General features: G+C 54.0%; 21 protein-coding genes across 23 annotated transcripts; 10 read left to right on the top strand and 11 right to left on the bottom strand.

The window, feature by feature from the left end:
* Positions 1-28,371: 28,371 nt before the first annotated feature.
* On the bottom strand, positions 28,372-29,968 carry IUM83_18397 (uncharacterized protein; the record flags this gene model as incomplete). Its single annotated transcript, XM_067943394.1, has 4 exons — positions 28,372-28,603; positions 28,694-28,884; positions 28,967-29,302; positions 29,363-29,968. 4 exons carry the CDS (start codon positions 29,966-29,968, stop codon positions 28,372-28,374), a joined length of 1,365 nt encoding a protein of 454 aa, XP_067784834.1.
* A 180-nt stretch (positions 29,969-30,148) lies between these two features.
* Positions 30,149-31,701, bottom strand: IUM83_18396 (uncharacterized protein; the record flags this gene model as incomplete). Of its 2 annotated transcripts, none has more annotated exons than XM_067943393.1 (5): positions 30,149-30,347; positions 30,406-30,593; positions 30,666-30,986; positions 31,056-31,541; positions 31,612-31,701. In XM_067943393.1, the coding sequence occupies 5 exons, from the start codon at positions 31,699-31,701 to the stop codon at positions 30,149-30,151; spliced, it is 1,284 nt and encodes a 427-aa protein (XP_067784835.1). The 2 variants fall into 2 exon arrangements, with proteins under 2 accessions (XP_067784835.1, XP_067784836.1); XM_067943392.1 differs by having other exon boundaries at positions 31,056-31,538.
* A 742-nt stretch (positions 31,702-32,443) lies between these two features.
* IUM83_18395 (SCY1 protein kinase) lies at positions 32,444-35,330 on the top strand (the record flags this gene model as incomplete). Its single annotated transcript, XM_067943391.1, has 2 exons — positions 32,444-34,774; positions 34,851-35,330. The coding sequence occupies 2 exons, from the start codon at positions 32,444-32,446 to the stop codon at positions 35,328-35,330; spliced, it is 2,811 nt and encodes a 936-aa protein (XP_067784837.1).
* Positions 35,331-35,627: 297 nt separating this feature from the next.
* On the bottom strand, positions 35,628-36,949 carry IUM83_18394 (Ribosomal protein L13; the record flags this gene model as incomplete). Its single annotated transcript, XM_067943390.1, has 3 exons — positions 35,628-35,930; positions 36,001-36,170; positions 36,811-36,949. 3 exons carry the CDS (start codon positions 36,947-36,949, stop codon positions 35,628-35,630), a joined length of 612 nt encoding a protein of 203 aa, XP_067784838.1.
* Positions 36,950-37,175: 226 nt separating this feature from the next.
* On the top strand, positions 37,176-38,741 carry IUM83_18393 (putative peptidyl-prolyl cis-trans isomerase; the record flags this gene model as incomplete). Its single annotated transcript, XM_067943389.1, has 5 exons — positions 37,176-37,214; positions 37,309-38,100; positions 38,173-38,242; positions 38,324-38,481; positions 38,565-38,741. The coding sequence occupies 5 exons, from the start codon at positions 37,176-37,178 to the stop codon at positions 38,739-38,741; spliced, it is 1,236 nt and encodes a 411-aa protein (XP_067784830.1).
* Positions 38,742-40,239: 1,498 nt separating this feature from the next.
* Positions 40,240-42,112, top strand: IUM83_18392 (dihydroxy-acid dehydratase; the record flags this gene model as incomplete). Its single annotated transcript, XM_067943388.1, has 2 exons — positions 40,240-41,695; positions 41,778-42,112. 2 exons carry the CDS (start codon positions 40,240-40,242, stop codon positions 42,110-42,112), a joined length of 1,791 nt encoding a protein of 596 aa, XP_067784831.1.
* A 516-nt stretch (positions 42,113-42,628) lies between these two features.
* On the top strand, positions 42,629-44,495 carry IUM83_18391 (Dihydroxy-acid dehydratase; the record flags this gene model as incomplete). The annotated part of the gene is made up of 2 exons (XM_067943387.1): positions 42,629-44,081; positions 44,161-44,495. The coding sequence occupies 2 exons, from the start codon at positions 42,629-42,631 to the stop codon at positions 44,493-44,495; spliced, it is 1,788 nt and encodes a 595-aa protein (XP_067784832.1).
* A 211-nt stretch (positions 44,496-44,706) lies between these two features.
* IUM83_18390 (RUN and FYVE domain-containing protein 1) lies at positions 44,707-47,304 on the bottom strand (the record flags this gene model as incomplete). Its single annotated transcript, XM_067943386.1, has 1 exon — positions 44,707-47,304. The coding sequence occupies one exon, from the start codon at positions 47,302-47,304 to the stop codon at positions 44,707-44,709; it is 2,598 nt and encodes an 865-aa protein (XP_067784833.1).
* Positions 47,305-49,315: 2,011 nt separating this feature from the next.
* On the top strand, positions 49,316-51,499 carry IUM83_18389 (4-coumarate-CoA ligase; the record flags this gene model as incomplete). Its single annotated transcript, XM_067943385.1, has 7 exons — positions 49,316-49,639; positions 49,730-49,781; positions 49,874-50,093; positions 50,176-50,278; positions 50,351-50,560; positions 50,623-50,853; positions 50,921-51,499. 7 exons carry the CDS (start codon positions 49,316-49,318, stop codon positions 51,497-51,499), a joined length of 1,719 nt encoding a protein of 572 aa, XP_067784875.1.
* A 486-nt stretch (positions 51,500-51,985) lies between these two features.
* Positions 51,986-53,762, top strand: IUM83_18388 (GTP-dependent nucleic acid-binding protein engD; the record flags this gene model as incomplete). The annotated part of the gene is made up of 4 exons (XM_067943384.1): positions 51,986-52,335; positions 52,411-52,917; positions 52,996-53,288; positions 53,359-53,762. 4 exons carry the CDS (start codon positions 51,986-51,988, stop codon positions 53,760-53,762), a joined length of 1,554 nt encoding a protein of 517 aa, XP_067784874.1.
* A 31,155-nt stretch (positions 53,763-84,917) lies between these two features.
* On the bottom strand, positions 84,918-85,634 carry IUM83_18387 (DDE superfamily endonuclease, CENP-B-like; the record flags this gene model as incomplete). The annotated part of the gene is made up of 1 exon (XM_067943383.1): positions 84,918-85,634. One exon carries the CDS (start codon positions 85,632-85,634, stop codon positions 84,918-84,920), a length of 717 nt encoding a protein of 238 aa, XP_067784884.1.
* A 14,528-nt stretch (positions 85,635-100,162) lies between these two features.
* IUM83_18386 (uncharacterized protein) lies at positions 100,163-101,177 on the bottom strand (the record flags this gene model as incomplete). Its single annotated transcript, XM_067943382.1, has 4 exons — positions 100,163-100,296; positions 100,375-100,643; positions 100,722-100,849; positions 100,914-101,177. 4 exons carry the CDS (start codon positions 101,175-101,177, stop codon positions 100,163-100,165), a joined length of 795 nt encoding a protein of 264 aa, XP_067784883.1.
* A 1,734-nt stretch (positions 101,178-102,911) lies between these two features.
* IUM83_18385 (4-coumarate-CoA ligase) lies at positions 102,912-105,116 on the top strand (the record flags this gene model as incomplete). Its single annotated transcript, XM_067943381.1, has 7 exons — positions 102,912-103,229; positions 103,318-103,369; positions 103,454-103,673; positions 103,745-103,847; positions 103,935-104,144; positions 104,221-104,451; positions 104,547-105,116. 7 exons carry the CDS (start codon positions 102,912-102,914, stop codon positions 105,114-105,116), a joined length of 1,704 nt encoding a protein of 567 aa, XP_067784882.1.
* Positions 105,117-105,299: 183 nt separating this feature from the next.
* Positions 105,300-105,833, top strand: IUM83_18384 (nuclear transport factor 2 family protein; the record flags this gene model as incomplete). Its single annotated transcript, XM_067943380.1, has 1 exon — positions 105,300-105,833. One exon carries the CDS (start codon positions 105,300-105,302, stop codon positions 105,831-105,833), a length of 534 nt encoding a protein of 177 aa, XP_067784881.1.
* A 464-nt stretch (positions 105,834-106,297) lies between these two features.
* Positions 106,298-106,801, top strand: IUM83_18383 (uncharacterized protein; the record flags this gene model as incomplete). Its single annotated transcript, XM_067943379.1, has 1 exon — positions 106,298-106,801. One exon carries the CDS (start codon positions 106,298-106,300, stop codon positions 106,799-106,801), a length of 504 nt encoding a protein of 167 aa, XP_067784880.1.
* Positions 106,802-107,338: 537 nt separating this feature from the next.
* Positions 107,339-108,032, bottom strand: IUM83_18382 (phenylalanyl-trna synthetase subunit beta; the record flags this gene model as incomplete). The annotated part of the gene is made up of 2 exons (XM_067943378.1): positions 107,339-107,579; positions 107,665-108,032. 2 exons carry the CDS (start codon positions 108,030-108,032, stop codon positions 107,339-107,341), a joined length of 609 nt encoding a protein of 202 aa, XP_067784879.1.
* A 237-nt stretch (positions 108,033-108,269) lies between these two features.
* Positions 108,270-109,672, bottom strand: IUM83_18381 (putative actin-related protein 2/3 complex subunit; the record flags this gene model as incomplete). The annotated part of the gene is made up of 7 exons (XM_067943377.1): positions 108,270-108,352; positions 108,430-108,712; positions 108,786-109,018; positions 109,103-109,221; positions 109,295-109,373; positions 109,470-109,519; positions 109,608-109,672. 7 exons carry the CDS (start codon positions 109,670-109,672, stop codon positions 108,270-108,272), a joined length of 912 nt encoding a protein of 303 aa, XP_067784878.1.
* A 189-nt stretch (positions 109,673-109,861) lies between these two features.
* On the top strand, positions 109,862-111,317 carry IUM83_18380 (SEC14 cytosolic factor; the record flags this gene model as incomplete). 2 transcript variants are annotated; one of them, XM_067943375.1, is made up of 4 exons in its annotated part: positions 109,862-110,098; positions 110,178-110,282; positions 110,348-110,462; positions 110,620-111,317. In XM_067943375.1, 4 exons carry the CDS (start codon positions 109,862-109,864, stop codon positions 111,315-111,317), a joined length of 1,155 nt encoding a protein of 384 aa, XP_067784876.1. The 2 variants fall into 2 exon arrangements, with proteins under 2 accessions (XP_067784876.1, XP_067784877.1); XM_067943376.1 differs by having other exon boundaries at positions 110,348-110,551; positions 110,655-111,317.
* A 187-nt stretch (positions 111,318-111,504) lies between these two features.
* IUM83_18379 (putative dual specificity phosphatase) lies at positions 111,505-113,838 on the bottom strand (the record flags this gene model as incomplete). The annotated part of the gene is made up of 1 exon (XM_067943374.1): positions 111,505-113,838. The coding sequence occupies one exon, from the start codon at positions 113,836-113,838 to the stop codon at positions 111,505-111,507; it is 2,334 nt and encodes a 777-aa protein (XP_067784852.1).
* Positions 113,839-115,633: 1,795 nt separating this feature from the next.
* Positions 115,634-116,737, bottom strand: IUM83_18378 (Dual specificity phosphatase; the record flags this gene model as incomplete). The annotated part of the gene is made up of 1 exon (XM_067943373.1): positions 115,634-116,737. The coding sequence occupies one exon, from the start codon at positions 116,735-116,737 to the stop codon at positions 115,634-115,636; it is 1,104 nt and encodes a 367-aa protein (XP_067784853.1).
* A 1,726-nt stretch (positions 116,738-118,463) lies between these two features.
* On the bottom strand, positions 118,464-119,942 carry IUM83_18377 (Mutatorlike Transposase; the record flags this gene model as incomplete). Its single annotated transcript, XM_067943372.1, has 1 exon — positions 118,464-119,942. One exon carries the CDS (start codon positions 119,940-119,942, stop codon positions 118,464-118,466), a length of 1,479 nt encoding a protein of 492 aa, XP_067784854.1.
* Between the last annotated feature and the right edge of the window lie 6,809 nt (positions 119,943-126,751).

Below are 126,751 nucleotides of genomic sequence, written 5' to 3'. Positions count from 1 at the left end.
TGTTGCCGCATTGCTTGTCAACGGAGGAGACGTGAGTGATGCTGTCAACGACCATGTAGCAGGATCGGGGGACAGAGCAACTTTAGATGACGCAGACGCAACCTTGGCCCGCTTCGCAGGGCTGTTTCGCGAGGAGGTGAAGCCGTTGAGCCGCTTGTTGTTCCTGGACATAATGTTTCCTCTGCAGGAATGAAAATGACCAGATGTTTTTTTGCGTGTCACCAGATATATTACCGCATGTCACTTGGTGGCAAATTTGATTCCTAACAACAAAATATCATCCGTGCCACCACGACGTGATGAATGTGCCATGCCATGGCATGACGTGGCATGGTTAGGAGCGGCCCTCAACCTCGCCGACAAGCCCTTCTTCTTCTACACGCTCCGCATCGCTCTTCCTTACCTTCCATTAGGCATGAGCTCAAGCAAAGACAACTCCACGTTCAAGGTTGAAGCCTTCGACGGGTCCAACTACGCGCTGTGGGGCTACAAGATGAAGACGTACTTGATATCGAAGGGGTTGTGGAGAGCGGTCTCCGGCGAAGGCGACGTGACGGCAGTCAAGGAGCATCACGCGCACGCGGCGATTGTGCTGAACCTGAAGGACTTGCAACTGATTCAAGTACACCGCGTCCTCTACCAAGGAATGCGTGATGGAGTTGGAGACGCTGGTGCTGAAGATGAGGAACGCGAACTGCGGGCCAAGCGAGGAAGACGTGTGCGCGACGATGCTGCGGAGTCTACCTGTAAGCTACGAGAGCTTGATGCAAGCATTTCGCATGTCGATGGAAACGTTCTGCTCGGCGGATCTCGTGAGCAAGCTGATCGCGGGGGAGGTGCGTCAGAAGGACTCGACACACATCGAGGAAGCCACTGCGCTTCTTACCGGTAAGGGCAATGGGAAGTAGCAAACCAAGAAGAAGAACCGGCGCGGCGGACGCAAGAAGGGGTCTGCCGGCGCGAGTTTCAACTGTGGCACGCAAGGTCACTACGTAAGGGACTGCAAGTCAAATCCTCACCCCGGGGGTGTGGGTCGTGACCAGTCAACCGTTCTTTCAACGCAACCGAAGGGTTTGAGAGTGAGAGCTGGGTGATGGCCGGTGAAGCTTCAGCTCACATGTGCAAGTCGGACGACCGCCATGCCGACACAGCGGCCGGAACGAACGACCGACAAGGTGTCGAAATTGGTGCCTTGCGGCCGCCGTAGGGCTCCGGAAACGCAAGCGGAGGGTCGGCACGGGTGGAGATTGCGCGGGTGAGTGTCGGGAGAGGCTAGAGATGCGTGCGGGAGGTCCGTGGTGTGCGTGCTGGCGGCGCGACATGTGGGTGTGTTTTTGTGTGCGCGTGGCCTTGTGGTCTAGTGGTATGATTCTCGCTTAGGGTGCGAGAGGTCCCGGATTCGATCTCCGGCAAGGCCCTGCTCTTTGTTTGGCCGTTTTTGACGGATCCTGTTCGCGCTCGTTTTGGCTTCTGCGCGCTCAATGGTGGGTTCGTGGGCGACCCGGGTGGGTCGTGAGGCGACCGCCATGCCGACACAGCGGCCGGAACGCTCGGAACGACCGACAAGGTGTCGAAATTGGTGGGCCTCGTTGCGGCCGCCGTAGGGCTCGGAAACGCAAGCGGAGGGTCGGCACGGGTGGAGATTGCGCGGGTGAGTGTCGGGAGAGGCTAGAGATGCGTGTGGGAGGTCCGTGGTGTGCGTGCTGGCGGCGCGACATGTGGGTGTGTTTTTGTGTGCGCGTGGCCTTGTGGTCTAGTGGTATGATTCTCGCTTAGGGTGCGAGAGGTCCCGGATTCTGATCTCCGGCAAGGCCCTGCTCTTTGTTTGGCCGTTTTTGACGGATCCTGTTCGCGCTCGTTTTGGCTTCTGCGCGCTCAATGGTGGGTTCGTGGGCGACCCGGGTGGGTCGTGAGGCGACCGCCATGCCGACACAGCGGCCGGAACGCTCGGAACGACCGACAAGGTGTCGAAATTGGTGGGCCTCGTTGCGGCCGCCGTAGGGCTCGGAAACGCAAGCGGAGGGTCGGCACGGGTGGAGATTGCGCGGGTGAGTGTCGGGAGAGGCTAGAGATGCGTGTGGGAGGTCCGTGGTGTGCGTGCTGGCGGCGCGACATGTGGGTGTGTTTTTGTGTGCGCGTGGCCTTGTGGTCTAGTGGTATGATTCTCGCTTAGGGTGCGAGAGGTCCCGGATTCGATCTCCGGCAAGGCCCTGCTCTTTGTTTGGCCGTTTTTGACGGATCCTGTTCGCGCTCGTTTTGGCTTCTGCGCGCTCAATGGTGGGTTCGTGGGCGACCCGGGTGGGTCGTGAGGCGACCGCCATGCCGACACAGCGGCCGGAACGCTCGGAACGACCGACAAGGTGTCGAAATTGGTGGGCCTCGTTGCGGCCGCCGTAGGGCTCGGAAACGCAAGCGGAGGGTCGGCACGGGTGGAGATTGCGCGGGTGAGTGTCGGGAGAGGCTAGAGATGCGTGTGGGAGGTCCGTGGTGTGCGTGCTGGCGGCGCGACATGTGGGTGTGTTTTTGTGTGCGCGTGGCCTTGTGGTCTAGTGGTATGATTCTCGCTTAGGGTGCGAGAGGTCCCGGATTCCGATCTCCGGCAAGGCCCTGCTCTTTGTTTGGCCGTTTTTGACGGATCCTGTTCGCGCTCGTTTTGGCTTCTGCGCGCTCAATGGTGGGTTCGTGGGCGACCCGGGTGGGTCGTGAGGCGACCGCCATGCCGACACAGCGGCCGGAACGCTCGGAACGACCGACAAGGTGTCGAAATTGGTGGGCCTCGTTGCGGCCGCCGTAGGGCTCGGAAACGCAAGCGGAGGGTCGGCACGGGTGGAGATTGCGCGGGTGAGTGTCGGGAGAGGCTAGAGATGCGTGTGGGAGGTCCGTGGTGTGCGTGCTGGCGGCGCGACATGTGGGTGTGTTTTTGTGTGCGCGTGGCCTTGTGGTCTAGTGGTATGATTCTCGCTTAGGGTGCGAGAGGTCCCGGATTCGATCTCCGGCAAGGCCCTGCTCTTTGTTTGGCCGTTTTTGACGGATCCTGTTCGCGCTCGTTTTGGCTTCTGCGCGCTCAATGGTGGGTTCGTGGGCGACCCGGGTGGGTCGTGAGGCGACCGCCATGCCGACACAGCGGCCGGAACGCTCGGAACGACCGACAAGGTGTCGAAATTGGTGGGCCTCGTTGCGGCCGCCGTAGGGCTCGGAAACGCAAGCGGAGGGTCGGCACGGGTGGAGATTGCGCGGGTGAGTGTCGGGAGAGGCTAGAGATGCGTGTGGGAGGTCCGTGGTGTGCGTGCTGGCGGCGCGACATGTGGGTGTGTTTTTGTGTGCGCGTGGCCTTGTGGTCTAGTGGTATGATTCTCGCTTAGGGTGCGAGAGGTCCCGGATTCGATCTCCGGCAAGGCCCTGCTCTTTGTTTGGCCGTTTTTGACGGATCCTGTTCGCGCTCGTTTTGGCTTCTGCGCGCTCAATGGTGGGTTCGTGGGCGACCCGGGTGGGTCGTGAGGCGACCGCCATGCCGACACAGCGGCCGGAACGCTCGGAACGACCGACAAGGTGTCGAAATTGGTGGGCCTCGTTGCGGCCGCCGTAGGGCTCGGAAACGCAAGCGGAGGGTCGGCACGGGTGGAGATTGCGCGGGTGAGTGTCGGGAGAGGCTAGAGATGCGTGTGGGAGGTCCGTGGTGTGCGTGCTGGCGGCGCGACATGTGGGTGTGTTTTTGTGTGCGCGTGGCCTTGTGGTCTAGTGGTATGATTCTCGCTTAGGGTGCGAGAGGTCCCGGATTCGATCTCCGGCAAGGCCCTGCTCTTTGTTTGGCCGTTTTTGACGGATCCTGTTCGCGCTCGTTTTGGCTTCTGCGCGCTCAATGGTGGGTTCGTGGGCGACCCGGGTGGGTCGTGAGGCGACCGCCATGCCGACACAGCGGCCGGAACGCTCGGAACGACCGACAAGGTGTCGAAATTGGTGGGCCTCGTTGCGGCCGCCGTAGGGCTCGGAAACGCAAGCGGAGGGTCGGCACGGGTGGAGATTGCGCGGGTGAGTGTCGGGAGAGGCTAGAGATGCGTGTGGGAGGTCCGTGGTGTGCGTGCTGGCGGCGCGACATGTGGGTGTGTTTTTGTGTGCGCGTGGCCTTGTGGTCTAGTGGTATGATTCTCGCTTAGGGTGCGAGAGGTCCCGGATTCGATCTCCGGCAAGGCCCTGCTCTTTGTTTGGCCGTTTTTGACGGATCCTGTTCGCGCTCGTTTTGGCTTCTGCGCGCTCAATGGTGGGTTCGTGGGCGACCCGGGTGGGTCGTGAGGCGACCGCCATGCCGACACAGCGGCCGGAACGCTCGGAACGACCGACAAGGTGTCGAAATTGGTGGGCCTCGTTGCGGCCGCCGTAGGGCTCGGAAACGCAAGCGGAGGGTCGGCACGGGTGGAGATTGCGCGGGTGAGTGTCGGGAGAGGCTAGAGATGCGTGTGGGAGGTCCGTGGTGTGCGTGCTGGCGGCGCGACATGTGGGTGTGTTTTTGTGTGCGCGTGGCCTTGTGGTCTAGTGGTATGATTCTCGCTTAGGGTGCGAGAGGTCCCGGATTCGATCTCCGGCAAGGCCCTGCTCTTTGTTTGGCCGTTTTTGACGGATCCTGTTCGCGCTCGTTTTGGCTTCTGCGCGCTCAATGGTGGGTTCGTGGGCGACCCGGGTGGGTCGTGAGGCGACCGCCATGCCGACACAGCGGCCGGAACGCTCGGAACGACCGACAAGGTGTCGAAATTGGTGGGCCTCGTTGCGGCCGCCGTAGGGCTCGGAAACGCAAGCGGAGGGTCGGCACGGGTGGAGATTGCGCGGGTGAGTGTCGGGAGAGGCTAGAGATGCGTGTGGGAGGTCCGTGGTGTGCGTGCTGGCGGCGCGACATGTGGGTGTGTTTTTGTGTGCGCGTGGCCTTGTGGTCTAGTGGTATGATTCTCGCTTAGGGTGCGAGAGGTCCCGGATTCGATCTCCGGCAAGGCCCTGCTCTTTGTTTGGCCGTTTTTGACGGATCCTGTTCGCGCTCGTTTTGGCTTCTGCGCGCTCAATGGTGGGTTCGTGGGCGACCCGGGTGGGTCGTGAGGCGACCGCCATGCCGACACAGCGGCCGGAACGCTCGGAACGACCGACAAGGTGTCGAAATTGGTGGGCCTCGTTGCGGCCGCCGTAGGGCTCGGAAACGCAAGCGGAGGGTCGGCACGGGTGGAGATTGCGCGGGTGAGTGTCGGGAGAGGCTAGAGATGCGTGTGGGAGGTCCGTGGTGTGCGTGCTGGCGGCGCGACATGTGGGTGTGTTTTTGTGTGCGCGTGGCCTTGTGGTCTAGTGGTATGATTCTCGCTTAGGGTGCGAGAGGTCCCGGATTCGATCTCCGGCAAGGCCCTGCTCTTTGTTTGGCCGTTTTGACGGATCCTGTTCGCGCTCGTTTTGGCTTCTGCGCGCTCAATGGTGGGTTCGTGGGCGACCCGGGTGGGTCGTGAGGCGACCGCCATGCCGACACAGCGGCCGGAACGCTCGGAACGACCGACAAGGTGTCGAAATTGGTGGGCCTCGTTGCGGCCGCCGTAGGGCTCGGAAACGCAAGCGGAGGGTCGGCACGGGTGGAGATTGCGCGGGTGAGTGTCGGGAGAGGCTAGAGATGCGTGTGGGAGGTCCGTGGTGTGCGTGCTGGCGGCGCGACATGTGGGTGTGTTTTTGTGTGCGCGTGGCCTTGTGGTCTAGTGGTATGATTCTCGCTTAGGGTGCGAGAGGTCCCGGATTCGATCTCCGGCAAGGCCCTGCTCTTTGTTTGGCCGTTTTGACGGATCCTGTTCGCGCTCGTTTTGGCTTCTGCGCGCTCAATGGTGGGTTCGTGGGCGACCCGGGTGGGTCGTGAGGCGACCGCCATGCCGACACAGCGGCCGGAACGCTCGGAACGACCGACAAGGTGTCGAAATTGGTGGGCCTCGTTGCGGCCGCCGTAGGGCTCGGAAACGCAAGCGGAGGGTCGGCACGGGTGGAGATTGCGCGGGTGAGTGTCGGGAGAGGCTAGAGATGCGTGTGGGAGGTCCGTGGTGTGCGTGCTGGCGGCGCGACATGTGGGTGTGTTTTGTGTGCGCGTGGCCTTGTGGTCTAGTGGTATGATTCTCGCTTAGGGTGCGAGAGGTCCCGGATTCGATCTCCGGCAAGGCCCTGCTCTTTGTTTGGCCGTTTTTGACGGATCCTGTTCGCGCTCGTTTTGGCTTCTGCGCGCTCAATGGTGGGTTCGTGGGCGACCCGGGTGGGTCGTGAGGCGACCGCCATGCCGACACAGCGGCCGGAACGCTCGGAACGACCGACAAGGTGTCGAAATTGGTGGGCCTCGTTGCGGCCGCCGTAGGGCTCGGAAACGCAAGCGGAGGGTCGGCACGGGTGGAGATTGCGCGGGTGAGTGTCGGGAGAGGCTAGAGATGCGTGTGGGAGGTCCGTGGTGTGCGTGCTGGCGGCGCGACATGTGGGTGTGTTTTTGTGTGCGCGTGGCCTTGTGGTCTAGTGGTATGATTCTCGCTTAGGGTGCGAGAGGTCCCGGATTCGATCTCCGGCAAGGCCCTGCTCTTTGTTTGGCCGTTTTGACGGATCCTGTTCGCGCTCGTTTTGGCTTCTGCGCGCTCAATGGTGGGTTCGTGGGCGACCCGGGTGGGTCGTGAGGCGACCGCCATGCCGACACAGCGGCCGGAACGCTCGGAACGACCGACAAGGTGTCGAAATTGGTGGGCCTCGTTGCGGCCGCCGTAGGGCTCGGAAACGCAAGCGGAGGGTCGGCACGGGTGGAGATTGCGCGGGTGAGTGTCGGGAGAGGCTAGAGATGCGTGTGGAGGTCCGTGGTGTGCGTGCTGGCGGCGCGACATGTGGGTGTGTTTTTGTGTGCGCGTGGCCTTGTGGTCTAGTGGTATGATTCTCGCTTAGGGTGCGAGAGGTCCCGGATTCGATCTCCGGCAAGGCCCTGCTCTTTGTTTGGCCGTTTTGACGGATCCTGTTCGCGCTCGTTTTGGCTTCTGCGCGCTCAATGGTGGGTTCGTGGGCGACCCGGGTGGGTCGTGAGGCGACCGCCATGCCGACACAGCGGCCGGAACGCTCGGAACGACCGACAAGGTGTCGAAATTGGTGGGCCTCGTTGCGGCCGCCGTAGGGCTCGGAAACGCAAGCGGAGGGTCGGCACGGGTGGAGATTGCGCGGGTGAGTGTCGGGAGAGGCTAGAGATGCGTGTGGGAGGTCCGTGGTGTGCGTGCTGGCGGCGCGACATGTGGGTGTGTTTTTGTGTGCGCGTGGCCTTGTGGTCTAGTGGTATGATTCTCGCTTAGGGTGCGAGAGGTCCCGGATTCGATCTCCGGCAAGGCCCTGCTCTTTGTTTGGCCGTTTTTGACGGATCCTGTTCGCGCTCGTTTTGGCTTCTGCGCGCTCAATGGTGGGTTCGTGGGCGACCCGGGTGGGTCGTGAGGCGACCGCCATGCCGACACAGCGGCCGGAACGCTCGGAACGACCGACAAGGTGTCGAAATTGGTGGGCCTCGTTGCGGCCGCCGTAGGGCTCGGAAACGCAAGCGGAGGGTCGGCACGGGTGGAGATTGCGCGGGTGAGTGTCGGGAGAGGCTAGAGATGCGTGTGGGAGGTCCGTGGTGTGCGTGCTGGCGGCGCGACATGTGGGTGTGTTTTTGTGTGCGCGTGGCCTTGTGGTCTAGTGGTATGATTCTCGCTTAGGGTGCGAGAGGTCCCGGATTCGATCTCCGGCAAGGCCCTGCTCTTTGTTTGGCCGTTTTGACGGATCCTGTTCGCGCTCGTTTTGGCTTCTGCGCGCTCAATGGTGGGTTCGTGGGCGACCCGGGTGGGTCGTGAGGCGACCGCCATGCCGACACAGCGGCCGGAACGCTCGGAACGACCGACAAGGTGTCGAAATTGGTGGGCCTCGTTGCGGCCGCCGTAGGGCTCGGAAACGCAAGCGGAGGGTCGGCACGGGTGGAGATTGCGCGGGTGAGTGTCGGGAGAGGCTAGAGATGCGTGCGGGAGGTCCGTGGTGTGCGTGCTGGCGGCGCGACATGTGGGTGTGTTTTTGTGTGCGCGTGGCCTTGTGGTCTAGTGGTATGATTCTCGCTTAGGGTGCGAGAGGTCCCGGATTCGATCTCCGGCAAGGCCCTGCTCTTTGTTTGGCCGTTTTGACGGATCCTGTTCGCGCTCGTTTTGGCTTCTGCGCGCTCAATGGTGGGTTCGTGGGCGACCCGGGTGGGTCGTGAGGCGACCGCCATGCCGACACAGCGGCCGGAACGCTCGGAACGACCGACAAGGTGTCGAAATTGGTGGGCCTCGTTGCGGCCGCCGTAGGGCTCGGAAACGCAAGCGGAGGGTCGGCACGGGTGGAGATTGCGCGGGTGAGTGTCGGGAGAGGCTAGAGATGCGTGTGGGAGGTCCGTGGTGTGCGTGCTGGCGGCGCGACATGTGGGTGTGTTTTTGTGTGCGCGTGGCCTTGTGGTCTAGTGGTATGATTCTCGCTTAGGGTGCGAGAGGTCCCGGATTCGATCTCCGGCAAGGCCCTGCTCTTTGTTTGGCCGTTTTTGACGGATCCTGTTCGCGCTCGTTTTGGCTTCTGCGCGCTCAATGGTGGGTTCGTGGGCGACCCGGGTGGGTCGTGAGGCGACCGCCATGCCGACACAGCGGCCGGAACGCTCGGAACGACCGACAAGGTGTCGAAATTGGTGGGCCTCGTTGCGGCCGCCGTAGGGCTCGGAAACGCAAGCGGAGGGTCGGCACGGGTGGAGATTGCGCGGGTGAGTGTCGGGAGAGGCTAGAGATGCGTGTGGGAGGTCCGTGGTGTGCGTGCTGGCGGCGCGACATGTGGGTGTGTTTTTGTGTGCGCGTGGCCTTGTGGTCTAGTGGTATGATTCTCGCTTAGGGTGCGAGAGGTCCCGGATTCGATCTCCGGCAAGGCCCTGCTCTTTGTTTGGCCGTTTTGACGGATCCTGTTCGCGCTCGTTTTGGCTTCTGCGCGCTCAATGGTGGGTTCGTGGGCGACCCGGGTGGGTCGTGAGGCGACCGCCATGCCGACACAGCGGCCGGAACGCTCGGAACGACCGACAAGGTGTCGAAATTGGTGGGCCTCGTTGCGGCCGCCGTAGGGCTCGGAAACGCAAGCGGAGGGTCGGCACGGGTGGAGATTGCGCGGGTGAGTGTCGGGAGAGGCTAGAGATGCGTGTGGGAGGTCCGTGGTGTGCGTGCTGGCGGCGCGACATGTGGGTGTGTTTTTGTGTGCGCGTGGCCTTGTGGTCTAGTGGTATGATTCTCGCTTAGGGTGCGAGAGGTCCCGGATTCGATCTCCGGCAAGGCCCTGCTCTTTGTTTGGCCGTTTTTGACGGATCCTGTTCGCGCTCGTTTTGGCTTCTGCGCGCTCAATGGTGGGTTCGTGGGCGACCCGGGTGGGTCGTGAGGCGACCGCCATGCCGACACAGCGGCCGGAACGCTCGGAACGACCGACAAGGTGTCGAAATTGGTGGGCCTCGTTGCGGCCGCCGTAGGGCTCGGAAACGCAAGCGGAGGGTCGGCACGGGTGGAGATTGCGCGGGTGAGTGTCGGGAGAGGCTAGAGATGCGTGTGGGAGGTCCGTGGTGTGCGTGCTGGCGGCGCGACATGTGGGTGTGTTTTTGTGTGCGCGTGGCCTTGTGGTCTAGTGGTATGATTCTCGCTTAGGGTGCGAGAGGTCCCGGATTCGATCTCCGGCAAGGCCCTGCTCTTTGTTTGGCCGTTTTGACGGATCCTGTTCGCGCTCGTTTTGGCTTCTGCGCGCTCAATGGTGGGTTCGTGGGCGACCCGGGTGGGTCGTGAGGCGACCGCCATGCCGACACAGCGGCCGGAACGCTCGGAACGACCGACAAGGTGTCGAAATTGGTGGGCCTCGTTGCGGCCGCCGTAGGGCTCGGAAACGCAAGCGGAGGGTCGGCACGGGTGGAGATTGCGCGGGTGAGTGTCGGGAGAGGCTAGAGATGCGTGTGGGAGGTCCGTGGTGTGCGTGCTGGCGGCGCGACATGTGGGTGTGTTTTTGTGTGCGCGTGGCCTTGTGGTCTAGTGGTATGATTCTCGCTTAGGGTGCGAGAGGTCCCGGATTCGATCTCCGGCAAGGCCCTGCTCTTTGTTTGGCCGTTTTGACGGATCCTGTTCGCGCTCGTTTTGGCTTCTGCGCGCTCAATGGTGGGTTCGTGGGCGACCCGGGTGGGTCGTGAGGCGACCGCCATGCCGACACAGCGGCCGGAACGCTCGGAACGACCGACAAGGTGTCGAAATTGGTGGGCCTCGTTGCGGCCGCCGTAGGGCTCGGAAACGCAAGCGGAGGGTCGGCACGGGTGGAGATTGCGCGGGTGAGTGTCGGGAGAGGCTAGAGATGCGTGTGGGAGGTCCGTGGTGTGCGTGCTGGCGGCGCGACATGTGGGTGTGTTTTGTGTGCGCGTGGCCTTGTGGTCTAGTGGTATGATTCTCGCTTAGGGTGCGAGAGGTCCCGGATTCGATCTCCGGCAAGGCCCTGCTCTTTGTTTGGCCGTTTTTGACGGATCCTGTTCGCGCTCGTTTTGGCTTCTGCGCGCTCAATGGTGGGTTCGTGGGCGACCCGGGTGGGTCGTGAGGCGACCGCCATGCCGACACAGCGGCCGGAACGCTCGGAACGACCGACAAGGTGTCGAAATTGGTGGGCCTCGTTGCGGCCGCCGTAGGGCTCGGAAACGCAAGCGGAGGGTCGGCACGGGTGGAGATTGCGCGGGTGAGTGTCGGGAGAGGCTAGAGATGCGTGTGGGAGGTCCGTGGTGTGCGTGCTGGCGGCGCGACATGTGGGTGTGTTTTTGTGTGCGCGTGGCCTTGTGGTCTAGTGGTATGATTCTCGCTTAGGGTGCGAGAGGTCCCGGATTCGATCTCCGGCAAGGCCCTGCTCTTTGTTTGGCCGTTTTGACGGATCCTGTTCGCGCTCGTTTTGGCTTCTGCGCGCTCAATGGTGGGTTCGTGGGCGACCCGGGTGGGTCGTGAGGCGACCGCCATGCCGACACAGCGGCCGGAACGCTCGGAACGACCGACAAGGTGTCGAAATTGGTGGGCCTCGTTGCGGCCGCCGTAGGGCTCGGAAACGCAAGCGGAGGGTCGGCACGGGTGGAGATTGCGCGGGTGAGTGTCGGGAGAGGCTAGAGATGCGTGTGGGAGGTCCGTGGTGTGCGTGCTGGCGGCGCGACATGTGGGTGTGTTTTGTGTGCGCGTGGCCTTGTGGTCTAGTGGTATGATTCTCGCTTAGGGTGCGAGAGGTCCCGGATTCGATCTCCGGCAAGGCCCTGCTCTTTGTTTGGCCGTTTTGACGGATCCTGTTCGCGCTCGTTTTGGCTTCTGCGCGCTCAATGGTGGGTTCGTGGGCGACCCGGGTGGGTCGTGAGGCGACCGCCATGCCGACACAGCGGCCGGAACGCTCGGAACGACCGACAAGGTGTCGAAATTGGTGGGCCTCGTTGCGGCCGCCGTAGGGCTCGGAAACGCAAGCGGAGGGTCGGCCCGGGTGGAGATTGCGCGGGTGAGTGTCGGGAGAGGCTAGAGATGCGTGTGGGAGGTCCGTGGTGTGCGTGCTGGCGGCGCGACATGTGGGTGTGTTTTTGTGTGCGCGTGGCCTTGTGGTCTAGTGGTATGATTCTCGCTTAGGGTGCGAGAGGTCCCGGATTCGATCTCCGGCAAGGCCCTGCTCTTTGTTTGGCCGTTTTTGACGGATCCTGTTCGCGCTCGTTTTGGCTTCTGCGCGCTCAATGGTGGGTTCGTGGGCGACCCGGGTGGGTCGTGAGGCGACCGCCATGCCGACACAGCGGCCGGAACGCTCGGAACGACCGACAAGGTGTCGAAATTGGTGGGCCTCGTTGCGGCCGCCGTAGGGCTCGGAAACGCAAGCGGAGGGTCGGCCCGGGTGGAGATTGCGCGGGTGAGTGTCGGGAGAGGCTAGAGATGCGTGTGGGAGGTCCGTGGTGTGCGTGCTGGCGGCGCGACATGTGGGTGTGTTTTTGTGTGCGCGTGGCCCTGTGGTCTTGTTATATAAATATCGCAGAGTTCCGATCAAATCGAGACAGGATGGTGCATGTTGCGAGGATGGTAATAAACTGTCGACTCCTTTGTCGCGTTGTCATGTCCTTCACGAAAGTGACGAGCCTAATTTTATATTGCTGTTGTTGTTACTGGTATTGCGATTCGCGTGCAACTACAGTGCGCGTAAATGATACGCAAAAAAGTTTTTTTCAGTCACCTTTTTTTTTTTTACCAAAGCAACGCTAATGCAACTATGATTTTTACCCAATGATAAGCAACCCCTGGTGGTATATTTGCGGTGTGCCTTGCTTGAATCTGACACTTGGGTGGTGAGTTACAGTATCGAACCTGACTTTTGCTGTCTGTACAAAGCGCGAAAATGATAGACAAGCAACCGATGAATGCATTTAACTCCTCTCTCAATGTTTTTTAATTGGTCTTCGAGGTAGCCCAAGGTGCTCTAGTACTTTGTCTTATGGCCTTGGAGCCCGTAGGCCTTTTTTTCATCGATCCGACAAGGTTTACAAGCGTCGACGTCGGAATTTCGTTCCATGCCTTCTTAGTGGCCTTGACAAGGCCCACCTTGATCTCATATTGCTTGCCGTTAGCGCACACAGCTCGCGCTAAGATCCCCCACAAGTTTTCAATAGGATTTAAGTCCGGAAACTTAGCAGACCACCACATTACCCGCGCATCTTGATCCTCTAAATACCACTTGGCGGCTCTCGCCGTGTGGATAGAAGCGTTGTCATGCTGGAACTGGAAGTTTAGCCCGTGATACAGGTGCGCAAACGGAAACTGGTAGTCGCCCAACGCGGTGATGTATTTCTCGGCGTTCTGCTTGCTCTCCAGGAAAACCAACTCAGACTTCCCCTTCGCTCTAAAAGCGTTTCACACGAACACACTTCCACTGCCGGTCTGCACGTTAGAGTAGATCTGTTTCGCCTTCCTAAGATCCCTCCAATAGTGTTGGTAGCCAGCAGGGCCATCTAGGTTATTTTTTTTCTCGTCAGAGAACACCACACTTTTCCGTTGGCGTCTATGTCCCACAAACTGATTGGACCACTTCAACCTGGCCACAATGTGCTCAGGTTTCAGCACTGGGCGCTCAAGTCACTTCTCGCGTTGTGTTGACGCAAAGAAACGATGGCACAAGAGACGGTCACAACGATGTCCGTCCAATGGGGAAGCGGTGACGAGCTCTCCAGGCGGCAGCTGGACGAACTGGCCATGTTTCCGCCGATTCTCACCACACCACAGTGGAGCAGATCAGTCACGTGCGGTTGTCTCCTGGCGAATACTCCATGTCCCCAGGAACTAAAGAATTCTTGGATCCCTGTTTGACTTGGGTCTTCAAAGGTAAAAAATAGTAGTGTATTCAAATGAATGTGGGGAAGCGCACGGATGAATTTTCATAAATCAGCGATGTCCACTGAAATTCACAGGAAAGAAAATATTGTGAAAAGCTAACAACATTCACTGATATCATTAGAAATACAAGTAATACTTAATGCAATCATAAGAAGGCATAGTCGAAAGCCAACTACTACTTCCGAAATAGATTAGATGACACGAGTGATGTTACACAGAGCACACTTTTATCACATACAATCAAAGTTCTCTAGCTTCTACGTCTTATGAAATGATTAACTATACTCCAATAATAAGATCAACAGGCTCGCTTTCTTATCTTCTATTGGACGCGTTCACAATTCAATCATTCTTAATTTTCTGTCCTCTAACATCAGCCAGTCTGAATAACGCCAAAATGCGTTCGATCACGACCAAAAAGGTGTACCGCGACGAGAGATTTCGGGAGGATGATTCTGATCTATCGATGGCTGTGTCTATGGGGTTGCTGCGGTCCGACGTACCTGTACAGCAAACGACTCAAGCCTGGACGACTTTGGCGTCGCTTGCGATCGTCGAGGTAACACTGGATCCGAGTATCACGGCACTCAAAAGGCAATTCAGACTAGGTGCAAGGCATTTTCGCAAGTGGTCGGCTTTCAGCTAAAAGTTGAGAGTTTTAGTAGCAAGCGTGACAGTCTCGGAAACGCCAAGTACGTGTGCAAGAAGATAAATGGGCAGCAAATTTTCGACAAACAAGCAAAATGTGAGGTCATTTTCTGCCCATTTTCAATTAATGTTTCAGGTACAGAGGGTTTCTGGAAAGTTACGCGAGTCAACTTCAGCCACAACCACATCAAGTGCGTGGGTTTTTCGAGCGGCCCTGTAGCGGAAGGAACCATCCCTCGTTCTCTGAAGGACAAGAGAAACAGCAAACTCAGTGCTTTGGAGCTAACTCATCTTGTGGGATCTGAAATGCTCCCACTCTACGACGTCAAGACCGACAAGATGACAAGGGCGGCAATTTCGGATTTTTTCGTTTCCAAGGAGTTCAAAGTCAGCCTCTCCGCAATTTCACGGATCAAACGCGTGGTTGATGAAGCCAACCATGTCGAGCGATGTGTCAACTACCAGAAACTGGAGACTTATCTGAAGTTAATGGCAGATAAAACCCAGGGTCGGCGTCGAATTTTGAAAAAAAAATAAATGTATTGGGACATTTAAAAGGGCCTGCTTTATCCCCAATATTGGTACCCGGGTACGTAAAATGGCGAGGCGTCTATATGGTATAGACGGAGCTCACCGCAAGAGCGAGATGAACGATTATGGTGTTTATCTGGTCGCCACAGTCAAGGACTACAACAACCACACTCTCCCTTTTGCGTTTTCTCTTATCCCTACGGAGGACAATGGGAACTGGAAGTGGCTACTGACTGTCCTAAAAAATAGCATTGGGTGATTTGGAGAGTTTTACGGTTCTTTCTGACCACCAGAAGAGGTCCCTTGACCGCGGTTGCTGAGGTGCTGGGCACTGGTTTTGATTACGTCACATCGAAGAGAATATCAATCGAAAGGGCATCTCTCTAGCCAGAAAGGAACGTGGGTTGATCAACAACATGGCCCGAAGTGATTGTGAAAACGACTACAAAGTCTTCGCTAAGGAGCTGTCCCTGACAAAGCCCGCCGCTGCGGAGCACCTGAACGGGATCGATAAATGTTACTGGGTGAAGTACAAGTGCCAAGAAGCTTTCATGTTTCCAACCTACGACGAGACAACATCCAACCATGCAGAACAAGCAAGCAGCTGGATTGGCAATAACTGCCGAAGTGCGAAACCGCTAGAGGCATTGACAATGTTCTTCAGGAAGCTCAGTGAGTTAGTTTCGGAGCAGAGACAACAGGCTTCAAATTGGCTGATCAATCGTCCAGGCGCAGGTCTTGTTCCACTTCTTGCTGGTGAGCGGACGAAGCTACTCGTTCCAAGCGACCAGTGCACAGTGACACCCTGCCTAGAGGGCGCGTACAACATCAGATCTTCTCGGACCAGTAACCATTGCAGGCCGTGGCGCCTGGCTGACCTGCCGGGTAGTGAATGCACTTGCGGTAACTGGCGAGACAAAGAATTTCCGGGTGTTCACGCTACAGCGGCAGCTATGAAGGAAGGGAAATCCCTCGACAGACTTTACGACGCCAAACGGATGCCCATCAATCAGATCATTGGGATGTACATGGTGTCATTTCGGCCTTGGCCGACGGACGGGACCCTGGCGTAAGATCCCGGTCTGCGTCTCCCACCAATTCAGACAGTGCCACCAGAGCTAGGTAAACGAGGTCTCAAGCCTGACACAAAACCAAAGCACAAGCACAGGAAGGCAACGGGAGGAAACCAATGGTGCATTCGCAGTGACAAGAGCTAGGCGAAAGCTGATATCAACAATCGAAGTCACACATCTTAACACGACGCTCGCCGATGCACTTCAGCTTGTATAGATTTGCATTTCACCCATCTAGTAGTCTGGGTATTATACTAAAAGTGTAATCTAACTCATTACTATCAAGGAATTTATCCCACGTTACATGGGTATACTACACAATACTCGATTTCCGGCAATTAATTACAATGTTCGGCTGTTCGTGACAAGTTACGAGCGTTTTACTGTATGCGTAGAGAAGAAATCGGACCAAAAGAGGGCTCGCTAGAGCAATTTCTGTTACAATGAGCACTGACCATTTTTGAGCTTGCGACACCATTAGTAGTTTTACCGTAGCATTCTTGTTGAAAAGATGACATATTATCCTAATTATCTACAGTTACTAGTACTACAAATCTCCCGAGTTAGCGTAGGTCAACGATAGTTGACCAGTCAACGCGGGCTAGTCCCTTTGCGCGCTTGTGGTTATCGGCCCCAGTTACCCACACGTATTTCGACGGACGAGCAGTATCCGTCACTCGCAACCGCTCTTGCATTCCTCGTCCTTGCTCTCCTCGTCTTCGCTCCCCACTTCTGCTCCCACTAGCCCACGTTATCCAATTGGTGTACACCTTGCTGGTTAGGCGGCTTATAAGCCGCATTTGCTCTTTTTGAAGAGCATCCGCCTTTGGTCCGCATCCAGTCTTGCGTAAGAGGTGCCGCTTTAGTTTTGACGGCACACTTAATTTGGTGTGACATCGCCAACACGTTGGGACTTTAAGGACGGACGGGCTGTTTTTGCGTGAGTGTCGAAGTGCTTGTGCCATGAAGGATGCCGAAACGGCTTTGTAGGATGACAGGCACTGACAGCCCGATGGCGAACCGCTACTAGTAGCTCCTGGTACGAATATGCGCCGAGTAGTACCACTACATTACTACCACTGAGTCAGTGCTTTGCAGTGTTACAAATCGATTTGACAAATTTCAGTGAAAACCACTTATTTATGGAAATTCCTCAAGCTACTGCTGCTCCTACCGTGTCAGTTACCAGGGACGCCCTCCTTGACTGGGGCTGTTCCTAAGACTACCGTAGACTATTCCTAAGACTGTACCGTTGTTCAGACTTCCCGAGAGCTGGTAGCGTAGCTGCTACACTTACGTAAAGCGTCTGGTAGGGTTGACCCGGACATTGGCTGCGAGGATACCGAAGTCAAGGTGTTCAAAACAAAGCCGACGGCGATCGACCTGACGCTGTTAGTCGATAGCCAGCCTGTAATCAAACACAACATGAAAGGAGGGAACTCAGATGCGCAGAAGGCAGTCGATATCCGCTTCCACGCACTAAAACGATGCGTGGCGGAAAGGCTACATGGCATTGGAGTACCTGTCGACGCGCATAAACCCTGCTGATCGACTCACAAAGCCACCAATACGCGCTGAACTCGTTAGTAAGCGTGGTATATGTGGACGGATCACCCACACCAGTTAAGACTGCCAAGTTTGCGGGGGAGGTGTTAGCGCAGTGTAGACAGATGCTCGAAGAGCCAGTAGGTTATGCCGCATACCTCAAACCGCCTTGCAGAACTTCAACTGGTTACGTAAAACCAACCTACCAAAGACCAATCCACTTCACTTCACTTCACAACTTACAACTTAGTGTACCGTTCGTTCCACAGGTTAACAGTTGCAATTACTTATGTCAAGGCAATTAACGTCGGGCGAATTGGGTGCTTGACTATGCAACCTGATGTTCCATCCTCCTTTCGTGACCGCTGCAACAAAGTCTGCCTTCGAATGAGACACATGTGGCTCCGCATTGTCCTGTTGACGAAGGTGAATTTGAGGGGGCACTTCTTCGGCCATTTCTTCTAGATAGCTGAAAGACCTTAGTCAACAGGTGCTCCTTGTACACATCCCGATTAATCGTGTCAATGTTGCGCGTGCGCTGCGCCCCTTTAGCTCTATCTTTAGTTCGCCGCTTAACCTCGTACTTCTTCACGAAAGACCAGACATCGATACGCATTATTAGAGGTTAGAGATTTTAAACAAATTATATAATACAGAGACTTACCAGAACATGGTTTTTGGGGCGAAACGCCTCTTTGCCGTTAAAAATGAGATAGGAGCACCTATTGCGGTCGACGCAAAATCGTTTCTAATCCACATGCACCGTTTCATACATTGGCTCGAACTGTAGCGTTCTGTCGTCGGCGAACGATAGCGTGTGCTCGACACGTTGAAGCTTATTTTCGCTGGTTAAATCTGACTTAATGAACGTCGTCCGGCGCGCCAACATTCCCTCCTTGACGGATTGCCTCACAAGAGGCCTGGAGACCCCCGCCGCGTGCGTGACACGCTTTTTTACAGCTCTAGCTTCGCCCGGGACACTCACAAGTTTTTCGCGTGGAATTGGTCGCGGTCCTTCCTCTCGCCGTTTGACTAAATCCGGCTGGTCCACTAGCCTCCTGGAATATCTGCAACAACAACAGAGGTGTAGCGCTTCGAAACTCTTCGCGCGGATGTGACTTTACGGCCCCTTGCCATCCCACCTTAGCAAGTGCTCCCCGTGGTAATCCGTCGCTCGTGCTTAGCTTCAGGCGCTCGTCAACGATGGCTCTACGCTCTGGGCCCGTTAGGTTAGCATTAGACATGTTCTTGACCAGGTGAGAATAAGTGCTGGAGCGGCGGTGGTGCCTTCATAACTGTGTTAGGACTCGCTGCGCTAAAACGAAACTGGTGGCGACTACAGTGCTTAACTGGGTACCAATCGAGTAGCAGTAGAAGGAACAGATGACGGGCTATAATATTATAATTTCGGATTCGCTAAACAACAACGTCAAGCAACGTTTTTACCAAAACGTTTTTTTTTCCTGCGATAATGTCCAACCATAATTATTTACTTTCATGCAATCCCGATTTGAACCGCTTCCGGCAAGTCCTGCAACAATGTAGGTCGCTTGCGGCATCGATTTGATTCTACCCCAACGCTGTTTTATTTTGGGCACGCCGCAGAGAGGAAGAGGCTGAGGTTAACGCGGATGAACCTTGGTAGTTGTTGTGTTGTTGATGCGATGCTGATGCGATGTATTAGTTACGAGACAAATGAGTGATATGACGATTTTAGACTGCGATCAATATCAGGGCTCGACTACTGGACAATAGCGAAGCTCTGTTGCCGAATACGGGCCCCACACACTAGTTCCAGACATGATTAACGTCCGGTTCACACCCCCAGGCGCTCTCGCTTGAGTCCAGGCCCTACCACTTCCGAATACTCAGTACGGCGGTTCCGTTGACGCTTTTAGACAAGTACCTCGATCATCTGAATGTCTTCGTCGGCATTGCCCGGTAGGACGTCAATCGCAGGCACCTTGGACAGCAGCTTGCCGACCAAAACTTTGCCATTGGCAGCATTCAGAAGGACAAGTCGCCCTAAGTTCATAGACCCTTCACGATAATCATGGAGCTTGTGAAATCGAGGCCACACAATTTCCTGAGGCAGGCCATGATTTCTCACACGGCACCAACGACGAGGTGTGCTGTGGCGACTGCTATGGCCGTCGAGTGCGTCGGCACGTTCTTCAGCCTCTAACTGAGAAGGCCTCGACGACGAGCACAGCACCAGAACCTCTAGAAACGGGTGGATCCGTCACGAAAGTCATTCTCATGATCTCCCAGCGTTCACTCGGGACCGGTAGCGACATCAGCATACCATTTTGGCGCAGGCTGCTCGACTTCAAGTGAACGCAGGTTGAACAGTTTTCCGCATAGGACTTCCCATTCACAGCGAGACGCAAATCGTAAATACCACAGCGCTAAGTTCTCCTGTGTGTGGCGTATTCCTGCATGCGCTGACACAGGTCTTTATGCGCCTCGTCAATAGTGCAGTTTGCAGCTAACAACCAATGGGCTCGCAGAATCGCAGCACACGTTCTTTCGGGAGCGCAGCGCTATCCTTAGACAGTGAGTCTCGGCGATAACCTTGGAGGAATGTCTGCTTCGTGACTTTGTCTAGCTGCACATCGACCATCAGGTGAGACCACATGATGAGCGTCTCCACCAGCCCCATTGGGGCCACGCACTACTGATACGTCTCCATGTCCGTCCAGAACGCCGTGTACTTGTGGCTCGATAGCTCCACCAGCAGCTGGCGGTATCCATGCGCCAAATCCAGCGTAGAAAGTAGCGGCAGCCTTGCATGAGGTCGCGCGATCTTGGGAGTTTCTGTCTGCGAATTCACATCCCGATAGTCAACTACCCAGCGTACCGGTAATGATGCATTTCTGGAGCGAAGCCATTCTGTCCACGTTGGCGTCTTGCCTGTTGTCGGGTCTTTCTTCAGAACGGCAAATATGCCGGGCACCCACGGTGAGTCGGGCACCTTTGCCCACTTTTTGCCAAACGTTCCTCCAAAAAGAGCGTCAGTACGTTCCGCTCCATCTTAATAACCAGCCACCCACTGGCTCAATTTCCCACGTATTGCAGCCGTCCATAAAATAAATTTACCCTTAGAGAATCGCTGGAGCAAAATCATAATGGCATTATCAATAGAGATAATATTTTTATTGCCAGACATATAAAACCAATATGTTTAGTTCATGGTAATACAATCTAACATCATAGTAGTGCATAACAGCTAAGCATCTCTAATCGTGTTGGTTAGTAATAAGCACACAGTGTGCCCCACGTTATGCTGTTTCTTTTCAATACCCTGTTATTCTGTAAGCAACTTTGTGCAGTACCATCGTCAACCAATCGCGCGACGCATTCAAATTTTCCGACCCCTGTACCGGATGCCGGTCATCCCATAACCCACCCCGGTCGCCCGCGAACCCACCATTCAGCGCGCAGAAGTCAAAACGAGCGCGAACAGGATCCGTCAAAAACGGCCAAACAAAGAGAAGGGCCTTGCCAAGGATAGCTTCCGGGACCTCTTGCACCCTAAGCGTGCGTCCGCACCTGCTCTTCGGCTAGTATTGGAGCTTATCAGGTAAGCCGCGACCGACCACCCAGCAGCAGCACAAAATAGACGCCAAGTCGTCAGAGTACCTGCAAAGTCAAAACGACCTGCAGCTGGAGCTACATGAACAGCAATGACACCAAACGGCGGAGCAGAGAAAACAAATTGAAGAGCAGGTCCGACTTCTCAAGACAGCAGAGGCTGCGATGGGCGAGCAAGGGCAAAGCCTGGACAGTCTGGCCGAAGCTGTACGACCTCACATTGAAGCGCGTTGGGGCTTGTTCGCTGGCGCGCAAGGACCCGGGGTGCCAGTGATGAAAGTGCCCTCCATCAATAGAATCGACAGTGACGTCAGCAACTGGAGCGAATATGTTCATCCCGTCTCTCTATCGAGAGAGCTCCAATAAGGAGAAAAAAGGACTTCATGGATAGCAACATGGTGCATAGACGTCGGGTGGATGCACTGAACCTTGGAACGCAGACCCAGATGTGGTGTGGCAGACGTGCCAAAATCGTTAACTTCACATTCCCACACCAACAACACCTACGCTCGTCGAGCGTATTGATCCGAAGATCACCCCGTCCGTTTACATCGGTGAAGTGGCTCCTTCCCAGACACCTGCCAAGCAGGGTTGCCGAAAATAGCATTGCCATAAAAATAATGTTTATACATTTCCACGCATAATGTATGTTATCAGAACCCCGACATGTCGTAATTTATGCTCACTTCCTACGAAAAGTGATTGTGTATTTCCGTGCACAAAGTTTTATCAGAACCCTTACATGTCATAATTTATGCTCACCTCCTACGAAATGTGATCATGTATCCATCACGGTTGTTCTGCAGTCCTGACTAAGCAGTCTCGATCCAACCGGACTTCGTTCGTCATGACCAACCGTGATGCTTCCAGTACTCACCAGAAGCTGCTGCTCCCATTCTGCATTATGCAAACCACCAGCAACTCCCCGTCCCACCCAGCCCACCCCGCAATGGTCTTTGTTTCGCGCCCTGCCGGCACAAGCTTCACCTCCGCCCAGGTTAATGGGTTCTACTTTCGGCCGTGCCGCGACGACCACGACGAAGTCATCCTCGAGTACTTTCGTTGCCGTTGCGGCACGGTCCGAAAGCAGACCCGCCGCAACGGTCTGGCGAACCTCATGCAGCACGTGAGGCGCGAGCACCCCAGTTTCGAGACGGAGATGCTCGAAGCCATGACGGGAGAAACGGGATCGTTGTTGATCTACGTTCGGCGGACTTCGCAGACGCTATATGGATGGCAATTTAGATTGCCATGAACAATCCGCCCTCTCTTTCTGCGAGAATCGAGCAACGCGACGGAGAGTCAAGCACTTGCCACTACATTTTGAAAAGAAATGTGTATACTAATACTAACGGAATTACGTTTATTTGTTATCTAAAACTAGCTTCACGACTCTGGATCCAATCTGTGTGGAAACGTTGCGAGCTACGATGGAAGGGGTCGTTTTGGCAGTTGAGAAGTCCATTGCATCCGAGATGCCGGACATTTTTGGCATCGTTTTGGATGGATGGATCCATATGTCTGAGCATTACCTTGCCGTTTCGCCTGCTGCGAAGTCGACGGCACGGTAAAGTGTCCGCTTCTGTGGACGGCTCCTCTCCTGAACGAGGAGGACGACGGCCTTTCCGCTGTTGCGCACAGGGAGTACCTCGCTGACATGCTGCCACGCGACTTCAGCAAGCAGCTGGACCAGTGCGTCTTCATTTCCGACAACTAGCGTCAACAGACGGCTTGCTACCCTAGTGAGCATACCCTTAGTCAGGTGTGCCTCTCACCGACTCAACCGAGCTGTGCAGCAGCAGCTTGAAGACCACGAGATCGACCTTGCTGAAGTGCAGGCGCTGATGATCAAGCTGCGGACATTTACTCAATCTGCAAAGCCTTCTTATGTGGAGCTGTTTACGCTATTCAGTTAGTAATTGTTTTTATTTCTTATAATTCATTTTAATTTTAGCCTTAAAACAGACCTTCGACCTGTAATTCGCCAATATATCCGTTGGAGTTCAACGTTCTCGATGCTGCATCGGTACTTCCAGCTCCTGGAGCACCTTGACAAGTACGTTGACGACATCACAGACATGCTGCCTGCTCCGGCTTGCAACCGCCGCCTGCGCTCTATGTACAAAAAACTGAAAGATGTCGAATCTGTTTCGAAGGCTCTCCAAGGAAGTGATGTGGACCTGCTAGATGTACGCGAATGGTTTGACGGGCTTATTGCTGAGAACCCTCAGTACGCCTCGTACCTTGGTAAGCTTGATGTGCGGGTATGATTGCTAGAAAATTCTAACTGAAACATCTATTCTATGCAGGCTCGGTGCTGATATCGTCCACAGCCCCGACTTTGAGTCTGGCTGCGTCCGCGTGCTCCGGGGTAAGACGAAATAGGTTGATCCGGGCCGAGAAGACGGCGCTGCGCCCGTTCGCGGTTGGTGCTGTACGGACGCTGTCGGTGATGATGCTGAAGAAGAGGGTTCTTTCGTTGAGCGCCTTCAAAACCGACGCCGGCTTGCTGAGCAAGAGCAGCAGTATGCTCTGCTGCGAAGTGTACCACCCACCTCGAACATATTGGAGAGATTCTTCAGCATGACTCGGGTCACGTTCGACCACGAGCGCAACAGCCTGCACCCTATCACGCTTGAGCAACTTCTTTTCTTGCGCCAGAACCCAAGCTACTGGGACGTACGTACTGTTGACGGTCTTCACCGATAACCAAATACAGCTTGGCCTCACATGATGCTACCATAATGACATAATGTATGTGTTCCTTGTCTTGCATGTCATTATTGATGCGTTGTCTTCTACTTCTTGCACACATGCCATAATCGGCAGCCCTGCTGCCAAGCCCTTCCAGGTCCGTGCCACGAGCACACAGCTCACTTCGCCGACCTCTTCTTCTCCTTCCCTCTGTCTTCCTTGAATCCGTGTGCCACTTGTGTTGGCCCCGAAAATTCCACTCTGTATTTTTATTTGCTTTGCTGGGCTCAACGGTCCTCCCTAAGGTCTCTATACGAATATCGAATGAAAATGTACTGTCACAACCTCTACCATGCTAGAACTAAGTCAATTCGCTGACCGACACCTTAGCTCGCTGACCTCCTCGGCGATCCTCTTCGGGTCGGTGTCACGTGTACAAACTTGGGTCGGACTGGTTCTGGTCACCAAATAAATACTTTGGTGCAGACTCAGAAATTGCTTCACCGCACAGGCATAGTTCGCCAACGTTCGAGATGACCACATCGGCGAAAATACTTAACCTTCGGCCTATAGGCAGCCTCGACGACGGGTGAAAAATCACTTCACCACACAGGTATTCGTCATGCCAATTGGTGTTTGCATTGAGCAGAGCAGACTGGTGCGAATTTGCCGTTCTGAGATGTTTAAACCGGAGTTTGCTGTGACAGAGGACGATTGGAAGAATTATTTTCTGGATGCAAGGAACCCAACCTTAACCTCCTACAAGCAACTTGACGTTGCCATGCGCACACTCACTGTGGACGTGTCACTACAGGGCGCATAGTCCCGAATGCCGCGGTTGCTTGCCGATTTCTAGGATGCTGTAGACGGAATCAACATGGAGAGCATCGTTCATGAGGATCCGAAGCGTGCAGTCGACTATCTCGTTGCGGCGTTGGGACCTCCAGCGTTTCGGGCTGTCGTCAAGGACAGCCTCGAGTGACCAGCGGGGAAACCGCTGACGTAGGACGTGCCGATGTTCTGCGTTGGCTCAGACCCCAAATAGTAGAACTCATGAAGGTTGAGGCCCACTTTACTGCCACGCCGACCCTGACTAATTTTAACCGGAGCAGAAAGAGAAACAATCAGCACCCGCCCAACAATGCGGCACGGCCACCACCTGAGCAGGCCCAGAAAACTACAGTTCAGACTGGCAGTGACTGCTCTCACAACGGAAGCAGCAACGGCCGGAGTGCCCAGGCGTCAGGGACAGGAACTGCCACGGCTACCGTTCGCGCATGTTTCAAGTGTGGGTCTTACGCACGCTGACTATCAATGCCTACAGGTCAAGCACGTAGCGAATCTAACTCGCTTTACGAGCAGAAGACTGGCCGAAAATTTCGTCGTGATACATCAATTAGTGTGGCGAAGATGGAAACGCCTGGCAACAAGCGTATGCTAAAGTGCCATGTGATGGATGCGGTGGACGCGTACATCAAGCCCGACAACGGGGCAAAAACACGTCTGGTTGCCCCCGTTCTCCTAGCAACAGCTGGGATCCCATCATGTGTGGTTACCGCGCCGCCGGCTAAGCAGTGCAGCTGCATCGATTACGATCAAGGAGGAAACGTATTTGTTTTTGAAGTTCGAAACCCCCGAAGCTCTTCGTACATGTGGATCTTGGCATTGTCCAAGATCACAATCGATCGTGGCAGAGGCCATGGGTTGAGGAATGGAAGAATTTTTTGCTTAAACACATTGTGAAACCCCACACGCGTGAAAGTTCCTTCCACATCGCCCCACCCAAAAAAGCCCTGCACGTCCATAGCTGCCAGAATAGATACGCGTTTTCCTCGGCTGAACGGAACGGACACCTGCGCTGAGGTGTTTCTTTCCGACCAACCGTATCGACGTAGTACAGATCTAACAGAAAAGCAGTTTGCGGTGCGTTAGACATTTCGGAACCCGCAATAAAAAATAAAGCCAAGTGCCTTACCTTCCATCTTTTGACGTCTCGTCAATAAAAACTAGTTGATCTGGGCCACTGTAAAAGGGCAGAAGCCTCCCAACGTACTCTCGGCCCTCTCTCGGAACGCTTTCTCGAGCCCTCTTTGTTAGAACTTTCCTCGTCAAATTTAGGTCAAATCGTAGCGCGCTACATATAGTTGAGTCCGAAACATTAATTGTGTCCTTGTAGATAGCTCGAAGCTTGTATCGTAGCTTCTCAAAGTAGAAGCAGGGTTTGCTACGTATTGGCGCATGAATGCGCACACCTCACTTGGCCAGCGCGAAGTCTTGGCACGTGGCTGGTTCTTCAAAACGTTTCCGGTAGCGCGAAACCTTGTATACCAGCGACTTAAACTATGAACAGATACTCCTAAAACACTAGCTACAATTGCGTTGTCAACAGAGTACACATACATTAGCACGATGCCCCTCCAACGCAAGTCTATCGAGTAGGTCATTCTAAACTCTACTCCAGTTGCTAAGTGCTCGATGGCTGGGTAAATCTCAGCCATTCGGACTTTTTCAAGTCGGAGGTACCTTCGTAAGCACTTTCGTAGGAGTTGGTAGGAGTTGGGTTGGTACGATCTGATTGGATAAAAATGTAACCACAATGAATAAATTGGTGTTGCGCACACCATAAAAATGCTTTAGAAACCTAACCATCTGTGCGAAGGAGGCACTTTTTGAAGCCCGATTTGCCAAAAGGGCTGAAAGGCACGATAATAGGTATTCAAATGCTTCGGCCAATTGCAAGTGGATTGAGCCCTAATAGGTATATATATATAAATAGCTGGGCTGTCGGAAAGACTCGTTGTTTGGTAGGTGGCATCGTGAATGCAACCAAAGCGCTATGGGTAACTTATTCTCCAGGAACTCGGTGGCTCCACATCAACCCCTCTTCGTTGTCGCGGCTAGCGCAATGCCTCAACACGCGAAGACCAAGAGAAATAAGAACCACAAGTTCAACACTTTGGTGCCGGAGCCCCAACGAACTAGTCATCCTTCTCAGAGTTCAACACCAAACTCAATTACCTCCAAGATTCCAGCGAGAAACGAACACTTGACTCGTGGTGACCTTCGCGTGCAATTTCTTAAGGCTGTGAAGCGTGGGGATGTTACCGAGATGGCTGACTTATTGCAGCGATACCAACAACCAAGGTCGCAGAGCCTAGAGTCCCACGAGGATGAGAGTGAAGAAGGCATCGACGAGCTGGTCAACATTCGAGGGATGTGGGAAAGTACCCCACTGATCACTGCTGCGCAGTACGCACACTGTGACGCTGCTTTGTGGTTGCTGAGCCACGGTGCCAAGCCACACGCTAGCAACGAGAAATCCGTGACAGCTCTGTTGTTGGCTAGCCTGGAGGGCCTGATTCCTGTTGTCGTGGAACTTCTTAGGACAGTAAAATCGACGCCAGAAATGCTCGCAATCGACAAGCAAGTCGGCGTTGTGTATAATTCCGCTGCAGACATCAATGTACGCTTGAGCCCACTCCTAGCAGCAAGCATGAATGGACACGTTGAGATTGTTCGACTCTTGCTAGAACACGGCGCTGGTGTGGACCAGCAAGTGTTGACCACGGTTGGCTCAGCAGCTTCAGCGAGCACCGATGCTTCTCGAGGGCCAACAGCTTTACTACTTGCTTCGCGATACGGACATGCTGGCGTGGTGGCACTACTTCTACAGCGAAAGGCGGATTATGCTTTGGCGGAGGGAGCGACGGATACCTCACCGTTTTTGTCAGCATGCGAGCACTGCCACGAGGAGTGTGCTCTATTGCTTTTTGGAGCAATGGCATCGGATAGCAAGCCTCGCCTCGCAAGCAACACTCAGACCGAAAACTGGCAAATCCCCAATCACCAGGGCTTTACGCCACTGCACTTCGCAGCAGCGAATGGGTTGCTTCGTGTGTGCAATGCCTTGCTATTAGCTCTAAAAGAGCAACAGAACAGCCTTGAGGACGAGGTTATGGGGGCAGCTTTTGTGAATGCACGTGCTGGTGCCCGACGCGAGAGTGCCCTATTGCTCGCGGTTCGTAAACGACAGCACGAAGTAGCGCGGATACTGTTGGAAGCGGGTGCAGATGCAGAGCTAGCCGACCGAGGTGGAAACACCGCCACTCAAGTGCTCGCTCGCAATAAGCAAGATACACTACTTCAGTTGTGCGAAGCCACCATCAGCAAATCTCAACGTCAACTATCGCGAGATTCTCCCGTCGTTGAAGGCATATTGAAGTCCACAGATACAGGATCACACAAAGAAGAAGAGCTTCGAACAGCCGAGTCACACGCTGCAGATGCCAATACCGAAGTTTGCGTTGACAGAGATGAAAGATGAACAAAGGGGGTCCAGTACTATGTTGTAGGTTATTGCTTGAACTTGTAGTTTATCTGTTAGAAAATGCATTCACTTCTCTTCCGTCGAGGCTAACTAGCACTAGTTTGACCTCCATTATCACGCTCTGCACTTCGGCGGCGTAAATGCGTCCTGTCGTTTAGGCGTAGGCACCAAGTATTAACTTGGAAAGAATGCCCCCGGAGTTCACGCCATCGTCCAGTACTTCAGGATCCGTAAGAGGCGAGTGCGATTGATCGCTATAGGAGTTGTCATCTTTCTATGCTTTAACTGTTGAATTGAGTTGGGCCAGCTTTCGTGCAACGATCTCAGGGTGCTTTTCCGCGAGGAAGTCGTTGAAGAACTCGAGCATTTCCGAGAGCGTGGGTGCCTGCTCCATGGCTTCTTTTCGCTGCTCGTCCAAAGGGAAAGTGGAAGATATGCGATGAACACTCGCCGGGTCGCTTCAGCATAGCTTCAAACAGTGGAGATTATCAACGTGTATTTCCCGACCTCATTGCCGACGGAGTGGATACCACTGGCCTATGCTGGCCAAAGCCTAAACCAATTTACTGGCCTTATTGGCCTCGCTCGCCAGCGACTCCAGCACGGCATCGAAGATATACACTACGGTCTTCTCGTAGTTCTCGATGATCATCTCGGTGGTCTGGCCTACCGCCTTGGCCGAATCTGGGAAGGAATCGCTTTCAGAGATGTTGGGCGTCATGCGAGCGCAGGCGCGGAAGATCGTTGCGTTCTGTGGGTCCTCGTCGGATGGCTCGAAGACACACCTGCTCATTATTACATGATCGAATTGTGTTAGCTCATGCCGCGCCGACGTAAGCTCAGCAAGCTCAATAGATCCACTCTAAAACACCCACCATCCTTTCTGGTGGATACGCATGGGCAAGACACCTTCGTGCGAGCACAACCCGTCGCATTCCCACACAAACGTCAGCTTGTTCGCTTCAATATACCGCCGAACAGCAATGTTGCCCAAGGTTTGTGTGGCCCCGCAGGGGTTGTTTACTGTACAATGACCAAAAATTTCGTTGCCTTGGGTTTGAAGAGCCTGTTATGCAGGACGGTGTGTGTGAGAGAGAGAGAGTACTGTACAACAATCCCCGCAGCGGGCGAACTAGGCCTACACGCACCATTTGAAAATTTTCGTGTCCATTCGATCCCGACAGGAAATCCCAGGCGTGATTGCCGATGCGCAGAAGGCTGAATGGGATCAGCCTGCTTTCCACAAATTGCAGGCACATTTGAGGTCCACGTCCCCCAGCAGTTTCCATCTCCATGTTCATTTTTCGTTGGGCGACAAGGCTGGGCGTTGGCATGCACGGCTGTTGCAGGAGTTGGTTACCCACGCCGCTGCTGTACGAGGACGATATTTGCTTGAATAAATCCCTATACAGCTCCTTTGACGTGGGTGATTGGCAGCGGTTTGCTTGGCTCAGCTGGGAGCTCTCCTCTTCAATCCCTGCTTTCTAAAAAACCACGCCACCGTGAGATGGATACGACAACCTACACAAGTCACCGCGACTTACTCTCAGATCTGGGACCTTCTCCAGCGTGCGCTGCATGGCCTTGACCGACTTGACCTGCTCTCGAACGAGCTGTCGCAGTCTGGCGTTCTCACCGACGGACTTCTGCCGCTCCGTCATCATCTGGCTGGAGATGTGCTTCCAGACGTGGCTGGTGCCCGGCTGCTCCTCGCTCGAGGGCCGGTTCAGGTCCTTGAGCTTCTTCTCCAGCTCTGCCGCCACCGCGCGAAGGTGGTCCAGCTCGTGCTTGCGCCGCTTCCGCTTCGGCTTCGCTGCCTGCGCCGGACTCCCCGTAGCGGCAGCAGCAGCAGCGCCAGCCTTCCTCTTGCTGGCTGAGCTGCAGGCAGGAGGCGACGCTGTGCTAGCGGTCTCGGACTGGCTGTCGTCGGACGCCGCCGAGATTCTCAAGACGCCCGCGTCGTCGTCCGAGGCCAGCGACTCCATGAACTCCTCGAACGCCTGCTCCGACGACAGCACGTCTTCGTTCAGCACCACATTCACCGAAGGTCCGGGCCCGCCGCCCCTCGTGCCGCCTGCGTCAATCCCCGTGAGCACGTCCAGCAGCTCCGCCTCCGAGAAGAGCGGCACCGCCACCGCGTTTTGCCGCATACTGGTATTGCCCAAAGTGTCTCTGCAGGGAATGACGGTAAAATTCAGCACGGTCTCCCTCGCAAAAGTGATACTATCTGCGGGTTGAAGCGGGCAAAGCGACGATAGTTTTGTGCTGAGAGCTATCCTAGGAGGCACAGAGTACTAGTTTGCTGGTAATGTATAGATGTCCCGCTGTGACTACGAATTGTTCAGCGACGCCAGCATGCCGTCGAAGATGTAGACCACGGAGCGCTTGTAGTTCTCGAGGACGAGCTCCGTGGTCGTGCCGATGGACGCCTCCAAGTTGGTGTCCTCGGGGATGATCGGGCTCAGAATCGCACATCTCCTGAAGATGGTGGCGTTGGCGGGGTCTTCCTCTGCGGGCTCGAACACACACCTGAGTAACAAGCGCGTTAGCGACGCCTATAGCAGCAAGTCAGTGCATGCCAACTCACCATCCTTTTGGTTGGATACGAGTCTTTGAGTCGCCTTGGTGCACGGCACCTTCGCACTCCCAGACGATTGTCAGCTTATTTGCCTCCACGTACTGCCGGACAGCGATGTTCCCCAGCATCTGCATAGAGCTCATCGCGTTGTCCAGTTTACACCAGCCAAACATCTCGTCGCCTTGGTTTTGAACAGCCTTTCACAACATCAAAGCGGTTAGAACAGCATAGTGAGAGTATACCCAATGCGCAGACAAAACTTTCCACACCAGCTCAAAGTCTTCATGTCCGTTTGTCCCTGTGAGGGTCTTCCAACCTTCTTCTCTGATCTTCCTGAAGCTGAAGGGGACGAGCTTATTCTCAACGACTTGAAGGCACATCCGGAGACCGTCGTTGCTGTCCGCTTCAATCTCAATGTTCACCTTCTTGCTGCCGCCCAGACTTGGACTCGGTATACCTGACTGCGGGAGCATGGTATCCACCCCAGTGCTGTACAAAGTAGACAAATTTCGAAATAAGTCTCGGTAGAGCTCTTTGGACTGAAGTGGAACTATTGCCGTTCCCTGCACTTCTGGAAACACATCTTTTTGCTGTAGCACAATATTGCGAATGCGTTTAGAGCTCTCAACGGGACATACAAGGCCAGACGGAGCACTTACGCTTAACGAAGGAGTCTTTTCAAGCGAGCGCTGCAAAGTCTTGAGTGTTGTCATCTGCTCGCGGACTAGATCTCGCAGTCGGGCATTCTCCACTGCAGACTGCTGTCTCTGCTTAAGCAAACGATTGGAGACTCGCTTCCAGAACGGGTCGGAGCCAAGTCTACTCTGGTTGTGTGTCTGGTTCAGCTCCCTTAGCTTCTTCTCCAGCTCTGCTGCGACTGCACGAAGGTGGTCAATCTCCTGCTTGCGCGTTTTCCGGCAGCGCTTCGGTCTTTGCATTGATGTAGTAGGCAACTGTGCCCTCTTGGTCCCTACACGAGGCTCGTGTAACCGGTCTGTGGCAGCTCCTGCTTCCGCCGAACCCTTCGGTGAGAGCGACTCCATAAACCTTTCCAAGTCCTTTTCCGACGTGAACATGCCTCCGTCCAGCACAACGTTCACCGACGGATCCCACGCGCTCGATTGCTCCTTCATTTTTACGTCCTGCTGCGTTCCCATCAACGCGATCTTAGGATAAGGACGTAGAGTGAAGATTCACAACCTTCTACGCACGCACCTGGTCTCCTGGGCTGCCTATATCGTCGTCCAGCGTCGCGAGCAGGTCCAGCACCTCAGCGTCCGTGAACTCCGGTCGCGCCTGCAGCATTTCCAGCAATTGAAGAATGCGTGCGGTGTCAAGGCGAGAAGCTACCCTTCTCGCAGCCCGCGTGTCGCTGCGCAAGCCGCGTGTGGATTACTCCGCATGACTCGCCCGGATCACGGCCTCGCCTCGACGTGTGTCCACGGTTGTCCACCACTGCCACCGTAAGCACTGGTGAGCCCCTTCACCTCGACCTCAGGCCGGTCGGTGCCTAGAGCACCGCTCTGCATGCCGCATTCAACCACACCTCGAATCCTCGGAGCATCCCACTGGCACCACTACGTATGGATCAGTACCGCTGGCCGGACATACGGAGCAACAGCAACCTGCTGCGGGGCAAAGTCGTCTCAGTGGCGCTCTACCTAGCACGGCTCGGCTCGACTCGGAGATCTTCGGCCATTTGTCGCGTGAGTCCGACGGTATCAGTTCACTGTCGGAATCGTCCGCCTGCCGTCCAGCTCAACTCAACCCAGCCAGCGCGATATGTATAGTTTCACTACGATCCTCTGTCAGGCAAGGGCACTGCAACACCACGAACAGACCGACGCAGCAATTATTCGACTGGGCTCCTCCAGCAACAGCATGCAGCAGCAGCACCCAAGGCAGCAGGTAAAGCGTCTGTAGCCATGTGGGGCTGTATTTTTTCTTGAAATTCGGCCAAATTTATAAATTTTGGCGGGGGCCTTCCCTGACACGCGGGAAGCCCCGCCGCGTCAGTCATACATTGTCCAAGTGAACGCCGGCGGCCATGAGCATGCTGAACCGCTTCTCGAGCGCCGTGCAGACGGCCGTGTCCGGCGCGGCGTCGGCCGCCGTCTCGGGCGCGCAGAACCTGCAGGGCATGCTGAGCGAGGAGTACCTGAAGCACTACGAGACGCCCAAGGACTGCACGGCCTCGGGCGGCCACGAGCTGAGCTGGAAGATCTTCCCGGCCGTGCACCGCAAGACCAACCACGAGTACAGCGTCTTCCTCTTCGACAAGGACGAGCTCAAGCGCCTCAAGAGCAAGGAGTCCCAGGACCGCGTGCTCGAGATCCTGCGCCAGGAGATGAAGACGCTGCGCGTGCTGCGCCACCCGCACGTGCTCAAGGTGGAGGAGGTCTTCGAGGAGAGCCGCCGCTCGCTGTGCTTCGTCACGGAGCGCGTCACGTGCTCGCTGGCCAACGCCTGCAAGAACTTCGCCAACATCGCCAACGTCACGCCCGAGGTGCTGGAGATCGGCCTCACGGAGTTCGAGCTCGCCTGCGGCCTCATGCACGTGGGAGAGGCGCTGAGCTTCCTGCACCGCGAGGGGCGCCGCGTGCACCTGAGCCTCGGGCCGCACAGCATCTTCATCACGCCCAAGGGCGAGTGGAAGCTGGGCGGCATGGGCTTCTGCCGCGTCGTGGAGCCCGGCCAGACCTCGCGCAGTGAGTACTACAGCTTCGACGCCTCCACGGGCGCGCGGAACCCCACCACAGGAGCCATCGAGGGGAGCTGGGAACCCCCGCTGGAGTACTGCGCGCCGGAGCTGGTCACGGAGCCGCGCCAGTTCGACTGCAAGGCCGACATGTTTTCGCTCGGGCTGCTGGTGTACGAGCTCTTCGTGCCGCCTCGAGCGGACGGCGGGCGCAACCCTGTGCTGGATGTGCGCGACGGCAACAAGATGACGCACGGCTACAAGGTGCAGTCTCTTCACCCGATCTCGTTCCCCACCTCGGTGCCGACCGCCCTGCAGAACACGATCCGCTCGCTGCTGGCGGTGGAGCCGGCGAAGCGTCCAGAGGCCCGCGCATTCCTCGCGTCGCCGTTCTTCGACTCTGGTCCGATTAAGACCCTGCGTATGCTGCAAAGTTTGGTGGAGCAGGAGCCCGCGGCTCAAGCAAAGTTCCTGACAACGCTGCCCGATGCAATCGATGGATTCTCGCCGCGTGTGTTGCGAGATATGGTCATTCCAGGGCTTCAGTCAGTCGTCATTAACAAGGCTGTAGCTCCGTTTGTGATCACTCCTCTGCTCAAGATCGTGGCCAAGGTGGACAAGCAGACGTTTTCGTACTCGATCGCGCCCATGATGGTCCCTCTGCTGGCAATCACGGAGCCTGTGCAATGTATGCTCATGTTCGTGTCCGAACTGGAAACGCTCATCCCGAAGGCGGAAGACGGCTACATTCGCGACCACGTTGTGCCTATGCTGTGTCGTGCTCTGGATAGCACAGTGCCTGAGATCCTGGACACGGTGCTGAACAAGATCGTGGACCAAGCTAGCTTGTTCGAGTACCGCATCTTGAAGCAGGTGATTTTGCCGCGCGTGAACAAACTCATTCTTACTCCACCGCAGCCTTCCGTCCGCATCAACGCTTTGCTGTGGCTGGCCAAGTCGTTCCACGTATTTGACAAGGACCTGTTGATTGAGAGCGTCCTGCCCACTCTCCAGCAGACTCTTCATGAAGACAAGACTCCTGCCGCTTGTATGTGCATTCTTGGGTGCTACGACAACCTCGGAAAGCACCTGGGTCCGGAGTTCACGGCAAAGCTAATTATTCCGGCGGTGGCTCCGCTGTTGTGGGAACAGACCTTGAACAACTCGCAGTTTGACATGGTGTGCGAGAAAATTCAGGATATGCTGAAGGCTGTGATTAGCGAGCGTGACAAGTCTTTCACATCTCAGAGCTCTGTTAGTTCTGTGACGACGGGTATTACGGCCGCTTCAGGGATGTCTGAAGCCGTTCGCGCCGCGGAGGCCTCAAAGGAGCGGGAGTCTGGTGTTGCGGCGGCAAACAAGTTGCTGTCTGAAGAATACGTCCCGAAGAAGAAGCAACCGGAGTCTGATGCCGGGCAGAATCAGAGACCCGAACGGTACTCGGACGATCCGTTCTACTTGGGTGACTCCAAATCGTCTTCCAACAGCAGGACACAGAGCACGAGAACGGAGCGGCGTGATTCGACTGGTCACCGCGAGTCAGCAGCGGAGCGTGCAGAATCTTTCTCTGCACGTCGCCGTGCAGGCAAGAAAGGAAGTGCGCGGTCCAACAACCGTCGCGCGGGCAAGAAGGATGATGGAAATGCCGATTTGCTGGGCATCGATGCTACTGCTACCAATGTGCGTACATTTGCGGGTTCGTGTTTGAGAATGGTTCTCATTTCTAACTTTGCTGTAATTGTTGCGATGCATGCAGCCGTCTACCACGTCAAACGACCTACTCGACACTGGAAATCTTCTCACTGCTCTCCCTGCTGCACCTTCACCTGCACCTGCACCAGCACCTGTTTCCAACGGTGGTGGTAATGGAATGTTTAACGGTATGAGCGTGGGCTTGAGTGGTGGCGTTCAGTCCGGGACACCGACGTACACAAGCCAGAACACCATGGGAATGCAGTCGAACCCAATGGGTCAGCAGCAAGGCATGGTGCCTTACGGCCAGAACATGGGCAACGGAATGATGAACCAGCAGCAGCAGTACAACCCTGGCATGATGCAAATGACTCCGTACGGGATGCAACAGCAAGCGCCAATTAGCGGTGGTGGATATGGTCAAGGCGGAAACATGGGGCTTGCTGGTCCCGGACAGATGCTGCAGATCCAAGCTCCAGGCTACGACCCGTATGCACCGCAACAGCAGAGCGGCGACAAGTTTAGCGCCTTCGACGGCTTGTAGTCGGCATTTTGAGTGTTTGTAGAAGCTAGGAGGAAATTGGGGCAGCAGTAACGATGTGAATGATCAACATAAAGACTACCCACCCAACCGCAAACGAGGCATGACTTCAGTGTCGGATCGCTGCACAGCGTATAGAAAGAGTAAGCGTCATTGCACTAAATTCCAAAAACAAGATGAATTGCGGTGAATTTCCTCAACGTTTCCATTGTGTATTAGAAACAAGTGACGCAATGGGATAAGCGTCTGCCATTGTTTTCAAGGGTGCGGACCAAGAATTCAAATGTAGCAGCCACCAACTTAAAGAGCGTGGCCGAACTTGGCAAGCGTGGGCTTGAGCTCCGAGTTCTCGGCGAACACCTTGGCCTCGGCCTCGGCAAGACGCTTCTGCTGGGCGACCTTCTTCTTGTAGAAGGCGTCCGACTTGAGCACACGCTTGGCCTCGAGGCGCTTGACCAGCTCGGCGTGACGCCAGCCAACCTCCGAGGCGAGGTCGCCAAGGACGGTGTAGCGGCGGTTGGCCTTCAGGCGCAGCACACGCAGAGCGGCGGGGATGACCATGCGCTTCTGCTTGTCGTACGGCGACGGGATGCCGTCGAACGTCTGCAATCAACAGATATTTCAGGTGAGTGTCAATGTACAGCTCCACCAGCAACCAGACGAGTCTTCGCACCTTAAGACGCTGCAGGGCGGCGGCACCACGGGCCGTCTTGTGCGGCAGCATGCCACGGATCGTGCGCCACAGCATGCGCGACGGGGCACGGTAGTGGATGGGGCCCTTCTTGGGGTTGGTGGCCGTACGCTTGTTCAAGAACTGGAAGAACTTGACTTTGTTGCGCACGTCTGTTGTATTCGTGGAAGCAAGAGCAGATCACATGAGCAATCCGTTCTCGAGACCACACAGCCAGACGGCATGACACACCGCTGCTTCGCCACAACGACATCCAGAGATGTCGAGCGGCTCCGCAGGGCGTCTGCACGCAGCGACTTTTGCATGTTTGGGGAGGTTTGCAGCGATTGCCATCGTCTTTTCCTCATCTGGGTCGACTCGCCCACGAGTCACTCGGTCTCCTTCAGCTTCTCCATGGCTTGCCACATCGACGCAATGTCTCTCTGTACGGACACGTTCCACATCTTCACGCTTCACCTCTCAGCAAAATCCGACGCGGAACGCGGCGGCGCAGCAACGGAAGAACCTGAAGACGACGAACGACTCGCGATCTGGGCGAGACGGCGCAGGTGGTGGACGGAAAGTCAAACGCGCTCGACCGGCAGCTCTCCTTGCCACACTCAAACAATCTCTACGCAGCCAGACACTCTGCTTTACCGCTCGACGCGACGAGGCCAGCGCCCGCAGCCGCACGCCCGGACGCCCATAGGCAGCCAAAGTGCTGGACGCGCGCGTGCAGCTCTACGCTGGGCTGGTCCTGTCTGTCTCTGTCGGATACACTAGCTAGACGGATACTTCAGGGGGAATACGTACGCGAGCCGGAGATCTCAAGCTGCTCGCAACGCACAGCCACGACGTGCTGGCCCTGCAGGAGCTCCTTGGCGATCAGGGAGGCCAGACGGCCCACCAGGTGGCCGCGGCAGTCGACGACGATCGGCTTCTCAAACACCATTTTACTTCGAGGTTTCACCGGGGAAGAAAGAGGAAATGGGGCAGCGCCGGCCGCCGCCATGCAGGGGCAGCTCCGAGCCACCCGCCGCCAATCGCTGCCCCTGGCCAATCGCTGGCTCGCAACGAATTTCAGCGAATCACAGACGTCGAGTAGCTGGTGTGGTTCACACTATGTTTACACATTTTACACAAAATATAATGAGCCGTCATTTTTTGAGCAAGGAGAAATGGACGAGCTGCCGCGGCACCCTGTGCGCTTGTTCGACGTGAGTGCTGCGCCGCGAGGAGGCTTCATAGGGCTCAATAGACTGCGGCATCTGACTGTGTGTGTGCTGTGCTGTGACTTTGGCCGCCTGGCAGTGGGGGAATGCAGACGCCCAGGTAGTGACGGAGCCCGAGGGTGTGGCGCTGGCGACGGCGTTTAAGAAGAAGTCGCTGGAGAAGTGGGAGGAGGCCAAGAAGCTGCGCGACGACCCAGTGCTCGACGACCTGAACCGGGCCGCGCAGGAGGCCAAGCGGAAACTCAGCTCGTCGGGAGGCTCGAGTAGCCTCAGCAACTCCATTGGCCCGGACGCCGAGTCGCAGACAACTTTTCGCCAGCGGTCGCAGCAGTCGTGGCACAAGCAGCACCAGGAGCTGGTGGATGAGGCGTCCCACATTGGCGAGAAGGCAGCAGCTTCAAGCAAGGGTATGGGCGCTAGCCTGGCAGAAAAATTGCTGCAGAGAGGCTACGGACTAGGTTCCAGCCAAGTCGAGCCGGGTGCCGTGCAGACGAGCGCTGTTGCTGCGAACTATGCGCTGGGTGAGAAGTCCTCTCTACCTTCAGGATCCCGAAATGATTTCAGGGATCGGCTGGTGGTGTTCTACACTAAGTACAACCCTTCCAAGATTGGTGCAGTCGACCGCACACTGGAGGTGTATAGCGGCCGTGAAGAAGAGCTGTTCCAGAAACTGTATGAACGCTACGTGGTCGATGCTGGTCTAAGTCTGCGACAGCGCAAGAAGAAGTTTATCACCAAGGACAGTGACCCTACCGTTTACATGGATATCTCGATTGCTGGGGTTTCCGCGGGCAGAATCGTCATGCGCCTGCTGAAGGACGAAATTCCGCTCGCTTCCGAGAATTTCCGCTGTCTATGCACTGGCGAGAAGGTATGCAGAAGTATTTAAGTGGACAGCATTGTGTTGGGGGTGATACCTACTGAGCCTCTCTCATTTATCCAGGGTGGAATTCTGCACTTCAAGGGCTGCAAGTTCCATCGCATTATCAAAAACTTCGTGGTCCAAGGAGGAGGTTAGCAGTTTGTTGTATTTTTTGCTTAGCTATCCCACACGTAATTCGTGCGATGTTGACTCATGTTTTATATCGATGTAGATTTTACTACGGGTGACGGCACCGGCGGTCAAAGCATTTATCGCGGTACCCCACACGGTGATTTGTGGGGCAATTTCAAGGACGAGAAGTTTATGCACCACGACGACGTGGGGTTACTGTCAATGGCTAACGCTGGCAAAAATACGAACGGTTCTCAGGTATGCAAGTTCATTTGAGGCTATCCTCGAAAGTGGTGTGCTGTCTAACAAACTTTACTGTATTCACACTGCCTCCGCTGTAGTTCTTCATAACGACTAAAGCTAATCTCACGAATCTCGATGGAAAGCATGTGGTGTTTGGCGAGGTGATCGAAGGGCTTGACGTCGTGGACGCGATGCAGAATGTGCAGGTAAGCAAGGGCAATAGTTGCCCACTACCTGAGAATGAAGTTGCAATCGTGGATTGTGGAGAGTTGTAGTCAAAGAATCTTGTTAGAAAAGCAAATGTGCAAGATCTTTTTTCACTAGAATTTTGTGTTTTCCGCTTCCATCGATGGGGCTGTCATGGATAATCGCGCCACCTACGCGTACCCGAGCTTTGTGAATACCTTCAGACAGTTCGGCACGCTTCACAGAAGATGAGCGCAATGAAGCTGACGACGGCTGACGGGGTTTGCGGTGCGTACCACCCCCGTATGCAGCAGCCCGTAGGTTTTCGTTGTCGACTTCTTTTTGTACAAGATGTACTGAGCTGGAGCTCTCACTGACAAGAGGTTTGCTCTTACTAAACTGAAGCTCCCTTCGGTTCGCTTGTGGACCACTCTCGAGCACAACCACAGCAGGAGCACTGGCGTTCGTTAGTCGTTGGTTTAGCATCTCCAGAGATTGAAGCAGCTGCCGCTCTTCCGCGGTGGTGGCGGCGATGTCGTCGAGAATGCTATGTGTGTTCGAGAGAGCATGCTTTCCTCGCGATTCCACCCCAAAAGTGATTTGATTTATCTCGGTAGCGATAGTTTGAGCCGCGTGACGCACTTTTGCTCTGTCGGAGCACTCTCGGGTACCCGAACCACCACCACCACCAGAGAGCGACGAGAGTTTGTCTAACCCCTTGTAGTGATTCATGACCACCGACGAAGTGTCTTGGGCGTTCACCAGCTTACCGGCACGTTTTCCTACCGTCTGCATTTGCCGACGCCGCTCTACAAGCTTTGGTATTCGAGAGGTTTTGCAGATAGTTCCCTTCCCTGGCTGCTCGTCAGAGATTTCCTTGTCATGTTTTTCGCCCGGGTACTTCAGACGACTCGATCGCACACTCATACTGCTATTACTTGCTGAGTCAGCTTGATGCGGGTCTCCACCAACCATACACACAGACATGGATAGATCCAGGCTATCTACCACCCGTAGCTTCTGAGATCTTGCTCGGCTCTCCGACAGACGCGAGCTCTCATCATCACTCGGCAGCGAATTGGTGCTAGTAGAACGGCAGTCATCGTCACTGTCGTTGCTGCCACCATCGCTATCACTCGATAGCTCAGCTGGCGCTAAGTCAAACCCGCACGTGGGTTTCCTGTCTAGCTGCTGCTGCTGCTCCGCCCCTGTGCTCTGCCGGTCCTTGCACATTCGCCGTCTGGCCTCCATGAGCGCCAGCTTCGCCGTGACCCCCTCCAAGTCGTACTCCTCGGTCGCGTTGCTGCCGCCGCGCTGCATCGCTCGTGCACGTCGAGTTGCTCTGCTTGGCAGGCGTTTCGCACTTTGCTCGTCGCTTCAACATGCGCACTTTTGTTCAGTCAGCGTGCGGAAAATTCTTTTGGCGCTTCTCTTTTCAGCCAATCCGGTCTCTATTCCGACTTTCATCCAATCGTCTGCCTCGCCGTGTTTGGACAAACAGCAAGCGCTGGTACCACAGTCTCTGCACCACAGCTCTGGGCCCCAAGCACCTGCGCTCACTCTTCGATCTGACCGCTCGACCGCAAGATGCTGAGCAAGACCATGCTGCGCCCGGGCGCCTCCTCGCCCACGCGCAAGACGCTGCTGCAGCGCGCCTTCGCCAGCGCCGGCGCCGACACGCCCAAGGCCGTCGACGGCGTTCGCATCAACCGCTACAGCGCCACCGTGACGCAGCCCAAGGCGCGAGGCGCGTCGCAGGCCATGCTGTACGCCACGGGAATGACCGAGGATGACATGGACAAGCCGCAGGTGGGCATCGCATCCATGTGGTGGGAGGGCAACCCGTGCAACATGCACCTGCTGGACCTGGCGGGCGAGGTGAAGAAGGGCGTGAACGCCGCAGGCCTCGTGGGCCTGCGCTTCAACACCATCGGCGTGAGCGACGGCATCAGCATGGGCACGGACGGCATGAGCTACAGCCTGCAGTCGCGCGATCTGATCGCCGACTCGATCGAGACGGTCATGGGCGGCCAATGGTACGACGCGAACATCTGCATCCCTGGTTGCGACAAGAACATGCCCGGGTGTGTGATCGCCATGGCCCGCGTGAACCGTCCGTCGCTGATGGTGTACGGCGGCACTATCCGTGCTGGCTGCAGCTCCAAGGGTGATACGCTCGACGTCGTGTCGGCCTTCCAGGCGTACGGCGAGTACATCGCCGGTCGTATTACTGAGGATGAGCGTCACGACATCATTCGTCACGCTTGCCCTGGTGCTGGTGCGTGCGGTGGCATGTACACGGCTAACACGATGGCTACGGCCATTGAGACGCTGGGTCTGAGTCTGCCGTTCTCGTCGAGTTTCCCTGCTGACTCGACCGAGAAGCAGAACGAGTGCCTTCACGCTGGTGAGGCGATCAAGGTTCTGCTTGAGAAGGACATCAAGCCTCTCGATATCCTGAGCCGCGAGGCTTTCGAGAACGCCATCACGGTTACCATGGCTCTAGGTGGATCCACCAACGCTGTGCTGCACCTGATCGCCATTGCTCGCGCCGCGAACATCCCGCTTACCATCAACGATTTCGAGAAGATCAGCGAGCGCGTGCCGTTCCTGGCCGACCTCAAGCCCAGTGGCAAGTTCGTGATGGAGGACATCCACCGCGTGGGTGGCACGCCTGCTGTTCTGAAGTACCTGATGAACCAGGGCTTCATCAACGGCGACTGTTTGACTGTTACGGGCAAGACGCTTGCGGAGAACCTCGAGAAGGTGCCCGATCTGTCGGACAACCACGAGATCATCCACCCGGTGGACCGCCCGCTGAAGTCCAGCGGCCACCTGCGCATCCTGCGCGGTGACCTGGCTCCGGAGGGTTCAGTGGCCAAGATCACTGGTAAGGAGGGCCTTGTCTTCACGGGCACGGCGAAGGTGTACGACTGCGAGGAGGACATGATGGCTGGCCTGGAGAACAATGAGATCACCAAGGGCAGCGTCGTCATTATCCGCTACGAAGGCCCCAAGGGTGGACCCGGCATGCCAGAAATGCGTAAGTTTCTGTCATCTGTTCTTGATCTTGGTATTTGAGCTGCCTTGTTTCTGACTTGATCTGTTTTGATTTACCATTTTAGTTGCTCCTACTTCGGCGATTATGGGCGCTGGTCTCGGCAAGGATGTTGCCATGCTCACTGATGGCCGCTTCTCCGGCGGCTCGCACGGCTTCATCATCGGCCACATCACGCCGGAGGCCCAGGTTGGTGGCCCCATCGCTCTGGTGAAGAACGGCGACAAGATCACGGTCGACGCGGAGAAGAACCGCATCGACCTGGTGGATGTGACTGCTGAGGAGCTGGCGGAGCGTAAGAAGCAGTGGGTTGCTCCTCCTCTGAAGGCGACTCGCGGTACTCTGTACAAGTACATCAAGAACGTGAAGTCTGCGTCGGAGGGCTGCGTCACGGACGAGTAAACACCGTAGCGCATGTGCATCGCGCAGCTCGGCGTCGGAACGGTGCGTAGATTGTGACGTTGCTTGCTCGATCCTGTGCCTTGCACGTGCGATAATACTGTTGAAATAAACGTTAGAAGCACTCCATCGCATTCTCCTCGATGTCTTTCGGCATGGCACTCCCTCTCCTTCGTTCGTCACCATATGCGTGCATCAGTCGATCATCCGTCGCCACACGAAAACTCTCCTCGACTGGGAATGCAGTAATGCACAATCGTGAGGTGGAAGCGCACGTTGAATTGGTCAGGTGTGCGCGCAATCACCCGATTTATGTACACCACACCAGGCCCTTTTCCTCCAATCCCCGCTTTATATCCAACAATTTTCGCCAGTCAGATCTACGCGACCCGTTTCTTGTCTCATTGAAGTGATTGGCCAAACGACCTCACCACCAGAAAAGATCCCTTCACACGGTATCCGACCGACGTCAGCGCCGGCTCATTCCTGCAGACGCCGCGGACCCCGCAAGCCCTCGCGATGCTGAGCAAGACCATGCGTTCCGGCGCCGGGTCTCCCGCGCGCAAGACGCTGCTGCAGCGCGCCTTCGCCAGCGCCGGCGCCGACACGCCCAAGGCCGTCGACGGCGTTCGCATCAACCGCTACAGCGCCACCGTGACGCAGCCCAAGGCGCGCGGCGCGTCGCAGGCCATGCTGTACGCCACGGGAATGACTGAGGATGACATGGACAAGCCGCAGGTGGGCATCGCCTCCATGTGGTGGGAGGGCAACCCGTGCAACATGCACCTGCTGGACCTGGCGGGCGAGGTGAAGAAGGGCGTGAACGCCGCGGGCCTCGTGGGCCTGCGCTTCAACACCATCGGCGTGAGCGACGGCATCAGCATGGGCACGGACGGCATGAGCTACAGCCTGCAGTCGCGCGATCTGATCGCCGACTCGATCGAGACGGTCATGGGCGGCCAATGGTACGACGCGAACATTTGCATCCCTGGTTGCGACAAGAACATGCCCGGGTGTGTGATCGCCATGGCCCGCGTGAACCGTCCGTCGCTGATGGTGTATGGCGGCACTATCCGTGCTGGATGCACTTCTAAGGGGAAGACGATTGACTACGTGTCCGCTTCGGAGGCTTACGGTGCCTACTTGACCAACAAGATCACAGAGGAAGAGCGTCACGACATTATTCGTCATGCCTGTCCTGGTGCTGGTGCGTGCGGCGGCATGTACACGGCTAACACGATGGCAACAGCAATTGAGACGATGGGTCTGAGTTTGCCGTACTCCTCCAGCTCACCAGCTACTTCGATTGAGAAGCAGGACGAGTGCCTGCGTGCTGGCGAGGCGATCAAGCTCTTGTTGGAGAAGAACATCAAGCCACTTGATATTCTTTGTCGTGAGTCTTTTGAGAACGCCATCACGATTACGATGGCGTTGGGCGGATCGACGAACTCTGTGCTGCACCTGATCGCTATCGCTCGTGCGGCCGGCATTCCGTTGACTATCGATGACTTTGAGAAGGTCAGCGAGCGCGTGCCGTTCCTTGCTGATGTCAAGCCGAGTGGCCGATACGTCATGGAAGACATCCACCGTGTCGGTGGCACACCGGCTGTCCTCAAGTACCTCATGAAACAGGGCTACATCAACGGTGACGTTCTCACGGTGACCGGCAAGACACTCGCAGAGAATCTCGAGAACGTGCCGGATCTCTCGGACAACCACCAGATCATCCACCCGGTCGACCGCCCGCTGAAGTCCAGCGGGCACTTGCGCATCCTGCGCGGTGACCTGGCTCCGGATGGCTCGGTGGCTAAGATTACTGGCAAAGAAGGACTGAAGTTTACGGGAACGGCGAAAGTGTACGACTGCGAAGAGGACATGCTTGCGGCTGTAGAGAACAATGAGATCACCAAGGGCAGCGTCGTCATTATCCGCTACGAAGGCTCCAAGGGTGGACCCGGCATGCCGGAAATGCGTACGTACAAGTTTATCCGAGTGTGTTTTCTGAGTTGCTATCGTCACAAACTCCGCTTTGGCTTGTTGACGTTGTGCAGTTGGACCCACGTCGGCGATTATGGGCGCTGGTCTCGGCAAGGACGTTGCCATGCTCACTGATGGCCGCTTCTCCGGCGGCTCGCACGGCTTCATCATCGGCCACATCACGCCGGAGGCCCAGGTTGGTGGCCCCATCGCTCTGGTGAAGAACGGCGACAAGATCACGGTCGACGCGGAGAAGAACCGCATCGACCTGGTGGATGTGACTGCTGAGGAGCTGGCGGAGCGTAAGAAGCAGTGGGTTGCTCCTCCTCTAAAGGCGACTCGCGGTACTCTGTACAAGTTCATCAAGAACGTGAAGTCTGCGTCGGAGGGTTGCGTCACGGACGAGTAAACACCATAGCGCACAGAACTCATATTCGTTAGGTCGGCTTGGGCGTCGATGATGTCGGCACTAAAGCCAAAATGCATGGAAGTGCTAGATGAACAGATAACACATATGAAAACGCTTTGGTACAATACCTAATGAACCTATCCACGAAAAGCACTTGTGTTGCTCCTACCTGCTACTCAATATGTATTGCTACATTGAACGATCACGTCGCCTACTGCGACCCGCCGGTCGCTAGTGTTTGCTGCGTGTGGTACGACTTGAGCAACAGCTTGCGCATCCGCTCTTGAGCTTCGTAGTAGCCTGCACTTCGTTCGCCCGTGCCAGACCGCGTTGCATTCGCTGAAGGATTCAAGTTCACGGTTGACGGGGTTGTCACTGGCGGCATCTCATCTTCCACGATCTCATACACGCGCCCGACCAGTGCCTCCGAGTGAGCACTTGGGTCCTTGTTGCTATTGTTGTTGCTTCTAGCCGTGGAGTTGTTGCCGTTAGGTCGATCAAAGAGCATTGCCGGGTGCATGGGGTTCGGCGGTGGAATTCGTTTGGTGAAGTCGGCCTCCTCGACGGTGGTGTTGGTGTTACTAGCATTGTTGTTTTTGATGGTGATGTTCCGCTCCATCGTTGTGACAGCAAGTGTGGCGAGTCGCTCCATCGTGAACGCACAACTAGCACCAAGCGTGTCGCGTTTGGAGAAGTCAGCCACGCAGACATACCCAAGCTTCTTCCCAGTACGCGAGTAGATCGGGCACCCGGCGAAGAAGCGAATAGCTGGCAGTGATCGCAGCGAGAAAAATTTCAGCGCCTGCTTATCAACACTGGCGTCCAGCACGATAGTCGGAGTCGAGCCCATGATCTTTTCGATAAAGACGGACAGTTCACCGTCGAGGGTGGAGTTCTCTTCGAGTCCAACAGCGGAACGAATGAAGTTGTCGTTGTCGTCCACGATCGACACCGAAGCAACCGGGCAGTTGAGTGTCTGGCACGCCAACTCGCATAGCAGATCAAACATGTTGCTGTTGCTGCCAATTGAGCGCTTCTTCTGTTCCATGGCGCACAGTTGTGACTTCAGACACCGTTCATTGATGAAGTCGTCGTATTCTTCGGTTGGGGAGCCGAGGCACGCCGTCATGGGGTGCACCACTGCTGTGACGTCGTTGATATCGGTGGGGGCATCACCCGTTTCAGGATTGTGCGTGGAAATGGTATAATCATGGAAGGAATCATGCGAAGGCAATTGGACGTCGTGGTTGCTGTTGTCAGTGCTGCAATTCGCGGTGTATGTAGAATTGGAGCGTCCATCGCAACTCCCCGGCACAGTAAACGATGGGGCCATGTCCGAGGTGGCGCTGTGACTGTAGCTGTCCTCGTGGTGGTTCATCTGGTTGTTATCCGTGTATGACGAGCGAGTAAAAGACGAAGTAGCCCCCGATGATCCAACGTTGCTGAGGCTGCGGGCGCGCACGAGGTGGTCGAACACATTGGTCTTAGCCACCTGCTTGAGTGGAGTGGTGCGCGCTCGGATGGAGCAGACTTTGCATAACCTCAACTTGGAGTAGCCGATAGCTGGCAAGTCAATCGTTTCGACCGTTGAGCAATCCGAGCACACAACTTCGCCACATCGGCGGCAGTGGTGCTTGCGTCGCAACGCGTGGAAGTTTCGCGTGCACAAGTTGCACGTGGTGCGCTCGTTGTTCTTGACCCACGTAGCCCGCTGAATGTAGAGCTGGCTACTCATGCGCAGATCCTCCACAATGCCCTGCAGCCGATTGAGACAGCCCAGCAAGATAGCGCTAACCATCGACGCGTGCTTGGAGGGGAAGCTGCCACAAACGATCACTTCCGTCTCGTCCTCGGAGACTTTGCGCCAGAAGACGCCCAACTTCGTGAGCGTCGTGCGAGTCACGTGGTGAGTGTCCTTAAGCTCCATGCAGCCAACGCGGTCACCGTCCGCGGATGTAAAGCACCAGACATGGACACGCTGGCGTGGTTCCGAGTTCGGGATGTAAGCCAACGATAAGTAGTCCACGAGACAGATATCCTGCTTTCCCGAGATCCCCGTCTCGAAAGCCGCCCATTTCACTGTCAGCATCTCTTCAGCTTGTTGGCCAAGGCCATCGGCGGCAGCGGCAGCCTCTTCCTTCAAGCGCTCTTCAGTGTTGGCGCTGCTGCATTCTGACGGCAGTTTGCCTGACGGTGTATCCTCCGAGTTGGCCTCAGAGTTTCGGCGCTGGTACGAGTCGGTGCTGTGGCTTGTTACTTTCTCCCAGACGCTTCCGCGCCTTCCTTCGTTTTCGTCCTTGTCCAGATCGATCTCTGCGTATTCTCCACTGCCGCTTCCTTCCGGCTGGCTGTTCGAACGAACAGCGCGCTCCTGCAGCTTGGCATCACTGGAGCTATCGGTGGATGTGGAACTCGTGCTGACATCGTTGGGCTTGATGACGTTGTGGAGGATGAGGGTATCGATATAGTATTTGCCGAAGCACTTCCGCATGAACTCGCGCCAGCTCTCGGAGTGGGTATTGGCAATCACCTGGTTGACCTCGTGCTCCTGGCAGCGCAGTACCGTGGCTGCGCGCACCAGTCGGTACGAGACCGCCATGTTGCTCGTGTCCTTGCGGATCTGCGTGCCGTCCTTCTCTGGCGGAACATATCTCCATTGGTCGTTGAACGACTGGTTCAAGCAGGCGAGGGCGTTGGCCTTGGCTAACCGGTAGAGCTTGTCGTTCTTGAACTTGGCCAGCGGGAGGCTGCGGAAGAAGTCGGAGCGCAGTGGGAACCCTGCATGGCTGTGAGCGTACCCGTGGTTCATTGTCGACGCGGTCTTGACCTACGGGTCGGTTGCTGGGGTCGCCGGAGTCGATTGATGCAGCGTCGGTCGTGCGTGCGTTGCCGGAGGTGTGAGGTGTCCAGCGCAAAAGCTGCAATGAGGCCGATCGTTTCGCGCCAGCGCGAGAGCACAAGTGACAACCAGGAGCGACCGAACTCGCGGCGGAGGACTATGCGGCGCTGCCCACTCGACGCCTCGGAAACCGTTTTCCGGCTTACATTTTTTTCGACTGCTCTACATTCAGGCAAACTGCAGAAACTCAACCGGAGAACGGTGAAGGAACCGTGGAATCGAAAAAAGCACCAGCACCTCGACTCAACCGGTGACCAACGCGCATGCCCTACAACGCTGCGGGCTGGATGTAGCCACCCGTTAAATCAATCATGGAAAGTGTTTGGCATCGGCATCGTCGTTCAGTCCGCCAACTTCAAGCTGAGCTCGTCGAGGAACATGCTGAGCCCGCGAAAGCAGGGTCGGTAATGGGTAGGTTTGCAGCGGCGAGTGAGTGGGTCCGGATCGCGTGCTCGCCTCGACCGGTTCCGACGGTGTCGGTCTCCGATAGTTGTTCCGCCCAGCGTCGGTCCAGAGCGTGATCAGCATAAGACGCCCGAGGAAGCGCGACGGACAATTCGAGGGAAGCAATGCTCTGCTCGTGGGTAGACTGCTTAGACTGCTCGACTTGAGCTGCCAACATAGCTACAGTTCATGCTGACTCGCCAAGCCGGACTTGCCAGTCTTCACCGTTACGCGCAATGTCCCAAACGCTGTGGAGCCTATTTCATCGACAGTTCCCGAGCATTGCTGGAGCGTTCGCTCGTGTGCTACGCCGGCCAGGGACTCTGGCTTTCAGTACCCTCAAGGTTAGTTGCAATACATCGGTGTTGAGAGGACTTGCCTCAACGGACAAAGCTTGGTGTGGATGTTACCTTCGGGAAAGTGCATGCGCGTCCAACATGCCGGTTTCAAAGCACTATCAGCCTTCTCTGTGGAGATCTCGCCTGCAGCCTCGCTCCGTTGAGAGAATCCTGCCGATAGTTGACTTGCGGTCTAGCAACGCATCCGCAAGTGGTCCGCTCCGCAAGTATTCCGTTGGAGAATTAATTGTGCTTCAACGTACAGGGTGGCTAGCTCGGAGAGGATCTTCAAACTCGCGCGGCAGGATATCGTTTCCGTGATGGCTCGGAGCGAGCATGATGCTCACGACTGAGCAGTTGGTGACATGTGCGCCCGGTTGATATCCCTGCGATTTGAAAACAACGCGTTGACATGAACCACTGCAAACTTCAACCATGTCAACGTAGGCACTTTCAGACAGATAGTTCAGGCATTTCGGTGCGGGCCTTTGAAAGTCAGCACACCGCGGCTTATATCGCCGCCGGATGGGCAGAACCATGCCACTGATGCAGTCTGCGCTTGCCTCAAAACCGGCTAGGGCGTTCACATTGTGCTGTTGCCGGTAACAAACAGCTCGTTTCAAAAGAGTGTCCGCCTCGCTCATCATCAAGACCCCCTTGTCCGCGAAGAGTGCGTCTGGGCCGCTACAGAAGGTCGTCAACGATCGACCTGTCCAGTTTGTTCAAGCCACGGAGCTGACTTCACCCAAATTGGCATACCACTCGCATTGCCAACATATACAGCACCGCCGCCACAGAAGGTAGCCCCTCACCAACAAACCACACTCCCTGCTGCCAGCCGTGCAGGAATTCTCGCTCGAGCTCCATCCTCACACCGGGCTAGCTCCTTTTGGCGCTTGCGATTTGAAAACGGAGCTGATTAGCGATTTAGCGACCACTTCAATCTGTTTAACGTCGGAATTACATATCTAGCCGCAAATCCGCTGCTCCCATTGGCCCGTTCGAGCAGCCGCTCCAAGTTCAACTCGGACAACTCGCCATTCGCGCTGGACGTGCGTCACTCGCCATCTCGCCTCCCAGCGCTCAAGTCGCTCGAATCCCCCACCCACACAGACGCTTTGCCCGCTCCTCGTCAGGCCATGCTCGCCCGCCGCCTCCTCCGTGCCGCGTCCACTCGCAGCGCCGCCCCGCGCCTCCTGCGGCGCCCCGGCCCGCTGTCGACGTCAACGTCCTCGCTGACCTTCCGACACTTCTCCATGATCGTGCACGAGTCGCCGCACCCAGAGGTGGCGATCCCCGACAAGACCATCTGGGACATCGTCAACGACCAGCTGAGCGTCCACGCGGACAAGCCAGCCTTCATCGACGGCATCACGCACGAGCGCATCACCTTCAAGCAGCTCCACGAGCGCGCCAGGAGGTTCGCCATTGCGCTCGCCAAGGACGGCGTCGAGAAGGGAGACGTACGTGGGAAATTAGACAGAAATGGGGAGCCACGGCTGCTGTGTTGTGCTGCGGAGGCTGACGTTATTATCGCTGTTGTGGCTGTGCAGGCGGTCATCGTGCACTCGTTCAATTGCCTCGACTACCCCACGGCGGTACTTGGTGCGTTTGCTGATTGGATGGATACAGTTGCAATGTTAAACCAGAGGCTGACGCGGTTGTCGATCGTTGATCGTGTCGTTCCGGTGATGCAGCCTTGACTTCGCTGGGCGCAGTGTGCTCTCCTACGTCGCCGATGTTCCTGCCGGACGAGCTGGCGGTGCAGATGAAGGCGGCCAAGGCCGGGTACATTATCACCCACAAGGAGCTGGAGAAGACTGCGGTCGAAGCGGCAGAACTGTGCGGCGTGGAGAAGAGGCACATCTACACGATGGGCCACGGCAAAGACAGCGAAGAAGGCCTCTCGAGCATCGAGTACGTTGGTTGCGTTGGCGCTTGGACCAAGCTGCGATGCCAAGATGCCTAATTGTTTGTTTGTGCTGCGTTTGTCTTGTAGCGAATTGGTTCAACACGACGACATCTCCTTCCAGTTTGAAGCGATTGACCCGGAGAGCAACGCCCTCCTGCCATTTTCCAGCGGAACGACGGGTGTGCCCAAGGTAAGCGCAGTGTGGCTCCGGTGCGTTTTTCACTGTGACCACCTTAACTGACATTGATGTACGCTACTTCAGGGTGTTGCATTGAGCGCGAAGAACATCCTGTCAAACGCATTGCAAGTCGACCACGTCGAGGATCTGTGCGGTTACTCGCTCGGGCTGCTGCCGTTCTTCCACATCTACGGCATGATGTTGTTGCATTTGTCGTTGTACCAGGGAGCTGCTAAGGTAGTTCTGCCACGCTTTGACCCGGAGACTTTCCTGAATGCGCTCTCCATCTACAAGGTACGAGTGCATCACCTGTTTGGCTGGTTGCTGTGGATACTAATCACTTCTCGTCTGCATAGATCCGTGCGGCGCACATTGCCCCGCCCGTGGCGCTATTCCTCGCCCACCACCCTCTTGTCGAGAATTACGACATTTCGGCAACGGAATTCCTCGTGTCAGGAGGCGCGCCGATGGGCAAGGAGGTGGAGAAGCTGGTCAAGGACCGCTTGCAGGTCACCGTCAAGCAAGCGTATGGAATGACGGAGGCAAGTCCAGCAGTCAACTACGCTGAAGATGCCTATCGCAAGCCGGTGAGTGGTTGATGGAGCTCTTGAGCGCTGAGCTACCCTGACAGAATTTCTTTTTCGCGAGTGCCAGGGAAGCGTTGGCCGTTTGCTGCCGAATACGCAGCTTCGCGTGAAATGCACCGCCACGGACAAGGATCTGGGTGTGGGCGAGCACGGTGAACTTCTATACAAGGGGCCGCAAGTCATGCTGGGCTACTCCAACAACGCCGAGGCAAACAAGAACGTTTTCACCGAAGACCGTTTCTTGCGCACCGGCGACATCGGATTCATCGATGAGGACGGATTCGTGTTCATCGTCGACCGCGTGAAGGAGCTGATCAAGTACAAGGGCCACCAGGTCGCACCAGCTGAGCTGGAAGACGTTCTGAACAACCACCCGCAGATCTCCGATGCCTGCTGCGTCCGGGGCAAGGACGCCTTCGGCGAGGAGATCCCCAAGGCCTTTGTGGTGCTGAAGGACCCCACCAACGCAGCGGGGCTCTCGGAGGAGAACGTGATGGACTTTGTGGCCTCGAAGGTGGCCCCCTTCAAGAAGGTGCGCCAGGTCGAGTTCATCGAGGCCATCCCGAAGAGCGCCACGGGCAAGATCCTGCGACGTGAGCTCCAGGTCCACGAGAACCAACACCACCAACAGGCCACCGCGGCCTAGAGGCAGTAAGTAAGCGTGTGTGTGATGTAGGTTCGGAAGTAGTCATGATATCAAAAGAAAGTCATCCTCAGCAAAATCGAATGCAGTGAAAACCCAAAGCGACACAGGCGACACAGTGATAAATTGCGTTATCAGTAGCGCCACATTTCATTCTCAACGGATCAACCTCTCCACATCAAGAACATTTCTAGCTTCGTTTCAGGGCCTCCGAAAATAGCATTGTCAATAACATTATTTCCGAAAATAACAATAAATTACGCATTTCCACGGGTCAAGACATTTACCACGATAACTTATTTTATTGACTTGTGATATTACATAATTTATGACAGACATCTTTGTACAATTATTTTTGCTGCTAACCAGTCATCTGCTAGGTTCCAGTTGTTCAGAAGCGCTGGGATCATTGGTCGTCCGCGTTGCTAGTCACGGCAGCATTCGCGTTTCAATTTTTACCGCTCAAAGCCACCAAGTCCCATTCCCAGCATGGCCCGCGCTACCCGCCCCCCTCTTCCTACGTACACCAACTCCCAAGTCTCGGGGTTCTACTTCCGCCCGTGCCGTGACGAGAATGACGAGGTGATTCTCGAGTATTTCCGCTGCCGTTGCGGCACGGTGCGGAAGCAGACCCATCGGAACGGGTACTCCAACCTGGTGCAACATGTCAGGCGGGAGCACCCTGACTACGAGACTGTCATGCTCGACGCTACGACGGCAGAAACAGGCTCGCTCGTCAACTTCGTACGCCACTCGGCGCTCAACCTCCACGGCTGGATGGTATGGATTGTCATGTGCAACCTGCCACTATCCTTTTGTGAGAGCTGCGAAGCAAGGCGGTACGTGTATGCATTACTTTACTGTGCTTACATTACTATCGAAAGTAACGGCTTTATTTTATGGATGGTATTCAGCTACTCCAGCCTGGACCCCATCTCGGAGGAAACGCTGCGGGCTGGCATGGACGGGGTCGTCGTCGCCGTCGAGCGTTCGATTGCGTCGGATCTTCCATCACGCTTCGGCATCATGCTCGACGGCTGGACCCACGCATCCGAGCACTACATCGCCGTGTTTGCGTGCTACGAGGTGAACGGCAGCGCAAAGACAACGCTGCTCAGCATGGCGCCGCTGCTCGACGCGCTGGACGAGGACCTCTCCGCCCAAGGGCACCTCGAGTTCCTCGCCACCATGCTGCCACGCGACTATGGCGTACAGCTGACGCAGTGTCGCTTTCTTGTAGCTGACAACTGCGCCGTAAACCGCCGGCTGGCGACTCTTATGAGCGTGCCGTTTATTGGGTGCGCAAGCCACCGACTGAACCTTGCTGTTCAGGCAGACATGGCGGCGTATGAGGACGACCTAGCTGCTGTTCAGGCACTCATGGTCGAGCTACGTACTCTGACCCAATCTGCGAAACTACGGTAAGGCCTATTGTGTATATGTGGTGTGTCAATATGTCTCTAACACAATTTGTGTACTTTTGTAATTTTGCAAAAAAGGTTGAAAACTCCACTTCGGCCTGTCATCCGCCAGGACACGCGCTGGAGCTCTACGTTCGAGATGGTACGGCGCTACCTCAAGCTCCTCGAGTTCCTCGACGTCGAAGACGACGACATCATGGAGCTGCTGCCGCCGCCGGCGGCGAACAAGCGACTGCGCGCCCTGTACCAAGAGCTTTGCGATATCGAGTCGGTCTCTAAGGCCCTTCAAGGCCATGACGTTGACCTGCTGGATGTCCGCGAGTGGTTTGACGAGCTGATTGCTGTCAAGCCACAATATGAGCGCTTCATTGGTAAGTTTATAATTGTGGAATTTGTGTTTATTAATTTAACTTACAATTATATAATGTTTTTATTCTGCAGGACCCCGAGCCAACATTGTGCACAGCCCAGACTTTGAGTCTGGCTGTGTTCGCGTTTTTCGCGGGAAGGCGCAGCGACTGACGCGGGCTGAAAGGGTCGCTCTGCAGCCTTTTGAAGCTGTCAGGCCTGACGACGCAGACGCAAGTGAGGAAGCGGAGGAGGCAGCCGCGTCGTTCGTGGAGCGTCTTCGTAAGCGCCGGCGGCTTGCACAGGACCGTGTTAAGTATGAGCAGCTGAAGACCATTCCACCCACGTCGAACGTGGTGGAACGCTTCTTCAGCATTGCTCGGGTGACGTTTGGTCATCAGCGACACGGACTGCTGCCACGCACGCTTGAGACGATTTTGTTTCTCCGCCAGAATCGGTCGTATTGGGATGCAACGACTGTGGACAACTTGAGCTAGATGATAAACTAACTGGTGTGTTGTTAATAGACTACATGCTTTCCATAATGACATTATTTATTGTGTTACGTTGGGGCACTGCCATAATTTACTGTTGTGTTGATAGGAGCGTCATGGGATAATTTATTCAACCCCGCACAACCTACTAAATAAAAATGCCATATTCGGAGCTCCTGCTCGAAGTTCGATTATCCTCAATTTGCTTCTCGCCCCGTGGATGGCTTAATTAACATGTAAAGCTCATTGTGATTGTAAAAAATATGTAGCCAAAACTGGCCCCTTGCAGCACTTGCTGGTGTGCAGAGTGGTTATAGCCCTGTGATACTCAGAGTTCATCACAACGCCAGCTAAAGGTTTTGCGAGCCACCACTTTATTCAAAGTGTTTTTAAAATATAATTTCAGGTTATATAGGCAACACGCGTGTGGGCCACTTTGTTTTACAAACTTTAACGGACAAAGAATATTGTGCCTCCTATTTTGGCTGGTGAGCTGTTAATTCCGGCGGAATTATATCAACGCCTATTTAATGCTAATTCTGCCTTAGATTGTGAGCGATTCCCCTAACTCCCGCGATCAGTATTTGCAAGCCAATCGACAGGAACTAAGTATGGAATGGCGGGTAGCAAACCGTGTTTCCTGTGGTGGAGGGGTTGCAGCAGGCACCGATCGTGGAGAACTTGCAGTGGTCGCTGCCGGTTCAGCACCCGTGGCCGTCGAGTAACTGCAGGTGGGCGGCCACGTGGGCGGCGGACTTGCGCGAAGAAACTTGGGGGGAGGGGGATGCGTGTCAAATAGCGGCCCCATGTCCGCAAGAGCGTCGGCAGGCGCTGGCGCCGTGTGCCCCATGCGCTGCATCTTCTTGGCGACATCCTGCCTCGCTACACGTGCATCAGCATCCGCGTATTGGCACACGAGGTGGACTAGCTCCTTGTCATCGCCGAACATGAACGGTGTAGTGGGTCTAACTTGACTCACTACTTTAGCTTACACGTTGCGCAACGTGTATGAGGAAGCGTAAGTACTTAGTAATTACTTAGGTTAACTATATTTGAATACATAAATATAAGTTAACTTAGACAAGACTCCAAGTAGCTAGTTTAAGGTAAAATGAGAACTGTATTGCTTGTAAATTGATCTTCCTCTAAAATCTGCTAAAACTGTTTATCATCTATGAAAGGGTTGACAGCGGCTGGCTGTCAGAGCCCCGCTAATATGCATGTCTCTGATTGGTAGAAAGATGCTGCTTTCTACCAATAGGATCTTTGGGTATGTGTGGACCACTCACTGTGGTGGTCCACTTCAATGTATCCATCGGTGTGTCTTACACCAATGTGAGGAAGTATCCAAAACGTTTAACAGATAACCTATCTGTTAAAATCACAAGTGGCTTGCAGCCACTTGTACGTGTAACCCCGTTACACCATCCCCCCCTTAAGGTTAGACGCGCGGGGTCCCCGCACGTCGATCTTTTGGAATTGACCATTCGTCAATTCTCCGCGTTTGGAGAAGAAACCCGCGCTCATTCAACGATGAGCGCGCCTCAGAAGAAGTCCGCAAAGTCGATGGGGAGTCATCTCTCCATCGACGACTACTTCGAACGCCAGAAGGCGAAGTACGGTGACGTCGTCGACTTCGATGACGACGATGAAGACATGGAGGGCGAGGAGGACTCGCCCTCAAAGCGTAAAGACTCAGTGTCGAGCGAATCGCTCGACCCTCACGCCAAGAACGTTCGCCCGCGTGAAGGGGACGAATCGGACGCTTCGAGTTCGAAGCGTTCGCGTACTGAGAGTGATACCCCACTCGCTTCAGCTGGGGCTCTCAGTACTCCGCGCGCTGCTGCTGCAGCGCGTGATGTTAAAGCTCAAGGCTCTCCGCGCGCTGCGCCTGCAGCGCGCGATCCATGGATGCCGTCCGCGTCCGAGATCGCGGACCGGTTTGGGAACTCGGTACCTCCGAATGAGGTGCCGCTGTACGTATGCAGTGTCATCAAGGATGGCGCCGTGGCTGCCAAGCTGCACTTTGATGCGGAGACGCATCAAAGGCGCGATTACTACATCGGACTCTTTCATGAGCTCCGATGGTTTCAAAGCAAGAAGACCTCTTCTCGCAGCAAAGTGCCCGAATGGCAGGCACTTTGTCAAAGCTGGAACGCCTTTGTTGAGAACTTCAAAAAGAGGCCGAGTGCTTACCGTGATCGGATTAAGCAAGCGCGTGATCGCTTCGAGACGTACTCGAAGCGTGGAAAGCTGGAGCAACTCCACGTTGCTGCGGAGGAGGCAAATGTGCCGTGCGCTGTGCCGGAGGGTTTTCAGTGCACGAAGTGCTACCCAGGCGCGGTCCGCTTGAGCGACCGCGACCTGAACGGGTACACGTCGTTCCGTGTGCCCGAAAGTCTCAAAGAGCTCCGTGCTAAGTTCTTAGCACGTGAGGGTTCGGGCGCTAGCGATGATCGCAGCGCTCGTGTTACTTCCGCTGCGCCAGCGCGTACTGCTCCTCGTACGCCCTCACCATTTCCGGAACGTCCTCCAGCAAGACGTTCCGCGGCTCCCATGTATCTTGATGGGGAGGAAATCCTCTCCAACGAATACGAAAACGAGCCCCTTGAGGGTTCGTTTTCGGGATACTATGGTCAACAATCCGCTCAACAATCCAGCGGGTTGAGCCGCGGGCGTCACGGATCGGCGGTGGCGGGGTGGGAACACGACCCAGGTATGATCAGCCCCGGGCTGATCAGTATGCGCCTCTCCACGACCGGGTGACCGCCGTGGAGCGTTTGCAGGGCGCTGAGTTCGCCGCCCTGAAACAGGAGCTGGCGAACCAGAAGGCCCAAGTCGCGGCGGTCTCGCAGACCGCCTCGAATATCCAGGTCGAGCTGGGGACCCAGATGAAGGGGTTGCTCCAGCGCGTCCGCGCGCTGGAGGAGAGGCTGCTCGTCGCCGAGGCCAAGTCCTCCGCTTCTGCCTCGGCTCCTGCCGAGGCTTCGGGTCAGCCGAGCTAGATGGCTCGTGCTGCCGGTATGGCTTCAGCCGTCCGACGTAAAAGGTCGGATGGAGGCGCATGCTAGACGGTATGTCTAGCGTGTATGCGTTGCCGTGCCGTGCCAACACAGTGAACGGCCCGATGAAGCGCGGAGCAAGCTTGCTTGCTCCGAAATCCGAAACTGCATGTCTAGGCAGGTTTTGTGTAGCTAACAAAACTAATGAACCAACTTTAAATTCATTTGTGTTGCCTCTGCCCGCATTGTCTGCGTTCAGCTTCTGTTGATCAACAGAAGCTGCAATCGTGTCTTGGACAAACCGAATCACGGCTTGTCTTTTGGTGATGAAACTGATTGCATCCGAGCTGAAGTCATTCAGCTCGCTCTCCGCTAGAGGCCCGGCCTCTGCGTGGTTCTTTGCGGTGTCTGCGCCCTGCGTAGACCCGTGGTCGTTGGCCATGTTGTTGGGGGAGTCTGCGCCCTGCGCAGACTCATGTGGTTTGTCCATTGTTGCAGCTGACACTGTGCAAGTGTCAGCGGTTTTCTGCGGCTGCTGTATTGCAGTCGTAGATCCTCCCCCACTTAAAGTGGGAGCCATCACTCCGAGTAAACTCGGTAGGCGTGGATGCCGCATGGCATTCACGTAGAACGGTGTATGCCCGGTCGAGGCATGCACTGAGTTATTGATGGCAAACTCTGCCATCGATAAGCACTCGCTCCAGTATTGGAACGAGTGAGCGTAGCTCTTCAGCATATCGACGAGCACGCGATTCACGCGCTCGGTTTGACCGTCCGTCTGCGGATGATCCGCAGTCGACATGGAAAGCTGGCTCCCAAGAAGTGTAAACACTTCTTGCCATAGGTGCGCTGTGAAGCGCGGGTCTCTGTCCGACACGATGTCGGACGGCATGCCATGGTGTTTGAACACCATGTCGACAAGCAGACGGGCCGTCTGTTTCGCGGTCACCTCTGCTGGCACCGCAGCAAGATGTACCATCTTGCTGAAACGGTCTACAAAGACCACAACACCGGTGTTCCCTCCGCTGTCCGGGGGAAGACCAAAGATGAAGTCCAAAGACATGGACTTCCAACACTCCGACGGAGTCGGTAGTGATTGCAGTGGAGCCTGCGCGAATGGCGCAGGCTTTACGCGTTGGCATACCTCGCAAGCACGGATGTACTTGCGCACCCACTTATACTGGTGGTGCCAGTAGAAGTCGCGCGTGAGAAGGACGTAAGTCTTCTCACGTCCGAGATGTCCCGCGGTCGGGGCATCATGATATTCGTACATGATCCTGAGTCGCAGGTCATGGTCATTCGGCACGACAACGCGGTCCGCGTTGTCGTCGACTGCATTGTAAAGCAGTAGTCCTTCGTGCACACGAAAGCGGTGTGCACGCGCTCGAAGGTGCTTGGGCAGCTTCTGACGGGACTTGTCAGAAGGAGCTGTGCCATAGGCCAGCAAGAGTTTCGCGTCCGCGTCGTGCGCGTACGCGGCCTTCACATCATCCAACAGAGATGATGTGGGTTTGCTCGATCGCATGGCGTCAATGGCATTGACGTCAACAGCTTCTGCATAGTCCGGCCGACGTGATAACGCGTCGGCCACCACATTCAATCTTCCGGGTTTGTATTCGACCCGGAAGTTATACTCCGCAAAGAATGAGAGCCATCTCGCCATTCTTTGTGAAATGTGTGGCGACTTCACTGCGGTGCGCAGTGAAGCATGGTCGGTGTAGACCACAAATGGTCTACTCCCAAGCAAGTACATCGGAACTTTGCGAGTGCATACTTCATGGCAAGGAGTTCCTTGTCATGCACCGGATAGTTGCGCTCAGCTGGCTTCAGCTGACGCGATTGGTAGTAGACGACACGATCACGGCCCTCGTGATCGTGCTGTATTAACGCGCATCCGATCGCGAAATCGGATGCGTCACACACTACGTGAAATGGGCGATCTTGGTCAGCCACTGCCAAGATCGGCGCCTCAGTCAAGCCCCGCTTGACTGCATCGAATGCCTTTTGGCAATCGGGTGTCCAATTCCACACAGCTTCTTTCTTAAGAAGCTGTGACAGCGGGCGGATCTTGCCCGCATAATCCTCCACGTACTTGCACAAGTACGTGGCCAAGCCAAGGAACTGCCTCAGTTCCTTGACACTTGAAGGCGTTGGCCATTCGTTAACCACTCTGACCTTTTCTGGGTCAGGGCGAACACCATTCTTCCCTACGAGACACCCGAGGACGGGTATCTCGCTCGCCCCGAAGATACACTTCTTCAGGTTCGCGTAGAGCTTATGTGTTCTCATAAGCTCAAGTAGCTTCCGGAGATGCACCCTGTGCATCTCTACGTCGGTCTTCCCGTCCACAGCCCGGCTGTGGATGAATACATCATCGAAGTAGCTCGGTGCGAAGTCGCGCACCGAGCGCAACAAGTGCGTCACGCACCTGTTGAAAGTCGCAGGGGCATTCTTAAGCCCCTGTGGCATTACCAGCCATTCCCAGAGCATGCCGCTTGGCGTGCTCACTGCCGTGAGAGGGATATCGCTCTCACGCATTAGGATTTGATAAAATCCATCTCGCAAGTCGAGAGCACTGTAAACGGTGCTCCCGGCCATCGAATCGATGATAACATCTTTTCGCGGTATCGGCGTCTGCGCCGGTACCGTCGCATCGTTCAGCTTGTTGTAGGCATGGACGATGCGCCGTCCGCCCTGTGGCTTTTTGGCACAGAACGTCGGAGCACTGTGCGGGGACTTCGATTCCCGCACTTGTCCAGCTTTGCGACGACTTTCAAAGAAGTCGTCGATTGCTTTTACTTGCTCTCGCGACAGTGGCCACTGCCGCGTGACACAGTACTTCGTGCCCGGCACGAGATCAATCTCGTGCTGAATGCCTTTATCCTGCGGAAGCTCCGCAGGAATGTCTTCCGGGAGTACGTCTTTGTACTCCCTCAGCAATTCGTAATAGGGACTCGACTTCAGCGAGTCCCAACCTTGTTCCTCGAAGCGCTCTCGCTTCGTCTTCGCACTGAGAGTGTCTTTACTCTCAGTGGTACTTCCCATGAAGAGCTGCCTCAGCTCTTCGCTCTCGCTCGCCGTTCTTTCGCTGTTCGAAAGAACGCAGACTTGCTCGATGCGTCCATCGTGCAAGTCGCGCGTGAAGCGCTTCCAGCTCATGGCTGGAAGCGAAGTCAACTCCGACGCCGTCGTCGGAGGACTAGCGAGTTCCATGTCACGATACTGGAATCCAGTACCGGTGCGCGTCAAGACGCTTAGCGTCTTGACATTCGGCGTCACCGCCGCAGTCTGCCCAGCAGACTGTTCTTGTTGCGTCTCGGTCCCGGACCGAGACTTGCGCAGCGTTTTTCGCTTGCGCCGTCTTCTTGTTGTGCGGAGCCCGGCTCCGCACTGTCGTTCTCCTTGTCCAGGCCCGGCCGTGGACAGTCGTTCGCCGGCGGACCCTGTCCGCGGGCGCGCGGTATCAAGCCCGGCTTGACCGCATTTTCCTTCGTGCAGCCCGGCTGCACGGTAATGTGTCCCTTCGCCGGCAGACCCTGTCTGCGGGCGCGCGATATCAAGCTCGGCTTGATCGCATGGCGCTTCGTCGTGCAGCCCGGCTGCACGACAGCATGCAAATTGCGTCAGTGCGGTACGTTTGCAACCGTCCGCACTGTTTGCAGCGTCAACACCCGGAGTTGACACGCCTTCGTCACCTCGACGCCATTCATTGGCGGAGCCCCTCATGACCGAGGGTGCGTCGGCTCCCGGAGCCGACGCGTCGTTGTCGACCTGACCGCTTCGGGTCAGGGACTGTCCCTTGCACGCTTGAACGTGGGTGTTGGTTCCCGGAACCAACACATCTTTTTCTTCCGACGTCGGCAGCATTGCCGACGTTGGTCTCACTTGTGCGCGCCCTCGCGCACTTCTTGGGCACTCCGGGACAGCAGCGTTAAGCGCTGTCTCGACTGAGAGCCGCGCGCACCTGCTGGTGCGCGCGCTGCGGTAACAGGGCCATCGCTCTCTGTTCCGCTGTCGCGTCCGAAGCGCACGAGTGTGCGCTTCTTCCAGTCTATCACCGGATCATGCCGTGCAAGCCACGGCATGCCCATTACTACGTCGAACTTATCGTCCAGGTCCAGGACGATAAAGTGTTCGACAAACACTTGTTGTTTGTACGAGAAGCGCACGTTCACGACGCGCTTCTCGGTTTTTACGATGGCACCTGTTGCCAATCGTACCTCCAGAAGACTTCGAGGTGTATCTACCTCCTCGAAGTCAAGTCTCGACAGGCTTCGTAGTCGAACAAAGTTGTTCGACGCGCCTGAATCCACCAAAGCTCGAAGAGAGTGAATCACCAAAGCTCGAAGAGAGTCACTCGCTCTCTTCGAGTAAACCTTCAAGATGACTAGGTTTGGCCTGTCATCTTGTTTCTTGCAGTGAGAGCTGGTCTCACTGGGGCTGCAGTCTCAGTGTCGCGTGCCCGATGTCGGCACGCGCGACTGCATTACCAGTAGGGCGCCCCGCGCCTACTAGATGTTCGCGTTTTTGTTTGTTCGCGGCGATGCCCAGCATCGCCACGACGGCCACCATTGTAGTGCACGGGAGCCGTGCACTCTCTGGCAAAGTGACCGATCCTTCCGCAACGGAAGCATCGCACGTTACCTCCCTGCTGCTGGTAACCAGCAGTTGTTGCGTTCGAGAGGTCCATTGGTTCTGGACCTCCTGACCTCGCTACCGGGCGCGGTTGCGACCTCGGCACGTTCACATGCAGTTTAGCCTGCCGCAGGCTAAACTCTTCTTGCATGGCAAGAGTGACCGCAGCTTCGAGAGTACTCGGGTACTCTCGGAAGAGATAGGTCTTCACAGGCCCATCTCTAAGTCCTTTCATGAACGTGACGACCTTGGTCGCCTCGTCAATTGGTTAGTCACGATATTTGATACCAAATATCGTGCGCGCTGCGCGTAAGCATGGACGTCATGCTTACCCTGCTGAAGGTCGAGGAACTCCGCCCTCGACCGGAACTCGTTTTGCGGGGGCTCAAACGCTTGTTTGAGCTCCTCTTTGAACACTTCGTACGTGCTGAAGCACGTAGGATCGGAGAGTCGGCGTCCGTACGCCCAACTCCTCGCTCGTCCGCCAAGACATGACATGGCGAACGCGACCTTCGACAGCGGGTCGACGATACGTCGAGCCGCTATGGCTGTGTCGAGCTCGACAAGCCAGCGGAGGAGAGGCTCGCCCTCTCTTCCCACGTAATTGCTTACGCTCAACTTTAATGGTTGAGCACGCGGTGTCGTCCCTGACGACGCCGTCACTGAGGAAGCAGAGTCACGCTGCTCCTTCATGATGAACCCCAGAGCAACACCATGTTGCTCCGTCGGCGATAGCGTACGCAGCATTGTAGCTATCGCCGCCTCCCCAATGACTGTTGACAGTCGTTGGAGGGCCTCCCACTCTGGGTCAGACAGGTGGGGGCAGTCAGCGCGTGCAACATGCGTTGCAGGCGTGTTGGAGCTTTCCATGGGCACCTCCGTGCTCATGTGGTTCTCGGCTCCGCGTTCGTATACCGCGTACGAACGTCAAGCAGTCGGTCGTTGGACGGACTACAAAGTGCTACCAGGTGTAGTGGGCCTACTTTGGCTCACTACTTTAGCTTACACGTCGCGCTACGTGTATGAGGAAGCGTAGGAGTTTATTAATAATTTGAATTAATTATACTTGAGTCCACAAGTATAATATAAATCAAATAAAACACCAAGTAGGTAGTTTAAGGTAAAATGAGAACTGTATTGTTTGTGAATTGATCTTCCTCTAAAATCTGCTAAAAACTGTTTATCATCTATGAAAGGGGTTGACAGTGGCTGGCTGTCAGAGCCCCGCTAATATGCATGTCTCTGATTGGTAGAAAGATGCTGCTTTCTACCAATAGGATCTTTTGGGTATGTGTGGACCACTAATTGTGGTGGTCCACTCCAATGTATCCATCGGTGTGTCTTACACCAATGTGAGGAAGTATCCAAAACGTTTAACAGATAACCTATCTGTTAAATTCACAAGTGGCTTGCAGCCACTTGTACGTGTAACCCCGTTACAAGGCCCTGCTCTTTGTTTGGCCGTTTTTGACGGATCCTGTTCGCGCTCGTTTTGGCTTCTGCGCGCTCAATGGTGGGTTCGTGGGCGACCCGGGTGGGTCGTGAGGCGACCGCCATGCCGACACAGCGGCCGGAACGCTCGGAACGACCGACAAGGTGTCGAAATTGGTGGGCCTCGTTGCGGCCGCCGTAGGGCTCGGAAACGCAAGCGGAGGGTCGGCACGGGTGGAAATTGCGCGGGTGAGTGTCGGAGAGGCTAGAGATGCGTGTGGGAGGTCCGTGGTGTGCGTGCTGGCGGCGCAACATGTGGGTGTGTTTTTGTGTGCGCGTGGCCTTGTGGTCTAGTGGTATGATTCTCGCTTAGGGTGCGAGAGGTCCCGATTCGATCTCCGGCAAGGCCCTGCTCTTTGTTTGGCCGTTTTGACGGATCCTGTTCGCGCTCGTTTTGGCTTCTGCGCGCTCAATGGTGGGTTCGTGGGCGACCCGGGTGGGTCGTGAGGCGACCGCCATGCCGACACAGCGGCCGGAACGCTCGGAACGACCGACAAGGTGTCGAAATTGGTGGGCCTCGTTGCGGCCGCCGTAGGGCTCGGAAACGCAAGCGGAGGGTCGGCACGGGTGGAAATTGCGCGGGTGAGTGTCGGGAGAGGCTAGAGATGCGTGTGGGAGGTCCGTGGTGTGCGTGCTGGCGGCGCAACATGTGGGTGTGTTTTTGTGTGCGCGTGGCCTTGTGGTCTAGTGGTATGATTCTCGCTTAGGGTGCGAGAGGTCCCGGATTCGATCTCCGGCAAGGCTGTAGTGGGTCTAACTTGACTCACTACTTTAGCTTACACGTTGCGCAACGTGTATGAGGAAGCGTAAGTACTTAGTAATTACTTAGGTTAATTATATTTGAGTACACAAATATAAGTTAACTTTAGACAAGACTCCAAGTAGCTAGTTTAAGGTAAAATGAGAACTGTATTGCTTGTGAATTGATCTTCCTCTAAAATCTGCTAAAAACTGTTTATCATCTATGAAAGGGTTGACAGCGGCTGGCTGTCAGAGCCCCGCTAATATGCATGACTCTGATTGGTAGAAAGATGCTGCTTTCTACCAATAGGATCTTTGGGTATGTGTGGACCACTAATTGTGGTGGCCCACTTCAATGTATCCATTGGTGTGTCTTACACCAATGTGAGGAAGTATCTAAAACCTTTAACAGATATTTATCTGTTAAACCATAAGTGACAAATGTCATGCACAAGTGACAGTTGTCACTTGTGACCGTTATCGTGCACAAGTGACTGTTGTCACTTGTGTGTGTAACCCCGTTACACCATCCCCCCGTTAAGCTTAGACGTGTCGGTATCGACACGTCAATTAATATTGACTGCTTGTCAATTGTTTGTGCTGGGGTTTCCGTGCTCATCCGCAATGAGCACGATCAAGCTGAAGCCCACCATTGCAACAGAGTGTAAACTCTCTGTTGCTGTGTACAATGCGCGGTAGCGCGAGGTGCGCCGCTACCACGGGGACAGACAACACAGTGTCTGTGTACGATTCTTCGATGTCGACCGCGCCTGTGCGTCGACATCTCTAAGCGAATTTCTGTTGCTTACCGTGATCGGGTAAGCAAGCGCCAAAGCACTTCGAGTCCTTCTCGAAGTGGCAAGTAGTAGCAACTCCACGCTGTTGCGGTGGAGGCTGTTGTCCGTGCGCCGTGCGCACTGTCCGTCCAGGTGGCGGTGCATCTTAGCAACCGCGACCACAACAGGGATACTATATGTATACCTGAGAGCTTCAATGATCTCCGTGCTAATTATCTAGCACGCGAGTCGTCAGGCGTTGTAGATTACTACAGCGCTCGCACTACCTTCTTGCTGGTAGTGCGTGTTGGGTTTCGTACTCCTTCACCATGTCCGGAACGTCTTCCATAAGGACGTTCCGTGGTTCCCACGTGTCGTGTTGGGGAGGGAAACCTCTCCAACGAATGCGAAAACAATCCGGACCTCGGATTGTTTTCCTATGATCAACAATTCGCTGGACGATCCAGCGAATTTCTCCGCGTGCGTCTCGCAGCGGTGGCGGAGGTGGTGGAAACACGCTCCGATGGTCAACGCCGTGTTGACCTTCATCTCGTGTTGCTCCACGACCAAGTGACGGTCGTGGAGTACTTTCAGAGCGCGGCGGTTGCCGCTCTGTTCCTTCGTGTCCCGGCTGTGGCGGTCTCCCAGACCGCCTTGAACGTGCCGGTCGGGCTGTAGGCCCAACTGTATTAACTGCTCCAGCGCGACTACGCGCTGGAGAGGGTTTCCCCTGTCGAGTCTGTCTCTTCGGGTCAGACGAGCCACTTGGCTCGTGCTGGAAGTATGGCTTTAACCGCCCGACATAAAATGTCGGGTGGAGCCGCATGCTAGACGGTATGTCTAGCGTGTATGCGTTACCGTGGCGTGCCATCACCGTTAATGGCCCGATGAAGCGCGGAGCAAGCTTGCTTGCTCCGAAATCCGAAACTGCATGTTTGGGCAGGTTTTGAGTAGATAACAAAACCAATGAATTCACGTTGAATTCATTTGTGTTGCCCCCTGCCAATATTATCGGCGTTCAGCTTCTGTTTATCCACAGAAGCTGCAATCGTGTCCTGGACAAACCGAATTACGGCTTGTCTTTTATTGATAAAGTCAATCGCATCCGAGCTGAACTCGTTCAGCTCGCTCTCCGCAAGAGGCCCGGCCTCTGCGTGGTTCTTCGCGGTGTCTGCGCCCTGCGCAGACCCGTGGTCCTTGTTCCTTGTGGAGTCTGTGCTCTGCACAGACTCGTTTTCCTTGTTCTGGGGGTCAGCGCACTGCGCTGACCGTTGGTTCTTCCTGCCAAGGTCTGCGCCCCGCGCAGACCTGGTTGTCTTGGTCCTTGTTGTCGCGGCTGACACCGTGCAAATGTCAGCGGCTTTTTGCGACTGCTGTGTTGCAGTCGTAGATCCTCCCCCACTTAAAGTGGGAGCCACCACTCCGAGTAAACTCGGCAGACGGGGATGCCGCATGGCATTCACATAAAACGGTGTATGCCCGGTCGAGGCATGCACCGAGTTGTTGATGGCGAATTCCGCCATCGACAAACACTCGCTCCAGTTTTGGAACGAGTGAGCGTAGCTCTTCAAAATGTCGACGAGCACGCGATTCACGCGCTCGGTTTGACCGTCCGTCTGCGGATGATCCGCAGTCGACATGGAAAGCTGGCTCCCAAGAAGTGTAAACACTTCTTGCCACAGGTGCGCTGTGAAGCGCGGGTCTCTGTCCGACACGATGTCGGACGGCATGCCATGGTGTTTGAACACCATGTCGACAAGCAGACGGGCCGTCTGCTTCGCGGTCACCTCTGCTGGCACCGCAGCAAGATGTACCATCTTGCTGAAACGGTCTACAAAGACCACAACACCGGTGTTCCCTCCGCTATCCGGGGGAAGACCAAAGATGAAGTCCAACGACATGGACTTCCAACACTCCGACGGAGTCGGTAGTGATTGCAGTGGAGCCTGCGCGAATGGCGCAGGCTTCACGCGTTGGCATACCTCGCAAGCACGGATGTACTTGCGCACCCACTTATACTGGTGGTGCCAGTAGAAGTCGCGCGTGAGAAGGACGTAAGTCTTCTCACGTCCGAGATGTCCCGCGGTCGGGGCATCATGATATTCGTACATGATCCTGAGTCGCAGGTCATGGTCATTCGGCACGACAACGCGGTCCGCGTTGTCGTCGACTGCATTGTAAAGCAGTAGTCCTTCGTGCACACGAAAGCGGTGTGCACGCGCTCGAAGGTGCTTGGGCAGCTTCTGACGGGACTTGTCAGAAGGAGCTGTGCCATAGGCCAGCAGAGTTTCGCGTCCGCGTCGTGCGCGTACGCGGCCTTCACATCATCCAACAGAGATGATGTGGGTTTGCTCGATCGCATGGCGTCAATGGCATTGACGTCAACAGCTTCTGCATAGTCCGGCCGACGTGATAACGCGTCGGCCACCACATTCAATCTTCCGGGTTTGTATTCGACCCGGAAGTTATACTCCGCAAAGAATGAGAGCCATCTCGCCATTCTTTGTGAAATGTGTGGCGACTTCACTGCGGTGCGCAGTGAAGCATGGTCGGTGTAGACCACAAATGGTCTACTCCCAAGCAAGTACATCGGAACTTTGCGAGTGCATACTTCATGGCAAGGAGTTCCTTGTCATGCACCGGATAGTTGCGCTCAGCTGGCTTCAGCTGACGCGATTGGTAGACGACACGATCACGGCCCTCGTGATCGTGCTGTTATTAACGCGCATCCGATCGCGAAATCGGATGCGTCACACACTACGTGAAATGGGCGCTCTTGGTCAGCCACTGCCAAGATCGGCGCCTCAGTCAAGCCCCGCTTGACTGCATCGAATGCCTTTGGCAATCGGGTGTCCATTCCACACAGCTTCTTTCTTAAGAAGCTGTGACAGCGGGCGGATCTTGCCCGCATAATCCTCCACGTACTTGCACAAGTACGTGGCTGCCAAGGAACTGCCTCAGTTCCTTGACACTTGAAGGCGTTGGCCATTCGTTAACCACTCTGACCTTTTCTGGGTCAGGGCGAACACCATTCTTCCCTACGAGACACCCGAGGACGGGTATCTCGCTCGCCCCGAAGATACACTTCTTCAGGTTCGCGTAGAGCTTATGTGTTCTCATAAGCTCCGTGAAGCTTCCGGAGATGCACCCTGTGCATCTCTACGTCGAGTCTTCCCGTCCACAGCCCGGCTGTGGATGAATACATCATCGAAGTAGCTCGGTGCGAAGTCGCGCACCGAGCGCAACAAGTGCGTCACGCACCTGTTGAAAGTCGCAGGGGCATTCTTAAGCCCCTGTGGCATTACCAGCCATTCCCAGAGCATGCCGCTTGGCGTGCTCACTGCCGTGAGAGGGATATCGCTCTCACGCATTAGGATTTGATAAAATCCATCTCGCAAGTCGAGAGCACTGTAAACGGTGCTCCCGGCCATCGAATCGATGATAACATCTTTTCGCGGTATCGGCGTCTGCGCCGGTACCGTCGCATCGTTCAGCTTGTTGTAGGCATGGACGATGCGCCGTCCGCCCTGTGGCTTTTTGGCACAGAACGTCGGAGCACTGTGCGGGGACTTCGATTCCCGCACTTGTCCAGCTTTGCGACGACTTTCAAAGAAGTCGTCGATTGCTTTTACTTGCTCTCGCGACAGTGGCCACTGCCGCGTGACACAGTACTTCGTGCCCGGCACGAGATCAATCTCGTGCTGAATGCCTTTATCCTGCGGAAGCTCCGCAGGAATGTCTTCCGGGAGTACGTCTTTGTACTCCCTCAGCAATTCGTAATAGGGACTCGACTTCAGCGAGTCCCAACCTTGTTCCTCGAAGCGCTCTCGCTTCGTCTTCGCACTGAGAGTGTCTTTACTCTCAGTGGTACTTCCCATGAAGAGCTGCCTCAGCTCTTCGCTCTCGCTCGCCGTTCTTTCGCTGTTCGAAAGAACGCAGACTTGCTCGATGCGTCCATCGTGCAAGTCGCGTGAAGCGCTTCCAGCTCATGGCTGGAAGCGAAGTCAACTCCGACGCCGTCGTCGGAGGACTAGCGAGTTCCATGTCACGATACTGGAATCCAGTACCGGTGCGCGTCAAGACGCTTAGCGTCTTGACATTCGGCGTCACCGCCGCAGTCTGCCCAGCAGACTGTTCTTGTTGCGTCTCGGTCCCGGACCGAGACTTGCGCAGCGTTTTTCGCTTGCGCCGTCTTCTTGTTGTGCGGAGCCCGGCTCCGCACTGTCGTTCTCCTTGTCCAGGCCCGGCCGTGGACAGTCGTTCGCCGGCGGACCCTGTCCACGGGCGCGCGGTATCAAGCCCGGCTTGACCGCATTTTCCTTCGTGCAGCCCGGCTGCACGACAGCATGCAAATTGCGTCAGTGCGGTACGTTTGCAACCGTCCGCACTGTTTGCAGCGTCAACACCCGGAGTTGACACGCCTTCGTCACCTCGACGCCATTCATTGGCGGAGCCCCTCATGACCGAGGGTGCGTCGGCTCCCGGAGCCGACGCGTCGTTGTCGACCTGACCGCTTCGGGTCAGGACTGTCTCCTGCACGCTTGAACGTGGGTGTTGGTTCCCGGAACCAACACATCTTTTTCTTCCGACGTCGGCAGCATTGCCGACGTTGGTCTCACTTGTGCGCGCCCTCGCGCACTTCTTGGGCACTCCGGGACAGCAGCGTTAAGCGCTGTCTCGACTGGTGAGCCGCGCGCACCTGCTGGTGCGCGCGCTGCGGTAACAGGGCCATCGCTCTCTGTTCCGCTGTCGCGTCCGAAGCGCACGAGTGTGCGCTTCTTCCAGTCTATCACCGGATCATGCCGTGCAAGCCACGGCATGCCCATTACTACGTCGAACTTATCGTCCAGGTCCAGGACGATAAAGTGTTCGACAAACACTTGTTGTTTGTACGAGAAGCGCACGTTCACGACGCGCTTCTCGGTTTTTACGATGGCACCTGTTGCCAATCGTACCTCCAGAAGACTTCGAGGTGTATCTACCTCCTCGAAGTCAAGTCTCGACAGGCTTCGTAGTCGAACAAAGTTGTTCGACGCGCCTGAATCCACCAAAGCTCGAAGAGAGTGAATCCACCAAAGCTCGAAGAGAGTCACTCGCTCTCTTCGAGTAAACCTTCAAGATGACTAGGTTTGGCCTGTCATCTTGTTTCTTGCAGTGAGAGCTGGTCTCACTGGGGGCTGCAGTCCTCAGTGTCGCGTGCCCGATGTCGGCACGCGCGACTGCATTACCAGTAGGGCGCCCCGCGCCTACTAGATGTTCGCGTTTTTTGTTTGTTCGCGGCGATGCCCAGCATCGCCACGACGGCCACCATTGTAGTGCACGGGAGCCGTGCACTCTCTGGCAAAGTGACCGATCCTTCCGCAACGGAAGCATCGCACGTTACCTCCCTGCTGCTGGTAACCAGCAGTTGTTGCGTTCGAGAGGTCCATTGGTTCTGGACCTCCCGTTCTCACTACCGGGCGCGGTTGCGACCTCGGCACGTTCTCATGCAGTTTAGCCTGCCGCAGGCTAAACTCTTCTTGCATTGCGAGAGTAATCGCAGCTTCGAGAGTACTCGGGTACTCTCGGAAGAGATAGGTCTTCACAGGCCCATCTCTCAGCCCCTTCATGAACGTGACGACTTTAGTCGCCTCGTCTATCGGGTTGGTCACGATGTTCGAGACCAAGTACCGTGCACGCTGCGCGTAAGCATGGACGTCATGCTTACCCTGCTGAAGGTCGAGGAATTCCGCCCTCGACCGGAACTCATTTTGCGGGGGCTCAAACGCTTGTCTGAGCTCCTCTTTGAATATCTCGTACGTGCTAAAGCACGTAGGATCTGAGAGTCGGCGTCCGTACGCCCAACTCCTCGCTCGTCCGCCAAGACATGACATGGCGAACGCAACCTTTGACAACGGGTCGACGGTACGTCGAGCCGCTATGGCTGTGTCGAGTTCGACAAGCCATCGGAGGAGAGGCTCGCCCTCGCTTCCCACGTAATTGCTTACGCTCAACTTTAATGGTTGAGCACGCGGTGTCGTCCCTGACGACGCCGTCACTGAGGAAGCAGCATCGCGCTGCTCCTTCATGATGAATCCCAGAGCAACACCATGTTGCTCCGTCGGCGATAGCGTACGCAGCATCGTAGCTATCGCCGCCTCCCCAATGACTGTTGACAGTCGTTGGAGGGCCTCCCACTCTGGATCCGACAGGTGGGGGCAGTCCGCGCGTGCAACATGAGTTGCAGGCGTATTGGAGCTCTCCATGGGCACCTCCGTGCTCATGTGGTTCTCGGCTCCGCGTTCGTACACCTCGTACGAACGTCAAGTAGTCGGTCGTTGGACGGACTACAAAGTGCTACCAGGTGTAGTGGGCCTACTTTGGCTCACTACTTTAGCTTACACGTTGCGCTACGTGTATGAGGAAGCGTAGGAGTTTATTAATAATTTGAATTAATTATACTTGAGTCCACAAGTATAATATAAATCAAATAAAACACCAAGTAGGTAGTTTAAGGTAAAATGAGAACTGTATTGTTTGTGAATTGATCTTCCTCTAAAATCTGCTAAAAACTGTTTATCATCTATGAAAGGGTTGACAGCGGCTGGCTGTCAGAGCCCCGCTAATATGCATGACTCTGATTGGTAGAAAGATGCTGCTTTCTACCAATAGGATCTTTGGGTATGTGTGGACCACTAATTGTGGTGGCCCACTTCAATGTATCCATTGGTGTGCCTTACACCAATGTGAGGAAGTATCTAAAACCTTTAACAGATATTTATCTGTTAAACCATAAGTGACAAATGTCATGCACAAGTGACAGTTGTCACTTGTGACCGTTATCGTGCACAAGTGACTGTTGTCACTTGTGTGTGTAACCCCGTTACAGCGAGGGCTTCCCCGCTTGCGCCTTATAGGCGGACTTGGCGCAGATGAGACGGCCACTCCATCGGCGGTAGTGGCGTGTCCGTCAGCACGTCCGTCTTCTATAGCAGTACTGGCAGTTTGGTCCATAGCGCGAAATTTGACATGGGCTGGTGTTATCAGAGGATGCGGGGCGACGCCGTTCGCAGTAAACGACGTGCAGTACTGCGATAGCTGGTAGCGTTGAGCTTTCCAGCGGAGCGTGACTGGCCAGCATACGGGCGTTTGTGTCTTGCTATCCGTGGTCAGCTCCACCTCCTGCGTCCGTGTCGGTGCTCTCCATCGTGTTTGCTCTGGCTGCGCGTGATTCCGTTGTGAGGACCAGTTTTGTGGCGAACGTCTGTCTGTCTAATTGAGATTCTGAAACGCACTCACATACACACATTAGCATACTGAAACGTAACCACATACATTACATAATAAAATCAAGATAAATACATACAATCCTGTGGTTATCGCGGCGTGCCGACGCAGCGGTAGTGTTGGTCTTGTGCTCTAACTTGCACAAAATGACGGTGCCTTTGTTCCTGTGGATGTCTAGAACTAGTGCTTTATACGGCTGGCCTGCTATTCGAGTCTGGGCGGAATTTGCGGTAGATGGTCTTCGTGCTTGTGCGGCGTTAGCCTTGTGCGGCGATCCTGTCCGGACACCACTTGTGAAGATGCTACGTCCCTGATGGTTTCACCTTCGCGTCAGAACTGCGTTCCTGGCAGTGCAGCGTCCTAGCTGGTGCGACGTTCGTGCTGGTGTTGCGGCGTCCGTGCACGTGCCATGTTCGTGCAGTGCTCGTGTTGGTGGCGCCCGTACTAGTAAGCTCTGGCGGGCGTTTCCGCGCCATTACCTCTACCGTAATTCATTCCATTAGATAATGGCGCAAAAGTACCTCCACGTCTCTGGTGGTGTGTTCGGATTCTCCAAATCATTGAAGCCTTGACTGTGGTAACGTGTATCTTGCCGATATCTTTCGGGGTCGGTCTTATATACATCAGTGCTCCAGCCACCGTTTAAACCAATTGTTGTCCCATTTCAGCAAATCACTGGCACAGAGGGGACATAAAATGTTTCAACTTGATTCTTTACATCCAATGAGAACTTTTGATTCGCAGTACCGTAGTGAAATGAAGGGGGCAAAGTCCTTTCCTTCATGGTTATTGGAGCACCTACACCTAACACCCACTCAACAGAAAGTACCGTGGTGAAATCAACAGGGCCAAATTGCCTCGGTTGATGGCTTACTATCTTAGTTTGCATAGGATAATGAAATCAAGTCGAAAATGCTAGGTTTCGAAAGGGCTAATACCCGTAAGACCAGCGATTTCAGAAGTCAATGCCCTCTTGGTTTTACCTCCGACGGCGTCGCCATGCCATCGTTGCAGATTTTCTTCTGAGGTAAGCCACTTCAGGATGATGTTGATGATAGGTGGATCTTTGTTAAAGGTGTCGTTCTCCTAGCTCACCGGGAATCGTCGTTCCTTGGTCTTGGACGTGATGAACGCTAGAGTTCGCGCTGCAGTTGATAACTTCACGCGCGCGCACTTCCGGAGGAAGAAAACAATGAAAATGTTTCGAAATTGCAAATTAGTCCAAATGGCTCTGCAGTCGTTTGAACTCGATTTAGGCGTCAAGAAATTCTGACAACACGATTGATTGGCTGAAAATCAGTTTATGTTTTATGTCTTTAGGCTCAGCTCAATTTTGATACACCCTAATACAGATTATAAAATCAAGTTTCAAACGTACTGCTTCGTTATGGCGGCCGTTCGTTATGTATGTTAAAGGTCAGAGAAGTCCGTAAACTTTTGATTGCGCCCCTGCGCTTTCAACGTCTGTGGACCTACGGTTTTTTTGCCTACTTTGTCCATCCGTCGAAAGTCCCGCGCGCAATGGTGAGCTCGTGCGCCGCCACCTCGACTTCAACCTTTTACTAAATCTAGTATTTCCCACTTGCGCCTGATTGAGAAGCGGCGCTTGGTACGCATTCTTTTCGGAACTAAGTGACGTTTAGGTGGAGCGAGTGCGTGTTTTGCTACGACCTATCCAATATGGTTCGGTAAGCAATTGACCCTAAAAATCCCTAATGAAGCGTTTTAATAGGTTAATAGTGTTACAGTGCGCGCCAAATCAATAGTACTCCCAAATTTGAAGTACGGTTTTGGCCGTTTTTCAGCCTCCAGAACGAGTTGAACGCTGCTATTTAGATATGTAGTCCCTACTGTGAGTACTATTAGGGGGTTTGTGCTAACAATCGGGATATCGGACTCCTTACCAGGGCTCCCATACAAAAAACCTGTTTTGGCTACTGCGAAACGAAATAGTACCAGGCACTTTTTTGGTCAACCATACAAACTTCTATATTAAAATAGATCTGGTTAATAGGTTGTCAGCCCACCCTTCACCTTAACTACGACAAGGCACCGGCGGGGCATCGACTCAAGTAATCGTTGCAAGTACTCCTTTTCAATCGACTCCCAGGCTAATAGAATAGACTTTTCGAGCTTTGCAACTGAGTTGTACTGTCGTCCATGCGCGTAGACACGTGAAGCCATCTTGCCCCAGACGTTCTCGATCGGTTCCAGTCAAGGGATCGCGCGGGCCACTCCATGCGTTTGACGTCCATCTCGTCCATGAACTCCTTCGTCTCTCTGGAGACGTGGAACGACGCGTTATCCTGTTGAAACAGGAAATCCGTGCCGTGATGCTTGTGGGCAAACGGGAGTAAATACTCCGAAAGAGTATGGATATAGTGGCCAGAGTTCTGGTGACCGCGCAGAACTGCTAGCTGGCTCTTCCCCTCGGCGCTGAACGCCCCCAGACCATCACACTGCCACACCTAATCTGGCGCCGGATGTACGACTGGGCCGGACGGCGCAGGTCCCTCCAGCTGTACTTGTAGCCGTCCGGCCCATCCAGATTAAACGTTTTTTCGTCTGAACAGATAGTGAAATCCCATGTGGCTACAGTAAAATCAATTTACAATATTTCTAGCAAGAAATAAGTCAAAAAGGGTACTTGCCTGGGGTCAGGATTTGCGTCTCAGCCCACAGCATCCTTGCTTGCTTGTGCGCGGCCGTACGAGGCAATGTCTGGTCCATTTAGTGTAGACAAGCAAGTCCACGTCATGCAGCAGCCTCTGCACCGTGCGGACAGAGGCCTTGCAGCCGTACAGCCAAAAACGTATTTCAAATTTGGGGGTAGTATTGATTTGGCGTGCACTGTACAGCCAAAGTCCATAGTAATTGTAAAGAACTACTCTGATCGCCGGCCCTTTGTGTTGCTAGATTTTTTGTTGTTGTCTGTGACAGTGTATACTGGTAACGAAAGTTGCAGCAAATGGAAAGCAAATACAATTTCTTTGTGGTAATAGCATCACCAATTGCATTCAGCTTGCTTTTGAGAAACTTAACCTAAGTCTAGGAGGTGTAACCAGCTAGAACTACGAAGAGTATTGCTGAGCGTTAACAATTTCAATCATCTCTATGTACTTTCAAGCGTGCCAGCGTCCTAAACCGAATCGACTCATTCGTCCCATTTGTATGAAGTTATATGCTGCGGCGACTATTCCCATACAGCGGCGGCTGGTCTGATTATAGCTTACACTAATAAATCATTACAGTCATGCTACCGTCGTGAACCGTTTGTCACCCAACGCTCCATTCGACTGCCGGATAGAGGGCGTAGTGTAGACAGAGCGGATTTGTAGCTGGTACGTCTGAGGCCGCACCCATCCATATGCAACCCGATTGAAGGCAGGTTTGCCTAATATTTAATCACAAAACAAAGATTTACTTGATTATTGTATAGGTTAATTTAGCATCTTGATAACGCATAACAATCCTTGAACCATAAGTATATGACTAACGCGACTGTAGCGGGAAACCATCGGATACAGCTGCTTGCAAAAGCCGCCAAGCATTGCATATTCTGTATCGACATGCTCATTGTCAACAAATTGTCTCACTACAGTGCTACATATTGCGATCACTATTAGGAGCGAAAACGCAGCAAACGAGACGTACATACAATCCATGTTAGGCTTTACTATATCTCGCTATTCTATTAAAAAAAACTACTACGGGACAATTGGTATTCCTTCACACTGCTGCAAATTGGATCGACAAAGTTGTAGATTCTGAGAGAATTGGTCCTCCCAAGACTTAACGACTATCCGACCGCAAGTTTTGGGCCCTGGCAAACTTAGACGCATGCCGTATTTTGGTTCGACCAGGCGAGTGTTTATCGCTCTGCGGGCCCTTGTTGGTCCAACCTGCGCTGTACCATCGACGTTTTAAGAGTCATTTGAAGATTGGGTGGCAAACCGGAACGGTAGTGAAGGTGACTACCAAGTTGATGCCCCCAGTTTGAGATGTGTGCCAACAGCTCGCCATTTTGCATGACCCGTGCCTAATTTACATCCATGGTACCGCATGTCACATCCGCAACATCATGCCGGTTTCTACGACTCGTACACAGAATGTTGAAATTGTTCTGTGACTTAACCAAATGGTATGGTGTTCATATTTTGTGTATTAGCCGCATGCTAATTGGATGCATGCAGATGTGGCGCGCGACAGAACCTTTATAATGCATCGTTTCATGACCTGGCTCGCGCACACAAGTTTCTTCTTTTGTACACGGCAGTCACAGTTGCTACAATGTATGGACATCGTGTCCGCTACAAGCCTCCCTACCACCTTAAACTGCAATCAACGTTTAGACGTTTGGCGACACCAGCAACAAGCCAACCCAATACACCATATGTTTTGAAATATAATACAATTGTTGAGCCAATTAGAGCCGGTTTCTGAACGTACAACCAACTTGATCCCTTTCCCCAAACTTTTGATTAGCTGAGAGCATTTTGGTTATGGAAGTTTTATTTAAAACCTACTCGGAATTCGTCAAGCAGACCTCAAAATCGGAATCTACGGGTGCAGATTACCCTTATATCTAAATGTAGGAAAGCCACCACATTTCAGGTGCAAAATGACCCGTCTCCGCGTTACACACTTTTTTGGTCGGTATAATGATAAGTGTGGCCATATTATATAGTCGTGCATCTTGGATAATCATTCCACAGGTATTGAAATTCTTTCCAATTTTGCCTTTAATCGAGAAAACTCCTGAATACAATTTACGTGATATATTGTGTTTCGAGTACAGATGATCAGTTTTCAAGAAAAGTGAAAAACAAAAGAGGTGGGCTGGTTTTCAGGTTCTTGATGGTAAATAATTGTGGCACGACTAATTAAACAGAAAAGTGGCCTTTTTTCGGTTTTTGTAGAGAGTGTCTGAATACCCTTGTTTGGATGGATATTCCTCCAGAGATGGGTGATGCGGTATCTCGAACTACTTAACTTTTTTATTTTAAAGATACACTGTGCCTCAATGGAACCTACTATGTCATCGATTCCAGCATGTTGTATATTTTTTAGTTCTTGTTTACTACCTTCTGTAACTGGATGTCCAAATCCCGCTAGACCAGCAGCCCCAGACGCTTTAAATCGTCGTTTTTGTCCATCGACCAGCATGAGCCGACGGAGAAGTGAGGTTTTCCTTTCTTGCTACAGGTAAGATGCAGGCATCGGTTTGCAGACTGCTGTTGCTGTGCGTCTCTGTCGCTGCCGGATGGTTTAGAGTCCGCTGCATTTTACCGCACATGGCTTCCAATCGCTGAGACCACGTTTTCAGCTCACAGAAAATCATTTTTTTTTCTTGGGGGGATAGTGTGAAACACATTTATTGCATAAATCTCAATAACCCTTCTTTACTCAATCCCATTTGAACATTTCTACCAGTGTTAGGTCTTATTTTATATTTGACGGGTTTATGGTAGTTCTTGGTTACATCTTGTCAATCCCTTCCATTATTTTCAGCGGACCAAGCGCAAGGGTCTAACAAAACGGGCTAGCTATTTTGTCCACGAAAAGGTCTAGGCTCCGCGGTAATATCACTTTAGAAACGTTATTAGAATTTGAACTATGTAGATTCACTGCGGCAACTTCGAGTGGCACATTTAAAAATGACCGACTATATTTCACGAAGGTGGCTACGGCTACTGTGGCCTAATCACATTTAAATAAGGCCACTGCGTTCCAGTATTTTGTCATGAGAGGGACTGTACTAAAACTTAAGATCCGAAATTATAATTGATAGGTGGAAGCATAGGAGGTACCACTAATAGGAGATAGACCCCTATTCGATCCACACTTAGTGCTTTGGACGACTTAACCAAAATCGAATTACACGTTGCGTTAGGAACGTTAAATCAAAGTACCCGGGCATCGGGGTCGGCGAGCCAGAAACTAGTATATCTAAGGTGTCAGTGCGATGTCGAATTTACTCGACTCCACGCTTACGGAGACTAAAACAAGTGGGGATCATAATGGGTTAATTTCATATTTTGCGATATTGAATTATAATAGTAGGTAAGGGGAGCTGTAAATGAAAGTCATCTGACGCGACGTACTCTATAAAGAGTTTATGGCTGAATTTTGCTGGTTTGTCAGTGAACCAGGTTTACCACGGGGTTGAATAATTGCAGCCGTGTACTTCTGAAGCGTTTGACGTTTTTTAGGCGTTCTAGTAGAAATACAGTCTGCCATCTTCTGTCTGGGTAAATAACGGGTAATTATAGCTGCAATTCATACAATACATGGCGATATATATAGAAGTATTTATATTCTGGTGCCTAGTAACATTAAATCAACTCGTACGCTTTCTCGGCGAGAGGTCACGTTTTTACCCTTTAACATGTCTTGAAAGACAAGGTACGAATACAGCATCGGATAGAATGCAACTGCCGACAACCTAACTGCCACCTGTCACTGCTATGAACACAGATACTGCGCAACAAAATATTTAGCCAATGAAATGATTCCTAAATAATATTTTTAACCAATAGTCGTAGGTCTTGAAAAATGTAAATTTGTGGAGACCAGTCTGTAAAATGGAGGCGGTCAGCACGACGGAGGAGCCCCCGGACACGGCTAATGCCTCGCCCTCGCAGCTTGTAGCTGTATCGGAACTGATATCGGCAGGTGTAGTGCCATCAAGGTGTGGGAGTCTATCGATTCTACTACGGTTACGAGGGCTTTTAACATAGCCCTTTTGACTAAATTTAGCAAAATATAGTTGCCTCCTTATTTTGCTTTAATTCGAATCAAAAATTTTAGGATTGTCAAATCTTGAAAGAAAAATTTTAACCAATAGGGTTCTATGCACTATCGGCACTGCTCAACCAAGGCTGGCAGTTACATTCTGTCCGTTGCTGTGCCCACGCGAAAAGGAGCGTTTTCGCCTTGTTCCCAAACTTCAACTTCAAATTAAAAGAGTGCATGGTGTAATCATCACGTAGTCATGTTCAATACACATACCAAGACGTAGATCCTCCCACTATGGTGAAAAGAGCGCCAACAAAATACAGATAAAGTGCCTACAAAACCAAAGCAGCACGCCCGCAAAATACGTGGACAGGCGCAACCCATCTTACTCCCGTAATACATCTGCAAAAACGAATGAGAATTACACGAACATATATTAAATAGTATGGCACTTTTCCACGCCCCTATTCGTCCAACACAACACAAACAGCGCACAAATCTACGCGCGATGACCCATGTGCGGTGTCGGCGCGGCGATTCCACGTCCGCTAGGCGGCTGTCCTGGCTGAAACTTGGCACATACTTTGGAGGTGTGTACAGCGAGTTCGCGTTACAGGATTGACGAAGAGAACTAGACGTATGAGAGAAGTCGACATATCTCGGCTCGAGTTAATCTTTGGTGCTTTTGTTTGTATTGCATGAACAGATGGGCATTAAAATCACGATATAATTCTTGCTAGTGGTCCTATTCGTTCACACTCTCATATAGAAAAATAGTCTCGTCCTCAAACGCGCAGTGAGGTGAATGCAGATACCGAATAGCAACCGTGTAGCTTACAACTGAACTACGTGTATTTAAATGCAAGCGCACAAGTATCTGTACCGGTGAGATGTTATAGAAAACTTTGCCCCGCATAATTTTAAAAGAATATTCCACAGTTGTAACTGTCGACTTGGTGATGGAGCTCGAATACACAGGGAATAACGTGGTATCTGGTTTTCTTCGCACGTGACGAACTAGAGACAATCGTGTTGGCCATCGTTTCGACGTTGTCGAAGTAGGTGGAGTACATAGGTTCTTATATTCGAACTTGAACCTTCGCGGTTTCTATCGTGATGCTGCGCAAACGTACACCATCCCAGCTAATAGGTAAAAGAATGGATTCCTTACTCAGGTCAGCAATGGGATGGTTGAGCGCTGCTTTATCAATTCGAGAAACCCCACTCTCGACACTACTGGTACACCCAGGCTCGATAAAAACTACTTCCTCTCTCCCTCCAAATAACTTGGGTTAGAAGCAAGTACATCGTAGCATCTCCGACAGTTCTTCTGCCGTCCTGATTCAAGTGCTACAGCTACTTCAGAGATAATAACAATAAAACATTTTTAATTTGCTGCTGGTGTACATTATAACACAGAAAGACGTTCACATTAAATACATACGACGCTCCTCAGTAGAAAACAGTGGGAGATTTTGTAACAGGGCTATAAGGCCAAAGCTGCTAGGGGAGCTAAAATCAGAGGCAATTTGCATTGTGAGGTCGGTCTTCAGACAGTCGAGTGCCTGGGATGGTGGCAGTCGCAGCCGTGCTCCACCGCTTCTTGGGAAAAGGCATATGTTCTATACTACTTGGCTTAATCTCCACAAAAGTGGCATTTTCAGCTGGGCCGGTCTCTCTCATTTCGGTATCAGCGGTACGGATAAAATTCTTGAGATATCGGGAGCTGCTGATATTCTTGATAGCAGCACCCTTCTCATCATAAAAACCGCAACTCGAGGATCCTTAACAAACCTGAACAAAAAAATATGTGTAGTTCAGATGACGCATCGCTGGTTGGCGTCTTGGCCAGCCAACATAAACGGGCAAATTTAGAGACGCCTGTCCATCACATGTATCCCGATTGGCCATGTTACCGGGGTCGTTAGGGTCGCCATGGGTGGGGTTACTGGTAACTCGAGCAGAAGCGTCGGCCACTACCGCGTAGCTCCCCGTCTCAGGTGCACTGGTACTCAGCTCGCTAGCCTTGTGTCCACTACGCTTGTGCCTGGGGTCCATAGGCCTACTGCCACTGCGATCGCTGTCCATGGGTGTGTTATACCTGAGTTCGCCTGTCATGGAGGCGCCGCTGCTTCGCTCGGCGGCTGCAGGGGTGCTGCCGCTTGGCGGTCGAGCGCTCGGTTGCCTAGTACCGGCTTGGCGGTCGAGCGCTCGGTTGCCTAGTACCGGAGGTGGCCGGCGGTTTTTGTTTTGTACCCGGAGGGCACGTACACGGGTTCCATGTGTTTGGCGGTCAAGCGTGCGGTTAGGTTTTGCTCCGCGGTCCTGGATCCTCGGCCGGCTGTTGCGGTTGCCTGAATTCGGAATCACAGTGGTACGACCCGAGTGGTGCGCCAGTACCATTGACCTCCTCCAGATTGGATTGTTCGCGCTGTGACACCTCCTCTTTCAGCTGTAGGATTACAATGTCTAATAAATCCGACCACGCACCTTAATTTGATGTTTTCGTTCGGCACCGCGAATTCGGGTATTTGATTGTAATATGTAAGTTTGGCGAGATCTACCGAGCCGCGATCGCTTAAGCGGTTCGAGTAGAAATCAAACCCACGATCTTCGTAATGCTGCAATGTCAATCCACTCCAGTCCATTTCTTCATTTTTTCCGCCTGGATCTAGGCGACGCTCCCGAACGAACAGTAGTTCGAAATCGGAGAATTCATTCCACTAACCGAAAGGATACTATTGTGGACGCTTAGCCGCCTCAGTCGGTTTCCATTTGAAGTAGCATTGCTATAATGCCTTAATTACTTCAACTTTTTCGACCTCTGTAACTTCCACCTTTAGGTGTTTGTTTCTCCGCCTCAACTTACCTGTTGCAGGTAAATTCGACCCAGTCGAATAAACCCACATGGCGCTGAAACCGGGAGTAAGGGCGCAAAATGAGTGTTAGGTGAATCGGTTGTTTTTGCTTGAACCTAATCGCGCTTTCTCCGCTGCCTATTTATCGTTTCAAGCCGAACACATGTACAATTGGACAGGACCGACTTATCCTGCATGTGCGTTGCGGGTTTAATCTACTGGGTCGACTTAACCCGCATACGTCATAACCGTAATCTAGTAACTCCCTCGGCTCTAACTTGTCAACATTATTTGTCAAGAGCAGCACTCCGTTCTTGTGGAGCAATGTGAAGATAGAATCCGTTCCAACATTGCCTTTGATAGATTCAGGTGTTCTCCTGCACAGATCAGGTAGCGGTGTGCGAGGAAACGTATGATTTCACCTCGTTCTCAAGTTCCCCGCCGATTTGTCCCTCGACGACAATATGCGGGTGCAGAGCGAGACCATCCACCCGCACCAAAACCGCTACCGTGATGTGCTCGCTATACAAACCAGGGGTCAGCGATAGCGCTTCGCGAGCACTCACTTCGTGAACCGTGGTGGATTTCCGCCTGGCCCATGTTGAATACCCGCTCTCGATTGATACACATTTTTTGTCGAAACTAAGTATACAAAAAAAAGTTCAGCTTTTATTAATGAATTTGAACCTATAATTGATTTGATTGGATCAAGCTCATGAGGTAGGCAAGGGGACTTTGTGTCACTACAAAGTGCATCATGCTGATGACTACCAAATTTGACACGGCGTTTGCGGCGCGAACAAATTGCGATCTTTTGTCGTGGCCACTTCGTTTCTCAACGCATAGCAACCTTGTTATACGCACAAAGCGACTAAACGAAGAGCATATATGCAGGGTACTAATCTTTTTTGTTAAAATGATGCTTAATGGATTTGTTCAATGTGTATTATAATGGCTGACACTATAATTTATGCGAAAATGGAGGTCACACAAACTTCAAGAAGGGGTTGTGTTTGGCGCGCATGAATCCGAGATACTGTCGCACCACTGCCACACGATTTAGCGCGAACGCCCTAGGACTCCGCCTGTAGCTCAGGCCACCAACGTTCATTTGCGGGTGCACGTGACTGCCTGCATTAGCGAGTACGGGGTCTTGTACCATGAGACGCGCCTCGGCCCCAACAAGTTTGCCAATACGAACGACTTCACCCACAATCTGTTGCACCACGTCAGGAATCAGAGTGAGTTACCGCTGTCGGACATTCAGCTCGTGCTCGCCAACGCTCCTTGCCACTGCGGTGTGGAGTAAGTGTTCCAAGAAGATGAGTTTGCCTCTGTTGCTCTGCTGAGATTAGAAACCTACTCCCAGATGCTGGCCCCGATTGAATGTGCGTTCTCATCTCTCAAAGCAAGCCTGAAAGCTTTCCCGCGTGAAAGCCGCATGTAAATTTTGGGCGTGCCTGCGGAAGTATCACTGCCAGTCTTTCTTGCAAAGAGCGTCACACATGTGCATTCTACAAGCTGCCTAGACGGAACACTGCCGCTCATTCTACGTCACACACTGTGATTCCACGTGATGGTGATTAACATGCAAGACATGCCACTTGGGAACTAAAGCGCACCAGCAACATTGCTTCCACTCCCTGCATTCAGTCTTTTTTTTTACAAGATGCGGCAGGTGATATTTCTAACAGGAAAAACAATTCGGGCGTGATCTTCATGGATTTCAAATTCCACTGGGTGGATTTGGTCTGGCACTTGACGAACTACGCCTGGGAAAGATGTACACCCAGACAGATCAGAACGGCAGTCTGTACCGTATGGACCAGAATTGGGTTTGTATTGACAAGTGGGTCTTCTGGCGATTACCGGTCGTGTGACCAAAATACCAATCACTCATTGATTTTTAGTCAGATTTTCACACAACCTAAAACGTCCTGTAAAAACGTAGTTTGTTTACAGGCTACCGTCTTACCCCGCATATAAGGCATACGTGCTTTAGACGAATATGACAGTGCACCTGGGTCCTATTTGTTTACAAGGCGTATGTGTTATACGTGGAACCAACCGCTGATGTCCGAAACTGAAGTAGGTGGTAGGTCATGGAATCTGACTGAGCAAATTAACCTTGGTCCTTATATGCAACCGGCGTAGCGTCAAGCCCATCTATACGCAGCTCACATGTTTGTGTATTGTAACGGGTCTTTGCTTTCGCAGGTGACTGTAGTTTGCTCAAGTTTATCTCCTGTCTGCTCACCAGTCCACATACTGTAAATGTTTGTTTGATGCTGGCTGCGTCCACAAACCCATATAGTCTAACGTCCACTCCGCCGCTCCAGCATAGCGAGGTACCTTAGCGTTGCACGCCTTCATCTGAAGTTGAGGGTCCTTCAGAGCTTTACTGAGGTATTTGTTGTCTCTGCAATACTCCTCGTAGCTTCGTTTGATGACTGCATTAGGTAGTTGCAGAATGGTTGTCAGGTTTGGCGGTACCACCAGCGCAATAACGTTGTACCCTTCAAGTCCCGTGGAATCGGCAAGATTGGCGTGGCAGCGTAAGGAGTCGATGATGCACAGCTGCTATGCCATGAGACCAAACACATATCCGTAGCTGCTGTCGTATCGCTTACTGGGCTATTTTCTTCCACTTCGTAACAGTCGGAGTAGGTATTTGAAGGCCATGACATCCATCCTGAGAGCTATATTCCCATTTCTTGGAGAAGTCTACCAGCAGGAGCAAGACTCCAATCGTACAAGCTAGTTGTATCACTGTGTTCGGTAACGCATTGGAAAAAGTGTACAAGGGAATCACATATATTGTGAAAATCTTTGAGCGAAACGCTAGTTGTGGGCGCTTAAGACGCTACCTGGTGGGCTACGACAAGGGATTAATCGGGGATATCCGTCCTTCGAGACAAGCATGAACTTCCTAGAGAAAGGTGCAGTGCAGGCGTCAGTTGTTAAATGACTGATGCCTAACACTCACATGTACATTTACCCTGGTTGCTTCGGTACATACGTGGATCGCGACAAATGCAGTGATGGGAATCAGGATGCGGGCGATTTCCTTCTTTTCGTGGCGACCTCGTCCATGCTGCGGGTAAATTCAACAAGTTAAACAAAAGGCTGCGTTGCTACGTGCGTGTCCACGAATCACGCAGTAGGGGGATGCTACAGAAGCATATAACGGAAATTACGGAATAATACCCCGGGCACTATTTAATAGTACCCCTCCCAAAATCTCGAAAGGTTACTCTGTATTATCAAAAGGTTACATCGCTACCTTAGCTTACTCGTCGATCAGTGCAGCATCATCAAGAGCGTCGTGCAGCTCGTCCAGGTTAAAGTCGTCCATATCCTCGTGGTCCTCGTCAGCGGCTTCCCAGCTTGTACAGAATTGCTCTCCATACACGTCGTGCTTCGCAACGTGCCAGTCCAGGTAGCTGTCTGCAAACCCAGCAGCAGAGACTGAGTTAATGACAGTGTTGCTGTCAGTGTCGCGCCATGCCTTCCTTACCCACTCACAAACCACAGCCACCACCGGCATGCGCTGGTTGCCGAAGCGAGTGTACTCGACCTTGTCGCTCTCCTTCCAGGCGTTGATCTACATGTAGAGTAGATCCTTGAACGTCTTGTAGATACCAATATCGCCTAGGGCGTGAGGCTCCCAGAAATGACGCACAAGTTGATCTTGCGAGTCGCGCATTTCGCTTTCACATCCTTGGAGATGTGAGCGCGCATCGAATCCCAAAACAGATGTTTTCCTGCGCGCATGTCGACCAGCGGAAAAGCCAGATCAATCCAGCGCTTGAGCAACGTGCTGTCAACCCATGCGCGCGGCTGATGAGCCACGTACATCCCACCAATTTTAGCAAAAGTGGGTGAGGCTTTGCCTTTCCAAATCAAAAGAGGTGGAAGTTTTCTGCCCGTGGCCGATACAGCCAGCACCGCCGTAATGCGCATGGACGAAAACCCCGTGGAGCGTACCACAACGTGGCGACTGCCGGTTATGTCCACAGTCTGGTTGCGCGCATCTTCGAAGTACACGGCCGTTTCATCCATCAGGATGGTGCGGTTCAAGTCCATGGCAGGGACAGCGCTGCGTAGGAACTTCATGTAGGAAACCGCGCGCTCCACGAGCGTCTCGTCCGTCAGGGTGGTGAGGTTCGTGCGTCGCCGCAAGGAGAGGCCGTAGCGGCGCATGAAGCCGGTGATCCAGTGTGGGGAGGCTGCAAACCCACCGAACACAGCGTCGTCGTCGTGGTGAGAGGCATATATCACCCTGGCCATGTGACCAATCCAGGCGCGCGTAACCTTTTCCTTCCGTAGCCGCTTGGCGACGATCTCGTCGTACAGGGCGTCCTCCATGGCAGCCGAAAGGGGACGCCGACCACCACCTGGAAGCCGGCGCATGCTTGGGTCTGCTGGTAGCAGCTTCTCACGGTCGCGCCACCACCGTCGCACGCTACCACCGTCCAGCTTCAAACCCTGCGCACGGAAGTGCCTAATGGCTCGGGTAGGAACTTGGCCGCCTTCGCTCTCGATCCAGCGGAGAACCTGCTGCTTACGCCAATTGCTGATGGGGATTCTTGATGGCATTTTGCCGAATGAGGCGGTGTTGGGGTGCTGCGAACGTGTGCAGGCAGCGCTAGTGAATGGCTGGGGCTGCGTTCTGTAGTGAAGTGAAGAGTAACAAGATGACTGGTCATCACAGTAGGGTAGGGTACGTGAGTTACTGTAGGGTTACTACCGGGTTACTCTGAGAGGGTACTATTTGGGTAGAGGGTATTAATCGGGAATTTCCGTTAGCTTGTACTTCTTCGAACACTGTATTATGCTATGCGATTCGCACCGCCATCTCAGCAACCACAGCCGCTTCTGTAGAAAAAAAAAACGGACAGGAAAAAGGCAAATGAGAAGTGAGAATGACCGAGGTGGACATTGCGATATGTATGATTGTTCGTAGAAGAAACGAAGCGCATAACCACCGGTGCCACCCCACGAAACCGAAACGAAGCGTTCGAGGGGGATGCAACGTGCGCGAGAACAGTGATGCTGAGGTGGAATGTAACGGGGTTACACACACAAGTGACAACAGTCACTTGTGCATGACAACGGTCACATGTGACAACTGTCACTTGTGCATGACAACGGTCACAAGTGACAACGGTCACAAGTGACAACTGTCACTTGTGCATGACAATTGTCACTTATGGTTTAACAGATAAATATCTGTTAAAGATTTTAGATACTTCCTCACATTGGTGTAAGGCACACCAATGGATACATTGAAGTGGGCCACCATAATGAGTGGTCCACACCTACCCAAAAGATCCTATTGGTAGAAAGCAGCATCTTTCTACCAATTAGAGACGTGCATATTAGCGGGGCTCTGACACCCAGCCGCTGTCCATCCCTTTCATAGATGATAAACAGTTTTAGCAGATTTAGGAGGAAGATCAATTCACAAGCAATACAGTTCTCATTTTACCTTCAACTAGCTACTTGGTGTTTTATTTGATTTATATTATACTTGTGGACTCAAGTATAATTAATTCAAATTATTAATAAACTCCTACGCTTCCTCATACACGTAGCGCGACGTGTAAGCTAAAGTAGTGAGCCAAAGTAGGCCCACTACACCTGGTAGCACTTTGTAGTCCGTCCAACGACCGACTACGTGACGTTCGTACAGGGTGTACGAACGCGGAGCCGAGAACCCCATGAGCACGGAGGTGCCTATGGAGAGCTCCAACACGCCTGCAACGCATGTTGCACGCGCGGACTGCCCCCACCTGTCAGATCCAGGGTGGGAGGCCCTCCAACGACTGTTAACAGTCATTGGGGAGGCGGCGATAGCTACGATGCTGCGTACGCTATCGCCGACGGAGCAACATGGCGTTGCTCTGGGATTCATCATGAAGGAGCAGCGCGATGCTGCTTCCTTAGTGACGGCGTCGTCAGGGACGACACCGCGTGCTCAACCATTAAAGTTGAGCGTAAGCAATTACGTGGGAAGCGAGGGCGAGCCTCTCCTCCGATGGCTTGTCGAACTCGACACAGCCATAGCGGCTCGACGTACCGTCGACCCGTTGTCAAAGGTTGCGTTCGCCATGTCATGTCTTGGCGGACGAGCGAGGAGTTGGGCGTACGGACGCCGACTCTCAGATCCTACGTGCTTTAGCACGTACGAGATATTCAAAGAGGAGCTCAGACAAGCGTTTGAGCCCCCGCAAAATGAGTTCCGGTCGAGGGCGGAATTCCTCGACCTTCAGCAGGGTAAGCATGACGTCCATGCTTACGCGCAGCGTGCACGGTACTTGGTCTCGAACATCGTGACCAACCCGATAGACGAGGCGACTAAAGTCGTCACGTTCATGAAGGGGCTGAGAGATGGGCCTGTGAAGACCTATCTCTTCCGAGAGTACCCGAGTACTCTCGAAGCTGCGATTACTCTCGCAATGCAAGAATAGTTTAGCCTGCGGCAGGCTAAACGGCATGCGAACGTGCCGAGGTCGCAACCACGCCCGGTAGCGAGGTCGGGAGGTCCAGAACCAAGGGACCTCTCGAACGCAACAACTGCTGGTTACCAGCAGCAGGGAGGTAACGTGCGATGCTTCCGTTGCGGAAGGATCGGTCACTTTGCACGGGAGTGCACAGCTCCCATGCCCCCTGGAGGTGGCCGTCGTGGCGATGCTAGACATCGCCGCGGACCAACAAAAAACGTGAACATCCAGTAGGCGCGGGGCGCCCTACTGGTAATGTAGTCACGCGTGCCGACATTGGTCACACGACACTGAGGACTGCAGCCCCCAGTGAGACCAGATCTCGCTGCAAGAAGCAAGATGACAGGCCGAACCTAGTCATCTTGAAGGTAACGTCGAAGCGAGCGAGCGACTCTCTTCACGCTCTGGTACATTCGGGCGCGTCGAACAAATTTGTTCGACTACGAAGCCTGCCGAGACTTGACTTCGAGGATGTAAATGTACCTCGAAGTCTTCTGGAAGTTCGATTGGCAACAGGTGCCATCGTGAAGACTGAGAAGCGCGTCGTGAACGTGCGCTTCTCGTACAAACAACGAGTGTTTATCGAACACTTTATCGTCCTGGACCTGGACGATAAGTTCGACGTAGTAATGGGCATGCCGTGGCTTGCACGGCATGATCCGGTAATAGACTGGAAGAAGCACACGCTCGTGCGCTTCGGCCGCGACAGCGGAACAGAGAGCGATGGCCCTGTTATCGCAGAGCACGCAGCAGCAGGTGCGCGCGGCTCACCAGTCGAGACAGCGCTTAATGCTGCTGTCCTGGGATGCCCAAGAAGTGCGTGAGGGTGCGCGCAAGTGAGACCCACGTCGGTAATGCTGCCGACGTCGGAAGAAAAAGATGTACTGGTTCCGGGAACCAATACCCACGTTCAAGCGTGTAAGGGACAGTCCCTGACCCGAAGAGGTCAGGTCGACAACGACGCGTCGGCTCCGGGAGCCGACGCACCCTCGGTCATGAGGGACTCCGCCAATGAATGGCGTCGAGGTGACAAAGGCGTGTCGACTCCGGGAGTTGACGCTGCAAGCAGTGCGGACGGTTGCAAACGTACCGCACTGACGCAATTTGCATGCTGTCGTGCAGCCGGGCTGCACGACGAAGCGCTATGCGATCAAGCCGGGCTTGATATCGCGCGCCCGCAGACAGCGTCTGCCGGCGAAGGAACACATTACCGTGCAGCCGGGCTGCACGAAGAAACATGCGGTCAAGCCGGGCTTGATACCGCGCGCCCGCGGACAGGGTCCGCCGGCGAACGACTGTCCACGGCCGGGCCTGGACAAGGAGAACGACAGTGCGGAGCCGGGCTCCGCACAACAAGAAGACGGCGCAAGCGAAAAACGCTGCGCAAGTCTCGGTCCGGGACCGAGACGCAACAAGAACAGTCTGCTGGGCAGACTGCGGCGGTGACGCCGAATGTCAAGACGCTAAGCGTCTTGACGCGCACCGGTACTGGATTCCAGTATCGTGACATGGAACTCGCTAGTCCTCCGACGACGGCGTCGGAGTTGACTTCGCTTCCAGCCATGAGCTGGAAGCGCTTCACGCGCGACTTGCACGATGGACGCATCGAGCAAGTCTGCGTTCTTTCGAACAGCGAAAGAACGGAGAGCGAGAGCGAAGAGCTGAGACAGCTCTTCATGGGAAGTACCACTGAGAGTGAAGACACTCTCAGTGCGAAGACGAAGCGAGAGCGCTTCGAGGAACAAGGCTGGGACTCGCTGAAGTCGAGTACCAATTACGAATTATTGAGGGAGTACAAAGACGTACTCCCGGAAGACATTCCTGCGGAGCTTCCGCAGGATAAGGGCATTCAGCACGAGATTGATCTCGTGCCGGACACGAAGTACTGTGTTACGCAGCAGTGGCCACTGCCGCGAGAACAAGTAAAAGCAATCGACGACTTCTTTGAAAGTCGTCGCAAAGCAGGACAAGTGCGGGAATCAAAGTCCCCGCACAGTGCTCCGACGTTCTGTGTCAAAAAGCCACAGGGCGGATGGCGCATCGTTCATGCGTATAACAAGCTGAACGATGCGACGGTACCGGCGCAGACGCCGATACCGCGAAAAGATGTTATCATCGATTCGATGGCCGGGAGCACCGTTTACAGTGATCTCGACTTGCGAGATGGATTCTATCAGATCCTAATGCGTGAGAGCGATATCCCTCTCACGGCAGTGAGCACGCCAAGCGGCATGCTCTGGGAATGGCTAGTGATGCCACAGGGGCTTAAGAACGCACCTGCGACTTTCAACAGGTGCGTGACGCACTTGTTGCGCTCAGTGCGCGACTTCGCACCGAGCTACTTCGATGATGTATTCATCCACAGCCGAGCTGTGGACAGGAATACCAACATTGAGATGCACCGGGTGCATCTCCGAAATCTACTTGAGCTTATGCGAAAGCATAAGCTCTACGCGAACCTGAAGAAGTGTATCTTCGGTGCGAGCGAGATACCCGTCCTCAGGTGTCTCGCAGGGAAAAATGGTGTTCGCCCTGACCCGGAAAGGTCAGAGTGGTCAATGAATGGCCAACGCCTTCAAGTGTGAAGGAACTGAGGCAGTTCCTTGGCTTGGCCACGTACTTGTGCAAGTACGTGGAGGATTATGCGGGCAAGATCTGCCCGCTGTCACAACTTCTTAAGAACGAAGCTGTGTGGAAGTGGACAACCGATTGCCAAAAGGCATTCGATGCAGTCAATCAGGGCTTGACTGAGGCGCCGATCTTGGCAGTGGCTGACCAAGATCGCCCATTTCACGTAGTGTGCGACGTATCCGATTTCGCGATCGGATGTGCGTTGATGCAGCACGATCACGAGGGCCATGATCGTGCCGTCTACTATCAATCGCATCAGCTGAAGCCAGCTGAGCGCAGCTATCCGGTGCATGACAAGGAACTCCTTGCCATGAAATACGCACTCGCAAAGTTCCGAGTGTATTTGCTTGGAAGTAGACCGTTTGTGGTCTACACAGACCATGCATCACTGCGCACTGCAGTGAAGTCGCCACACATATCACAACAAATGGCGAGATGGCTCTCATTCTTTGCGGAGTATAACTTCCGGGTCGAATACAAACCCGGAAGATTGAATGTAGTGGCCGACGCATTATCACGTCGGCTGGACTACGCAGAAGCAGCTGACGTCAATGTCATTGACGTCACGCGATCGAGCAACCTACACCGTCTCTGTTGGACGATGTGAAGGCCGCGTACGCGCACGACGCGGACGCGAAACTCTTGCTGGCCTATGGCACAACACCTTCTGACAAGTCCCGTCAGAAGTTGCCCAAACACCTTCGTGCGCGTGCACACCGATATCGGGTGCACGACGGACTGCTTCTTTATAATGCAGTCGACGACAACGCGGACCGCGTTGTCGTGCCAAATGACCATGACCTGCGATTCAGGATCATGTACGAATATCATGATGCCCCGACTGCGGGACATCTCGGACGTGAGAAGACATACGTCCTTCTCACGCGCGACTTCTACTGGCACCACCAGTATAAGTGGGTGCGCAAGTACATCCGTGCTTGCGAGGTATGCCAACGCCCTGCGCTGACCCCCAGAACAAGGAAAACGAGTCTGTGCAGAGCACAGACTCCACAAGGAACAAGGACCACGGGCCTGCGCAGGGCGCAGACACCGCGAAGAACCACGCAGAGGCCGGGCCTCTTGCGGATGCGATTGCTTCATCAATAAAAGACAAGCCGTAATTCGGTTTGTCAAGGACACGATTGCAGCTTCTGTGGATAGACAGAAGCTGAACGCCGATAATATTGGCAGGGGCAACACAAATGAATTCAACGTGAATTCATTGGTTTTGTTATCTACTCAAAACCTGCCCAAACATGCAGTTTCGGATTTCGGAGCAAGCAAGCTTGCTCCGCGCTTCATCGGGCCATTAACGGTGATGGCACGCCACGGTAACGCATACACGCTAGACATACCGTCTAGCATGCGGCTCCACCCGACATTTTATGTCGGGCGGTTAAAGCCATACTTCCAGCACGAGCCAAGTGGCTCGTCTGACCCGAAGAGACAGACTCGACAGGGGAAACCCTCTCCAGCGCGTAGTCGCGCTGGAGCAGTTAATACAGTCGGGCCTACAGCCCGACCGACACGTTCAAGGCGGTCTGGGAGACCGCCACAGCCGGGACACGAAGGAACAGAGCGGCAACCGCCGCGCTCTGAAAGTACTCCACGACCGTCACTTGGTCGTGGAGCAACACGAGATGAAGGTCAACACGGCGTTGACCATCGGAGCGTGTTTCCACCACCTCCGCCACCGCTGCGAGACGCACGCGGAGAAATTCGCTGGATCGTCCAGCGAATTGTTGATCATAGGAAAACAATCCGAGGTCCGGATTGTTTTCGCATTCGTTGGAGAGGTTTCCCTCCCCAACACGACACGTGGGAACCACGGAACGTCCTGATGGAAGACGTTCCGGACATGGTGAAGGAGTACGAAACCCAACACGCACTACCAGCAAGAAGGTAGTGCGAGCGCTGTAGTAATCTACAACGCCTGACGACTCGCGTGCTAGATAATTAGCGCGGAGACCACGAAACTGTCAGGTATACATATAGTATCCCTGTTGTGGTCGCAGTTGCTAATACGCACCGCCACCTGGGCGAACATTGCGCACGGCGTGCGGACACCAGCCTCCACCGCAACAGCGTGGAGTTCCTAATACCTGCCTCGCTTCGAGAAGGACTCGAAGTGCTTTGGCGCTTGCTTACCCGATCACGGTAAGCAACAGAAATTCGCTTAGAGATGTCGACGCACAGACGCGGTCGCCATCGAAGAATCGTACAAAGACACTGCGTTGTTTGTTCCCGTGGTAGCGGCGCACCTCGCCCTGCCGCGCATGGTACTCAGCAACAGAGAGCTTACCCTCTGTTGCAATGGCGGTCTTCAGCTTGATTGTGCTCATTCCGGATGAGCACGGAAATCCCCAACACAAACAATTGACAAGCAGTCAATATTAATTGACGTGTCGAGACCGACACGTCTAAGCTTAACGGGGGGATGGTGTAACGGGGTTACACACACAAGTGACAACAGTCACTTGTGCATGACAATTGTCACTTATGGTTTAAAACAGATAAATATCTGTTAAAGGTTTTAGATACTTCCTCACCTTGGTGTAAGTCACACCAATGGATACATTGAAGTGGGCCACCATAATGAGTGGTCCACACCTACCCAAAGATTCTATTGGTAGAAAGCAGCATCTTTCTACCAATTAGAGACGTGCATATTAGCGGGGCTCTGACACCCAGCCGCTGTCCATCCCTTTCATAGATGATAAACAGTTTTAGCAGATTTAGGAGGAAGATCAATTCACAAACAATACAGTTCTCATTTTACCTTCAACTAGCTACTTGGTGTTTTATTTGATTTATATTATACTTGTGGACTCAAGTATAATTAATTCAAATTATTAATAAACTCCTACGCTTCCTCATACACGTAGCGCGACGTGTAAGCTAAAGTAGTGAGCCAAAGTAGGCCCACCACATGGAAAGCGAATGGAACGATGTTGAAGTTGCGAGGAAAGCGACGAGACCAACGCCGAGAAGGACAACTGAGAGGAGGTCAGCGGCGAAGTGGAGGTCATCAGCGCAGGAGAGTACATTAGCGAAGACGTGTAAAACGACGAGTGTATGTGTCAGTGATCCGTACCCTCAATTTCGATGTAGTACGTTCTCCAGGCAACTTCTTGCTGCGCTACAGCCATCGTACTAACAATGTAGGTCAATTCATATCCACAACTCCATAGAGATGTAACAACCCACACTGCCCCTCGGACAGGGTATAGCCTGCCAATCAGACGGTCAGGCCGGCCTCCTCTGGCAAGAAGTGCACAATACTTCAAATGCCATTTTTAAAGTCAAGATAGATCAGTGTATTTTGAACGCTTCGCATTACGATGCGTTCTCAACCTCTTTCGTGTTGTCCGCTATGTTGATATTGTTCTGAGAAAACAAAGAGGCAGCGATGTAGCTGTAGAATCGAGTTTGGGACAGTGAAACCTTCATTAGGGACTTCAAGATTACCCTAAATTCTGTGTTGGTACATTTTCGCTTATAAAGTAGTACTCACCTTCCTCACACCTGTTTGTGGCATTTCACAAGTCTGGGCATTTCTTCATCCTGTCGTATGCTTGATCGCTGGCTGCGGATATGCACCCTTCGTCGTTAGTTGATAGTAAGTTTGTTGCGCGTTGAAATGAAACGATGAGAACGCACCGACAAAAGCATTGTGCGTGGCGATGAAGATGTTCGCAGAAGCCGTCTCACTCGAATTCAAACTTGGTGGTGGCTGTGTAGACTGTAACTCAATAGAGACGCCAAGGGTTTCATGGTCATCTTCCGTTTCGCCTCGATGCTTTTTGTGTACATGACAACCCTTAAGGCGGTGACATCAGCTCCCACTCGAATACGTTTTATTGCTACTCAGCGTCGTGCACATGGCGACAATGTCCCATTTTTGCAAAATATCGGTACGCACATGTACCCGCAGGGATACTGACGGCCCCGCCACAGCTAGCATTTTCATTCGATGAGCCATGTACAACAACCACTTCATTGCGTTGCTACGAATGGCAGAAGCCTTGTGTCGCTGCCGTTGCCGAAGCCTTTCGTGCAACCGACCCGTTATCTGATATTGGTCAGCAGCACAAAAGCCTGTTTCGAAGCTTCTGCCAAACGTCTCGACTCACCAGGGAAGGAGTTCAGCTGAACAATTTTCACAATCTGCTCGTCGCTGGCCTCGTATACCACCAACGGCTTAGCATGTACTAACTTCCGAACTATGTTCACTAGTGTTGAATGCGGATTGCGGACAGACGCAGTGGGATTTACGTTATCCACCGTTACGTCCTCACAAATCACGGCAGGTTTCCGTAGTAGCCACTTGATGTCGAACATCTCCTGCATCACGTATCGTTAGCGCTGGCATTGAATGTTTCAAATAGATTATTCGTTGTCATGTAGCGGGTGGGCGCGGGAATGGCCTGCCAGAACCAGATACGACTTTTCAGTAACTGCCTCTGGAACTAATTAAGAAAAATCATGGAGAACCTGAATTTGCCGCCACTGAGTAAGTATAGCGTCACGAATTTGATGGAACACCAAGAGGCGCGCTGAAAAATGCAGTGCAGGATGCGCTTGTAAACCATTGCACCAGCGGCATCGTCCCGGTTACGTGTTTTCTTCCTCACATTGAATACTACATGAAAAAAACAATAATATGGTGCACCTTATAAATGAGGGGCGCCAGAACCTGTCATCTTCAATATCGCAAAGATCCGCATGAATCTTGGGATAAGGGAAGAACGACTTGCGATATATTTGCAGTACAGCTGACAGAACCTAGGAGTACTCGACGTGGGTCAACCGGCTAACAACATACGTTGCTTCGAGGTGATATTTTCGGGAGCAGTCGCTAAATACACACCCGTTTCGCAGAGTTTGAACGGGGCATCGAGATGAAACAAGGCAATTATATTCGATTGCTGGAAGGCCCACCGTAGACACGTCTAACACCACTGTATCGTCATCATTCTCCTCCCCAACATGAGGGAAACCGTCGTCGTTCAGAGCGCGCCCAAAGCAAACGCGTTACCTGCATCTATTCCAGAGTGTAAAGAAAATGGTCGCGCCAGTGCCTTTATCGAACCCATCGTGTTTCGCTCGCCTCACTTCGCCCGCAAATGCTGGACACCACAAGCAACCTGCTCATACGTAGCCACTCCGTTCAGGCGCGGAACTTCGCTGCAGCGACGCAGACCCAACCAAATGCGCCGCAGCGCTAGCCCTGTTTCATTCAGGTTCGCGATGTATGTTTGCATTGCTGGGGTGATAACTGCACGATAAATTCTGCCACATCCAGCACTTCCACAAGTATGATCAACTATCGTGACCAGGATTCTCCCGGTGTCTGTGTTTGACCATTTCCACCCTTTCCATACTTGTCTCTCGCGTTTCACATTTTGCTTATGCTTACAGCCTCGTCTACCCTTGGCGACTTCTGAATTCTGTTTTTTTGTTTTTGTAGTATGTATACCGTATTTTAGGGACTGCTGACCAATATACAGTGGATCACATTTCTACAAAATCGATACGATTTCACGCAATTTTACAGTCGTTTTGACCAAGTCTTTTTGTGTTCGACCGTTGTTCTTAACGTTTCTAATCCGAAGATTATTCCCGCGAACCTGTAATTCCTTATATATGAATGGCGATATGCCGAAAAAAAGAGTATTATAAATCATGCATCAAGCCCTCTCACGCGCCACGTGGCCTCAGTAAGATATTTGATTGGGCAATGCGGTGAGATGTGCCATACAGAACATGTCCAAAATACTCCCAATTGCGATCTCCCTGCAAAACCGTTTTCCCTCTTGCAACGATGAGACCGACAACACGACAAGCATTTAGCAAAGAGGGATTTCATTTATTTACTCCTCCAACCTAACTTTCTTACTCCTCCTGTTCAGCCTCCTCAGCTATCTCCGGTCTGCGCATGCTGACGAACCTAATTTGGTGCTGCTGTTGTGAGGGAATTACGGTGTCATTCTTGCAGCTCTGGTGCCACACCTGGTCGCAGGTGAGGGAGCCGCCATGCTCGAGGCGGCGCGGCTTGTTGCAGGCGTGAACCTTCCTATCTTCTCGCGCGAGAAAGTGGCGCGGTAGTAGCTCGTCTCGCAGCTGCGCAAGCCAGCACCAGCGTACGTAGAGCATACTTTGCACAATCATTGTCGACGCTTGGTTCCATTCGTGGCTTCGGTCTCCAGAATGCGGGGGTGGCGCGGCAGCGGCTCTGTCACGAGATCCGTCATGCCGTCTCCAGCCGCAAAGTCTTGTTAGTTTGGCTCAGTAGTTCGGTGTGTAGGCGCCTCATAAATGCAGCGTGAGGCGGGGTAAGCTTGTTGTGGCGTTTCAGAGCGATCTTGTGCACTATGAACGCGTTCACCATGGCGAGATCGACCAGGCCGAGGTAAATCGCTTTGTAGTACTTGCGCATCCGAATAGCCTGTTGACTAGAGTATCTTTGCAGCCGTAATTGAGCATGTAGGTCCATTCCTCCCCATTGATTGGTGGTAGTTGCGCACAAGCATCAGACATGGAACGACAGAGACCAAGCCATCGCGCTCTCGGCGCATTACTTGCGCTCGTTGTGTAGAACTCCCTGTACCGAGGAAGCGTACGGGTTTGTTGTCCATCCAAGCTAGTGCCACAACCTCCGGATGATCTCTCCACACCCCAATGCGGTATGTACCGCGCGGCATACGCTTTGGAAATTTCTTTTGCGTCAATGCGATGGCCGTGCACCAATCCTTGCGGACTTTTCGGATGGTACCAACGTGGCTGTAGCCCATGCTGAGAAGCTTGTGTGATAGCGGCAGTGAAGTGTAGAAGTTGTCCGTACACACCAAGCGCTGTGCTCGTTGTCCTCGAAGCGCATGCCCCAGATTCTTGACGACAGCTCGCTGGGTGAAAGCAACTTCCTTGTCGTTCACCTTCCTGCAGTAGTTTTCTAGCCTACACTAGACATCAGACAGAATCCGTTAGCATATCGTACGGCACATTCGGAATATATAACGGATTCGCCGTATTAGCAAAATCTCGGACACCCGTTTCATGCAACAGGTCTCCGTAATAGTTGGGCTATGTACCTGGAGCAGAATGCAGTCTCGGCGGAGCACGTCATGTAGAACTAGGTACCCCACCTGTTGGGCTTCATGGGCATGAACTGACGCAATGGTTTACGTCGGTGACGCATGGGAACCATATCTTCATCAAAGGAGATCCGGGCTCCGAGTCGATACCCCCGGAAAAACGTCGTCTACAGCGCCTGGATAACGGGACAACACTTGAACACGCGATCGCCGACTTCAGCCAGTTTGGCGTTGATGTTGAAGCGTAGGAAGCGAGCGATGTCATGGAAGCGGTTCCGGCTGAGGGACTGCCCGAACATCACACGCGACTATGCTCCCTCCACCTTGGTGGCCCAAAGCCGACTTAGACTCTCTCGGCGCGGCTCAAGAGCGCGTGCGATCAGCAAACCGATGCAGTGCACGGTCTCGAGGGGTTGGGTAGGGTTCTTTCGTGGCAAATTGGCCTTGTACTACTCCACCAATAGCACAATAGTCGACAGTGTTGTCTCCCGTCGTGCACGAGCGCGTGATCGCATTCTTTGCGAGATCGCGGCAATCCTCTCATCGCGGTAGTTCCCAGTTTCTCGTGCAATTTTCTGCCTGCATTCCTCGGATGGAAGACGTAGGCTATTGCCAGGGGATTCACGGCGTATGCCAGCGCTGCGCGTATTGGGCTCCACGGTCCCTCGTAGAGCGTTCCAGCGTCGTAGAAGACTTGATCCGAACGGCGCATCAAATGTATCCCATCCGTTCGTATCAAGGCAATCCAAATCGTCGTCCAAGAGAACAAACTCAAGCGGAGCTTCAGCAGCAGCAGCACCATCGATATCGCTTTTTCTCCTTCAATGCAGTCCTCCACACTGCCGTCCTCCTCTGTGCCCTCGTCTTCGTCAAGCAAGGTCGTTTCTTCGTCACTTTTGGCATCCGAGTCGAGCGAGAGCAACCAATCAGCATCTCCATCGTTGAGATCATCCGTATTAGCAGGTGTGAAGAATTGATCACGCGCAGTGCATCCAAGAAGTTGTTCGAGTCAAAGTCGTCAAGCCGAACAGCGGTTGACACCTCTGAAACTCGACGCGCAGTATGTGCTGCACTTCCGTAACAACTGCTTCAGTCGTATCCTCAGCTGCCACCGTTGTCTCCGTTACATCTCGACCGGTAGTCTATCGCGCATCCGGAACAGCTTCTGCCGTAGCTTCCGGAAGATCAGCTGTCTCCTCCGTTATGTAGAATCCGTAACAACTATAAATGTCAGTATATGTACAACAAATTGATCTCATCACAACATCGTACCCTTCTTGCGTCGCTTCGAAGGAGCCCTGGTTGTGGCCGCTTTCTGCTTGGTCGTCGCACCACTACTTACAGCCTTGCTAACAGATCTGGGCGCTCGATTCGCGTCCACCATGGCCAGAGCAACGTCAGCCCTCTGAAGGCGATCGGGGAGCTGTAGGAGTCGACTTTGCCGCCGGCCTAGACTTTGCCGCAGCCGATTGCTTAGCTGCTGTTTCAGCTAGTGGCGGTTCCGCCATGGCTATCGCAGCAGTCACCGTGGCCGTCGCAGCAGTCGCTGTGGTCATCGGAGTAGTCGCATTTGTCGTTGTGGCCATCAGAGCCGTCCTAGCAGAGGCCGTGGGCTAACCAAAAGCCAAACATCGTTGACGCCGACAGTAACGCAGCAAATTGGCTTCATCTGGCTAGTGAACGAATCCTATTTTATTAGTGGTAAGCCATCTCAGCGAGGCAAAATAAACGTACCAACAAAGCAGTCGATTCTCACCGGGAGGCAGGTACCTTTGGTCGTTGCCGAGCCCCGTAGATCTCCTCCGGCCCTTCTTCGTCAACTCGCGCTGTATCTGCTGAAACGACTTCTCGAAGGCGGGTATGGTCCCAGGGAGATGGTCTCTTCTCGGGGGCTGATTTCGTAATGAAGGGCTGGTGACAGCCACGCGTTCTCCTTCGGAGATTTATATATGGTCCCCCAACCCTTTCCGAAATCTTCGTGTTGGATGCGATATGGACTATACAGCTGACCTGCTTAAATTTATCCATACAAATTTCTATTTGCGGATTTAGCTCGCTGAGAATTTGTTGCGGACATCGCCAATAAGTTTCACCTCTATAAAGTATATTACGGAGAATTCGTAATGTCGGAGTAGAAGTGTTACAGACAACTACGCAGAAATCCAGCATCACTTAATGCCATTCTCCATAGTAAAGAGACGAACACTGTGCCCGACAAAAAAATCCGGCAGGAAATGTCATTGGTCAAAACGTGGGTCAATTGTACAGAGACCGTTCATAAATGCATATGAATTTCAAAAAAAGGTATTCAATTTCAAATGGTTACCTCCGGATACCTCGGAATAGCCTTTTCGAAGCTACGGATTACAGTTCTTGCTGTAATAGACTCCCATGCAGCAATAGTTGAGTTAATCACACGAATACGCTTTTCCTTAGCAGTACTGCCAGTGCATCTACTACTACTGTTTAGAAGAGGCCCCATTACCCCCACATCAAGCGGCTGACACAGTGCGGTGCTATTGGGTGGTAATGGGACCACCGTAGCGTTGGCTTCCTCAGCCACGATCCGCTGTCTTTCTTCCGAGACGTGGCATTCAAAGTTGTCAAGAAGAAGGACAGCGGGTGCATCTATTTCAAACTTTAATAGCATTTCTACATATAATCTCTACACGGAGCTGTCCATCCAAGCTTTTTCTTGAACGGTGTAGAAGTGTCCCTCTGGGTATTCTTCGAGCTCGCCCTGTTCGAGCCGTCCACCGGGAACTCCACGGATAATGAAGAGAATTAGCAACTTTATTCCTAACAACTCAAATTAGCAGTGAATACACAACATTAATACATAATAGCATATATGATAACAAATAGAGAAAAGCTTACCGTCATCCCGCACGGTCAAAACTGTCATCATACGGCCTGCGTGTTTGTTAGCGCCCAAAATACGCGCCGAATCTCTCCTTCCATTGCCAACCCACGACTTGATCGGCGGCATGTCGAATAGAATCGCCGTTTCGTCCACGTTGAGCACACCACCGCCTCCGAAGGCCTCGTATTTTGCCCAAAACGAGAGAGCGAATTCAGCACGTGGTTCTTCAAGATCCTCGTAAGATGTTTTAGCAGATTGGAGCTTCTGTGACGAGAATACGTTGCTGTCAAGCCATAAATTACAAGACAAATTGCAATACATCAATACACAGAACAATATAACAAATATCATAGTATATTACCGATTAGCCAGTCGCTGGACCATGCGCTCGAGCGCGAGCGTACCCTTCTCCTTCTCATTCAAGTAGGTGGTCATCCACTCCGGTTGAATCTTCCACATGAACGCTATGATTCCAGCGGTAGACAGAACCTGCATAATAGACATAACCATTAAAATATACAGTCCGTAGCAATTAACACCGTTGTAGACTTACATGTTCATGCCGCCGCACGTCCTTCATGTACGTCAATACCTCAGAGACGCAAGGGAATATTTCCTTGCGCCCCTGACCTTTTAGCGTCTTCGACGTAGCGTTGCCAGTAAAGCCACGAATCGCTTCGGCTTGTTTAGTCCAGTCGTGGAGGGTGCCTCGGGCGATATTTAGAATACGTGAGGCATCCTTTATGCCGACTTGGTCAATCACTGCCAGCGCCTCGCACTTCTTCTTAATGGAGTAGCTCTGCTCGATGCGCCTCATGACGCAGAATAGTGTGCTGATTTAGCAGGCACGCAGTGTGATTTTTGGTCCCAACCAGTCGTTAGTTTTTGCTAGCGATTGGCCTAATACCTCGCTGCTGTGACATTTGATTGGATAATAATATATATTGTTTTACTATCAGATCAGATGAGTACCACTGTACAATGCCTGATTTTTATGTCGACTGGATTACTGCGTCGTTGTCTGAAATCTCTGGTAGTGAAAGGGTTACCCCTTTCACTACCAGAGATTTCTTACGGGTCTGCTTGGACCCATGGCTTCAGCAAATCAATGCAACGCACAGGAGAAAAACCGACCAATCAAAACCACGAATCTTTACACGTGGCGACGTTGGTTTGCATCACAGTACTTCCAATCGAAAGTTTGAGAGGTCGAGCAGCATGTGGTCGCGCCCTGGTCAGTGTCGCTACTGCGGCATTGCTCCACGGAAGTAGGAGCCGTTTGGGTTGGACATCACGGCGAGATCACTGAGGATACCGACCTCGGAGCGACGGCGTCGGAGCCCGCGCGTTCTCGACGCAGCGTCTTTTCGTTATAGCATTATCTCAAGTATGCGAGCCGAGCACCCCATGTAACAGTGTCCAGTCTACATCCGCCAACCGCTCGCACTCCTGCATATGCAATCATCTGTGTTATTCACATTGACTTGCTATGACTCTAGCAGTGTAAGCTCATCTAGTTTGGTTAGGATACTGTAGCGTTGCCTGATGTATGAATTTGAATGTTAGCGCGTATACATTCGAACCTGCTCCGCACCATAATGTCGGCCGCATTCATACAAAACTTCCTTGATTTCTGTTAAGGGCAACACATCTATTGCAATCTCCAGACCTAACTACTCACCAAACTTCAGTGTCGACACCTCAGCTTTCCCAATGTCTCGAAACGTTTAGTTCGTCCAGCCTCTGAGCGTCTCTCGGTACGTTGCGCTGAGGGATAGCGAACAGAGAGCAACTTTTTGTCGCTTTGCAAACGCTCCGCGTTTTGTCCTAACTAACGTTGTACGTGCCATTTTCGTTGACAAGCCGTCGTCACAGGCATACCCTGTTCAGCCCCTTAGTGCTGTTTGCATCGGTGCGGCAGGGGGTGGACCGCCGGCCTGAGTTTCCTCATCATTGTTGTTTGAGCGTGGGTGGGTCTCTCCCAGGCCAAGGTCCGTGTCGGCCTTCCAGTCTGAGGTGTCGTCGTCGGCTACATTGAACAGTGCCTCTCAGTCCTTTTGTTCGCGAAGGGGAGGGCGGCTGCTAGCTAGACGAGAAAACAACTATGGCATGTCACACGAAATGTTTGTGGCTTGTGCGGTAATGCATTTAACAGGTCCATGGAGACCTGTTAGGTTGTACAGTGCTTTGCAGTCGTCTCGTAGCTTTTAGTTTTGGCCAATCGCATCTTGCGATTAGGCCTCTCATGTCTCTATGGGCCTATAAATCACTCCAGCTGGCTGGCAGTCAAAGGGTTTGTGTATGGTTTGCCCCGAAAAGTGCTTGATTTCTACTTATTAGTCTCTTCACGGACGGCATTGCTTCACCGATCTTCATCACCTCGGGCTTCCCATCCTCCGTTGCATCTTGTCACGGATCCGTTATCTAATCCCACCGGAAAAACATGCTCGCGGGCCTCGCGGCACAGCGTCAGCCAGCGGTTCATTGCGTGTAGCACTACCTGTCAGTCCACAAGTGTCCATCGCCAACGCTGTAACCAGCCTTGCCTGCCATGCTCACTTGTCGATTCCTTCGCACTGCCCACAATACCGTGTCTCGCTTCCTGTCGCGCCCCAATGGGCTTTCCACGCCAGCGTCCTCGCTTTCCTTCCGACACTTCTCCATGATCGTGCACGAGTCGCCGCACCCAGATGTAGAGTTCCCCGACAAGACCATCTGGGACATTGTCACCGACCAATTGAGTGCTAACGCGGACAAGCCGGCTTTCATTGATGGCATCACACACGAGCGCGTCACCTTCAAGCAGCTCCACGAGCGAGCTAGGAAGTTAGCCATTTCTCTCGCCAAAGATGGCGTCAAGAAGGGAGATGTACGTGACAAATTGGAGAGAAGTTGGGGGCTACAGTAGTGTTGGGTGTTGGGGGGGGGCTGACATTGTTGTTGTTGTGGCTGTGCAGGCGGTCATAGTGCACTCCTTCAACTGTTTGGACTACCCCACGGCGGTACTCGGTACGTTTTGTTGTGAATATACTTGTAAAATTAAACCAGAGGCAACGAAGTGCTGATTGAGGTTTCATGGTGATGGTGCTATAGCGCTCATTTCCTTAGGAGCGGTGTGCTCTCCTGCGTCATACATGTTCCTTCCCGACGAGCTGGCGGTGCAGATCAAGGCGGCTAAGGCCAGATACATTATTACCCACAAGGAGCTGGAAGAAACTGCCGTCGTGGCAGCCAAGCTGTGCAAGCTCGAAAAGAAGTTCATCTACACGATGGGTTTTGGGGAAGGTGTTGGAGAAGGCCTCAAGAGCTTTGAGTACGTACGTGCCTATGACCTTGAACTGGAGTCCAAACTATATTACTGATGTTGGTGCGAACCTGTTCTAGCGAGTTGATCCAACACAGGGATGATTCTTTCCTGTTTGAGAAGATTGACCCTGAGAGCAATGTGCTGCTACCATTCTCCAGTGGAACGACGGGCGTTCCCAAGGTAATTGCAAAGTCATTTGATTTACTATTGTCGACTCTTGCTTTGTTAACATTTCCAAAAAAACTCGCATTGCTGACTGTTGCACAGGGTGTGGCGTTGAGTGCGAGAAATACTCTTTGTAACGCTTTGCAGATCAACCATGTAGAGAATCTAGGTGGATCCTCTCTTGGGTTGATGCCATTCTTTCATATCTACGGCATCATGTTGATGCATCTGTCGATATACCAGGGTGCCGCTAAGGTGATTTTGCCTCGGTTCGAGCCGGAGACCTTCCTGAACGCGCTGTCCACGTACAAGGTAAGGCGCCTGATGCATCATTACTTGAGTGGATGCACCAAAAACTAAGAGTTCTTGCTGCTCGATGTATGTGTAGATCCGCGTGGCACACATTGCTCCTCCACTTGCGCTATTCCTTGCCCACAATCCCGTCGTTGACAAGTACGACATCTCGGCGACGGAATTTCTGGTTTCCGCCGGCGCGCCAATGGGCAAGGAAGTGGTGAAGCTTGTCAAGGACCGACTGAAGATCGCCGTGAAGCAGACTTACGGGGCCACAGAGACTGCTCCGGGCGTCAACTACGCTGAGGAAATGAACTGTAAACCGGTGAGGACGCATGATCGAATCCTGGTATTCCAGAGTGATTCGACGACCGACTAACCATAACTCCTTTCTTTGCGGATTACTTTTGCGAAATCCAGGGAAGCGTTGGCCGTTTGTTGCCGAATACGCAGCTTCGCGTGAAATGCACCACCACTGACAAGGACCTGGGCGTAGGCGAGCACGGTGAACTTCTGTACAAGGGCCCGCAAGTCATGCTGGGCTACTCCAACAACGCCGAGGCGAACAAAAACGTCTTCACCGAAGACCGCTTCTTGCGCACCGGCGATATCGGATTCATCGACGAGGATGGCTTCGTATTTATCGTTGATCGCTTGAAAGAAATGATCAAGTACAAGGGCCACCAAGTCGCACCAGCTGAGCTGGAGGACGTGCTGAACAACCACCCGCAGATCTCCGATGCCTGCTGCGTCCGGGGCAAGGACGCCTTCGGCGAGGAGATCCCCAAGGCCTTTGTGGTGCTGAAGGACCCCACCAACGCAGCGGGGCTCTCGGAGGAGGACGTGATGGACTTTGTGGCCTCGAAGGTGGCCCCCTTCAAGAAGGTGCGCCAGGTCGAGTTCATCGAGGCCATCCCGAAGAGCGCCACGGGCAAGATCCTGCGGCGTGAGCTCCAGACCCACGAAAACCAGCACCAACGGGCCGAGTAAAGCGAGTTGCCGTCCGAAAGCACTAAACGTAGTCAACTTGTCCAACTACTGTTATGTTTCGATCCCGTGGTAAAGGCGAAATCAGGCTGATTACGCTCGTAATTTACGAGCCGAATTCGGGTCAAGTCCTTCAACAACGTTGAATCGTCCCTCTCTCGTGCTTTAGCTCTCCAAGATCGAAGTATGCTGACACTCCGTCGTGCCACGACTGCGGCCCCCAAGAACGCACTGGCGAGGGCCATGAGCGAGGCCGCGCGGCCGCCGGTGCCGCCGTTCACGGGCGAGTCGGCGGCGCTGAAAGTGCGCGCGGCCGAGGACGCGTGGAACTCCCGCGACCCGCGCCGCGTGGCGCTCGCGTACACGGCCGACAGCGCGTGGCGCAACCGCTCCGAGTTCGTGACGGGGCGGCAGGAGATCGAGGCGTTCCTGACGCGCAAGTGGGCGCGCGAGACGCAGTACCGCCTCATCAAGGAGCTGTTCGCCTTCGACGGCAGCCGCATCGCCGTGCGCTTCGCCTACGAGTGGCTGGACGCCGAGCGCCAGCAGTGGTTCCGCGCCTACGGCAACGAGAACTGGGAGTTCGACGCGCAGGGCTTGATGGCCCGGCGCTTCGCCAGCATCAACGACGTCCCGATCGCCGAGCAGGACCGCCGCTTCCACTGGCCGCAGGGCCGCCGCCCCGACGACCACCCGGGCCTCAGCGAGCTGGGTCTGTAGTTGTAGCTGTAGCCTGTAGCTGTACATGTAGCTGTAGCCTGTAGCCTGTAGCTGCAGCTGGCTGGGTGTCACCGCCGCGTCCCCGAGAATCTGATTTCGCTCGAGCTTTATCTGAGACCTCCATCTCGGCTCATCTTGACGCGCAGCGTTTGCGATACTAGCGTTGACTATACGAGGGCCAGGTATGCGATGCGGAGGATGGTGCATTCTAAAAATAGTTCTTTTCGAACCAATCCGCGCGTCGCGCGGCTCTCTCCCGATTTGGCATTGGCTAAAAATACCGTCTCGAACTGAACCGCCGGTTCGCGGCGCTCTCGAAACGCAAAGCGGGCCGCCCATAGCGCAAAAGCCCAAGAAGAGCACGCAGCCTACAGCCTCGCGCCCGTCCGCCAGGCAGCTCTTGCTCTCTCGCTCTTCTCGCCAGCCCCAGCTCCAGCCCAAGCCACATACACGCAGCCGCAGCCATGGCCACCATATACAGCGGCGCGCCCTCCCCGTCGCGCTTCCCGTTCTCCGCGCACACGCACTATACGTCCAACGCCGACGCCGCCGCGCAGATTCAGATGCAGCAGTTCCGGTACGGCGGCTACGCCCTGGACAACCAGATGGAGGCCTCTTCTCCGCCGGCATTGGCGCCCCCGGGCGCCACGCTTGGCCTGCTGAGCAAGCAGCACATGTACGCCGAGTCTGTGTACAGCAACCAGCACCAGCAGCAGAACGTGTCGGCCGCCATGTACATGCAGTCCATGATGAGCAAGATGTACCAGCCGCAGCAGCCGCACCCGCCCCCGATGGATCTGCCGCAGCAGCCGCAGACCGACGTGCTGCTCGTGTCGCCCGGCGTCCCCGCGCCCGTAGAGCTGTCTATTTATGAGAACAAGCAGCCCACCGGCTTCCTGCACGTGACCGTCGGCAACCAGACCGTCGAGTTCTTCGACGGCGTCGCCAACATGCCGCAGAAGCGGTAGACCGCCTCGCAAGGTAAACGTGACAGCATCCCGCGACTAAAAGACGGGCCGTGTTCCCTCCTCTCTCCAACCTACAAGCCGCCAAGTAATGATTGGACGCCCTCTGCTGATTCCGGAACAAATTCTCCCCCCCAGTGCTGCGACTACCCGTATCAAGGAATCCCCAGAGCCAGCGTCGGAAGCCAAGTGCACGAGGTGGCGGAGCGCTATAGAAACTCTTCTCGTCCGTGTCATCGTGGTGTATTGCGTCAAGTTTCGTGAGCCAAGCCAGCCAGCGGCAGCTAGCTTTTCTTTTGTGTGTATTTTATCGGCAGTCACGAGCTCCAGCGCTGCCGTCGACACCTGTACTTCTTCACTTTCATCTCTTATTTTTCATTTTCACCCCGAGCTTTTCAATTTAATTGCAAGAAGACAACGACCAGTTTTGCTTTTCCACGCACGTTGTATCTTTCTAGCTGTATCAGTCTGCTGCCAGCGCTGCAGTATTCGACAACAGTAGCACTACACCGGCAGAGGTGTCGGATCCAATGCAACACCTTATTCTTGCTGTGTTGGCTCGGCAGTAACCTTCGGCTGGGGCGCAGGGACGGTGATGCCACGTGCCTTAAGGCGGCTGGCAATGGTGCCGTGTTCGGACACGAGGCTGCCAACTGCTGCGTCGTCGTCGAAGATGAGGATGCCGTCGCTCGCGTCCGTCAAACCGAGCTCTGCCTCGGAGCAGATCATGCCCTGCGAGACCTCTCCACGCAGCTTGGACTTCTTGATTTTGAGCTTCTTCCTGCAGGTCACATCAACACGCACCATTTGGCAATCTGTAAGGCAACTGCAACAACTGCAACAACCTCCAAGTACAATCCACGTACAGCTCCCCAGTCTCGGGCTCCTTAATCGCCAACCTGGTGCCCACTTTGGCCACGGGGACACGCGCACCCTGACGCACGTTGGGGGCCCCGCAGATGATCTGCAGTAGATTCTCCTTGTCCCCGACGTCCACGGCGCAGACGTTCAGCCGGTCCGCCTGCGGGTGTGGGTGGAAGTCCACGATCTCGCCCACCACCAGCGTGTTCCACGTCGTCTCCACCACCGGCTGCTGCTGCTGCGGGGCCTTCTTCTTCTCCGTCACTGCAGCCGCTGCTTCGTCACCTGCAGCGCTGGCAGACGCACTGAAGGCGGCGAAGTGATTGCGAAGGCCGCGGACCAGAGGCTGGCAGCGGAGAGAGCGGAGCATCATGTCGGCTGATGAGCGAGAGGCCCAGAATGACAGGCGTAACCTGAATGGTAACTGGATTACACTGTCGTACACCGAAGTGTAACCTGGTCAAGAAGTTGAAGCTGCCGACTTTATCATCTCGTCTTGTGTATTAGAAAGCGCTGCACGAAACTGGTAGCCTACAGCAAAAACAATTGTTTGGCACGGAGAACCTCAACGTGTTCCGTCCGAAGCAGCCGATGGTGCGTTGTCTCTCGTCTAAGCACGCGCGAAGGTTCGGCCCGTGATCGTCTTCTTCTGAGTCTTGGATTGGTCCTTCTCGGGACGGGCACGGTTCAGCACTGATACGACAAACGCAGAATTCACGAATTAGTGAACGATGGCGGCAGATGACAGACAATGCCACACAAGTACGAACCTTGCAACAGCAGGTCCACGCGCTTCCGCATGCGGATGTGCAGGTACGTCTTGGACGCCTTGATGTGGTAGTGCAGGTAGTTACGCAGGCCCTGCACAAGCGTGGCCGCCTTGATACGCTTCTCCGTCGTGTCCACATGGGTCGGGAAAATGGCAAGGCTGAGGTAGCCCACCAGATCCGGGGAGTTACGCAGACCTGGAGCACCACGTAGCTCAAGAGGCGGGTCCTTGCCGAACGCCACGGGAGGCGCGTTGTTTACCGTGCGACGGGTGTCCACAAACTCCTGTGGTAGTCGAGTCGTAGACGTTAGTGAGTGCCTCCGTTTCTGGCAAAAAAAATCACCAAAGATGGCGTACCTGCAAGAACACGCGCGCAATGGCCTGGTCGGTCTTATCGTCGAAGCAGACCGAGTATACGATGACGATACGGTCTGCCTGGGGGAGCACGTAAATGGTCTCATTGCGACGGTACGGGATCTGAACCGGGCCGAGGGTGCTTGCGTTTCCATTCTGCAGCGCCTCGAAGCACTGCTCGAATGGAGCGCCCAGAATGTTGCGCTTCAGCACCGAGATGCGCTCAATGAACGAAGCTGTCGAAAAGATACAGAAGTTCAATTATCAGACCAACTTCAATACAGCACCGGAATCAAAAAGAAAACTCCAGACACACGAACAGGCATTGGCAGGAGTGATCACGTCCACGTTGACCTGCAGCGAGAAGTCGAAACCCGCCTTCGCAGCGACGAGCTGGAACTCCGGGTACGTCACGGCGAACATCTGCTTGGCACCCAGTCTATCCATGCATCGCCACCAAGTTAGCCTCCTCTCTCCGCTATGCAACCCACTACGTCGAGAGCAGCACGCACCCCTCCAGCGTCTTGTAGGGCGGGTAGGCCATGGAGATCGTCAGGAGGTTGTCCGCGATCGACAGGTCAAACTGCACATCTGCGAACGAGCCCAACGTCAAGTCAGTTCCCCGCCTCTCGTATCACCTCCCCTTTGGATTGCAATCTCCTGTTCTCGTCCCCCGCTGGAACTCACCGTCGAAGTCGCACAACCGGACCTCCATTGGGGGCACGGGGCGAGGAGCCCTGTATGATTCCATTAATTCCACACAACGCACAGACAGATCAGCGTCTCAAACGCATCCAGCTGGATCCCTCTTCCACGGCCACGCACGTCTCGCCCAGGCGGCCCTCCAGCACCTCCTTGATGATCTTGTTCTCCGACTCGAGGAACAGCATGACGCTCGCTACAAAGTTTTTTTTTCCCAGATGCGAACTGAAGAGAGGGGGTTTGTCCCTCGTCATCATCTTACCGGTACGGGACTCAGTATACCGGTATCACTTGAAGCGCACATGTCGCAGGTTTGTGGCTGAAACGGCTTCGTGGTGTATCATCGTCACATCCGGAGCAGCTCTTCCCTGCGCAGCATGACGTCGCGCCCGCCGTTGCCGTCGACCACGTCGTCCATGAGCCTCGTGGGGGGTTCGAGCGAGCTTGAGTACGGCGTCTACGGCCGCGTGCTGTTCTGTGGCCAGCTGGAGAAGCGTCGCGACGGCGCCGTGCGCGGTGGCTGGGCCTCGCGGCTCTTCGTCCTCACGCCCGAGACGCTGCACTACTACCGCAAGGCCACGGAGTTCGAGCTGCTGGGGGAGGAGCGCGGACACGTGAGTCAACACATGAGGCGGTTCTACCTTGGCGATTGTATTGCGGTTGACTAACAAAGGGGTCCGCGATGTGCTGCAGATCGCGCTGTCCTCCATCACGAGGGTGCGCGCCATGCCGGAAGACGATGCGCCCTACTCCTCGGTCGAGCCCGGGGTAGAGCACTACTACCTCGAGATCTGCACGGTGCGTTGGCTACGTGCAATTGCGGGGTTCCGTGGTAAAAGAGCTAACGGAGGTGCACTGGACAGGAGGACCGACTGTACTTGATGCGCACGCCCATTCGTGAGGCGTCGACGTGCGAGAGCTGGTCAATCGCCATCGAGGAGCAGCGCAAGGTGCTGCGGTCTGGGAAGGCCAACCAACGTGAGTCTTCCGCGAGCTCCGTCCCCTTTCCGGAGGCGTTGCCCAGCCCCACCCTGCTTGCACGCAACCATGAGCTTTTCTCCCATTTCGTAAGTAGGTCGTCTTACGGCGCCTTTGTGTGTCGTGCTTTCTGCCGTGTCATGGATCTGTTCACTAGAGTATAAAAGCGTCCTCCTGTTTGCGAACGAACAGGAAGCGACGCCGCCGCGGGTGGCCATGGTGTCGGTCGTGCACGTAAGCGAGCGGGATGCGCGTCCTGCGGAGAAGGTCATCAAGCGACGCACCGAGTGGGGGGAAAAGCTGGACCTCGGAGTGATTCCCCAGGGAGGGGCGTGCGTCATCCTTCTTCAGGACGGCGGTCTCGGCCGCATTGGCACGCAGGCGCTAATGAGCAGCTGGGACGCCGGTCGTGTTTGCTGGATTGAAGTTACCGATGCTGAATTCCCCACTGAGATCGAGGTCTCCGTGACTTGCAAGGTGCTTTCCCAAGAAACCAAGTTGAAATCGCCCAAGCCCCAAAGCGCACAGGAGGGTCTCCCGAAGTGGGTGGAGTGGGTGGACGAAGGCTCCAGCATTGGATTCCTGCTCATGTGCCTGTTTGTTCACCTGCTATACGGCGTGGATGGCTTCCACTGGTCGCACAAGTGCTGCCTCACGGTAGGTGCTGCGCTTGCCATTTCAACAATCCTCAACGGATCTACCAGAAATTCCCCGACGCCAGTGCCCACGCCTAGACACTCGAGCCCGACGAACTTGCTGCCCAAGCTGCAGTTCACTCTCACCGTTCATCGCTGCCGGATAAAGATGGAGGGTACGGAGTACGTTTACCCGCAAGCGAGCGGCGACAAGAAGTAGACAGCGCGCCTTCCGTTACTCATGGATAGAGCGGAAGAAATATGAGCAACGTGCGTCATTCATGCGTGCACACCAGCCAGGAAGTTTGATCAAGCAATCGATTAGAAAGCGAAGCAACTTCAATAAATTACTTATCCTACCAAGGTTCTTGAATACGTGTGTTCTTTTTTCTAGTGTATAGCTTCGATCATCCGACCACCCGCCCTGTGGCGCGGCGAGCAGTGTCAAGCAGTGCGATCACTGCCTGTCGGTCCGAGTCAGCATAGCCCAGCTCGGTGAGGCGCTGGCTGAATTCCTGGAGAGTGAGCGCACCGCATGAAAGGCTGCTCATGCCCAGCATGACGTCCATGAGGATTTCGGGCCGCTTGATCTTGAGTAGAGCACCACGCTCGATGAGACCCATCGATGGGAATGAAAGCTTCCATAACTCGCGGAATTTGCGCTCAGCTACCTCAGGGTCCTCAACGGGAGGTGTTGTTGCAGGCGTTGCAGGCGTTTCCACGTTACTGGCGTCCATTTGGAACGACCGCGTACGAGGTGCGTCGGGGTTGCGACCACAAGTTTCAATCTGCTGCAGGGTATCAACGATGCCTTCCGACGAGCTGCGCTCACGGAAAATTCGTTCACGGGGTGACTGCAGGTCTCGTCGAAACTGTTGGCGCGTACGTTCCTGCTGCTGGTGGCGCGCATACGGCTGCCGGTGATTGCTATTGGTATATCTGGCGTTGGTAGAGCCCTGAATGGATTGTTGCGGCTTCGTTCCTCGCTGGCTGTACTCCTGAATATTGCCAGCTTTTCCGACCGAGACAAACACCTCGGCTTCGTCTGGCAGTTCTGCAATCTTTTCCACAGTGCGAATGGGTTCGCCGTCATCTCTCGATATGTCAATAATCTGGTTTTCCTTGACGCCAAATCGAATCTTGAGAACGTCCATAATCACTTGCGCTTCAGTTCCTTCAAAATAGGAGATGCACACCGTCCGACCGAAGGTCGACAAACTGTTCACGTTAAGGTGTTTGCAACGCTGCACACGTGGCTGGAGTCCCTTGCGCGAACGCGGCAGATTAATCTGCCACAACCTGCTTACACACACCTGGCACACGCGTCGAGGCCGCTGTTCATCTACCTCTCCTTTGCTTGCTGCGCTCTTTTCGCGCTCCGGATTCGCCAGTCGTGTGCTGGTACACTTGCTGCAAAAAGCCTTACGGCAGTAGCTGCACTTGTGCTTCCACTCCAGCAACGAAAACATCTTGCGGCAGCGAGAGCAGCACTCGGTCTTGTTGGAGTGCACCTGCAGAGGAACAGGTCGGTCAGGGATCAGGTTCTGCAGCATATTGTCGACCTCGTCCGACGTGATGCTGTTGCCCTTGTACAGCCGGAACTCCTCCACCATAAGAGACTTGACGAAACCTTGGTTCGGATAAACGACGCCGCGACTAGCCATAGCAAAATTCACCGCTGTGACGAGTGACCAATTGTTGGCGCGCATTAAATACATGATGACGAGAGTAGCCGAGCGTGAGATGCCCTGAGTACAGTGCACCAGGACGCGGCCGTGCTGCGTGCGCTTAGCCGACTCGATAAACCTGTACGCTGCGTCAAAGTACGAGCTGATGTCTGCCTCGGGCCGGTCCTTAATGGTCACGTTGAGGTACTTGACGCCGTCGTTCTCGAAGGTGTTGCCCACGTCCAAGCTGGCGTTGACGACGTGCGTGATGCCCAGGTGCGAGACCACCTGCTTGGACTGCGCGTGCCACATATTGCCCAGGAAGAGGAAGCCCTCGAGGATCTCGTTCGGGTAGTTGAGGTTGTGCGTGCCGCTCTTGGTGCGCGTGAGCTGGCCCGAGATCTCGTCCAGCAGCGCCGACGTCGTGTAGAACGGGTAGCGGTACTTGAACGTGAGGAAGCCGTCGGTCAGCAGCTTGACGCTCGTGACGAGGCCGTCGTCGATGATGAGCTGCTCGAGCTTGCGCAGCCAGCTGCAGGTCTTGGCGTCGCCGGCGTCGTCCGCCGAGCTTTTCTTGACGGCGTCGCCGAACAGCACGACGTCGCGCAGCTTGCGCTTCTTGCTCGAGAAGAGGTAGCGCTGCTCCTCCAGCAGGCCGCCCTCCACGTCGTCCAGCGAGCGGCAGCCCTGCATGGGCGGGATGGAGATGGCGGACGGGACCGAGTCCTCCTCGTACTCCTGGCGCGTGCGCGTGTCGATGAGGATCATGCCGCGCGACGCCTGCACCTGGTTGTACAGCCAGCGGCAGTTGACTTCGCCGCGGCGCACCTGGCGCTTGCGTGGCGGCGGTGACGGTGACGGCGATGGCGACGCTGCGACGGGCTCGCCGTCCTCAGCGGGGCAGGCGGCGTCCACAGCTGCCTCGTCCTTGACGACGTCGGACGCCGCGCTCTTGCCGCCCGTGGCGCTGTCGTCGCCCACGGACATGTCGAAGGTCGCGGACGCTGCTGCTGCTGCCGGGGTGCTGCTGTCGATGCGGGCGCCGGCGAGGGAGTGGGCGGGCGCTGCGGGCATACACTCGCTCTCGCTCTCGCTGCTGCTTCGGTAATCGGAGGCGAAATGCGCGGGCCGGCAGAGCGGCGAGGCAGCGGGTAGAGAGATCCGGATCTGCCGTAGCGGTCTGGTTCATAACTGCTGGAGGTTGCTGCTGTTGGACTGTACGTGTAACTCGGTGCGCCAAAAAGAGGCCGAAGCAGCGAGAAAGGATGGGCTGCCTGCGGATCCGTGATAGTCGATCATGCGGCGCTGGACGGATTGGGCTATTACTGGGATAGAGTATACAAATACGGTTGCGATGTTAGATGCAATGGTGACATAATATATATCGACGTATGCGATGTGAAAGGTTTCGACATGTGCAGCTCGCCGAGAAAAAGCAGCCACTCCAGCTCTCTCCGGCTCTCCGGGGCTTTACCCGCCGGCTTTTCTAGCCCGACGCTAAAGTCGAGGTAAACACAAAACAGTAGGTCGACAGGGAGGCGCAAGGCGTCAGTAGTGGACAGCCGAACCTAGCGTCGGCGGAAATCATTTGCGCTCCAGGTCGAGATATCATCATCCCCACGAACAATAAGGTTTTCGTGGGTCAATATGACAAGTGTCACGAACCTTACAGATGAGTCAGGTTGCGTCTTACATTCGTGCGTAACTCTCATACCATCGTTTTTCTGGTAGACGTCGATAGTGATGAGCGCATCGGTTAACGTTCAAAGATTCACAAAACATTAGTTTTAGCAGTTCACGATTGCTTGTTTTCGATCCCAACGCGACCTGCCACAGCTCTATTCAATATATTGCACCCCTGGCGTCTTCAAATGAACATTCGTAGATGGTATTTCGTACGAATCTGTTTGTGACCGTAAAAATGAAAATAGGTACTTCAGTGTCCTGCTAGCAAAGCCTATAGCTCTGTAAAGAGGACCCCACCAGCATCTACAACAATATTTCTGCTAACAAACAGTTTAAACGCTACCGTTTGCTACACCGTCGGAAACCAGCAGCCCGGCACACCAGCAATGGTATGAAAGAGTATTGGTCCACTCGCCTAATTATCAAGCTTCATGTACTGTTATGTGGTAACATTTCATTTTGACTTACTTACTCTAGGTATCACAACTATGTTTTGCTCACTATTTCACAATTAAAACTAATAACCTGTACAAATATATCTTCAAATATCGGTTTAATGACACTATAGTCCAACCAAGAAATTATAAAATCTTATTTAATTGTGAAATTTGCAGTGTCCATCGTGAGACATAGCAGTTATACTGTGTCGGCATGACAACCGTTGCTCCACGCGCGGGGTCCGGTCCTCCCCGGCCCAAGGGGGGGTAATCGCCACGGCAATCACGGCGATTGGAAGTGTGCGGGACGGAGAACGAGAACAATGCGCAGCTGAGGCGAGCCTAGTGGCACGCTGAAGGTATCTTCTAGGGGCCCGGCAAAATGAGTGCTGGTGCCGTTGTGCTGCTGCAGAGTTTCCGCGAACGGATCACGAGATGGGGCCAAAGCAATCACCACGCCTCTGTGGTCTGTCCACTGTGGAAACGTCAATAGGGTGCACAAACGCGATGTTGCCAACGCCAGCAGAGAGCACACATCCTTTTCCAGACGGCGCTCACAACCTGGAACGCAAGCCGTGACGCAAAAGGCAAAACAAGTTCGTGAACATGGCATGTTGCCGAGATTCACGCTAGATTCGTTCTCCAGCGTTTATAATTCTACAGGTTGCAGCCTACATCTGGGTGGGTGCAACTATGCTACGTATCTTACAGAGGATCGGTTCCGGTTGAATTGCAAGCGGCAGCGATCACATGATGGAGCACTGGCCGTCCTTGGACGCCCCGGACAGCTGAAGTTGCGGGGACGTTCTGCGCTGAAGCCGCGCCGGCCGACTGGGCAGCCCGCCGCTCACCAGCAGGTCCAGCTCTCCCTCCGTGACGCTGCACTTGCCGTGGAACAGCCGACGCTCCTCTCGCACCAGCGCGCGCAGAAACCCTTCGTTCGGCACTACCACGCCGCGACCCGAGCGCGTGAAGTTGAAAGCTTGCGCCAGCGACCAATGATACGCGCGCATGACGTACAGGATCACGAGCGTCGCCGAGCGAGAGATGCCCTGCGTGCAGTGCACCAGTACGCGGCAGGGCTTCCCGTCTGCTGCGGTCAACCGCTCGGCCTGGGCGATGAACTCGTACGCTGCGTCAAAGAACCGGGCGATGTTGGCCTCGGGCTTGTCCGGTAGCTTCACGTTGAAGTACTGAATCCCCTCCTTCTGGAAAACGTTGCCGATGTCCAGCGTCGCGTTCACCACGTGAGTGATCCCCAAGTGCTGGACAACTTGTTCGCATTGCGCCTGCCACATGTTTCCAAGAAACAAGAAGTTGTCGACAATTTCGTTCGGGTACGAAACCTGGTGCTTGCCACTGTGCAGCACACCGCCGCTGACGATGCCCCGCGTCGTGTAGAACGGGTAGCGCTTGTGGAAGTGGGAGAAGCCCTCGCAGAGGCCCTTCACAGTTGCCGCGCGGCCGTCGTCGATGAGGAACTGCTCGAGTCGGTAGAGCCACGACCCCGAGTTCTCCAGGTCGTCATTGTCAGCGAAAAGCAGGAAATCTCGCAGGGATCTCTTGAACGGCGACAGGCCTTGGTTCTCAACGTACTCGGCGCAGTCGTTGTCGTCGTCGTCCTCGGGTGGCGGCGGCACGTTAATGGCCCCGAGCACCGTGTTGGCCTGGAACTGCTCGCGCGAGCGGCAGTCGATAATGATCTCCCCCACGTGGATGTTGTTGAACAGCCAGCGACTGTCCACCACGCGCTTGCGCAGCGTCCGCTTCTTGCAGGGCGAGACGGCGGCAGCTTTTTGACCAGCGGCGTCAGCTGCTGGCGCCACTTGCACGAGCTGGGTCTCCCCCATGTCGACAAGGAACCGCATTCCAGTGCCAGTGAATCGGAAAGTGTCCCTGCGATCTGCGCCAGCAACTCGAGTGCCACTTTTCGTGGCTGCATTACCGAAATGACGTCGCGCCGCGATTGGTCCGTTCTGGAATCAAGGAGCGGGTCTAAATCCCTGCGTTGCAGATTATACCCGCTAAAGTCGATGAATCGGATTAGACGGGGCAAAGCTTTATTCTGTTCGCGCCGACCTGTCATAATGCGACGTGCTGAATTTAGGTAGCCAGACTGAAGCGCTGGTAGAGGCGGTTGGACGCGCTTCGTCTCTGGGGCGAGTTCCCGCTTGCGCGGCGACTTTCTCAGCGCTGGGTTCCGAATGCAATGGTGGTCTCCGTCGAGTGGCCTTGCTGGTGCCTGCGAAACCACTGGCGGCGGGGAGATGGCTCCGCCCGCGCGCCGGCTTTCTCTATGCGAAAAGCGGCCCCGCCCACGTCGCGTGCGCGCGCAAACCCGCCCCTCGTTGCAGCTTGCAGCGACTCGCTGGCAGCGAGACATCGTGCAATCCCGCCTCGTCTCGAGGAAGACGCGTCGCGCCACGGGCACCACCATGATCGCGCGGCGTCTATGGGCGCCGCTCACCCACGCACGTGGCTTCACCCGCATCAGCTCTCCTTGAACCACGCCGCTGCCAGCGCGCGCCGTTGTCGGGCTCTCTTGGCCGCTGGCTGCTTGCGTTTCGGCTGCACATGCACCAGAATGGGTGCGAATGCCGGTGCTTTCGGCCGCTCGGAGGCGGTGCTCAGCGGTCCACGTAGACCCAGAGCCAGAGTGCCGATCCGGTCTATCGCCGTGTTGCGGTCCGTCTACACATCTGCCGCGTCACATGGCGCGCGTGCATAGACGACCAGCGGGATCGTGTGCTCATTTCAAGTCGAAGCATGACGCGGTCGCACGCCTACTACAGTCATTTTGCACCAGTGCGTGGAGGCTTCGAGCTGCTTCAACAGCAGCGGAGCACGACTCGCACAACTCGGAGCCTCCAAGTCGCAGCCTGCTGGTCACCACTCTCATCGGGAAGCTTCGCGTCGCGCCGATCCGAGAGCACGCATCCGTGTACAACAAACTGTATCTGCTCCCGGAGCGTTTGTTCGTTTGCTTGCTGGCGGTTGTTGACAGGGCAAGCTTGTCCTTCGGCGACCTTAGGTTTGTGCGTGGTTTTGAGGCTGGTGGAAGCTAAAGCCAGGAAAGTCCGCATCGAGATACCGTGGTTGAAAGACGGTAGAACCACCGTGGGAGTTCAAGGACTAGCAAAGGCAACGTATTTTCACATCCGGTGCATGCAGGTCTGGCGCAACTGCTCGTGTGAGGTCTCAGTTGCACACGGTGCATGCACAGTAACTCATCTACTGGAGTAGGTCATCTTTAGTCAGGCCCAGACGCATAGGTCACGCGAGCGAGCGTGTGCCCGAGCACAACAGGCTTTGGCAAATGGCCATGCGAAATACCATAGCTAGAACAGCTCCGCGGCGAGCTTGGGCCCGCGCGATCTAGTAGTGAGTCGCTGGACTACGTTTGCCAAACTCTTAATACGGTGGTACATCAGTAAGTGACTACCTGCGCAGCAATGCGCTAAGTATTGCCAGCAGCAACTACTGCACAGCTTGATCGGAGACGGGAGCAAGCTCCATACAAGCCCATCATCATATTGTAACTCAAAATGGAGTGCCTTTCAGTTTTCAAGCTTACACCTATGCAGACGACGGCTGACGCCTCAGGAAGTCTAGCAGCGCGGCGTTGACTTCGTTGGACTGGTTTAGCGCTTTCTGCAGACCTCGAATGGCCTCGTTTGACTGCTCCACCACTTGCTTCATGCTATCCATAGACTTGGACATCTCGTCCTGAGTATTCTGAATACTCTCGAGTTTTTCCACCACATCGCTGGGCACAGGAGACACATTGGATGGGGTGGCATAGACCGATAAAGCAGTGTGCGGTTCTTGATGGGCAGCAGGGAGTTCTGGGGGGTTCACCCTTCTCCTTTTTGAAGCTACTTCCGGCGAGGTTTCCTGTTGAATAACTGAAGCTTGAGTTTGAGATACTACTAGTTGCGTAGGAGCGGAGAAGACCGGCGTGGACTGGGCGGGGATTGATTGCAGAGCGGATGACTGGAATGGAGTTTGCACAGGTACCGGCTGGAAAGCAACCGACTGCATCGACTGGACAAACGGAACTGGACCCGACTGGGTGGCCACAATGGCACCTGCATTAGTCGAAATGCTCATTGCCTGGCTGTTAGCTGGGTTCATGACGTCAAGCTCTTCTTTCGCCTCAACCATGTCTGGACTGATGTGTGGAGCTTCATCACCAAAATACTCAGCCAGCATATCCCAGCAACGCGGGTACACCACCAGCTTCTCCGCATCTCTCTCGGCCTCCTGCTCTTCGGCACGGACTTTCACATACTGCTCTTGCAAGTACCGGAACTTGGCCCGCAGCTGCGTCACGGACACGGACAGCTGGTGCATCGCGTTGAAGTCCTTGTGGATCACCTCCCAGAGTTGCCGGTGCTGCGACATCTCCCCGGCCTCCACGAACTCCCGGCCGTGCTTGACGATCCTCTCAATCAGCAGCGACTCCACCAGTGTCTGCGTCCACGCCATCCGGTCCGGGTTCTTGAGCACCTTGGCCTCCTGCGACGTCTTGACGCGTCGCTGCACGAACTGCCTGGGCGGCAGCGGCGCGTCCTGACTGGGCAGAATGCTGCTTCTGACCACGGCCTTGCCGTTGCGCACCAGGTCTCTGGCGCGGTACACGAGGCGGATCTGCTTCTCCAGCGGCACTCCATGGCGCTCCAGCACCGTGGCCACGAGGGCCTCGATGGAGGCCTTGGGGTTGGTCTGCACGGCCTCCATGAAGGCCGGCAGCCCGGCAATCTGCCGCGTAGTGAGGCGACGCCCGGCGTCACATGCGTCCGAGTGCGTCAGCTCCAGCGACGCGATGTACCACTTGCCGTACGTCTTCTTGTCCGCCATGCGCTGCCGGTAGATCTGCACGAAGAAGGCGCACGGCTGCTCGGACAGGCACACGATGCGCCGGTCGGCGCCGCTGGCGCGCTCTACACGCACCGACTTGCCCGTGGCCAGCGCATAGTCCTGCACGGCGTAGACGCTCTCGGGCGCCGTGTTGAAGGCCAGCCCTTCCTCCAACGGGCACGATGCGAGACTCATGGCCGCCAGTAACGAAAGAAGGAATGCACAGTTTTTTTTTCTTGAGGGCGTCGTGTGGACCACTTTTATTACATACTTTAACGGACAAAAGATTGTACCTCTTTTTTTTTTTTTTACCAAAATTCCATAACCGTATAGCAAATGTCATATCCAGCAGTCAAATATCAAGTACGAAACTAGCCCGCCTGACTTCGGCGAACAGAACAAGAGAGTAATTCAGTATCTACGATACAGATACTTGAATATGTGCTACCAGTGACACAACTAGATAATATACTTTTCATACATATCTACATCTTTGGTGTTATAAGAATCGAACGGTGTCGTAAGTGTTGCTGTGTTGAAAGACGAGTCTTGCTAGTCAGAAAACACCTACTTTCCCGTAATTTTTAACCGGAACGTACACCCTAGCCAAGACACATCAACCGGCCCGCTCTACTTTTAATAGTCTGGAGCTAATCTACAACTGGTCGGGAGGTAGTACAGTATGTAACAGCCTGGAGCTATAGGCTCGTCAAAATGTTCATCAGTCTGTAGCAGCAACACGTGCCATTTTATAGAGCGTATTTTTTCCGTCGTCATCTGTAACTGTACGTGAAGGGGTGGAAATGGTACCGTACAGTAAATGTCATATCCAGCAAAATGTCATATTTGACACTCGATTCCGTCCCCGCGCTAATACTGTGATCCCATTTTCCGCGTTCAATCATTTCTGCCAACCGGTGGTTCCCGTACCCTTCCCTCAACACTTTGAACAAAAATCTCGTTTCTTTGGCTGTGCATAGGCAAAAGAGCGAAGCCCAGCTTTATACGCATCACAACTGCCCTGAGCATGCGGCTAGCGCAGTTCAAGTACTGAGACGAAGATCTAATGGTGGGTGATGCCAAGACACGTTTATAGCAGCGTGTTCAATCTGCAACGTGGGCCAACCGAAATCGACAAAATCATTGTGTAGGAGTACCGCGAGTATTGGAGAACGAGCGAGATGTATGGGGCAAACCACTGACCACTTCCAACATCTAGGAGGAGAAAGGCACGTGCATCGGGATTGTTGAGGTTAGGGCTCGTCACACAGCCCTACCCGAAGTACCGTGTGGACCCTTTATTCTAATACTGAAAGGACACGCGCAGTACAGTGACTCTAAACTTTGATATTCAACGTCAAATGGTTGGTAGGCACGATATTTATCTGTGTTTTAGGCAACCACATACTTCTCTCGAGTGAGCAGCAAGACTAGCTCCCTGCTCCATAACTTACTTAATCTCACTCCTCCTTTTACCGTCTTTTCTACAAGTCCTTCTCTCAAGCGCTAAAGCCTGCTACATTAACAGGTCATGAGTCCCAGCCAAGTCTCGAGTGACGACTTCCCCCGACTTACCGGGTCAAGAAATTTCGACGTGTGGAAGACCCGAGTGACGGCATCGCTTGATGGCAAGCACCTCCTCGGCTTCGTCACCAAGAAGGACTACGACGGAGTGAGCGATGACGACGACGAAGATGAAGATGGTTCGTCAGACAACGCCGACATGTCCGACGTCGAAGACCCTCCCAAGGCTTCTACTCCTGTCGACTACGACTCTCAAGCCGTCGACTATGAGTCAAGCTCCGAGGAGGACGAAGCGGCCAGCGACGAGGACGGCAAGACAAAGTCGACACCCAGCCCACCCTCACCGATACGCTCGTTTTCGCAGCGGAAATCGCAGCGCCGAGCCAAGAAAGAGAGACCAGCACCGTTGTCATCCCGGCGCTTGCGCCGCATGGAAGCACAAACCAAGGCTTTCCTGATGAAGACTATGGACGACACGCACATCCGTCTTGTCAAGAACCTTCACTCGGCTTACGCCATTTTTCAAGCCATCTGCAAGAAGTACGAGGGAGCCGCGTTCCATGGCGACCCGTACTTCATCCAGCACTTCCTCATGGAAACCAAGTACGAGGAAGGGAGTGATGTGAACGAGTTTTTCCTCGTTCTCGAAGACGCGATGAGAGCCGCGTCCAAGGCGACCGAATCGGTCCTCACGGATGGACAGAAGTCACTGTACCTGTTCCACTCCATGCCAGCATCGTGGAAGGACGATCTGCGCATCTGGAAAGGAAATCGGAAGTACATCCCGTACGATGAACTCAAGATGAGCATCGAGAATAAAGTCCGCAAGATGGAGGCGCAAACCCGCTACTCTCTGGCGAAGGGTACTCCTGACAGTCGAAGGACCAAGGATGAACGTGCACTTATTGCACCAGAGCAACCCACATCACGTGGTACGTCCTACGGCGAAGTATGCAGCTACTGCCAAAAGCCGTATCATCACATTCGACTATGCCGTGGGTTGCAGAAGGATCTCCGCGATGGCACTGTCAAGGCGGGCACCGTTCTACCAGCGAATTTCGAGTTTCGCGGCGGAAATCTTCGCAGGTCCCACCCTTACGAACGACGTGACAACAATTCGGGTCGTGGCCGTGGATCATGGCAGAAAGGCGGCCGAGGTCGGAACAACGGCGGTCGTGGCAGCTACAACCGTGGCGCCAACGACAAGAGACAACAACTGTCTCGCCGTGAAGAAGGAGGCTACAGCCAAACTCGCCGTGATGAGGCTCGTATTGCGGTTGCCACTGTAATCAAGCCGGCACCACCTGCCATCAGCCTCACCGCTCAAGCCAGCGCTAGCTTCGACTCCAACTGGACCATCGATTCAGGGTGCACGAGTCATGTCACTCAGCATGCTGAATGGTTCATCTCGAAGAATCCTGCCTCCGGTTTCATCACCGTCGGCGGAAAATCCGAGATTCCAATTGAAGGAACCGGCGATGTCGTGCTCCAAGTCACCGACTCAAAGGGGCAACACCGCCAACTCACGCTGCGCGACGTGCTCTACGCACCTCAACTGAAGTTCAACCTTTTATCGGTTCCTGCAGCAGTGGAGCATGACTTCCGCTTCACATTCCAGCGCGCCGTATGCACGGTGCAGTCGGACCAAAGGTTCAATGTCAAGGCAAAGAAGTCCACCAGTGCCAAGCTGTACCAGTTCACGGCCTCGCCGATCAAAAAGCAAGAAGTCCACGTGGCCATGTCAGGTAAGCCCACTGCTATTATGCTCTTGCACAAACGCCTAGGTCATCCTAACTTTCGTGTCTTACAGGCGCTGACTAAGGACCAGGCGCTTAAGGGACTCGAAGACACAGCCGTAGTTCCCCGAGACAATTTCTTTTGTTCTGCTTGCACTTATGCGAAGTCACACCGCAATGCATTTCATTCCAATATACATGTTGAGCGTGCTATCATGCCTCTACATAAAGTTCATTCTGACATTTGTGGACCGCTACCTGTTCCTAGTATTAGCGGGTGCCGGTACTTCGTTGTCTTTGTTGATGACTTCACTCGCTACATGTTCCTATACCCTATCAAAGCACGGAGTCAGCTATACTCCTGCTACGAGAACTTCCGGATGAAAGCGTTGAATATCTTCCGCTCAGACATTCATCTTCTTGAGTATACAGGCCCCTCAGAAGATAAGGATATTCGGGTACTTCAAGCCGATAACGCCAAGGAATATGAAAAACTTGGTCGAGTTATCTTTGCACGGTATGGAACACATGCACAATTCACAAATGCATACACACCGCAACAAAACGGTGTAGCCGAACGACGAAATCGCACGATCCTAGAACGCATCCGTGCTCTCCTACTCGATGCCAAACTACCTAAGATGCTTTGGGCGGAATGTGCTACTCACGTCACTACACTACTAAATATGACACCTAGCGAGAACACATATCGACGCACTCCTTACGAACTCTGGTACAACCGTAAACCCAGCGTGGAGTATCTGAAAGTATTCGGCTGTGCAGCATACGCTCACGTGAATGACATCTACAGGGACAAGCTCGATGCACGAGCTAAGCTATGTATTTATCTGGGTATTCCCGAACATAAGAAAGGCTATCGTCTTATGGACGTAAAATCCCATGCGATCGTCTACAGTCGCGACGTGGTCTTTAATGAAACCAGTTTTCCAACGATTGGAACCGTTGAGGATACCTCCGAACCACTACCACTGCCGCTACAACTTGCCTCATTGACAGATCCAGCCCCATCGACAACTACAGACGATACACCTGTAGAGGCGGAACATACACCGCAGGTCGGACCAAGTGACGAGACTATCCCACTTTCATCTGATATCGCAGCGACGCCGAAACCGCTTCCATCACTGAGAAATGCCCTTGAACGTGGCACAATAAACTATTCCTTTATATCGGAGACGCCTTCTACTCCTCCACATCGCTCAACTAAACGCCCTCGGTACGAGGATGAAATAAATCTGACTGAGCTAAATTCTAAGGAAGATTCCGAGGAAGCAGCAGCACGTATTCACTCAGTTCTCAGCCTACTTGCTATCCGCTACGTGCCGGAACCCAAAACATATAAAGCAGCAATGGCATCTTCATACGCGAGAGAATGGCGAACAGCAGCCGAATCCGAATACCAGTCCCTTACGAAAAATAAGACGTGGGTCCTTGTCCCTCCGCCGAAAGGCCGGCGAGTTCTCCAAAACCGCTGGGTCTTTGTTGTCAAGTATACTGGCACTGGCGAGATAGATAGATTCAAGGCCCGTCTTGTTATCAAAGGATTTTTACAACAGTACGGTATTGACTACGACGAGATATTTTCTCCTGTCATACGAATGGAAGTGCTTCGCCTTCTCCTTATCATAGCTGCGCATCTTGATTATGAGATCCATCAGATGGATGTTAAAACTGCCTTTCTCAATGGCTTCCTATCTGAGGAAATATACATGGCTCAGCCGGAGGGATTCGCTGCCCCTGGTCAAGAACACTTGGTGTGCAAACTATTAAAAAGCCTCTATGGTCTTAAACAAGCACCTCGTATTTGGTATCAGACATTGTCTACTTTCCTAGAGAGTCTCGGTTTTCGAAAGCTGATTAAGGATCGCTGTGTCTTTATGGCGACATTTGACGGACGGGTCTGCTACATTGCAGTCTACGTGGATGACTTGCTTATTATAGCTCCCACGGTTAACCTCGTATGTCGTATTAAATCGGCCCTGAAACAGAGATTTTCAATGACAGATTTAGGGGAGGTGAAATACATCCTCGGCTGGTCAATCGAACGAAACCGCAAAGACAAAACCATTCTCATTCATCAACGCAAGTATGCAACAAATGTCCTCGACAGGTTCAAACACCTCGTCACATACCCAACTGCGACGCCATCAGACCGCAGCATTAAGCTCACAAAAGCCATGGAGCCCTCCACTCAAGAAGAGAGGGAGGCAATGAAAGATATTCCATACCGAGAGGTCGTTGGAAGTATCATGTACCTCATGGTTGGCACTCGCCCAGATCTAGCATTCTATATGCGCGAAGTCAGCCAATTCTTATCAAATCCTGGAATGGAACACTGGAAAGCAGTGATAAGAGGTCTAAAATACATATCAGGCACAACAAACCAAGGTATACTGCTAGGTGGATCAACATCTATTGACGCCAGCAATCTAGCTGATCATCTGACAGCTTACACGGACTCAGACTATGCCAATTGCCCTGACACTAGAAGATCAGTTGGCGGATATGTCACAATGATCGGAAAAAAGTCCGATATCATGGCTATCGAGAAAGCACCACACGGTAGTGCTCTCGACTACGGAAGCAGAGTATATCGCATTATGTCATTGCATGCAAGAAGTCATATTTCTTAAACTACTACTCAAAGAGCTTGGGTTTTCTACTACTAAATCGACAGTTATTATGGAGGACAATCAAAGCTGCATTAAGATCGCTACCAACCCGGAACTACACGGACGATCAAAGCATATTGACATCCGTTATCATTTTGTTCAAGAAAAGGTAGAACGACACGAATTCAACGTCGTTTATTGCAATACCAAGTCGATGGTAGCCGATATCTTCACGAAAGCACTAGACAAGCATCAGTTTCGAAATTTGCGTCGCAATTTAGGTATGCATTCACTTAAGACAGCGACAATTAGCAACACTTAAGACAACTACAGACACTAACTCAGTTAATCGTAGCACTTCAATGCATATTGAGTCACGAGTCATACGTGAGGTTTCTCCTACAAGGTTTACTCACGATGTCCTATAGGTTTTCCCCTCTCACGAGGTTTTCCTGGCACACAGCCGCCAAATATATACAGCATACATGAAGCAACAATAAAGCTACTAATAATAATGTGATGCACTATGAAGCATAACCCCTTGATATCAGTGCAAGCCATGACACCGGTCACAGCGTCGCCAGAACACAAGTGTACTCACCAAACAGCGCAAGCAGCAGTTGCAGAGGGCTACCAAAGCCCTTAGTCAACCGCAATTGCACTGCTCAGTGAAAACTGTGTTCTTTGCGGGAATCGAACCCGCGGTGTCCGGACTGCGATCCAGACACGCAAACCACTACGCTACGATTTGCCAAGCATAAAAGTGCTGGCTCAAATCCTCCGGATAGTTCCCTGATGACGAGCCAGGGAGGCTGTTGAGGTTAGGGCTCGTCACACAGCCCTACCCGAAGTACCGTGTGGACCCTTTATTCTAATACTGAAAGGACACGCGCAGTACAGTGACTCTAAACTTTGATATTCAACGTCAAATGGTTGGTAGGCACGATATTTATCTGTGTTTTAGGCAACCACATACTTCTCTCGAGTGAGCAGCAAGACTAGCTCCCTGCTCCATAACTTACTTAATCTCACTCCTCCTTTTACCGTCTTTTCTACAAGTCCTTCTCTCAAGCGCTAAAGCCTGCTACATTAACAGGGATGAAGTGTTCAA

Source organism: Phytophthora cinnamomi, assembly GCF_018691715.1.
Source record: "Phytophthora cinnamomi strain GKB4 chromosome Unknown Contig84, whole genome shotgun sequence".
NCBI classification, from domain to species: Eukaryota; Oomycota; class Peronosporomycetes; order Peronosporales; family Peronosporaceae; genus Phytophthora; species Phytophthora cinnamomi.
The sequence above is the reverse complement of the archived record's forward strand: the minus strand, read 5'-3'. Positions and strand labels throughout refer to the sequence as shown.